The 143,033-nt window shown below is 51.6% G+C and overlaps 1 protein-coding gene across 2 annotated transcripts; it reads right to left on the bottom strand.

Annotated features, from left to right (window-relative positions):
* Window positions 1-35,025: 35,025 nt before the first annotated feature.
* Window positions 35,026-117,456, bottom strand: SH3BP4 (SH3 domain binding protein 4). 2 transcript variants are annotated; one of them, XM_032480544.1, is made up of 6 exons: window positions 117,265-117,456; window positions 81,675-81,750; window positions 51,750-51,995; window positions 45,054-47,413; window positions 37,870-38,058; window positions 35,026-37,067 (listed from the first exon to the last, which is right to left on the bottom strand). In XM_032480544.1, the coding sequence occupies exons 3-6, from the start codon at window positions 51,865-51,867 to the stop codon at window positions 36,837-36,839; spliced, it is 2,898 nt and encodes a 965-aa protein (XP_032336435.1). In that variant the 5' UTR covers window positions 51,868-51,995; window positions 81,675-81,750; window positions 117,265-117,456; the 3' UTR covers window positions 35,026-36,836. The 2 variants fall into 2 exon arrangements, with proteins under 2 accessions (XP_032336435.1, XP_032336436.1); XM_032480545.1 differs by lacking the exon at window positions 81,675-81,750.
* Between the last annotated feature and the right edge of the window lie 25,577 nt (window positions 117,457-143,033).

Raw genomic sequence — 143,033 nt, 5'->3', positions numbered from 1 at the left:
CCCTGCCACCACCATGCTACTTTCTGTCCCTGTGGATCTGACTCCTCCAGGGACCTCAGAGAAGTTACTCCTCACAGTGCGGTCACAGAGTGTTGCTCTTCTGGGACAGCTTATTTGACTCACCATGTTGTCAAAGTCCATTCATGCTGTAGCACGTGCTAGTGCTAGAATTTCTCCTGTTTAAGGCTAAATGTGTGTGTATATCATACTGCATGTATATATCACATTTTGTTAATCTCTTTATACTTTGATGGACCCTTGGGTTGCTTCCACCTTTCAGCTTTTGTGAATAATGCTGCTATGAACATGGCTGTCCAAGCACCTCTATGAGACCGTTTTCAGTTCTTTTGGGTCTGTGCCCAAAAGTGGAATGGCTGGAGCACATGGTAATTCTATTTTTAATTTTTTGAGGAACTGCCATACTGTTTGGTAGCAAGTGGTTTTGAGCTAAAATTATTTCATAAAGGGGTGTTTCTCTGCAAAACCAGACCTCAGGAGTCCTTCAGGTTCAGGACCAGTGGTCTTGGGCAGGGCAAAGGTGTATGTTTTGCACCTTTGGAGTGTGAAGCTTGATAGATGTCAGCATCAATTGTGGCTTCCTCATTTCTGCTAAGAAGAGAGGAGGAACCTTCCCAGAAGCTGACCTGGGAGTTCCAGGAACCCACAGAGGCTCCTACAGCAAAACCCATGTCACCTCCTTGTAGCTGTCTAAAAAGGGCTCCTCTCTGGGACACCTCTTGACTGAACCTCCTTTCTCATGGGTTCTTGTTGCTGAAATAAGACCTCTATACCTCACTTATTGAGTTGAGACTTGATGACAGGGTTTTAGATGAAGTAGAAAAGGCAGCTTTATTTCTTTGCCATGCAAAGGAGGTCACAGTGGACTAAAGCCTCTAAGATGTGATCCTGCCTGAGAGAGAAGGCAGGAGGTTTTGTAGTAAAAATTTAAGAGTTCAAAGGGCATAGCTAGTTTCCATTGAGATCACATACAGGGTAACAGATTGTTGCAAAGTTGTTTTTATAGATGCAGAGGTCCCCTTCCCTCTGCTGAGTATGAAATTCACCTCGGACTTTTTGGGCTTTCTTAATATTCTTATACCTAGAACAAAGGATGGATAGGAAGGGGCTCCATGGAAAAGAGCTCTAGAGAGAAATGTACGCAGTTTAAAGTCAGGTTGAGAAATGCTTTTAGCCTTTTAAGCAGGCTGAGGACTGCAGCTCAAACAACAGGATACAAGGAAACCACAAGGGGTCAAAAGGAGGGCAGTGGGGGCAAGAGCAGGGCACTGAGCATGACCTCTGCACACAGCACCACAAGGGGGCAGACCACCCATGCCTCCTCCTCTCCAGCCCAACCCTGCAGCAAGAGCATGAGAAAAACCCTTTAAACCATATACAGTTAAGCAGTATCAGATGGTCACTGATGATGGTAGGTCCTGCTCAGTTACTTTCTCAGCCATGTTGAAATATCTGGCCAGACTTTCTGATCTCCTGAACACTACCTGTAAAGCTGTGGTTTGAATCAACTGAAAATTGGTAAAATATGAAAGACATCTGAGTTTATTATTATGTATGTTCTGCTGTTTGAATAAGTGATTAAATAACAACATGCATAATTCATAAGTTACACATCACCCACACATTTTAATCTTTTTTCAATTCAGCAGAACACACTAATTATGTTATTATAATCAATATTTCCATACAATTTGCATTTTATTGGTAGTAATGACAAATTAGAACTTTCTTGAGTCATTAGGGTTCTTAGATCATTTTTTATTAGTTTCACTTTAAAAGAAATTTGATCTGTTAAAGCTGTAGCAACTGGAATTGTCGATAAAAGCCTTAAAGGAAAACAGACTCAGAAATGCACCAGGGATTTACCTGTCTCATTCAAACATTGTAATAGGATTGTATTAAAATAGATTATCATTTTATCATTGTAGCATAAAATAATGCAACATGTTTGAATTTTATCACCAAATGATGACCATGGAGATGATTTTCACCACCCCTGACAGCAGTATTGAGGGTCATAGAGAAACATGAAGATTCAGTTTGAACATCATACATGTTATATGCAGACTTGCCGATATGCAAATTAAAAGTGAAACAGATGGTTTCATATTGGAAAATGCTCCTCTGTCATGGCACACAAGTGCTCCAAGTATTCTCCGTGCCCAGGCATATTTCTGGAATCACTAAGAGGAACCCGAAGAGAAGTAAGAAAAGGAATGCTGGGCACTGCTGGGAAATGCTACTTAGTTACAGAGAATCGACTGCATTCATGTTGTCTGCCAGGAGGATATTATTATATTATAATAAATGTATTATAAATGTATTATTATAAAATACAAGTGAATTATCTTGTATTTTCTCTTCCTATGTGCTCACCGTGCCCTGGGCAGTGACCACCTCCGACAGCTGCAGTCTACAACCAACAGACCATCACAGTCTTAGGACAATGTCACTTTAGGTCTCCAGGCCACAGACCTACGAAGGAGCATTTCCCTGGGACCAGGACGATGTTATTCAGGAGAGGAGAGGTTCAGGGTTTTAGATCACAGTGTGCCTGCCCTGAGCACCCTGAACAAAAGGGAAGCCCGTGTTAATATCTTTATTGGGGGGAGTGTGACTTACAATCGCGCCCTCTAAAGCGGGGTGACCAAGGACTTGGCTCCTCCTGCCCAGATCAAAGGCAGAACCAACCAGCATCTTTGCCTGAGAACTAGACGGGTATGGTCTTTGTAGCCTGGCCTTTAGGCACAGAGACCGACTGAAGAGAGTGGACTCCCAGGGCCAGCAGGTGGCACTCACTCTCCAGCAGAGGCTCCCGTCGGCCGCTGACCACCTGGGGTCCAGGGGACCCACTCCCAGCGCAGAGGTGGGGAGCCCTGATGAGTGGAACGGGGACAGAGGTGGGGGTCACCATCCAGATGATTAACTTGTCCAAGTCCCTGCTGCTCTTCACCACCCAGGGGCTGCCCTGCTGCCCAGGAAACGGCCCACAGAACATTTAAGGGGGTTGTCGCTGGACCTGCTTCTCTCTGCGCCTGACCACCGGCTGCTGCAGAGACACAGTGGGGGAGCCCACTGCCCAGCTCAGGCCTCTCCTGGGGTCCCTCAGGAGACCTGAGGGGGGCAGGACTTTTGAAAACCCCATTTTAATTGGAAGGCAGGGTTGCTTGTAGGGCTAGGGCTGTGGGGCTCCAAGGCCGGCCGAAAGTGTGCCCATTTCTGGGCAGATGATCCAAGGAGTCTGCCCCCGACGGGCCCTCCAGTCATGTGAAAGGGCCTGGGCATGGAGACTGGGGTCCACAGAGGGTCCCCCGAGGACAGAAAGTCAGCAGGGACGGCCAGAGTAAAGATCACCAACCACGTGCCGACTGCTGTGTGCGCCCAGAACGTGTCTTCTGTGGGGCTCACACAGCCTCCTGCGTTACCACACCCCTTCTCACGTGGGAGGTCACCAGGCTTTGAGAAGCTTCTGGGCTTGGTTAGGTGGTCCGGGTGGAATCCACGCCCATCCTCTTCATTAAAAAAATGTTCTCCAGGTGGAGAGAACAGTGACGCGGGCAATGCCGACAGCAGCAGCAAGCCCACAGGAGCAGGAGGACGAGACCTCATTCAAGCTCTAAAAGATGGACTAGAGGCTAACGACACCCTGTCTCCATCAGCTTCCAACCCCCAGGTAAATTCCAGTCTGAACTAGAAGCAGCTAGAAATAGCTAGAGACAAGCTGCCAATCCAGCTTCAGGCAAGTCACCCACCCAGCCCTCCCACAGTCCACCCCTGGATCCTCAGCCCTCCCTCAGACACATCCTGGAAATTCTGCGGTCACCACTGGGCAGCAATGGGGCTGGACCAGCCCCTTCATTGACAGGTGGTTGTGGGACAACTCACACTGTAAAATTCAACCCCTACTGCTCACCCCATGGAGACATTACGTACAGACCACGGCTCACGGGTGATGCACACGGGTGCATCCTCGCGGCAGATTTCCAGGAACACCGACAGCAAATCACAGACTCACAGGCTGAAATCACCACCATCTACTCTCACAGTTGGATCAATTGGAAGTCCGAGTCCAGCTGGGTGGAGTGTCTCTCCAGGCCTGTGGAGGGGAGCAGGTTGTCTGCGGGGCTGTGCCTTTCTGGAGGACTGAGGTCCTCACTTCCCTGCTGGCCATTGCTCCCAGGGGCTGGACGGTGCTCCCAGGGGCTGGACGTTGCTCCCAGGGGCTGGACGTTGCTCTGGGGCTGCTCACAGTCCTGGTGCTCCCGCGTGGCTTCCCCTCCAGCCACAGGGCTGGAGCCTCTCCCTTCGTCTCTCTCCAGCCTCCCCTGCTGGAGAAATTTCTCTGCTCTAAGGGCCTGTGTGATTAGCGGGCCTGCCTGTGTCATCCTGGATAATCTCCCTATTTTAAGGGCCGTAATCCTAATCATAGCTGTGAGTTCCTTTTACTGTAAAACATAATATATTCACAGATTCCAGGGATCAGAGGGTGGACAACGTTGGGAGGGTGTGGATTCTGCCTCCAGCGGGCTTGAGGGGAAGATTTTATGGACCTCACAGATGTGAGTCAGGAAAAATATTATTTACGAGTTGAACATGGCCTGTAAGTTTCCTCCAACGTTCAGATGTTTTCTTCAGGTTCTTGTAGCCGTGGCTGCCCCCAGGGAGTGGGAGTGGGTCGCTCAGAGAGAAGGGGGCAGGCGGCCACTTTTCACTGTTTTCTCTTTTGCAGTTTTTGACTTAATCCATAGCAAGTATCACCTGTTTAAACACTGCTTTTTATTTGTTTATTTTTTGTAGGGGGAGAGGAGGTGATTAGGTTCATTTATTTAATGGAGATAGTGGGGACTGAACCCCAGGCCCTCATGCATGTGCTAAGCATGCACTCTACTACTGAGCTAGACCTCCTCCCCTAAAAATTGTTTCTTAAATGCCACCATCTCCATGGCCATTATCCATTTCTCATTATCAACGCCTGCCTCCCCCCGCCCCGGAGGACACCCATCCCGACTCTGACTGCTATTTGGAACTGAAAGCTATTCGCTTTCATAAAAACTGCAGCCTCTGCTGGAGAAGGGGGTGCTGTTTAACTGTTTAATAACCACTAGGATACTGGTTCTCACATTTATTTAAAAAAATCACTGAGGTAGGGGGAGGGATAAATTAGGAGTTTGGGATTAACATATATGCACTACTATATACAAAACAGATAAATAACAAGGTCCTACTGTATAGCACAGGTAACTATATTCAATGTCTTATAATAACCCAAAATGGAAAGGAATCTGAAAAAGAATATATATGTATATATATAATTGAATCACTTTTCTGTACACCTGAAACTAACACAACATTGTAAATCAACTGTACTTCAATTAAAAAAAAATGTAAAAAAAAATCACTTAGGGAATTTGTTGGAAATGCAAGTTCTGAGGCTTTATTTAGGACCCCTGGAGATTCTGACGCAGGTGGCCCATGGACCCCACTTTTAGAAATGTTGCTTAGATGAGTGAGGATTTCACCCCGATCCCCAGTTAGCTGGGAGACTGGACAAACTCTTAACGTCTTACCATCACCAGGGCTCAGTTGCCTCACCTGAAACACTGGGGCTAAAATAAAGTTGGTGCCTATGAACCGGGGACGGACTCCAGCTGCAGAGCACAGGGGCTCGGAACTGCTGGTCTGTGTTACATTTCACTTATACTCACATGTGCTGTTGCGGGAGATGGGGCACCCAGGACCCACAAGCACCCCTCTGGGCCACATCCTCTGGCCCAGAATCCCATCAACATCTCTGGAAGCCAGGCACATGGGTCGTTTCCTCTGAAGTGAGTTTCCCAGGATACAATTGTCCCTCTTCACGAATAAGCATCAGTGTCACCTCCGTCCCTCACATAGAAACACTTATCAACAAAGCCCAAACTCCAGCAATATTGACGCCAGCATGATCCTCTATCTCTGAGGGCCAAAGAAACAGCTGGCACTGGATCCCACATTGATGGGACGTGGTTGAAAGTGATTGAGATCCTAGCCCTGCTTATCAATCTAGTGGAAACCAAAATAAGGAAGGCTGGCCTGGACCCTTCTCTGGCACAGTCATTTCCTGCTCAAGAGAAACGCCGGCCTGAAAGTTGCCAGATGGAGCAGCATGTTCCTGGGTGGAAGGATTCAGCCCTCAGCATCCTGGGAAAAACACTTCTTACCATCTCTCAACAGAGGCAGTCACTCAGGAGCTTTGTTCTTTTTCCACGGTAAGCACTCTTGCCGGGGACAGTCCCCCAGGACCCAGGCCAACCTGCTTTAAGCTGCTGTCAGCAAAGAACAATTGTGGTTCCCACAAAATCCCAGGAGCTTCCTACCGACCCCGCCCCGGCCTCTTGCTGCTCCACACGCCACACCTCCGTTCCCGCTGTTCCCTGTACCGGGATGTCCTCCCCAGGTCTCTGCGTGGCTGTGACCTCTCTTCAGGTTTTGTCTCAATTTCATCTTATCAGAGAGGCCTTCCTGGACCACCCTTTCTAGAACATAAGCTCCAGCGGGCAGAGGGTTTGGTGCAGTCTGTTCACTGCTATAACCCCAGCACCTGATGAGCGAGCAGCCTGGCGTGGGTGTGAGCTAAATGAGTGCTGAACGGAGGAACCGTCCTCTAGGAGGGCAAGAAAAGTGAGGCAGAAAGAGGTCGGGCAGTTTGTCCAAAGCCGCTGACGAGCCACGTGCCCGGGCCAGGCGGCAGAGGCGCAGGTGTAGGGAGGGGCGCGCTCTTGCTTGGAGAAAGGCACCCTCCAGGCTGCTGGCTTAGCCGGGGTGACAGGTGGGGGCGGAGCGACAAAGAACAATCCGGAAACACGGGCTTTTAAATAAACCAGGGGAGCCGACTGCTGCCAGGGTTTAAGAAGGTGAGCGAATGTTCGAATTAATAACTTTTGCAAATGTTAGATGTTAGCCCCTATCTATAAAAATAGATTTTTAAAAAATTTCTTCTGTACAGCACAGGGAACTATGTTCAATATCTTGTAATAATCTTTAATGAAAAAGGATATGAAAATGAATATATGTATGTATATGCATGACTGGGACACTGTGCTGGACACCAGAAACTGACACATTGTAACTGACTGTACTTTAATTAAAAATTAAAAAAAAATAACTTTTGTAATGGAAAGAGACAGGCTGGGGGATTCTTAACAGAGTGGTTTAAAACTTGAAGAAAACTTAGGGAGCCATTTGCCACATTTCCCCATTTTAGGAGGTTTAAAACTGGCCCCTGGAGGAACAAAGTTACTGGTCCAAGTTAGCCGACCAGTAAAGAAAGGACCAGAACCAAGATTGTTTTAACTCCCAACACGGTGCTGTTTGTTTTTTTATGATGCATTGAGGTTTTTCCAGCTGTGAATCCAATGCCTGCAATCCTTGGTTCTAGGAGAGATGCATACAATTCTTTACAAAAAAAAAAACAAAACAGCGCTTGCCACTGAGATGAACGGTGCTGGCCCTCTGACGTGACCTGTATTGGTTTTCTACTGTTGTGTGAGAAACTGGCCCCCACTCAGCAGCTCACGGCAGCCCTGTTTCTTCTCTCGTAGTTTCCATGCGGGACAGGTGGGCTGGGTTCTCTGCTCAGGGTCTCCCCAGGCTGAATTCAGGGTGTTGCCATAAGGGGTGGCAAAGCCACAGGGTCCTTCTCCAGGCTCCCTGGTTGCTGGCAGAACCCAGTAACAAAGCTGGAGGCCCAGACCCAGGGTTTCTGGCTGGCTATCAGCTCCTGCAGGCCTCCTCAGGGCTTCACCTTGTGGCCCTCTTATGACAGGACAGGTGGCTGCCCTCACAGCTGTCTGCTTCTTCCAGGCCGGTCAGAGAGTCACATGACCACCTTGTCACATGATGTGATCAAGCATCCATCCTCCTCCCCACCCTCACGCGTTCACCAGGAGGGGTGACAACCGGGCCTGCGGCAGGGGGCCGGTCCCCCCCAGTGGACGTGTACAAGCTATTTATTTTAATAAAAAGAAAGTTTGTTTTTCAAAGACATAGATGCTTCATTGCTACCCCCACCCTGTAAGACTCACATGAAAACTAAACACTTAGTGTAGAAAAAAGGAGAAAGATCAAATGAAAGGAAGAAAAGAAAAATGAGTTCACAGCATGTGATTGACTTCTGGACCCTTCTGGTTTCCTGACGGGTCTGTGCGGCCTCTTGCGTCCGCGTCTCTGAGCTCGCCACATCTTCAGCGCGAGGCCAGCCGGGCACCCCGCGGCGGCACAGCCCGGCGTCAGCCCTCTCCTTCCCCGGCGCTGCGTCCGGAGTCCCTTCAGCTCAATTCCTGCGTGATTTCTGAGAGAAGATTCTGCACAGGCACTTGTGAAGCCCTCCAGGTGAAACTTCAGGTCGTTCACAGCCGTCTAACCACATTTCATGTGGATGTTATGCAGACCCCTCTTTGAACCTGAATCTATTTACTCCCCACCAGAAACGGTATGTTTGGAATGTGATTTTGTTTTATATCATCCACATCCCCCACTGTCGGCCTGGCATAGACAGCTCTCAGGGCAGCTCAAGGCTTTTCTTTTCAAAAACCCGTTAATGCTGCATTTGCCTGGAAGGCTTCCTGAGCCCTCACCGGTCCCGGTCCTGTCCTTGCTACTCCTGGGGGCCTCTCCTCCCCGGGCTGACCTCAAGCCTCCTTCCCTGGTGGAGGCCCCAAGGGGGAGGAAGATGGGTAAAATCAAAGGGCTTCTGAAAACTTCTTTGTTCACTTTGATGTTTTGGAAATTCCATGATTAAGGAATACAAAGTTCTTTTGTTTCTAGAGCCTTAATTAATGAAGAATCACCAGGAGGCAAAACTGAGGGATTAAATCAACAAATCCCAAATCAGGGAAGCTGATGCTCTGGCGACCTATTTATTTATTCAGACTGCGTGGTGTTTGGGACTTAGTTCCATAAACCCTCTTACAAGAGGGGAAGTCCTCCCCCGAGACGGGTTTATGTAAGAGAAGGGAAGGACGGTCTGCGCTCCTGTCCCGGCCTCAGAGGCATTTCTCTGATGCCAGTGCCCTGGCTCCGGGTCCCAGGGTCGTGTTGCCATTGCCTGACCTTCAGCTGATGACACAGCTTGTCACAGCAAACGCCTTGCCCACCCCACCCCGCTAAATAGCGCAAGTTCGAAACAACTACGGTGGTTCGTGCTTATCTCTAAGAAGAAGCAGGATTTCTCTATTAAGAAGTGGCCTTGTGCTACAAGGTTATTCTACCATAATCTCCAGACAAATTATTTTCTTGGAATAAGGAGTCATGCGTTTAGAAAGTTCAAGGGCTTGTGGAGAGCAGCTCCTATAAATCCACAACAGGACGATTTTTATGGCATCATTCTGGATTTATAATTTAAAAAAACCCTCTAATTCTCAGAATGCTTAGGGATTTGATGCTCTGGTTAATTTCATTTTCAGGGACACAAAAGCCAATCTCAATGTTTGCTTCAGTGCTGGTTGTTGAAAATCTTTCTAAAATGTGATGGTTGGAAAACCAGGAGAGACTCCCCTTGTGAAAAGGAAAATGTGGTTAATTCTCTTGCTCTATAAGTTTATTGGGCTGAGGAGGAGCATGTTAAGGACTTTTGCGATATGTTTTGGGCTATCTGCCCAGCCCCAAAAGGATGCTTTTCCCTGTCCCGCCCTGGTGAGCTCTGGCCGTGCTGGTGAAAAATGACCTTGGCCTCTGGCCGCAGTGGAGTGGGCGCTGGCCCAGGAGGCCCCATCAGAACCTTTCCTCTGGGAATTTGGGAGCAGGTGCATAGCAAGAGCTCGGTCTCTCCCAGTAGCTGGAATTAGCAACATGGAAACTTGGGGGCTGGGGGCCGTCAATTTCTCTACACCACGTGGACTAAAGAACAGAGGAAGTCAGACTTTTAGGGAGAAAGATTGGAATAAAGGTAAAAGGTGGGAAGTGTCTTCACCCTGGTCCCGGCTCTAGGTCTTCCTAGGCCCAAGGGCATTTCTGCCTTTAGCTTCAATGGGCGCCCCTTCTAGCCTTCGAGGAAATCGCCCCTTTCGGCTGAAGTTAGCTCCAGATGCCTGATGTTACTGGCGTCCCAAGGAAACAGAGCCCAGTCCCTGAAGCCGCCATGCTGACTGCTGGTCCCCCAAGCGGCCTGGCTTTATGTCCTCTTTCTCGTCCTCTGTTCTGTTCTGGTTCCTCCATCTCTCATCATCCAGGCAGGAAACTGGGATACCACCATCAATGGCTCCCTCTGTTTCAGAGCCAATCAGACGCCAGGACCCCCAGATTTGTCCTCTCTCCATTTCTCCCTGTGCCAACTTAAATTTTTTTCTTTTTAGTTTGAGATAATTGTATGTTCATATGCAGCTGCAAGAAATAATACAAAGAGATCTTACAAATCTTTCTCCTGTTTCCCCCAAAGTAGCATCTGGCATAACTACGGCGCAGTACCTCAGCCAATATGGTACAGCATGGCGCTGACACACAGAGACACAGAGGAGAAGATGGTGGGAAGACGGAGGCAGAGGTTGGAGTGATGCTGCTGGAAACCGAGCAAGGCTGTGGCTGCCCGAGGCTGGAAGAGACAAGGATTCTCCCCTGAAGCTCTCAGAAGCACAGCCCTGCTGACACGTTGACGGCAGACTTCTGTCCTCCAGAACCAGGAGAGAACAGAAGTCTGCTGTCTTTGCCACTTGGTTGTGCTGGTTTGTTACAGCAGCCCTGGGGAATTAATGCTAACCTTATTTCGATTTCCTCATTTGTGAAACGCCATTTTGTGCAATTTTGTTTTGTGTGTAGATTCACTTGACTGCCACAGTCGAGACCCGGGAAAACTCCACCCCAGGGACCCCTCGTGCTGCCCTGTCCCTCCACAGCCACTCCCTCCCTTCACCTGCCCTCCGCCCAGCAGTCTGCTCTCCATCTCATTGTGAGGGTCAAGAACGCGATGGTCGGGGGAGGGGACAGCTCAGCGGGAGAGGGAATGCTTGAGCGCAAACGAGGTCCTGGGCTCAGTCCCCAGCGCCTCCATTAAACTAAGTAAATAAACCTGATTGCTGCCCCCTACCCAAAAGAATGCAATAGGAATGGACTCCCCCAGTGTGTAACCTTTGAGACTGGCTTTTTCCACTCGGCATGGTTTCCTTGGGATCCTTGCAAGTTGTCCTGGGTGCCAGTGGTCAGGTCCTTTCTGTTGCTGAGTAAGAGTCCAAGGTGTGGACCTGTCACCACTTGTTAACCACTCACCTGTGAGGGACATTTTGGTTGTTTCAGTTTTTGGTTATGACAAATGAATCAACAGTGAACATTGATGCGGTTTTTAGGGTGACAAGAAGTTTTCGTTCCTCTGGGGTAAGTGCCCGAGAGCACAACTGCCGGGCCGCGTGGTGAGCGTGCGTTCAGTTCTGCCACCCGCCGCCCGCGCTCTTTCCCAGGGCGGCTGGATCGTTTACGTTCCCACCAGCAATGCGTGAGCGACCTGGTTTCCTCCCATCCTCGTCAGCATTTGGTCTTGTCACTGTGTTTTGTTTTCGCCATGCTCAGTGTCTAGTCTCCCACCCCAGTGTGGTTTCCGTCTGCATCCTTCTGGCCGGCCGCGTTGGGTATCTTTTCATGCGCTTGTTTGCCATCTGTGTGTCCTCGGCTGTGACACGTCTGTTTGCCCATTTTCTAATTACATTGTTTATCGTTTTTGCCAATGAGTTTTGAGGACTCTTCATTTATCCTAGATGCAAATCCTTTGTCAGAGAGCGGGTTTGCAAATATTTTCTCCCAGACTGCAGCTTGCTTTTTCAATCTATTAAGAGGGTCTTCTGCAAGGTGGATGCTTCTCATTTTGATGAGGTCTAACTTATTATCAGTTTTTCCTTTTATGGATTGTGCTTTTGACATCAAGTCTAGGAACTCTGCTTAGCTCTAGATCCTGAACACTTTCTCCTAGGTGTTTTTATTCCTTACAATTTTTAAATCGTACATTTAAGTCCACGATCCACTTCGAGTTACTTATATAAGGTGTGGCGTTTAGGTGGAGGTTTGTTTGGGGCTTTTTTGGTCCATGGATGCCCACAGTTGCTCTGTGCTGACTGTAAATAACTGGTCTCAATCCTTTTACGGTTCCTTTTGCATTTCACTCCCATCGGAACCCCTTGCTCTGTGTGCGGGGTTGGGGGGATGTTAGGGGTTGGGATGGAGGGTGGGATGGCATTCTTGGATCAAGTAACACAAGATTCTACCCCTAATTCCTGCCAGCACCTGCCCTGCCCTCTTACCATTGTAAGAATAAAGTGGGGACATGCATGAGAAGCTAGTTTGCAACCAGACAGCCCTTGGCTGACCCGGGGAGCTGTCTGATGCTGGTCCCGTGTGGTCAGTGTGATAATGGAACCCCACCGGGTCACTTAAAATCCTCTTGTATTTATAAAGCACATTTATCCTACAGTGCTTTCACAAACAGCCTGCCTTCGCCCTCACAGGTATTTATTTATTTGCAGTCAAAAATAGGGAGGCTATTATTCACCCACTGTTTATTGAACATTTTATTTGTGCTCACAGTGAAAACAAGAGGGAAGATGGACACAGGAAGCCAGGTCAAAGCACAGGTACTGGAAAGGAATTGGAAGTGTGATCAGTTATTCTTTAAAAGTGATTCTTCAGTAACTATAGGTGCTGAGTGTCAGGGGTCAGTGAGCTGCCCAGACAAGCAGGTGCCCCTGGGGGTCTGCTGACCTGAGTGAATTCTCTGCACCTGGTTTCCAGAAACCTGATTTTGTTATTGCCCTGAGTGTGGTTCTGTCTCTCAAGGACAGACACAAGTTAACTAGACTCACAGAGACTGAAGTATAAATCTGAGGCTGATGTATCCGTCAGTCAAGGGAGATGTGACTGTCGAAGGGCTAGGGTGGCCTGTCTCGGCTTCCGGGGCTCATTCCTCTGCAGGCTGGTCTCCAGGGCAGCTGGAGGACAGATGCTGCTCTGTCCAGGCAGAACGGAAACAAGGCGGGTCTGGGGATGTGGATGCTGTCTCACCTGCTCCTGGGCAGCAAGCCAAGAACCCTTAGCCGAGCTCCCCTCCCCTCAGCGGGGCTGGCATGGCTCTGCCCATATCTGAGTCCAGATTTCTGTGTCAGACTAAGAGCTTTCTGTCTCTGACATGGCTGAATACAATTGATGGGGTTTCTGTTGCTTCACTTAAAATCCGTTTCTGCCTTGCTTCCCCCGATATCACTCACAGGTGGCATCCGACATGTCCCGCAGCTCATCGTGTCCCCCAGTTTGGGGGAGCCTCCAAGTTTGCCTCAGTGGCTGGTGACGTCCAGCGTATGGGTTTCACCGGCTCGACCCCAGGGTTTTGGGAAACCGCATCAGTGCAGCACCAAGTTCTGGCTACAGACCAACACAGAGTTTCTATTAGGCTGGCACAGGGCTTCTGAAATGAAACACGGAGACTTTGGTAGGAGAAAGCTGGGGGCTTTGTAACAGCACCTTTTCTTCTCTTTCTGAGTGATTCAACCAAATGCCTCGTTCCAAAGCAGCCGCTCGTCAGCAAGAAGAGCTACACAGGCTGAGAGCACATGGTCCTGACAGACAGGAGGACCAGCCTGCCCCGGGATGCCAGTAAGTTACCTGGAGAACACATTTCCTTGTGGATGCCACATCAGGCGGGTGCCGGGCAGCTGAGGAGTATCTGCAGATGCCCCCAGCCCCAGCGGGCTGGCTCCTCGGAAGGCTTCACGCTACGAGGAACTCACATCTGATTAACGGTCACTTTCTGCCCGAGACAGGCATCCGCTCCAGCCTGGCTGTGGTCATCTTTGCAGAGAAGGAATCCCTTTCAAACACTCTTTCACAGACTTATCATTTCATTTAGAGCCCATAATCACCTCAAAGGGCAGACGGTGTCCATCACGTGTGGGAAATCACATGGCAAAATAAAAGACTGCCCAAGGTCACTCTCCACTGAGACTAGAACCTGACCTTCTGCCCCGGGGGCCCAGGCTCCCGGAGGTGGGGGGAGGGGGCCTGTGCTGCTCAGTGTGCCTGACCTTGACTTGATTGCAGGGTGACCGCAGAAGCGAATGTAATTTGCTTTGTCTACAGGGCCCTCCTGCTGGTTGGGAAATACTTGTTGGTGGGTGTGGACGGGAGCTGGGGGCCGGGTGGGGTGTTTGTGTCCATCATAAAAAGTCTTTGCAAAATTATTCACCTTGTGAAATCTGCGTGGGCTTTAGCAGATAGATACTGAGATCTGGCCCCTCTTCTGCCAACACAAAGCCCTAAGAGAAGGTTTAAAATGGGGATGGGGGTTCTGAACAGGTCTAGAGAAAGCTGGCCAAGGACCCTCCGGGCGGAGCCTCCATGGCCTCCTCCTCGGACTAACGGACCAGGGCCCTGGGGCCTCTCCCTCGCTCTTCCTTGGCCTTGAGTGGAGGGTCTAGAGTTACTCTGGGCCCTGAGTGGCTCCCCGCAGACACACGTGTTCTGTGCCCGCCTAACTCTTACCCATGTGCCTTCTGTGGACCCACACCTGAGCCCTCACACCTGAAAAGTCCCAGTGCATGTGACGAATCACACTGGCACACGTGTGTTGGGGAGGCGAGGGGGGCAGGATGGTGCCGGGACGTGCAGGAGGCCGGTTCAGTCCACGCCTAAAAGCTTCTCATCTCTGGGCCCTTGTCCTTTCTTGGCTGGCCTGAGGATGGGCACCAGCTGGCTGCAGATCTGAGTCCAGAGGAAGCCCCTTCTCTTTGACCCGTAAGAGGCGTCATGAGGGATAAGAAAGAGAAAACAGTTTTCAAGTTCTCCCCACTTTCTGTATGGAAAAGTTTCAAACTTACAGCAAAGCTGGAAGATAAATCTGCACATTGATTCACAATTAACATTTTGCCCCCTTTGTTCTCTCTCTGGATGTGTGAATGTATACAGACATATTATACTGCATACATTATATATCTGTGTATGCGCATACGCGCGTGTATCTGTATCAACATCTCCAGTCCCCCTTGAACCATTTGATACTTGGAAGTTGCAGGTACCCTGATGCCTCACTCTGAAATACTAAAAATGAAGACATTGTCTGTTATAACCATTTATACCACGATTGCACCCAAGCGACTTAACTTCAATATAATAATATTGGCTAATATTCAATCCAGTTTCAAATTGCCCCAATTGTGTCCTTTATCGATTGTTTTAAAATCCAGGGTTCGAAGATCACGAGTCGTATTCAGTTGTCATGGCTCTTTTATCTTCCCTAACCTAAAGCTGTCCCTTGATTTTTATTTATTTGTTTGTTTGATTGAGGGATAGTTGATCTGTAATGTGTTAGTTTCTGGTGCACAGCACAGTGATTCAGTTATACACATACGTTCCTTTTAATATTCTTTATCATTATAGGTTATTACAAGATATTGAGTATAGTTCCCTGTGCTGTACAGTAGGACCTTGTTTATATTATACATGCAGTTTGAGTCTGCAAGTCCCAAACTCCGAGTTTACCCCTCCCCAACCCTCTCCCCCCAGTAGCCGTAAGTTTGTTTTCTGTCTGTGAGTCTGTTTCTGTTTAGTGAGTAAGTTCATTTGTGCCATTTTTTTCTTTAGACTCCGCGTGTAAGCTGGCCATTGTTTCCTTGTGTTTCAACACTAATATTTTCAAAGAGCTCAGGCCAAGTTCTTTTCTTTTTTTCCCCAGTGTCCCGTAATTTGGGACATTGTTTTCTCATGATAGATTTGAGGATGGACATTTTCAGCAGGAGTACCACGTGGATGATGCGTGCAGACCAGCGCAGCCCATCGGGAGACACACATGACAAACACGAGTTTGTCCCATTACTGGTGATGTTAAGTTACCATTTTAAAATACACATGATCCTTTAGTAAGTCATCTGTGAAGGGACGTTTTGAGGTGATGTGAATATCCTGTTCCTCAGAAGCCTTCTATCTGACGGTTTAAGCATCAGTTTTAATCCTCATTTGAACAAGTTATTACATCAGTGGCCGCAAAATGGTAATTCTTTTAGTTCTATTGTTTCTTCTCTATTAATTAGCTGATGTCACTCATTAAAGAAGATCTGGGAAACTTGGGTGTGGGCAGGGAAGTGCTTTACATCTTAAACAACTACAGAATGAGATTTTATTTTAGTTCAAATTTTTGAATAGGTAATACATTCATACGATTGAAAGACCTGTCTTGTTTCTTATGTATCAGTCCAGAATTTTTATGCATGTAAAAGAAAAAATAAATATGAATACAATTTCTGAAAAAAAAGAGAAAGAAAAGATTTTTCCCCTCACCACTTCTCTGAAGTATTATTTTGGACTCATGAATGCTTTTCTAAAAGATTCAATCTGTTACAATAAAAATTTTTTACACCCAAATCATTCCAATTTGTACAGTGAGAAGCCCTGCAAGTCAGCTGTTTTCACAGCCTCCCATTAGTCTTTGGACACTTCCTTCTCTCTGATGCTGTGAAACACTCCAGACAGACCCTGTACTTTACCTGCTCAAGGCCTGGAGCCAGGCCTTTTTCCCTTTGGTGGAGAAAGGTATTTAGAAACCAAGGTCTGGGGACGAGGTGTGCTCACTGCAGCTGCGTCCATTGTTTCCGTATCTCTTCAATGGAAAGAATTCAAAATGTGTCTTTTAAAAAAATCATGTGTCTGTGCTGATGATGCCCTTACCTCTGATGTCAGAGGGTTTGTCCTCAGACTCCCACAGCTCATGTCAGTTCAGCTTCCATCACGGCAAGAATCCCTGTTTCAAGATTCCTGGTTTCCGACATGTATCTATTGACTCATTTCCCAAGTCCCAGAAAACACACGAAATAGTTTTGTAACTACTACACCAATATCATTACTGAAAACACACCTATTAAGTGCGTTCCAAATTGGTTTTTGGTGATTCTTTTGTCCTTAACATGTGTCCCACTGGAGGGTGCACAGTCAGAGTCAACTTTTCAAAAGTTACCTGACTGCACCGTTCTTTTTCTACATGGTTATGACATCAATTTGATATGTAGTTGGATTCATCTCTTTCTGCCAAGAAAAACAGAGGACACTCCCTTTATATAAACCATGTATATAGCACCATGACAATGAAAAACATTACTCAGGAAATTAAAATGCAAATTTTTATTTCAATTAAACAGAAGGTATTTCTCAGGAGATGTGGTAACACAAGGTTGCCTGGACTTAGAGAATGTGTGTGCTTTGTGTTTCCGTCACTGCTCGTTTGAGCTCTCTTTGGAGACGTAGGGAGACTTCCTAAATGGTCACACAATAAACAAAGGCAAAGATGAATTTGAGATGCAGGAGTGGGTCCTGAAAGACGATCATGGACCAACCAAGAGAGGAAAACTCCTGCCTGCTGAAGGAATACACAAGCACCTCGTGCTCTCAATGGATATAAAATAAAATAAAATAAAATAAACCCCAATATCTGTGGGATGTTAAGACTTGCCAGACACTTTTTTGACTGGTAAATAGAGTAGAAGTAACTGGCAAGATAGGGTCCCAGTAGGAATGGTCTCCATGAAGCAGCAAGGGTTTTGGCCACTTTCCACCGAGCTAATAAATCATCGCACCATTTCTTCTGGACTCACTGCTGCCATTTGATTTACAAACTGTTCTGACCAAAATTTGGCAGCTCAGTGGCTACTTGACATCTTCATTTTCCCAAAGTGTAATGCATAATATTAATTCAAATTTCAATTCTCATGTGACTCACAAATTCCATGATTTTTAAACTTTGTGATCCGAGTACTGCTGACCTCCCCAAGGAGTGGCTGGGCGTACAACCGACTGGCAATAAAATTAAAATGTCAGATGTGAGTGAAATGTGCTTTTCTGCCTTAGTAAACAACGGGACATGTGCACACTGTGAGTTCAGATGCGTTCCCCTGTGCTGCTGCTTCACCGTACCTAGCAGGGCCTCGATTCGCCCTCCCGGGTTTCCCTGGAAACCATTGATAAGATTTCAAAACACTTCAAAACAATACAGCCCTTCTCTGGAGATGTCTCCTCGGTTGCCTAGGAAATCTGTCTCCTATTTTGGCTTGGGCGTGGGAGGGCTGGAGGGTCTTATGCCAGAAGCAAAACGGTGTTTGAAAATCCTCGGAAGGAGGGTCAGCCCTGAGCGTGAGGGTCCTCAGGTGTCCGCCCCCTCCGCCCGCGCCCACTGAACTCGGTCCAGCGCCCTCTTGTGGGGGCCCCTCCCGCCGGCTGACGGGCTGTGGGAGCTCTCTTTTCCTCCCGGCTTCTGGCATCGCTGAAGACGGAAACGTTTGAAAAAATGTGCAGGCAATGCAGTGTGCAGTGTCGGGGGCCCCTCTGCTTGGTTTCTTGCTGTTATCAAGATAATTAATAGAAACCAAGCCTGCAAAACCAGGTCCCACTCTCTCCTTGTGCTCCAGCCCAGAAGCTGTGGTTGTGAGAAACGGTCTAGGGTGCCAGACAGGGCGTGGTTGAGGCTACAGGGTGGAGGGGAACGGCTGCCCGGAGAGGGGAGACATCGCTCAGTCTCTCCCTCTGCCTTCCAGCCAGGGGTTCAGTCCCTGCCCCCACCTTCCCAGGGAACAGAGGGGGTGCAGCACCCAGGTCAAGTCAGCCTCTTCCCCTGGACTGATCAGAAGGTGCCTGGGAGCTTCAGGGGGCGCGTGTACCCGGGCGAAGGGGCAAGGGAGAAGGTGGAGGGAGCTGCGTGGAGACCGGCCTGGCTGTGTGGATCCAGGAGTGGGCACGACTGGGCAGGGGGCCAGGGCGGGCTGAGACCTGGGCTAGAGGAGGTGGGAGGCTCCCGGCGAGGGGAGGGAGGACAAGCTGAGGAGGGCGCTCCCACGAGGAGCCCAGAAGGAATGTTCCAGAAGCAGCCGGAGGTATCACAGGATCAAGAGCTTCCTCACAAACACAGAAGTCCATTTTTTAGAGAAAGCACAATGATTAAAACTGATAAACCACAAGGCCCTGCTGTACAGAACAGGGAAGTACATTCAATACCTTGGAACAGCCTACACTGAGAAAGAATATCAAAAGGAATATATATATATATACGTGTAACTGAATCACTCTGCTGTTCACCAGAAGTTAACATAACATTGTAAATTGATCACATTGAAATTTAAAAAAAGAGAGCTTGGATTTCTAACAGGAAAAAGACCCAAAAAACAAATTGTGTCACTCAGGCTCAATTTAACTAATGAGTTTGACTCCGAGTGAGGCCTGATTGCCGGCTACCCCAGCCCTCTCTGTGCCCGGGGGAGGGGGATGGCCTGGACACGGCCGGCCGAGGCCGAGGGAGACGGGCGGCCGGGGAGGCGCGGCGGGGTGGGTAAGGGAGGCTGCGGAGGCGTCCCGTGGGAGGTGGATCTGCGTGAAGACTGAGATGCTGTGTACTGCTCTCGCCCTCGAGAAGGAAGGAGGCTTGGTAAGCCTCATCGCCCGAGATGAAAGCGCGCACGTAGCCACGGGGTCTCTTCCCCTGCCCGTCCTCCTGGCTTCTGCCGTCAGAGGCTAATCGCCACCCGGAAGCCTGGGTCCACCCTCTCCTGCTCTCCTTTCTGTGCAGTTGTCAGGCTGCCGGGTAACGATGACGAGGTCATTGCTCCCGTCACCTGGAACGAGGCTGTTCCCACGTCTTGGCTAAGGTCCCCCGGGCAGTAACGAACATTCTTGTACAAGTTTCCTGTTGTACTTGAGCACCGTCTCCTGGGCTTGTCTCTCTTTTCTTCTTTTTTTTTTTTTTTAATTTATTTTATTGAAGTATAGTCAGTTTACAATGTTGTGTTAATTTCTGGAGTACAGATAGTGATTCCGTTTTACATATACATATATATATATATATATATATATTCTTTTTCATATTCTTTCTCTTTTTTAGATTACTTTATCCAGAACTATTTTCAATGCACACACGTCTGTCTTCCTCAGGAAATGCAACAACAGCATGTCCCCATTTCTACCGTCCTAACTGCCGTCATGTAAAATGGTCGCCAAGCATCAGCGTGGTCCTTTACCTGCCAGCTTCCGTATTGCACAACTCGCGGCTGATGCAAACAATCCCACCACGGGTGTACTGATGGTGTAACTTCCTTTGAATTCAGATTCACATCCCCTTTCCCTTGATATCATCACAGATCACTGAAAACTAGGGTAAATGAAGCAAATGGCTCAACATGGACCTTGGGCCTCCTCCGAGCATGGCAGCCTCGGAGTCATAGGACCCCTCCCACGGTGGTCAGGACTTCAAGCCCAGGGAAATGGTGGGAAGTCCATGGGCTCTTCTGTCCTGGCTTCAGATGTCACCAGCATCACTTTGCCATACCCTGCTGGTTGAGGCCATCAGTCCTTGTAGCTTCAAAGGGAGGGTGCGGAGAAGGCACGTCCGGGTGGGAAGACTAGCTAAGTGACATTTTCCAGCTACAGACAGCAAGGTGAGGAGCCCAGTCTGAAAGAAAGGGCAGCTCTCCCCTTCTGAGAGTCCCAGGAGAGAGCACAGTGGGATGGAGGTGGGGGTGGTGGGAGCCCAGCCCAGAACCACAAAGACTTGGCACCGTGGCCACGCTCTCCCCGAACTCGAGAGCTGGGAGGCTCTGCAGCATCCTGAATCTGGCCACCCTGAGAAGAGCCGACTGTCCCGACTCCACACTGCTAAGTGGTCCACGGCTCATGCTCTCTCTCCCAGTGTCCTCGTTAACTGTCCTCCAGCTTGGCGGCTCCTCCCTGAGTAAGATAAATAAGTTGAGATTTAACTGGAATAAATTTATTCTAATGCTAAAGAAGAGGATCTTTGATAATTATAGTAAAAGTGGGTTTGGGGTCCATTGGCTTTTTGGCTGGAGAGAAGGCCATGGGGTCAGGAACTGGGCAGAAACTCATGGTTCCTTTTTTTAAAAAATTATTTATTTTTATTGAAGTATTGTTGATTTACAGTGTTGTGCTAGTTTCAGGTGTACAGCAAAGTAATTCAGTCATATGTATACATAAATATATTCTTTTTCAGGTTCTTTTCTATGATAGGTGATTACAAGGTACTGACTACGGTTCCCTGTGCTGTACAGTAGGTCCTTGTTGTTTATCCATTCTATATACAGTAGTGTAGACATGTCAATCCCAAGCTCCCAGTTTATCCCCCCCCCCATATCCCTTTCCCACCCAGCAACCTCAGTTTGTGGGAACTGATAGTTTCTTAATTGTGAAAATGGGAACCAGCACCTCTGCATCGCTATTCTGAAGATAAAATAAACATGTTATGTGAATGAGTAGTAACAGAGCCCTGTGTTCTTCATTTTGCTGGTTTTTCAGGTGTGAGTAGTCTCCCCTCAGGGACCTTTTGAGAGAGGTGGCTGGGACCCAGGGCCGGTCAGGGACAAATGCCTAGACAGCATTCTGAAGTCTCTGTTCTCCCGCTCTGTGCTCTGGGCCGGTGGAAACATCCCTGTAGCCGTGGGCCTGGCACCCAGCTTGGGCACATTCCTGCACCCCTCACCACTCCAGCAGGGACTCTGTGCCGGCATTCCCTCAAACCAGTAGATGACAAAAACTGCTTACACCCAATTCCAAAAGATGTCTTGATCAGGACCTGCAGCTCTGAGGAGCTGCTCAGAGCAGGAAACGAAACGCCCGCCTGGCAGGTGCTCCACACCCTGCCGGGGAGCGCTGGCGGGGCGGCAGCCACAAGTCACTTCTCAAGTCCTTCTTTCCTACTAAGTTCCTTGGGGGATCTTCAACATTTTTCACAAAGATACTTGGATTACTAAAAAGATTGTTTACACTGTTTTCCTTTAAAACAATCTTTTGGAAAAGCATTCCTCCGGTAGCAGCACACTGTACCTCTGAGGGTGCTGACCACGCTGCCTGCGTGACCCTTTAGCACAGACAGGGCTCTCGTGGGCCTGACTAACCCAAGCTTGCCCCAGGATTCAGGCCGATTTGGGCATGTCTCCGTGGCCTGTCTATGTGCCCTTTGGACTGACCCCACCAAGGTCGTACTGCTGAGAGCCTCTGGGGCTCCCTGGGGGATGGCTCACCCGAAGGGGGTGGAGAATGGAAGAGCACAGGGGCCACAAAGCCTACTCAGGAGGGTAGGGGCCACTGCGCTTCGGGGTAGCGTCTGTTCCACACACTGTCCCAGGGCCCAGCCCACACAGACTCATCTTGTGTCTTAGGAAGAGGATCTGGAAGTTAAAAAGTGAGGAGGAACAAACAGACTTAATGTTTTATTCAACTTCTCCTGTTCTTCAGTATAGACCATGGTAGGGAAAGGATGTGTAACTGATGGCTTTACAGCCTGTCCACGGAGGTTCCATGGTGACCTCTGCAACTCTCTTGTGGCACTGGTGGTCACTGAGGTCACCGACCTGGACCTGCCTGACATACCCACCTGTGGCCTGGAAAGCGAAGACAGTTCCTAGGAGCTGTGCGTGGCATGATTTCTGCATCAAGCCGTCCACAAGGCTGGAGGAGGAAAGGCATGACAGGAGCGGGGCAGAAGCAGTCAAGGCCCAGGGAGGAGCCGTGGGAAGGAGTAGGGATGAATCATGGGGGAGTCCTTTGACTTGAAAAACAAGCAACAAATAACACGGACCGGCTAAAACCGAAAGCTCCCATTTCTCAGCTGTCAAACGGGCAAAGATATTTTTAAATGATCATTCCAGCTAAACCATTAGATGAAAAGCTGATGGGCTGACAATCGCTGACCCCTCTCATCTATCTTTGTGATGACAAAGGTGGGGCAGCCACACGTCGTGTGCCTCCTGCAGCCCTGCTCTAGAAAGCTCACAACCCCACCTGTGAAATATTACTGTCCTTACACTGAACCCGAAACCAATCAAGCCTCTAGCTCTAACTGCCCATTCACAGGAAATGTGAAGTTGAGAAGAAATTTAAATGATGCCCCAATGAGTCAGCCAGCCAAAGCCAGAAGTGAGGCATTCTGTTGGGCAAATGACCTGGAAAATGATCAGACTTTTTCCAGCAAATAACTGGTATGGAAAAACCAGAGGAGGAGGTGGAACTCTTATGATTACAAGAGAATTAAGAGTCATATTAGCTGAAAGCAAAGAGTAGAGCAAATGAACCGTAAAGGCACTTCTGAGACAACCAGGAACAATTGAAGATAGATAGGTTATTAGGCAATACGAAGACATTAGTGCTAATCTTTTGGGTGCGATAATGATATTGTGTGTGCATATGTTTAAGCTTTGATCACTTATATTTTAGAGATGAACACTGGAGTATTTATGAGTGAAATGATATGATATCTGAGTTTTTTTTTTAAAAGGCCCCAGATTAAAAACAAAAGTTTTAAGAGGACAAATGAAACGCAAAGAATAGAATTTGGGTAACTGTGGAAATGAGTGATGGGTCCTGGGAGTTCATCATTCTCTTCTCTGTACTTTTATGTTTTTTTGAGATATTTTCATATTAAAAGATAAAAAAAAAATAGTTCCCTTGGATTGGTAGAGGTGTGGAGGATTTTTTATTTCTGATATTGTATTACCCAACTTATCAGTTTCCTTTGGTTTTTATCTTCTATTTCTCTCTTCAGTATGTTCTCAGTTTCCTCAAAATTCTGACCCATATTTATAATAACTGTTTTAAAGTCCTTCTCTGCTAATTCCATCATTTCTCCATCATCTACATCATTTCTGGTTTTGTCTCTGGGACTAAGTTTTATCCCAGTGATGTGTTACATTTTCTTACACATTTGTGTGTCTAGTGAATTTTGATTGGATATTGGACATTGTGAATATTCTATTATTGAATGTCCAAATTTTGTTATCTTCTTTTAAGTAGTATTGCAGGGATTTTTGGCCGGCAGTTAAAATGAATTGGATGGATTCTTTCAAGTCTTGTTAGTTTTTCAGTGACAGGTTCAGGGCAGCTTTTACCCCTGGGCTAGTTTTATCCATGACTAATGCATGACCTTTCTGGTTTCTTTTCTGAATACCCCGTACTTTCAGTGAGGTCTCTCCACGTGACTGGTTGGAACTATGTGAGTTCTAGAAATCGTTAACCTTCAACAGTCCCAGTGTTGTTTTTTTCTCCCCCTGACCTTGGAGAGTTGGTTCTATGCACACACAGTGTAATTTTCACCAAAAAACTCAAGGAGACTGAAGGAGATCTCTCAAAGAGCATTTTTTTCTGTGTAGCTCATTCTACTTCAGTACTCTGCTCCACAAGTTCTGGCCGCCTTGGCCTCTCTGAACTCCAATCGCTGATCTTCAACTCAATGAAACCTCTGTGATCTGCTTGGACTCCCTCTGCCTGTGCTGTGGTCCAGAAAGTGCTTCCAGGTGGAAATCTGGGTCAGTGGTGGCATTCACCCCAATTGTTTTCTTTCTCTCAAAATCCTGCACTGACACAGTGACTTTGATCCAATGGCTAAAACCTGCTGTTTCCTATATTTTGTTCAGTTTTTTTCATTGTTTATGGTAGGTCAACAAGTTCAGTACTGGTTACACCTTGTGGCTAGAAGCAAGACGCCAACTTTACCATTTATTTTAAACAAAACAATTTAACCAGTCTAGAAGCTTCTTTGACTAAATGAACCAAGGCAGTAATGAGGTTTAGACAAAAGTAGGATCAGTGTTTTATGCCCAGCATGAGGGACACCTAAGGGAAGAAGTGACCATGACTTATTATTGCTTTGTTATCTTTGCAGGAATAAAAGAAAAGTGGGAAAAGAACAAAACAACAATAAGCCAGAATAGGAGGGGGAACCAGTTTCTATAGGCCTGAAAGACTTTTAAAGGACTTCAATCCTTAGGGTGAATCACGAACAAGATAACTGGTTAAAAAGAACACAAAAACAGAAATATCCTTGCTCTCCCAGCCCCCAACCAACAGTAAGTCCAGAGGACATGGCCTATTTCCCACATATACTAGTATCTAAATTCTATACATTATAAACTTGCATTGATCTCCTTGGCGTGCACAGGGGACTTTGAATTTCCATTCACAGTGCTTGAGTGGAGAGGAGTTGGTATAAAACCAGTTTTATTAAGAGTGTGAATTCAAAACAAATGAGCCTCTTCAAGAACAGTGAGCAAGGAGGGAGGAGAGGGGCAGCGATATCCCCATACATTTTCTCTCCCGGGCCCTCGGGTTGCGGGCAGAGCCAGCTTCTCTCAGTGCCGGGGGAGTGGCCGGCCTGGCGGAGATCACAGCTGACCTTGGAGGGTGCAAGCGGGTAACCTAGAATGCAGCTCAGGCCAGGAGGATACCGGCCACTCACAGCCACTCAAGTTCATGGGTGCAGTTGGGTCTCCAAGTTTCTGACCTGGCCTCCTCCCGACTTCTGCTTGTAACACAAAGAATCAAATACTTCCCCCTGTTGGGGGTTCAGGTTGACTTCACAGAGGTCAGCTCTTGTTTTATCTTTCTTCAGTTAACGCTGGAAATGTATGTATAACTCAGGAAGAAAAGTGGATAATGGGAAGTACCTGTTGTGGTGGGCGGTGAGAGCAGTTAAAGGCCGTACGTTTTCCCTGGAGGCTAAGAGGCTCCTCAGCCGAGCTCCTGCTGGTCCACGTATGTGGCCCTTCATTTTGATGAAGCTGTGCTATTAAGCCACAGGTAACGGTATTCAAACCAGATGCCTGCAGGCAATTTTCAGAAACCTACCGTACCTTCAGGATCTCTGGATATGAAATGGTTTTATGAAATATGATGGCGGTTTTGTTCCCTGAAGCAACTCTAAGCATAATAGAAGACGCTGCTTGAAAGCGACATTAAGAATGGTGAAGGAGCAGCCGGGAGGCTGGCTGAGCTCTCCAAATGAAGGAAATTCTTGCTCTGAGACTGGCAACGGCTGACTGCCTGCTTTTGGATGTGATCAAACACCCTGCAAAATTAATACCGTGTTCAGCTCCAATTTTGAGCTCCGTAGGGTTGTCAGACCACGCCATCCATGTGAGAATTTGGGGGGCTCAGCAATGCGATGCTCCTCCCCCCTCCCCTCTGCCCCCCCCAAGTGTTTACTGTGCAGCTGGGGGCGCAGTAGTGAGCAACATCCAGAAACTCGGAGGGGAGGCCGCCAGCAAAGAAACAACCACATTAAAGATGGTGAAATTATCAAGCGAGACCAGTTCTGTGAAGGCAAGGGTCAGGGGTCTGACAGAGGAACCTGACCGAGGCTAGGGACGGAATCAGAGCGTCCCTCGGAAGTGCTGAACAGGGTGTTCCCCAGGGAGGGGCAGGAAGGAGATGGTGGGGGAGCATCTCCAAGGAGGGGACCCCACGTGTGTCAAGGAGGCATCAGGGAACTGAGAGCAGCTCCCAGGTGTAATCTTTCAGGTCTCAAATGTGACCCTTCTGATCATCTCTTCCTCAAAGAGGTTTCGGCTACGATATGGTCTCCTGCAGTCTGACAAGAACATTATTTTGGTCCTCCCGGTTCTGTCCAGATAAGGGAACTCTGGCTGCCTTTTATCCAAGTGGCCGGAACACCCTGGGGAGGGGCTGTGCCAGTCCCCAGACCCCCAGTGTATGTTTGTGGGCTCACCTCAATGGCAGACTTACAGCTCCCTACGTTTTTTACTGGATATCTCTAATTTTCCATGCAGTTCCCACAGGGACACTTTAAAGAGTCACAAGCTGTCACAGAAAGCTTCAAAACACTCTAAAGAACCAGACCACGTGAAATCCACCTCTTCAAAATATTTTCAGGCTGTGATAAACAGAAAAGAATATTTATGTTAAAAAAAACACAGATTCAAATTTATCCTTAGGAACTAAATGAAAGGACTGATATTTCCCGAAATTAAAGCTTTTGAATCACCTTACAGTTATTCCTTTGGGTGTAGAGGAAACAAATCAAAGGTACTTTGGAAGATTTAAAAAATACCATCTTGTGTAGCCATGAAAGAGAGACTATGATCTGAATTCATTCTCAAATAATATCTCGAAAAAGCTGAGCAAGTCTCCATGAATTTTGACTTTTCTCTTTTGGAAACTAAGAAAATCTTCTTTTTCTTAAGCTCTGGGTATTTCTGTAAGGATATAATCCATCATTTTTCCCTCATGTATTAAATTTTGATCCAGGAGAATCTACCATGTTTAGGAAAACCACTGAAAGTAGAACAACGAGTGGAAGCAGCCAGGAAGCATGGGGAGGAGTCTGGAGCTACGCCTGCTGAAATATCTGCAAATCACAAACCAGTGTCCACACGCATCGCCTCCTACCCAGAGATGGAGAGCATTTACATTTCTTTTCTGTCTAGCGTTTTCCCACAAGATTAAAAACTGAGCTGGTCCTCAGACTTCAGGACAGCTAAGAATCAGACAGGAATCTTGGTAAAATGCAGATTCCGTGGGCCCCACAGCATCTGACTCAAAAGGGCTAGGAAGGTCTTGGAATCTGCAACTTCAACAGCTTCCTCCTGGCGAATCCCATTTCAGGTGGTCCGTGGAGCACACTGTAAAAATCAGGTGATGGGGGAAGTTATAGATCAGAGGTAGTGACTGCTTAGCACACACGGGGTCCTGGGTTCAGTCCCAGTACCGCCCCTTCAAATAAATAAATACATAAATACATAAATAAGTAAACAAACCTAATTACCCTCCCCCCAAAAAAGAGAAAAAAAAATCAAAAATCAGGCAAGTGGTCACAGAAATTACATTTTAAAAAATGACCTTAAATAGCTGAAGTCTTTCATTTTCTGAAAACTGCTAAGCTGGTACCCACTTCACTTCCTCCCAGTGCCGTGGATAGAAAAACATGTGGGAATCCAAAATAATGATAATATTTAAACCGAGTTCTGTTCTGGTTTGATTAACTTGCAAAATACTGAAATAAAAGTAAATTATAAATGTCATTTGCAGCAACATGGATGGACCTGGAGATCATCATTCTAAGTGAAGTCAGCCAGAAAGAGAAAGAAAAATACCATATGATGTCACTTATATGCGGAATCTGAAAAAAAGACACAAATGAACTTATGTACAAAACAGAAACAGACTCCCAGATATAGAGGACAAACTTATGGTTACTGAGGGTAAAGAGGATGGGAAGGGATAAATTGGGAGTTCAAGATTTGCAGCTACTGACTACTATATATAAAATAGGTAAACAACAAGTTTCTACTGTATAGCACTGGGAACTATATTCAGTATCTTGTAGTAACCTATAATGAAAAAAGAATATGAAAAGGATTATATGTATGTATATGTCTGACTGAAACATTTTGCTGTGCACCAGAAATTGACACAACCTTGTAAACTGTCTAGACTTCAATTAAAAAAAGAGGCAAATTTTTAAAAAAAGAGTAAGTATTATAAACATCTGAGTAATCCAAATTTATTTTGAAGGCATTTTGAAAATAATGATGCTAATAAACTGCCCTGTTTGAAGTGAAGTCGATGAATACTGTGCAAAGCTTTTTCATGTAGGGACAGAGGAACTGTCTGAAACATCAAAGGTGTCCAGTAATACTCGAAGCAGGATTTGGAAATATTGTTATGTGTCACAGACAGAAAATGGAGTCGCTTTTACTTGGGTTTGAATTTCAGAATGCAGAACAAATGTATTCTAGTTTGGATACTTTGAGACACCCTGTGCGTGGCATCGTGACACCAGTCACCAGTACACGTCTACGTATTTGCACAAACCCAGTATTTGAAAAATGATCACTATCTCCCAGGTCCTGGGAAAAACACACACATCTCCCAGGTCTGTGTAAATTTTTCCTAAAACTAGGTCAAGTGCCCTGAGTCCCCCAGGACACATTCATCACCTTTTCTGTCTTTAACGTCTCAACTCATCTATAGCATAGAAAATGTGATAATTAGAAATACAGAAAGGTGTTATGCAAAAGGCCTTGCAGAACTGAAATCTGGCTTTCCAAAGAGATTTTTAACACATCATCTTTTTCCTGCTAATTCAGTCATCGCACAAAGAATACACCTTCCTCCAGCACTCCTGTATACACGCACATGGCGCTGCCTTTGTCTGTTTCAGTGTCACACGTCGCTAAGCTGTCTTGTCGGCGTGACTTTTACTATAAATTCTTCATCCCGGAGACGTTGATCCTCACCAGGTTCAGAGTCAAAAACGAAAGCGACTCAGTTCTCCAGACCTTTTCTTTTCTAGACGAAAAAGACAACACTGTGATTCCCCAGTTGCCTGGCAACCCCTCAGCCTGCTTTCCCCAGGTGTCAGGTGACTGTCCAGGGAGCAGCTCACCTGAGGCTGCAGGAGTTCAGAGTGTACCCACACCTGCTTTTCTCAGCTAGGTGTGATCACCCACACCTTGGCTGTGAACTGATTTTGTACTTGGAATGTTAAAAAATAGGTTGATGTGTGAAAAATAAAGCAAACACGTTTTTTCGCCCTGAAGTGTGAGTTTCATTACAGCTGAGCTGTAATCATGGGAAAACCTGTGAACTAAAACAAGTAGGGCTAGAACTGTCTAGAAAAAAATCCCAAAGGGACTCCCCACAAAATTTTTATTTATTTGATTAAAAAAATCGCTACAATTACACACAAAACCACTCGGGCACTAGTACTTGGCCTCCGTTTCCCTAAGTGAATTGGTCTGCTGTGGCCATTTGGGAAGCTGCTCGTTCAATCAGCCATTCGTCCAGGAATGTACTGGGTGTGAGTGTGAGTACTGAGTGTGAGCTGGGCGCGGTGGCATCTTCCTGCCCAGTTTGCAGCCTGTGCGGCGCAGCAAGCAGAAGCGCAGCCCTAACACAGATGCACCGAGTGGGTCATCCCTGTGGTGGGGCAGCGGGCTGGGGACGCGTGCTTGTGTTTTCTGGGTTCCACACACAACAGGTGTCCTCAAGAGGAGGACAAGCTGATCACCTGGAAAGATGACAAAGCCTATATCAGGAGGGCAGTCTAAGTAGAAACAACCCCAAGAGCAAAGATCCACGGAGAGGGACGCTCCATTAGTCTCTCCCTTGTTCGTTCAACCATCCGAGACTCGAGAGGTGCACGAGGTTTGCCATCAGCTCGCATTTGACTTTGCCAAGAAAGGCATTAAAACAACTCCTGTGATTTCCAATCATTACCAGTTTCCAAAATAAAGGACATTTTGCACCAAAAAGAAATGAAGGGCTTAAACTCAGGATCCGGGAACAGTCATTTGCTTTCCGTAAATTTGGCTTTCATGACCATCCTCAGGGCACCTCCCTCAGTCTTCTCATTTTGTGGGGACAGGGGGAAGCATCATTGGGGTGACAGTAACCTGTGTGCTGGTCCACCTGCTCTCAGCCACATGGGGGGACCTCGTGGGGTGGGGGTGGAGCAGGCCGTGAGGGGCACGGGGCTGTGTCTCACGAGGACCATTCTGGGGGCTGTGTGGGCGAGCTGAGAGAACAAGGCTGGAGTTGCAGGTACAGGCAGAGACGGCGGTGGCCAGGGCTGAGGTGGAGCCTGCAGAGAGGAGACAAAATGAAAGGGAGTCGACCCAGAAGCCTTAACCGTCAAAGGGATAGACGTGGGCGTGTATCTCTTAGTAGCTGCCCATCCCTGCCCTTCCAGAATCTTCTCAGGATGTCTGCTCTCAGGACCCGGGAGTATGCAATACTCTCACCCAACGGGCCCCCTGCTTTCCCAGATTCTCGCTTGGTCCTCCCTCATGGCTGTGACTCAGTCTCCCTTGAGGTTTGAGTATTTGGCCCCGGAGCTGGATCTTCTGTCCCGGGAGACTAACTCCTGGAGGGCCGGACACTGGCTTCTCTCCCCTGATGGGTCTCCCTTGACCCCCCGTGTGCCCATGACAGCATCCAGACCGCAGACACTGATGAGCGGCCCGTCGACCCCCCTGGGGCCCCTGCGGCCCCCTCAGCCTTGGTGGTCTCTCACTGCTCCCAGAGTGAAAACTGCACTGAAAGTTGTGCTATATGCGTATGACATGATATACAGATACTCTTTCAAAAAGTAAACCTGCTGAAATAGAAAACTGAGGAAAACGACTTTCGATGTTTAAAAAGTCATAGACACAACCAGCCAAGTTGCTGAACTGAAATTTCTTCATGTTTCCCTTCTCCCCATGAGGTAGAATGTTGGCTCAGAGAAAAAAGCTTTAAAAACACCATTCTTGCCAACCTGGAGCAGAAAATATTAATACAAGCATTTTAAACAACAGGTATAGCAAATCCGGGTGAGTCAGTTTCCTTACGTCGAGTCTTTTTTTTTTAAATAAGGGAGATTGCATTTAGATTTTCATTAACTTCCATCTGAACATTAACATTTTCTTCAAGCACATGCAAGCACATGCATGGTGACAATGAATCTCTCTAATATCAGAAATTCTTGTGATTTTGCCGACAGTTCCTAAACCTCAGCTATTCCTGTGTCCGTTAGCACAGCGCCTATCAAAACCCTCATCACTCGGCGGAGCTGCGGTGGATCCAAGGGCTGCCCCCCGACAGCGTCACCTGATGGACGGAGAAGCTCAGCTATGACAGCATCATGATTTCTCAAAACCCTCTGGGCGACTATATGTGAGTAACTGCTTTTACTTGTGACTCCAGGTCCTGCAAGCATGCACATTATTTTAAGCATTTTTGTGACTCTGATGAACCTCCAGGCTTCATCAAACCACCAAGGGGTCATGACACAAAGAGTTAAAAGCCCTGACTCTCACTCCCTAGTTTTCATAACCAGACCCAGGGGGTATGGGGAACTGTGGCTATAACTTTTTTTTCACATTAAAAAATGGTGGTGAAATGAACATGACATCGACCACCTTCCCGGTTTTTAAGTGGTCCTCTAGGATCAGCAGCATTAAGCACATTGCATTGCTCTTGGGTAGAAAGGACTGAGTCTTAAAAAAGGAAAACTTTGTTTAGATGCCCGTTGTACCTCAATAAAGCTGAAACTCCCCCCCCCCCAAAAGGAAACCTTTGGTTAAGTGCAAATATTTTAAATACTTCAGATTGGAGGGAAATGGCCACAAAAATAACGCCCAGCAGGCACACACATCCCGGCCCAGGTCTGTGCGGGTGGAGTGGGGACACGCGCCCGACCCCGGCCCGCAGCCCTGCTGTCGGGGGAACTCCCCCGGCCCTGGCTTTGGGCACCTGCTTCTCAGGAGGAGGCTTTGATGCCATTTCTGGTTTCTAACGCTCGGTCTCTGATGTGGCCCGAGGCGAGGGCACGGCTGGAGGTGGACAGAGCTTGGCATCGGTCCCTGTGCCAGCTGGGTCTGTTCGCTCTCCTTGAGTCTCAGTTTCCTCATCTGTGAAACCACGGTGGCCCCAAGGGTCAAACAGGACAAGCTCTTCCTGGACCCCAGGTGCTCAGCAAAGGCTGCGCACTTGGTGACATTCCTTCTCCTCCAAATTCAGGTTACTAGACTATTTAGGGTGAGGCCATTTCCATCTATTTTACATAAAACCAAATTTTATTACAGCAAAAATCATGGCCCAAATTGACAGCACTTCCCTTGTGCCAGGAAACACCGCTGGGGGGCGTCATCACTTTGGTGTGCACATCCTTGAGTACCATCCCTGCTGGCCTGTCCCCTTCGAACTCTTCAAAACCTGCGCTGGATTTGATGCGTTCGTCGCTGGACAAGCTTTTGCTGTTTTTTCACGTTGGCTGGAAACTCAGCACAAAGCCCACTCTATCCACTCCAATAGCCAAAGCCACCCACATTCTGAAGTGCATTTCCATTGCAGACATACGGGCAATTCCCTCATGCAACAAACATTTATTGCCCCAGGCCCCAGGGACTCAGAGGCGAGTTTAGACACGGCTGCTACCATCAAGGAGCTCATGTGGCTGCAGAAGGAAGGGCAGGTGTTTTGGCTGGAGAAGAGCTCAAAAGCAGGGGGGTCGGAGGAGAGAGGAGTTGAGAGGGAGCTGTGCAGCTGGGGTGTGGGAGGCTCAGCCGGGGCTGTGGGGGAGCCCAGAGCTGACCGAGTAGCAGGAGCAGGAGGGTCTCTGGGTTCTCCTCTGTATCCCGTGGGTGGGGGAGGAGAGCGAGTTAGTGGACAAGTGGATCAGGTAGGATGCTGTTGGAGCAGCTTGGCCATACAAAGGAGTGAGGTCAAAGGGATGAAGCAGAGGTCATTAAGTTCGGCCCCAGTGGTAAGAATGGTTGGGAGACCTACTCCAGGCTGCTGGGATCTGGTAGCCCCTGGAGAGGAGGGGCCCACGGCCAAGGCTGGCTTGGTAGTTGCGGCCAGGACACCTGAGACTACTTGGAGGGGTGGGGGCTGTGTGATCACAAAGTAAACGATTTGGCGCCTGCACCATCTGGTATGACTGCCTGTTGGGTAAAGAAAAGGCAGGGATTGATCACGGACAAAACTGCCCTTTTCTGGGAAATTAGACACAGCTTTTTTTTTTTTTTCAACTAAATCTTTCTTCTGAATATTTGGTACTCAAAAACACCACCAACACCATAACTTTCTATGCACATTATTTATTACCATTATCAGTGTCCAAACCAGCATCAGTCAATGACTGGAAATTTTAACTGAGCTTCTTGGACCAGCCTAGAAAATATTCAGTAAACACACAAAAGTCCATATTCAGATTCGTAGTGACCAATTCTGGATGTGCTCCAGCCAAGAAAAAGGAGTGTGACTGAGTTCTCCAAATCTGGACCTGACATCATCCAGACGTGGTGGGGACCTTTCCCTTTTAAGAGCAAACCCCTGGCCCCTCCAGCTTAGCCATCTGGGAACAGCAACCCTAAGATTAAGGTAACAGGGCTGCGGAAACACGTCACCCTTACAGCCCCCGCGGCCTGACAGCTAACTCTAGTTGCCGGACAGAAAGCCTTTCAAGGGTCCCTGGGGACCTGGGTCCTGCAGTCTTGACTCTCCCTCACCTGTACGTCCCTGGAGTTTTTTCTATTCAATTAGGAGAGTGGAGGGTTCTATGGGCCAGGCCTGTGGCCACCTGGATCACTTCCACTCCCATCCCGGTCACCAGAGGGAGTCACTTGGCCACACCTACTTGCAAGGGAGGGTGGGAAACACCCTAGCTGTTTGCTCAGGAAGAAAGTGGGTTTTAGTGAGACTAACAGGTCCTCTCTGAAATAGTTTTCCCTTTTAAAGATTTACCTCCTCTGCCCCCTCTGGCTTTTGCATTAAATTGGGCACAGTTCTGAGACAGATCAAACTGGACTCCTTCCCCATTCTCCCAAGCAAGCCTCATCCAAAGGCTGTCGTGTAGGAGGCAGTGCTGTGAGCTGGACTCAGCCCTTCGAATAGATCTGCTTAAGTCCCATCCCCCCAACCTGTGAACGCGACCATATTTGGAAATGGCGTCTTTCTAGAAGCAATGCTTCCCTGTATGTGGCACTTTGTGACGCAGCCCTGGGTGAGAATCTCCTCTGCCACGTAGGTCGGGGACTGCACCGAGCCCTTCCTCAGCTGCAAAATCCGAGTGAGGATGTGGCTGGTGGGGCTAGAACAGACAAGCATGGAGGGTCAAGGACCACTCCGAGGTTCTTGCTTGTTCAGCACACCCCAGGGCCCGGGGAAGGGTCAGCTTCTTGTGGTCCCTGTACCCTCTCTCAATGCTGCAGACACCTTGCTCCCCAGGCCTGGCCTGGCCTTGGGCTTGGTGGTGCCTACTCAGCCCTTGACCTTAGATTAAAGTCATTTCTCAAGGCTTTCCTTAGCCCCACTCCTCCCCGTCACCTCCAGGCTGGGCTGGTCTCCATCAGCAGTTCCCCATCCTGTTCATTGCTAGGACAAGGTGAGGGCAGGGTCCGTGGGAGTCCTGCATGCTCCAGCTAGTGCCTGATGACCATCCCCGGGACACAGACGGCTCCGTCCTCAGCTGTGTACTGTGGGTTTGGGATTGCCGGGTCCAGGTGCCCAGGTCCAAGAAAAAGGCAAACCATCCACTTGTACCCTTTGGGGATTTTGGGCAACACTGATTCCCTCTGGTGATGACTGAGACACTATATTCCAAGAGCAATTAAGTTAATAGCAAGAAACAAGATGCCCGCTGCACCAGTTGTCACGCTGTCCTCCAGGGGTGACTGTGTGTGTGGGGGTGACTGTGTGGGGGAAGGAGCCATCGTTCCATGCACAGATACTTACAGGAGATTTTGTTTTTGTTTTATTTAAAGCCCAGTGGGTACAGAAAAACACACACACACTTAACAGGTTAAAATATCCAAAGAAAATTTACTGCAACTTTGTAGAATTTAATTTGTGCTACAAGACATGTTGCATAGGAAACTATTTAAAGCCCCTGAGGAAAAAATCTCCATATTTAAGGTGCGACGGGTTTTATTTCTTCTTTGGGGAAAAGTGAGAGATGCTCTCTGGGAAGACAGAAGGTGGAGAGTTAGGAAGCAGAATTTAAGGTTGTTTCGTGTGATGATCGGGGAACTGTGTGTCTTGGTTCTTGCAGCATAAAATATGCAGTGTTTTGTTGTTGTTTTTTAGCCAGTTGGATTTCAGTATCTGATTCAATAGATATATAAGAATGTTTTAGCCCAAGAAAAGATTTACACTGATTATACTAAGTAATTAACATGTTTCCAGAAAGCAGATTGAGTGAGTGAGATTCAGGAATCCCAGATGCCCGACATGACTCATCTAAACACAGTGCGTGTCCTGACCACATTCCTGGACATCAGCTGGACTGACCTGCCAGATGTCTCTTAACCTGCCCCTCACCCACTTCTGAGATGATGCAACGGCCTTGGGATGCAGCCTCGCAAGTTGATCTGCAACCATGAAGGATAGCGATGCGACAGTCGGCCAAATCCCAGGTTTTATGTGGGAAACATTTTCAGTTTCAGAAAATGTCCATCCCGCTCACATTATTTTCATATTTAAAAAAAAAAAAAGATTTCCCTATGCTATTTATTTCCTACGAGAGATGGGCACACCAGGAGGGGAGTGCGGTTACATTTTAGGTGGAAGGAAGTGGAGTTTGGCAGAGGGCAGCAGGCACCTCTGGACACCAGTGTGGGGTGTGATGCTTGTGGTGACGTTTCCTTCACACCCAGAGGAGTGGCTCCAAGCTCTGCAGGAGGGACCCCCTCCACCCAGGGAGGAGGGTGACATTGGCCTTTCAGAGCTGCAGGGACCACCTTGGTCTCCACGGTGGAGCTCTTCTGCAGGACAAACTGCACGCAGGCAGGGGCTGCGGAAGCCGCCGACTGCTGATGCTCTTCATCTCAAGGGTATCCAGCCGCTCATGCTGGATTCCACTCTGCCGCTAAAGCTCAGAAAAGCTTCCCAGGTGCTGTGGCTGAGCCTTTACTGCAACACGAGGCAAAGGTACGCAAGGTCATGGTAAGAGGGAAGAGCAGGACCAGGCCAGTGTCAGAAAGAACGGGCACCGACTATACTCACTCACTGAAACACCGCGTTTCCTATTTGATTTCCTTTTTACAAGTACACAGCAAAGAAGGTCCAACACCTGGACGAGTGTCTTTCTGCGCTAAGTGTTGAAATGCAAAGTGTGTCCAGCAATCAGAAACACCCTCACGGCCCTTAAATACATATATACATCTGTAACATAATTTAAAAAGGTCTTTACATGACATAAAAACCTCAACAGCATCTGTCCCATTATGTGTTTTTTTTTAACCTTTATGCTCCATTAAAAAATTAGATACCACCTTTCTCATTTGCCCCCACCCCCCATACTTTAAAAAAAAAGTGATTTTAAATTTATATTTAACAAATAGAAAGCTATTTGATTGGCAACAACCTGCAGTAGAAATTCCCTTCAGGCTCCCCCGTGTTTCAGGAGGTGGTGGAGCATGGTGTGTGCTTGGTCCTGGGGGTGGGTCCAGCCGGGAGGGGCCCTGGAGCTGTCTGAGCAGCTGACCCATCCTCCCTCCCCAGCTCCGTGTGACCACGCAGGCAGCCAGGACAGACGGAGAGCGTGAGCCCCCTCAAATCACAAAGTCGTCATGGTCATGGTCCACAGGACTGAAGGCGGCTGCTCGCAAGATGTCCAGGGAGTTCACCAGGATCAGGGTTCCCGTGAGGTGTTTCCAGCGCTTGGTGATTGGGTTTTTCATCTTGTCCAGGCCCAGGTGCAGCTCCTGGATGACATCCCGGTAGCTGTCCCCGACCTGGTGGCTCCAGGTGAGTAGAAAGTCGTACGCGGGTTTCCACATGGCCTGGATGACGGAGAGGTCCAAAACCAAAAGAGGGAGAGGAGAGAAGAGGTTAGGGGGAAGTGAGGGGCCGGACCCCAGTGCCTGTGTCCGTCGTTGATGGAACTCTTTAAGAGTGAAGCAAACCCAGAGCAGCGGGGCAGCCGGCTCTGCCCCACCTGCCGGCTCGTTTCGGAGGGAAGAAGGCCCCTGGTGTGCGAGCAGGTGCGTTGCAGCAAGTGCTGACCAGGCAGAAAGGGCCTCTCCTCCCTTACAACCCCAGTAGTGCTTTCCATTTATTTAGAGACTTGTCGCATTAACAAGAGACGCCCTTACTCTTGGGAATTCGTGCTTCCTAAGGTCTCGCAAGCCTGAGTGTCTTTCCAGAAGCTGCAAGCAACCTCCAGAAACAAGTGAGGAAACAGAGACTCTGCGCAGGAACCCGTCCAGCCCGGGTTAGAGCTGCGCGATCTCCCCAGGATGCACCCACCTCGGCGCCGGGGCGTCCCCAGCCAGAGCCGACCATCAGGGGCTCCGTCAGGCATTGCTCGGTGTTACTAAATGTAGTTTAAGATCGGAATCAGTGACGGACTGGCAGTGCCACTCCTGCTGTTCCAAACAGTGGCCGTGCCCTCGCCAGGGCCTGGTTCACCATGAAGGATTCCCAGAGAGGCTGAGACTTGCTCCCTCCCACTCGGCGTGGGCCGACTGCATGCCGGGCACAGGCGCCCGTGCACACATGACCTCCTGTGTCCCCATCAACCCGCTCCAAAGCAGATAGCGTTAGCACCATGTTACAGGTTGAGGGAAGGGCAGCCCTGCTCACCTCGCTGTCCACGACCCCATTCCTGTCCCGGTGGGGGGACTCGTACGCATCCATCTGCTGCTTGGACACCTTGGCCAGCTTCTCAGCCAGCTCCCTCCAGCGCTGCGCCACCTCGACCGCCGTGGTCAGGAGCACGAAGTCCTGGATGAGCCTGACCACCAGGCCCTGGCAGTCCATCTTCAGTAGGGCCTGAGGAGGAAGGAGCGGGTGTGAGGCAGGACCGAGGAGGGCAGGCTCTGGCTCCCCGTGGAGCCAGCACCACAGAGGCCACGCACTCGGACCCTAAACACCGTGAGGCCGGGGCGCAGCACCTCTGTGACTCAGGTGTGGCAGAAACTGTGATTTGCAGGGCGGACTGGGTCCCGCCACCTCCCAATTCCTGTCCTCTGGGAACCTCACCATGTGCAGAAGGGTGGTCTCTGCAGATGCACTGAGCTAAACTGAGGCTGCACTGGATTGGGGTGGGCCCCTCATCCAATGACTGGCGTCCTTATAAGGAGAAAAATAGAGACTCAGAGACAGAGGGAAGAAGTCTGCGTAAGGATGGAGGCAGAGATGGAGTGATGCAGCCACACCCCTGGAGCAGCCAGGAGCTGGGAGAGGCAGGGACCAGATTCTCCCGCAGAGCCTCCAGAAGGAACTGGCCCTGCCGACCACCCCAGAACTGTGGGGGATAAACTGCTGTTGCTTTGAGCCGAAACAGTTTGTGGCGCTTTGTCACAGCAGCTCCAGCACGCTGACCTGCAGGGTGGGCGGGAGGACAGCTGTCCATCCGTCCCCACCCCAACTGGGGCAAGTGGAGAAGTGATGCCCCTCACCAGGACAGCCAGCGTGGCCTGGGGCTCAGGGCCGGACCACAGGACATCAGCGGACGGAGCAGGAGAGACGCGGGTGGTGGGCTCAGAGCAGGGCCTGGAGCTCAGACCGAGTCTGGGCCTCTGAGGTTCTGGACACATGTGAAAGCCCTGTGAGGAGGGAGGATGAGCCCTAAGGCTGAAACGGAGGACAGACCATCGAGAAGCGATCTCCTGAAGCTCCCTCGTCAAAGCTGCAAGAAAGCGCTCTCCAGTGTGTCTCCAGGACAGGGATCACTCACTAGGGAGGGACAGGGACTCAGGAGGGAAAGAAATGCCTGTCAGCCGGGAAGGAGGCAACGAGACAGAGCCCCGCCCAAGTCCCTGCTCAGCCCGAAGAGCACGTGGCCACCCTGGGACTTGATCAATTTGAACTTTGATATCTTCAAGTGAAACGGAACGTTTACTCGATGTGTGCTGCAGAAAGAGGATATAGGTGTGTCTTTACCGTACGGGGCAGAGAGGTGTGATAAGCTGATAGAATTTTGGATTTAAATTCTTTGATATGGTGTGGATTGAGCCTAGACACACCGAGGCAGGCAGGGTCCCCTCCAGCTACGCCTGCTGTCCTGAGAAGGCGTCGGGCCGACCACCGGTGATGATGTTCCCACCCGGCCTTCCTCACAGCTGCTCAGCGCACGCAAAGCGAGCCCAGCTCTGTGTGCTCAGCTGCCTGGCTTCACAGGTGGCCTCGTTTCCATGGCAACAGAACACTTCAGAGTCATCTGCGTCTGATTCAGGTACTCCTGGCGGGGGCCATCAAAGCTGCTCTCTCCCCGGGGGCTCTGACAGGCACAAAGGTCCTCAGAAACTCAAAGCATCTCTCTGGCCCCAAGAGGCCACAGCTGGGACACTGCCCACACCATCATCAAGGGGCAGTTTATGCATTTTTCCCCAGAAGGGTGCATTTTGGGTGCCCACCAAGTCTTAGCAATAGAAAATTGTTCAGCGGGAAGGGATGTGGTTCTAGAACCTTTTCCCTGTAGCATCCTCTTTAATGTCTGCGCACACCCCAGGACATACCGGTAACACCAGAAAATACCCAATGAAGTGAATAAAGCACAATGCTGGTTCCAGCTGGACTCACACTGATTTGAGTGAATCATGACTTAAATCAGGGTGGCCAAGGTATTCTAGAAGGGGGGAGGCAGGACCCATTTCTGGCTTCGCAGGCAGGGGGTCTCAATCGCAGCTACCCTGCTCTGCTGGTGGGTGTGAGAACCGCACAGACGACGCCTGGGCGAGGGGGCACGGCTGCGTTCCAGAAAAACCTCATTTACAAAGGCAGGCAGCTGGGCCCCCGTTTGAAAGCCTATTCTTACGAAAATGCAAAAGCATCGTTTTGGTTTCGCTGGGCGTTCATTCTAGCCATGCTTCCACTCCTGAGATGTCCAAACACCAGAAGGGGCAGTCACCATGGCAACAAGTGAGGGGCAGCCCCCTGCTCCTCCCCATATCAGCAGCCTCCTTGGGCGTGGGGACCACCTGGCAGGAAGTCCCCAGGAACTTCCTAAGCGCACAGCTGCTAGGTACCTGCTTCCTCTTCCTCCTCCGGGGAACGAGGTGGCTTTGCTCCTCATTCAGAGAATCCCTCCACACCTTTCTCCCCGGCCCCACCTCTCCCCAGTTCCCGTTATTTTCAAGGTCTTGGTGTTCATTTCACCCCCACCTCACTTTTAAAACGACCACCGCCTTGATTTGCATCCTATGGCAACTTTCTCTTTGTCAGAGGAACATCTCCGAGAGCCCACGGCCCCCCTTCCTTCTCTCCCTCCGGCTCATTGACTCAAATTGTCCAAGCACCACCACTGCCAATGACAGCTGGTCACCAAGCCCCATGGCCTTGTGCCTAGTGGCCCCTGGCCCAGCCTGGAGCGCTGGCCTCGGCCCTGCAGGAGAGTCTGCCCCTAGCACCTCCACCCGGCTTCCGGCCCCGCCCGGAGGGCAGACACGGCGCCTCTCGCCGAGGGTGTAATCACGAAAGTCAGGAACCATTTCTTACCTCGAAAGCATGTTGTTGAATGGAAATGCTTCCAGTTCTTGGAGAGCTGGGTTCCTCAGGGCTCTGTCTGCCACCCTCCAAACACCCGCACCGCCACCCCCACGAGATGGCCATCACCCAAGTCGGCGCGGTCTTACAGCAGGAGCCAAATCCTCCCCTTCACCTGGCGTGGGCACAAGTCACGGTGCAGATTACACAGCAGGACGTTTTCCACTGGGCTCTTGACCACACTCAGAAAACCCTTCCCCAGATGCACAGTTTATCAGAAGCAGCATTAATGCCCTAAAAGCCCAGAACATATCCTGCAGTTTCTCCCCTTCTTAAAACAAAATAACACCCCCTCACCCTGAAACTCAAGGCTCACAAAGGAGGAGGCTGTGCACACACCACAGGGGCCATTCAGTCCAGCCGCTAAGGTGGCAGCTCGACACCTGCAGGGTTTCTAAAGCTACCCTGTCATTCTCAGGCCCTGCTCTCCCTGGAGTGACACCTGCTGCCACGGAGCCAAGAGATGGCTTCTCGAGTCTTTGGCGGGGCCAGCAGCCCACAGGGTGTTGTCCTGGGACGATCCTGGACAAGCCTGCAGAGCCAATGGGCCAGGACCTGCCCCAGAACAGCCTCGGTAACTGGGAGGCCAGGCACCTTGGCCCTCCTGGAGCCTGAGTTCCTGCAGCGTCTGGCCCGCCAGGGCTGCAGCCGCCACACAGGCGCAGAGCGCCCCGCACATGCACTTGACGGGGAAATGCAAACGGTGCCTGGCAAATCCTATGAAATGGGTGTTAACCTAGTCTACACTCCAAACCGTAAGGGCAGCTGCCTCTGGGAGACGGGCCGGGGACCTTCTGCTGCTGTTCTTCAGGACTGCCAGGTACCAAAGCAAACGGCAGCATCTGCTGTCTTGACAAACAGAAAAATAAACTTATAATTTTTATTCTTGAAAAAACAAGGCCTGGGATGAGCCACGGCAGCGGTGCTGACCCCAGGCCCCCGGAGGCTCTGAAGGCCGGCGCCGATGTGCACGTGGCCCAGGGCCGGCGGGCCACGGAGCCCCACCTGCCTGGGGTGGACGGAAGGCGCCCCCCGGCTCCACGTCAGTGCCCGCAGAGTAAGCCCAAGCAGTATCCGGCCCTGGCAGCTGCTTGCCATTATCCCGTTGCCCCGCGCACCGCCATCCTGTACCAGCCCAGCCTCCGGCCTCTCCTGCCTCTGGCCACCCCCACCCTGTGCTCCCCTGCACCCTCGGCCCTTGCCCATGTTGGATAGCCATCCTCCGCCGCAGACAGGCACGTGTCTACTGCAGCGCTGGTGGGCGGGGATGGAGGGCGGTCTCTGCTGTGGTCACACCGTGGGGGTGAGAAAGGGCAGCAGAGGCAGCGCCGAAAGCAGATGTTTACCCGAGATGCCTCCGGACCAGCTCCGATGTTGAAAACACGCACTGAAACAGTGCGGAGAAGGAACGGACCTCGTGAGACCGCGTCCAGGTCAGTCCCAGCCTGCCTGCACTCCCGCACTCATTCATTCACTCCTCAGATAGCCGAGTGTTTGCTGCATGCCGGCGTCCTTTCCCTCCTGGAGTCCGCGTTCACGGTAATGACGAGAACCGTGAACGGGAGTCGACAAGACCATTTCAGGTCGAGGAAGTGCTGTGGGGACAGTGCCACCATCACACAGGCTCAGGCACGGCGCTCAGCGGCACAAGGCTGCTTTGCCGAGGGCTGCAGGAGGGACGAGAGGGCATCTGAGCTGGGATCTGAAGGACAGAAAAAGCTGCCACGTGAAACAGGGAAGAGCGTTCCAGGCAGAGGGAACAGCATGTGCAAAGGCCTGAGGCAGGGGCGAGCTGGGTGTGTCCAAGATCCAGAGAAAAGGCTGGAGTGACTGGTGTGCAGGGGGCAGGTAAGGGTCCCCAGCGTTGTGGGATGGGCGGGGCCAGGTCTTACAGGGGAAGACGGACAGCTCCGCTTTTTCTTTCTGTTTTTTTCAGTTGAAGTACAGTCAATTCACAATGTTGTGCTAGTTTCTGACAACTCAATTCTTTTTTCTTTCCCGTCTCCCTGCAGATTCACTGTCCCAAACCTTCACCATTTCTAATTCGTTTAATCACTGCTTCCAAATCAAGGAGTCATAACTAAACAGGAAACTCCCTTCAAAATGAGGGGGGTGGTGGGGAGGAGGTGGTCCGGCTGTGACAGGGCTGGAGAGGGGGCAGGTTGAATCAGTGCCTTAGGCCATAGGAAACGTGACTGACTGGTTGGTGATCTGTAAGCCCTTGGAGATAGAACACCTGGTTTTCAGCAACTCCTCAGACACACCGGGATAAACCAGCTTGTGGTTTCTAGAAGTTTGGCCAACCATTCAAATCTGCCAGCCAACGGGATGAGATAGGAGAAGTGCCGGGGAGAGAGGAAGGGAAACGTTTCACGTTGTCCCACAAATCTGACCTTGTCTCAGGGCAACGTTCCTGCCAAGGTCAAGTTTCATTTCCTTGTCTCTAGGAGGGGAGAGGATCCCAGATGCACAATGACCCCTGCCATCACCCAAGGAAGCCACCTGAAAAACCTGCTCTTGGAGAAAGTTCCCTAGCTGAAAGATGAAAAGAAATGAGGATGCAATGGAAATAAAAGCCACCTCTTAGATTACTGTTCGAACGTTTTCTAGCTGTAACAAGGGAACAATCAATACTGTTTCTGTTCCATGAAAGCACATCATTCCACTGTGGATGCAAAGTCCCAGCGGCAGGCTCGCCCCTGCCTTCTGTGCGAGGTCCATCCACGAGGAGATGGGGCAGCTCGGGCTGGACACAAGGCTCGAGAATTGATTTCACAGCTGGGCCAGCAGGGCAAGCCCTGAAGGGGAGCCCCTGGGTCCTGCAGGAGCCCCTCCCAGGGCCAAGGTAGGTTCCTCAGCTGCCCCCACCCACCCGGCCCCAGTTGTCATGACAGCTGCTTCCTCCGCACTGAAGCTGCCGTCAGCGATGCCCCAGTGACCTCCTGGTTGCCACTTCCAGTTCCTGCCTCCCTGCTCTGGGCAATGTTGGTTCTCATCCTGCTCCACAGGTCCCGCACTTTGAATTACCGTGGGCCACTGTCCAGGGGTCTTTTTCACGCCCTGCTCCCTACTAGGCTGTGGTGCATGCTCCCTGCAGCAGGGGTCACACCTCTGGGGACTGGTTCCCTTCTGTGCCCTCAGCTCCAGGGTGCAGCCCAGGACGGGCGTGCGGTGATGAGCCCCGGCTGTCTGTCTCTGTCCACTCGTGCGTCCTCAGACTCACACAGACACCCCCAGCTCACAAAAGACGGCTGGTGTGGGGGGGGGGAGGGGAGTCGGAGTGGCAGAAATGCTCGGGGCACTGGGGTCACCCCTTACAGAAACTGGGAGTGAAAAAGGCTGTGTGGAGTCGGCGGAACAAGGAATAAAAGCCTACGACCGAGTCACGGGGTTTCCTGCGGGAACAAAAACTAGGGAGGTGTCCACATCAGGAGGATCGGAAGGGACTGAGTCGGCTTCTAGCACAGAAAGAAGGCGAAAGAGAACAGCACAGATTCAACCAGTGCTGCCCCGAGGACACTAAGCTTCGAGGTCACCACTCTGAGGCCACCAGAACTGAAGCAACACTTAAGAGCGGGTTGCCTGCGGGGCAAGGGACCAGCGCAGAGCTCAGGTCTGCTGGAGGCCGTGAGAGGGGCCAGTAAGAGCCCCCCCCGGTGGCTTGTGGGCCGGGGTATCCAGCAGCAGGGCTCCAATGCCCCCCTTTTTATGTCTCAGGATTCAAGTTCCCAGCTGTGCTCGCAAAATGGAGACTGTCCTCACCCCAACTCAAACACACCCACAAAGGAGGAAGAGGAAACGACACTGAGAGAGCGGAGAACATTTACGCGAAGCCCGGAGAGAAAAACCCGCATCGACGTGAAGTCAGACCCTGGGGCGGCGGTTCACAAAACTTCCGAGGCACAGATCCCGTTGGGAATGTGATGAAAGTAGAGATCTTCCCCAGCGAGCGCTAACCTGGGGCGGGTGGAGCACGGGGGCCCCTTGCACCGCGACCCGCACCAGGCGCACGGAGATCCATTCTGAAACCCCAGAGCTCACCAGTTCAGCGTGAAGAGACCTGAACCACCCTTGTGCGGTGGGTCTGAGTGGCTTGGGGGCCCCACCTGGTCCCCCGTAAATGCCTGTGTCCAGGTGCAGGCTTCAAACCCTGTCCGCGAGGCTCGGGGAGCGGAGGGGAGCCCTGACACTGGTCCACTGACTCACGACTCCACGCCCAAGCCCACGCGTGTCGGGGAAAGGGGACGGCGCTGCGAGTCCCTGCCCCGCCGGGCACTCACCATCATGAGCTCCTTCTGGAAGGACTTGCGGTCCTTGTTCTCCGTGTTGTTACAGTCCTCCTTCAGCTTCTCCAGAACGGACGCCACGCGCTCGGGCTCGCTGTCCAGCTCGGCGCGGCAGAAGCAGGTGAGCGGCAGGTCGCCGTAGCCCAGGGCGTCGGCGAAGGAGCGCCAGCTGCTGACGTTCTCCATGAGCAGCGTGCGCACCGAGGCGTAGATGTAGGTGAGGAACTTGCAGGGTCGCAGGATCTGCTCCAGCAGCACCGACGTGCTCAGCTCGGGCCCGGAGAGGAGGCTGGGCCGGGCCTTGCCCACCACGAGCACGTTCTTGGCGTGCACGAGGCCCACCCGGCCCTGGTGGTAGCCGATGTACCACTCCTTGGTCCACAGCTGGCCCTTCAGCCGGACCTTCTCCTCGCTGAGCAGGGCGATGGTGTCGCCCTTCTTGTACTCCAGCAGGTAGTGGTTCTTGCTCTGCCGCACCACCGTCTTGAGTAACTTGCCGAACTTGAGGCTGGACACGGGGCGGTCCTGGAAAGTCGGGTACTTGGTGGTGGCGGCGAATGGGGACAGAATGATCTTGCCGACCTCGTTCTTTTTGAGAAACCGTCTCTGCCCGGATGGCTTGATGGCACTTTTTGGAGGGGGCTGGGGCGTCTGGACGCAAAACTGGGTCAGGATGGCCTCCTGGTCGTCTTTCACCTGCACCCTCAAGGTGAAGTCGGAGAGCTCGCCAGGGTTCTGGCAGGTGATGGGGAAGATGAGGCGGCTGACCTTGCCCAGCTTCACCTGGAACCCGCGCACGGCTTTGGCCTGCTCGCTGGCTCTGACCTCGTAGTTGGTCATGTTGGAGAACATGCAGACCTGGAGATCCTGGGGCCTGGACAAGACGAACTGGTGCTTGCCCCAGAGCTGCAGCGCCACTGGGGCAGGGCTCGGGGCCTGGCGGGTGACCTCGCTGACCAGTAGCGTCTTGGGGGCACAATCATGCCCAAAAATGGTCACCACCGTCTTGAAGGACGGGTGAATGTGTTTGGGGCCATAGAGACCCACGGTGACTTTTTTATGGATGAAGTCCCAGACCGTGGAAGGGTAGAGGATGTTCGGGCCGTGGGCAACGATGGCCAGGTACATGCAGGGCTCCAGGTTGTCCAGCTGGACCTGGACCGTGTCCCCGTAGCTGTAGGTGAGTGGGATGGGGACATATGGCCCTTCCTTTGAGTCGCTCCTCAGGCACTGGAGGCCCACTGTGCTTTTGCTGAAAATGTCATTTTTCACCTCGGCTGAAACCTTCATCTCCAAGATGAGATGGGTCTTCACCTCCAGGGTGCTCAGCTTCACCTCCAGCACCGGGCTGACGCTGCTGCACCTGTCGCTGTTGAGTTCCAGCGGGGGGTCCAGCAGGGCCTTCATGGAGATCTGCTGCGTCTCCCCTGGGGCCACGTGGCCTTCGGGCACGTGGATGCTGATGTTGGTGTCGGGGAGCTGCACGGCGCCCCCCGAACTATCCAGCTTGCACACGATGTTCGTCTCCACCGCCTGGGTCTGGCCCCACCCGGGACTCTGGCCCAGCAAGTCCAAGTCGTGGCAAGACCGGGCCAGCTTCCGGTGGCTCAGCCAGGCGGCGCGGAAGTCTTCCCGGCTCTGGAACTGCTCGGGGGCCGGCGATTTCAAGCCTGTGAAAAACCCCGAAGACGCGGGCGCGTCGGACTTGGCTTGAAGGACGGAGAGTTCCGACAGGCTGTAGGAACGTTTGCTTCGGAAGAATGGGTTGTCCCGCTTGACCGGCGGCTCCGTGTGGAGTCGGTGTGTGGCCGGCAGCTCGTCGAAGATGTCGCCAGTGCTGTTGGTGGTCGCCGAGCTGGACTCGGTGAAAGCGGACGTGCCCGTGTCGAAGAGGAGCAGGTCCACGGTGCTCTTGGGAGTCAGCTCGTCCACGCTGGGCATCGCTGGCACGTTCCCATTGAGGAACGGGTTGGTCTGGACCCCGTTCCAGAAAGGGTTATTACTGTAGGGTCTGCTTGACCCCTTCTTGTCTTCTGCCCACCCTCCGAGCAGATCCAGCTCCTTGGCTACCTCGTCGGGGCTGTCTGGAAGATTGTCGATCATCCCACTGTCACTAAGCGTGGAGTTCCGGTAGTTCAGGGGCTGCACGTAGGAGGAAGGGATGTAGCCCATCTCCGTGGTGTTGTGTGCGTACCACCACTCCCCGCCCGATGTGTCCAGGACGTAGAGGTGGTCCCCCTTGGAGAACTTCAGGGTGGTGAAGTTGGTTGGGCAGTAGTCCTTGATGGCGACCACTTCCTTTGCATTTCCGAAAGGTGTGGGATTGTCTGCTAGCAAGGCACTGGGAGAAGGCACTGTGCAAAACACAAAGAACAGGAGGTGAGGGCGGGGCCCGCGGGGGGGGCGTGAGGCTGAGCCTTGCCCGAAACCAGGGAGAAAGGAGAAAGGAGGTCTGAGGAAGAAACACCACTGACGTGTAGACAACGAGCCGGGCAAGTTACGAACAAACAAACCGAAGTGAAATCTGGGGTGTGATTCACCTGGCCAACAGCCTAACTCAAGCCTCGTCCTCCCAAATTCCGTCACGTCCCAACACACAAAGTCGGGTGGAAAGGCCAGGAGGAGTCCCCCCACCATCCATGGACACGCCCATCAGCACAATGCAACAGTCAACATGTCCCCGGGTCTTAAACGTTTCATTTTGACCAAATCTTTATGCAACTAACTTACCGGGATGGCTGCTGGGTCAAAAGAGAAGCTCAAGGTGATTCACTGGGTAAAACGGAGTGATGTTAAGTGACCCACTGCATACAACCAGGGACCGGAAAGGACCCTCAGGAGAATCTCTCCGTGTTTAAGAGCTGATTCTGCTTTCTGCCTTCAGCATGAAACACATAAACTGAGGGCAGGGTTCCCCTGACAATCAGGCCTGATTCCTAGTTTCCAAGTTGAACCCATTCTTCATCCAACTGTTCATATGAAATAAGATTTCTGAGGTCGGTCTCTTTCAGCCTCTGCAAAATGATCATGCAGGGTAACAGCGTGGAAATGGCCTCTCCCTCACTCCTTGGAAATGAAAAGTTTAGGTCTAGTCACACCTCACGTTGTGTCTGAACAGCTCCCTAAGCAATCTGAAAAATCCCAACACTTTAAACCATGACTCAAGCTAATTTATAGTTCTTGGCATTCAGCCTTGTTACCGATGTAGACAGCAACTGGACCAGCAAAAACGAAAGTCATCGAAACGAGCAGGGTGTGTTTTGAAAAGTAACGGATAATTAAAAGCTGAGTGTTCTCTCTCCCTCCCATACATGACAGAGGACCTACACCCAGAAGACGAAGAAACTCCTTTCTGATGGAAATAAGCCCGTGTGTTTCTCCCCAGACCCTACCCCAACTGCGCTGTGTTTTGCCGAGTTTGCTGAAATTCTGCCTTCCTGTAACAAAGAAAGTAAACTTTTTTCAGTTGCTTATGTAAACCAGTAGAGAAAGGACTACATTTTTAGTCAAACTACACCTACATCTTGTCTAATATATGACTGAGTCAACAAGCATCCTATGCTATCAAATAGGCCCCCTCCAGAAAACAGCCATCTGCCGCTTTCCCTGTCCTTTAGAAGGAAATAAAGAAAATCAAATTGTGCTTCCTTGGCGCAGTCTCAGAGAATAACGCAGGAAGTTTCTAATGCTTTACGTTACCTAACTTCAAGAGATGATGCTTGGCGGGGAGTGTACCTGGGACTTGAAGGCTGTCACCTACCACCCTCTGTCCGGGGTGTCGGGAGAATCTGACTAGGGGGTCCCGCGACCTGGGTTTTTAATCTCTGGAGCCTGAGATTCCTCATGATGGAGAAAAACCATCTTTCCTCCGCGGGCTCTGAGAGGGGACTGAAGGAGACGACGCGGACGGAGCGATTCGCGTGATGATGGTTAGTTCACGCAAGGACCCGCAGAGCGTTATGTTTAAGTAGGCAGCTCCACCCTCCTCCCAATTTAACTTCTCTCCATTGTATTTACCATCAACTTACATAAAATGGACCTTATGTATTTCTTTGTTTTTTTGGGGGTGGACTCTATCACCCCATGAGGTTGTGAGCTCTGTTAGGGGACGTTTTGCTCGGCGGTGTCCAAGGAACGGGACCTGTGTCACGTAGCAGGTGCTCACTAAATGTTTGTGGAGTGAATGCTCATCTTGGAGGCTTACAACAGAGAAGCCACACCCCTGTTCCTGGAACGAGACACTGGCCAAAGGAAAAGCCAGTGTCCCTGGCCGTGTCCCGCTGCTGCAAGACCACACCAGAGAGAAACCACTCGACACTGAAGCGGGGGCCGGAGTAAAACAGCCAAGTCAGACAGAGCGGCTTCGAGGGGGTGGGAGCAGGGAGGCGGCTCAGCTGGGGTCGCGTGACGGTGCACGAGCCTCTGGCCCCGTTTTCTGGTCAGAGGCTCCGGTGATACAAACCGCTTTTTGTTTCCTTGACACAACTAATGAAAACATCGCTGAAACATTAAAACCAAATGAAAATGAAAGAAAGCTTGCCCGTTGTTAAAATCTTGTTAGAATTCCTCGAAAGCTATACCCCTATTATTATGTTCCTCCAGGATAATTCCCTTACAGTAATAGTTTTAAAATTAAAACCCAAAGCTATTAAGCAGGCTTTGATTGTAGCCAAAGAAAATGTATCAGTGCGAATGATCACTTAGGTCTTAACCAGACTGAAGAATAAAAATGGTTTTACTTAAAATTCCAAGCACTCTCCTTAGAAGAGTAGCGGTAATGAGCTTGTCCCAACCCAAGGACTGAGCTTGTCCAGCGGGGGACAGTGCCCCTTCCCGTCGGCCCGCCCCTCCTCCTCACCCCTGGAGGTGGACTGTGGTGTGAGCTCCCTTCTAAGACCCGCCACTGAGCACCTGGGGACGTGAGGCTGGGGCTTCCATCCAATAGAACGCAGGAAAATCCTTATCGGAGTCCATCTTAATGAATTCTGCAGGGTGTCGCCCAGATTCACAGCTACTTTGATTTTAATACAAAAAAAAAAAAAAATCCCTGAGTGCCAGGAGGTTCACTGCACTGAATAATACGTCTGCTGTCCTTCTGCCTCAGTTCTCACGCAGGAAAGCGTTAACCAGGGGCAGATTTTGCAGCAGATACCCTGGCTGGAACAGAGTCCCACCTTGAAGCCTGCTGACCATTGGGATGTGTGGGAAGCCCCCGGGCTGGAATGCTGCCCTCGGGAGGGGAGTCCAGAGGGTCCCTGCGTCCTCCCCCCGGGAACCCCCCTCCCCCAAGCTAACCTCCTCACATGCCAGCGGCACTATTCTCTTAGGAATAACAGTTCCTCCCACATCATTATCATTATTGTTCAAAATTCAGCTCTCTGCCCCTTGTTTCAAAATCCCAGCCCAAACCCCACAACCGACGCCTCTAGTTTCCAGCTTTCACCACGAAAGCTGGGTTATAAAGTGAGAAAACAAGGTCCATCTCGGACCATGAACAATAAATGGCTGGGTTATTCACAGCAACGCCTAACAGGTCTGCTGCTCTTAGTAATAAAAATCTCATGATTGCATTGCTAGCCTTCTCTTTAAAAGAACATTTAAAGCGATGCTCAGGGCCGCAAGCATAAAGGCCAGGCGGGAAGAGGAAGAACGTGAGGACAACTGGAGAGAGAAGGAAGGGAGAAACGTGCACATGCCTTTTAGTTCTTCGGGGCGCAGCGTCACAGTTTTATCTGGGAGATGGCAGTTTAGTTCAAGAAATATTTATTCAGCTCCGATATTGTGCCGGGGGCTAAGGATGTAAAAGTAAAGAGGAAGCTGCACTGCTCAGCCGTCTCTGGGGAGCCCAGTGGATAATTTCAGCAGAACTTGGTGATGCGGTGGGAAAGTCAGCCGATGATGATGAGGACGAGGACAAAGACGCGGCCCAGGATGCCAGGAAGCTCACAGGAGGCACTGACCACGGCTCATGAGGGCAGTGTGGACTTCCAGGAAGAAAACGACCCACCGATACCCACCTTGGTGTCCAGAAGGTAGGTTTTCTCATCAGCCCAGTTGTACGTGGCTGTTAGGGAAGCTCAGACTCAGAGCGATTAACCTCTACACCAGGGGTTGGCAAACTAAGGCCCCTGGGGCCAAGTCCAGCCGACTGTTTCTGTAAAGTTTCGCTGGAACACAGCCAAGTCCGTCTGTCCACTCTCCTCCATGGCTGCTTTCTTGGTGCAATGGTGGAGCTGAAGAGCTGGACAGAGGCCATGCGGCCTGCCAGGACTTAAGGATTTACTATCTGATCTTTTACAGAGAAAGCCTGCTGACCCCTGTTCTAGACCCTCCTTTTATTCTCCAGGGACTCTCAGTATTTCCTCGACTTACCACACCCTCCTGGTTTTCTGTACCACCAAGCTCCTAGATTCCTGTCACCAAAATGCACAAAAAGAGAAAACATACTCTGCATTAAGGAGTTTCATTACCAAGGGAAAATTCAAAACAACCTCCAAACACATCAAAAGACCAAACCACGACACGTGGTCACTGTTCGGGGCTGACTTTCTAACACGGTGAAGCTCGGAGAGCTAACATGGAACTATCTGAGTGTGACCTTAGCAGCCTGGAAGCAGAAGGGTCCCTGGGTCTCAGAGCCTGTGCAAACCCTGTCTTCGCCCTCAGCCCGTCCTGTGCCCAGGAGCTCACCTTTCACATCATTAAAGCTCGATTCTGAAAACCCTTCGCTCAGGTCGATCAAGGTGCCCTCGGACTTGCACCGCGGGAGGCCGCTGGAGTTGGCAGCTCGGATCCGCTGAGCTGCCATCTTCAACCTCTCTTCCCGGGCGGCCTGCTAAGGTTTCATAGTCCTCCTTCCAGCTATTCCAGCCGCTGCCGAGGCTTCTGTCTCAGGCAACCATGCTGCCCGGTGTCGGCTTTGCAACGTGCTTCTTCCTGAAAGCAGGGGGAGAAAAGAAGAATTTCCCTTGAGCAAGTGAAACATGGGTTAAATAGTACATTGACGGCCAGCGGGAAGCCTCCTTCTCCCAGAGGCCATGTCACTGTCCCTGGCCCAGGAGAGCAGAGCCGGGCCCACTGCCTGGGTTCTGCGGCCACTTTGTGCCCATGTCCTCCACGCTCTGGGTGCACACAGCCCCCACAGTGCTTCCTGGCCTGCCGTTTGCACCCTCTCTGCTTGAGGCGCAGTGGGGTTTGTGAAATTTGCCAGAGCACCTGGCTAGCACATTCATGACAGTCAAAGGGGAGGACAAAACAGGATCTGTCCACACTGCTAGTTCCAGGGTTCAGGGATGGGGAAATAAATCTCCATCTGCCCAGATGGTGGCTGGTCCCATGGCAGGAACAGCCACCTTTGGGACTCCGGCCCTAGGTGAGCAGTGGTCTCTCATGGCTCCGCTGCACTGGGCTTGAGGGCTCTGCTCCCTGCCCACAGGCTCCCTAAATCCTCCCTGGGCCCCAAGTAAACAAAAATAAACCACATGCGGCCATTTTTGTACATAAGGTACCCTTGTGTGACTTCTGCAGATGGAACCATGGTAGACTCACTCAATCACTGTGCCGTTACAAAGCCACCAGAGAAAGCTTTTAGGGGGAGGAACACAGATTCACTAAGGCCTCAGTTTTTTCCTGGGAAGGGGCACCCAGGAGTTTAGGGGGTGTGTTGGGGGTTGGTTCTGGAGATGAACGAGGTGACTGGCCCTGGGCAGACCTCTCACCACAACCAAAGGACGGGAAAGGAACAGCCGGGAGTCAACATCGGAGCAGCGAGCTTCACAGGCTCTCAGAGCAGCCCATGGCAGACATCACTTCAGCTGCCCACAGCTGGCCCACAGCGCTCGGAGCAAAGGCAACCGAAACAGGTGAATTTCACTCCAGTATAGCTGGCTGCGTGTGACCTGCTCTCAGTCCCTCGTTCCTCTACTGCTCTGTCCAAAGACGGCTGGAAATGCGGCTTCTGACCCAGGTGTGTTGCCCTCACTAGTCAGAGGGACCCGGAGGCCCCAGCACCGCTCCCTGCAGTGGGATGCTGCAGCCCACCCCCGGTTCTGTCTGTAGCCGCCATGCAGAGAACGGGCCAGCCTTGCATCCGTCCACACTCTACGGCCCCCAGTTAAATACTTAACACAGGATCAGTTCTTGTCTTTGCGATGTGGGGTGGTGAGAGCACGGTCCCGATCTGGTTTGTCTCAAGGACAAGTAAGCCAGCCCAGCGCTGGGAACAGGGGGTGGGGCTCAGGGACTGGCGCCCCCACAGCCGGGCAGCCGCAGCCCTAGTCCTGACTCTGAGCGACCCGCTGGCAGCGGCTCAAAGGAGGATTCTGGCCCATCCCAAGGCCACAGATTGCCACATTCCTGCACCTTGGAGAGAAGGCCCGGGTTATGGACTGAACGCGTCTCCCTCCAAATTCACATGAGGAAGCTCTAACAGCCCTTGTGGGCTGTTTGGAGATGAGGCCTTCGGGAGGTGATGAGGTTAGACAGGCAGATGGGACCAGCATCCTCACAAGAGGAGACACCAGAGGGCTTTGCTCCTCTCACTGTGTGAGAAGTGGGCAGAGGGGGAGGCAGGGGCCTTGGCGTCCTGAGAGCCTGGCTGGACCCACGTGCACAGGAAGGCGGACAACAATGACCACCTCTCTGGGGAGGGAGCAAAGCTGCTGTCTTGGGGGTGACACATCCCTTAAAAAAATGCCCACCCTGAGCTCAGCCCCGCTGCCCCCCCCACCTCCCACCCTAGTTCCTAGTCCGTCGGAGCCTCCCCACTTTTGATTTACGACCCCTGCATCAGCACTCGCGTGTGCACATGCGTCATTGGAAGGATGGGGGAGGCACCTGGGAGGTTTTCCCCATCCGTGGAAGCGCAGATGGCTTCCGTTCTCCCCCCACGAGGTTACGACTGAAGTGACTGCATCCTGGGACTCCCTCTGCAGAGCCATGCATGGGAACCTGGACCTCCCGGAGAGCAAGGCGCCCACCCAGGCTGGGTGCACAAGGCGGCCGAGGCCGCGAGGCGCTGCTGGGCTCTGCCTCTGGCTCCCTGCGCAGTGACCGCGGGTCCCTGCCCCACAGTCCACCCCCTGTTGGGGACAGAGTCCCCACGAGCAACGGCGGCCACACAGCTCTGTCGGGGCTGGACTGGAGACGGCTCTGCCCTGACCTGCGGCTTTTATGGGGGCCCCGTGAGAAAGCCCCTGGGGCACGGAATGCAAGCTGAAGCAGCCTGGAGCAGCTGGCTTCACAAGGGAGCCAGAGCAGCGTGCACGGTATTGAGACGAGAGGACAGGAAAACACCCTGGACCTGAAAGACTCAGCCTCACTTTCTGGACGGAATCAACACAGAAAGTGTGGACCTCCGGGGGCGGTGGGGGAAGGGCGCTTCAGGGCGGCCTTGAGCCCAGAAGCCGTGTTTGCTGGGTGACTTTCACATGAATGACAATTCCTACCTGAGATGCCAGTTCGCTGTGGAACCTGACCACCCCCTGCTGTCTCCCCGACCAGGCCAGGCTGCTCCGGACGGCTTGGGATGAGGGACAGTGCTCTGGGTCCCCTGCTGCACTAACCCCACATCCCCTGCAACCCACCCACGCTCCTGATACGGATTCACAGATCCCAGCAGCGGGGCGGGGCGGGAGAAAGGACCCCAGGGGTTCTCCAGGACAGTGCATCCTGGCCGAACTTCAAGAGACCCCAGTGAAACAGGGGCTGCACCTGCTGCCCCACCCCCGTTGTGAGTATCGCAGACTCCCGCTCACAACCAGGGCAAAGTGTCTAGTGGAGGGTTTTTTTTGCCCCCAAAAGTCGAGACGGGCACAATTACAAGGTCACTGCACAGCCCTGCTCCCGAGGACCCAGGGCCCGCTGTGACACTGAGGGTCCGCAAGCCCTCCAGCTGCCCCAGGGAGGTGAAGTGCCCCAGCGTCCTACAGGGTAGGGCCGTCGCCAGGCAGAGCGGGCATGCATGCCTGGGAGGACGGGGGCCGAGCACAGGAGGAGCCGGAGGGTGGGTGAGCAGGGGCCAGGATGGGATGGTGAAGGGGCTAGTCTTGGCCCCAGCACCACGGGGAGCCACAGAAGGTTCCCGATTGAGAAGGACGACTCTGGCTGCTGATGACAGAAATGGAAGCAGCGATGCTGTATCTCTGAAAACCAGTTTAGGAGAGGCCGCTGGGAGAGCGGGTGCTGGGGTGTGGGCAGATGGACACGGCAGAGGAGCGATGCTGGGGGAGCCCACCGCCCTTGAAGCCCCGCACAGACGGATCCTTGACAGGGGAGCTGGGTGAAGTCCGGGTGGGGCGGCTTTCATGCAGGGCTGGGACAGTGGTGGCCCAAAGCTCAGCGGAGGCCCCCACAGGGCACTCAGAGAGCCTCCCCGGAGCCGCAGGCAGAGCTGAAGACAAGCAAAACGAGTGATCAGAGCCTTCGCGTCCTCACTGGGGCAGACGCAGCGCCTCGGGGTGGGCAGCGGAGAGTGGGTCACAGACACCACTGGGGCGTTCGGAGGCTGACTGGTGATTTTGTTTTGTTATGGATGGGGGACGTAATTATTACCCTGAGCCGACAGAGACAAAAACCAGGCTAGCTGTCACATAAAGAGTTCTGCCGTCCTTCGAAAAGCCCAGAGATACCCTCACTGAGGTCCATTCAAGGGCGCGGTAAGCCCTCACTGCAGACCCGATGGCGCTGCCCTTACCAGCCGGAGCCCAGGCACTGACGTCCGAGTCCCGAGGACCAGGAGCCTGGGTCACAGGACATCGCTGCCTTCATCCACTCTCTTCCTCGGGACCGGGGAGCTTTTGTCCCGTGTGCTCAGCGCCCCATGAGAAGTCCAGTAGGGCAACTTTCCCCAGGGGCGGTGGGGGACCATCTCTGGACGCGGTCCTGGCACCCACCAGTGCGTTCGCGGGGAGCGCAGACTCCAACCCTCACCTTATGATGAGGACGTTATCTTACAGCAAAGAAAGAGGGCAGGGCTACGCCAGGCAGACGCCTCCTCAGGGCCCCTCCTGGACCAGGTATGCTCAGGGTGAGGGCTCAGAGTGAGGCTGCCCCTCCACCTCCCCCAGCGCCTGGGCAGAGACCCGAGTGACCCGCCCACCCTGAGGAAGGCTCCGGGAGGCACATCTATAAAACGCTGTCTCCCGCCTTGCTAACCATTTCTTTCCAAACCCACAGAACTTGCCAGGCCTTCCTGGTTACTCCCAGAGTTCAATCCACACGCGCGCGCCCTTAATTTTCTCAGAGCTGCCCTTTGGTCAGGTCCCTCCCCGAGCTCAAAACCCCCTGGGTGTGGTCTGCTGCCTTTAAACTGGGGAAGGCAGGCCTCCCACTCCGCCCGCACTCAGAGCCCTCGGCTCAGCGGCTCTCCCAGGTCAGCACTTACCTCCACCCCCGTGGGGACCGGGGACCACACTTCTCAAGCCTGCCCTGCAGGCTGCACCTTCTGCTCCCCTCACCTGTGCCTCCAGGAAAACTGCCTTCGCTCCCCACCCTCCCTCTGCTCCACCCTCCTCCCCACAGCCCTGCAGCCCTAGTGACTCATGTGCCGGCATCAGCTCTGCAGCCAATGTCCCGGAGCCTCGGATTCACGCCGCCCAAGTTCAGGGACCACGCCCTCTGAATTAGTCCCTGCTTTATTAGAAGCGTAATGTGGGGGTGAACAACCCGTTGCTCCGATTTGCTCTGCGTTTACCATATGTTATACTGTTACTACACATCAGCTGGTTTTCCCCATTTTTCACTATTTTCCTATTTTATTAAGCTCATTATTATTTTTACTTTCATTATTTAGTGATTAATTTTACTATTTTCTTATTTACGTACGTTTCAAAATGTCCATGACAGACTTTTTTTTAAATGTGGAAAGTGACATTAGGAAACTTTGTCAGCCGCCTGCCCAGAAGGGATGTGTCAGGGATGAATGTGTGTGTGAGTGAGTGTATCTCCCTCCGACTAGGAAGAACTCCAAGGAGCCATAAATCCAAATGCCCCGGCGGTCTGAGCCCCTCACAGCGTAAGCAGACATGGCTGGGTTCCCATTCAGTTGACATATGACCCCCGAACCCCAGATTCAGGTCACTGAGGGCTCCCCTTCAGGACTGATGGGCATCTTGGACCTCCCAGGCCCAAATCCCACTCTGGGGTTGACCCCAAACCTCCTCCCCATCTTTACCATCTCAGCCAACAGGTGAAGGGATCATTCAACCAGACCCAAAGCCCGATGTCCCTCTCCACGGGCCCCGCCCTCCCCCGGCTCTCCGTGGAGGGTGTGTTTGGAGTGTGGGCACACACCCCACCGGGGCAGCTCCATCTGACCTCTCCCCAGCACCTCCACACCACTGTCAACTCTCAACTCAATTACAGTAATTGGCTCCTTTCTACCAGGTCTACTGCATCCAGTTCTGCTCTCCCACCGTCCACCCCTCAATTAGCAGTCAGAACTTCTTAAAAAGTAAGTCAGGACTCTGTTCAAAGCCCTCCAAAGGCTTCTTAGCTCTTAATGCTTACAATGTCCTCAAGACTGGCATTATGGGTCCTGCTAGCTTGAGGTTCTCCCCCTCCCACCGCAGGTGCTTTGCACATGCTGTTCCCGCATCTCGGGAGGCCCCTGCCTAATATTCACCAGACTGGATCCCTCACTTCATTCACGTCTCTGCTCAAACGCCACTGAATCAGCAAGGACAGGTGTCTGCAGTATCCACTTTCCTCACTCTGCCCATTTTCCCTACTTTCCTTACCAGCACCCCACATATCCTGTGCTTTTCTGTCTCCAGCCTGATTTCCCTATGAGGCCACAGGACTCAGCTGCCCCCTGAGTTGTGACAGGCCTGTACAGAGCAGACTCTCAAATAAGAATGGGTGAATGAATTCCATTGAAAGAAAGAATGTAGTTTAGGCGCTATCTGGTAGGGACCCCCGGGATAATCTCCTTTCAATAGCGAAGTCCCCAGCAAGTGTCAAATGCCCCCCCCCGCCCGCCCGACAGCTGTGTGACTTGATCACGCACAGCAGGCTAACTCTAGGGATGTTGTCCTATTTTGGAAATCCAAGTTACACATTTCTAAGACACTGATGGGCACCTGGGACACAGCTGGATGGCCTGGACTACAAGGCTGGCCACCCTCCACTAGGGTCTGGACTTCACCCCCAGCCCCAGGAGCCGTCACGTCTCCAGGACAGCCTGCAGCCGCATGCACCCTTGGTCAGGGGGCCAGTGCTGGACCTTAGGACATCTCAGAAGGGCAGGCTGTAACAGCCACTGCATCTCCCGCCCCTGCAAGCACGCCCGGACTTGGGAAGCCACCCGCTCCCCACCCCGCCCTGGTCTCGCGGCCGAAGTCTGGTCTAAGAAGATAGGAAGGGGCATTCAAGCTTACTAATGTCTGACTCACAACCAAGTTCTTCTTTTCTTTCATATAAAGGCCAATTCATTTAGAGAGAAAAGAACTAGGAGACTGGCCTCTGAACAGACGGCATCATCGTACAAGGAGAGACTCCTCTGCAGATGCTGGTGGCAAACCCGGGAACCCGCACACGGCCCCCCAGCTGCCCTGTGGACCTGCTGCTCCTCAGACCGCAGAATCACAGGATGTTCTTGTGGGGAACTACGTGCCAATGTTCTGCCTGAGGAACAATCAAAAAACAAACCGAGCAAGGAAAACCACAGAGCACAGCACCTGCGGGGAGCGGGGCGAAGGCCCTGGCCGGGACCCGGCATGTGCACAGCCCCGGGCCAGGCTCTCGGTGGGGGGAGGGGGCCCTGACCCCTGAGGGCGCAGAGGGAAGCCGCCGGCCTGGGCCCTGTCTGCGTCTGCGGGAGGCACGGGGCAGAGGGGCCGCGCCGGGCTCCTCCCTGGCGAGTTCTGTTCTTCGTGCCTTGCTTCAGATGACTCATTCTCCACATTTGATTTTAATTTCTGGAGTAGGAGTATCGTGCTGATTTCATCAGATTTCCTCCGGGTTAGAAAGAAAGCTTGAGTTTCGACCCGCTCTGGGCAATTTTCGTCATCAGGCTCTGTGGACAGAAACTCCACCACGTCTGCCCCCTCACTCCCTCCCCAAGGAGTGGGCTCTGGAGGATGGAAGTGATCCAGAGATAACCTCCCCAGCTGAAAGCCAGACGCCCTGGGCCCCTGACCCTATGGGCCGGCCACAGAGAAGCCCGCACACGCCAGGCAGGCTGCGGGGGTAGGTTGGGGACACCTGGCTTCATGGACACCTCCTCACTCTGAGGAGCCCGGAAGGCAGGTGAGCGGGTGGTGACCCGGCGAGGCGAGAGTGAGCTTGTCTGTGTGTCTGTAAAAGTCTGCAACCTCCTTTCCCTCCGATGCCAACAGCCCTGGAGGGAGGCAGATGCCACAGCCTCCAAACTGCACCCCGGCTCCCCCCGCCTCCTGAACCTTGACCCAACAGGTCTGGGCAATAGCCCACGTGGAGAGCCAACACGTGACTGGTGTCCCCTTCCCAGGTTCCCCCCTCCCCCGAGCAGGGAATGCACAGGGTCCGGTTACGAGGACTGTCCCACACAGCGAAACTGGGACCTTCCCGCCACCTCAGTGGAAGGCTTCCTCCCACCGACAGGATTCTGATCTCCAGAACCTGTCCATGCCCACCTGGAGCAGAGATGAGAGTGCTGCCTGTGGCCTTGGGGAGGGCTGCCTCCCTCCGTGGGGAATGCGCGTGGCTCCATCGGAGGGAGGGGACAGCGGGGAGTCAGCTGCACGTGCCAGGGTCTGTCTGGGATGTATTTCACTTTGGTTCAACAATGACCTCAATTTAGGGGGTGGCAGCAGCAGCTCTCGGAGCCCCCCAGATGGCCATCCAGGCAGAGTAATGAGGTTCGTGGCAGCATCGTGCGTCCTGGGCCCTGAGGCTGAGCAAGGTGAGCACCTCAGGGCAGGGGCCACGTCGCCTGAGGGAGCAGCCACCGAGAGCTGCACCCGCCTCTAGAACAAGGCTCTGGGTGCAGACGCTGGGCTTCCAACGTGCCCGCATCCAAGACCTTCTCCGTTCATCCAAAGCTGGTGACTCAAACTCACCCCCCGGAGGCTCCGTGCTGTGCGTGGGAGGGACCCTGCAGGAGTGGGTGCCTGCCTCCCACTCGCTGCTTTTACTGTGGAAAGTGATGGCTGGAGGGAACTAGCCTGATGACTCAGGACAGAATAAGGAACTCTGAGCCTGGGGAACCCCAGGGCTGAGGAAGAGAGGGAAGGGGTGACCAGACCCCTCTCTCTGGCCTCTGAGGGGCCTGGGTGTCTTACTCCCTGGCCTTTGCCTCCCGGGGTCTTCTACTAGACACCCCACTGTGGGGTTGCTCTCCGTGGGGGGCTGGGCCAATCCCATCGCCTCCTCGGGTAAAAACAATAATCTCAGCCTCTTCAGAGGCTCCCACAGTCTGTAGACAACAATGCAAACCCTCCGGCACGTCTGCCCAGACCCTCTGAGCACTAACCCACCCTACACTCTCCTCTGTAAGCCCCGAGCTCCCGCCGAGCACAGCGACCGTTTCCTCCACTCGGTTCCCCAGCCATCCCCGAACTCTTGCCTCCATCTCTCTCTGTCCACCCAGCCACCTGAAGACCCAGCGGGGCCCCCAGTTCGTGCCATGTTAAAGCCCCATCGAGCAGTGCCTCTGCAGGTGGAATCGCATCTCCTCTGCGCTCTCGTGGGCTTCACCGCACGCCCTCTGGGCACTCACTGCTCTTATCCTGGGCATCAGGGCTGTCATTCTGCACGTCATTTCTTAGTTCCCTAACAACGACCCTTGTTTGCTTAAAAGCCAACAGACACTGGCTCCTCTGTCTGTAATCCTTCAGCACCAAGCACGGTGCCTGGTCCAGGCTGCTGTTTGGTGCCATCTGTTGAGCGGACAAGTGCTTCATCTGAGCATTTCCTGATGTTCAGGCACCGCTGAGCTCTGGGGACCACCAAAGACAAGCGAATGGAGACCAGTCTCTTCCTTGACTGCTTATCTTTTAGCTGGATGACAACACGCATGGGTCTGACCCCGAGAGGAGGGAAGGCGTGAGTCTCCGCCACGCCTTCGGGGCCTGCGCGGGACTGCAATCCCGCGGACCCCCAGGTTTGCCCAACACTCCACTCACCACCGCTCATCCTCCGGTCCCACCTCCCGCTGCTGGCGCTGGCAAGGAGTTTAAAGAAACGCGGACGTGTGCCTGTCAAGTGCTCAGCAAGCAAGAGGTTCAGGAGGTCTGGGCAGCGCGGTCGGCCCCAGCGTGTCACGCGGGGAGGCCACCCACCTGCGCGCGAGGCAGAGCCGACAGCAGACGGGCTGGAAGTAAAATCTTGTGATCAGCCCAGGCCAGAAAGACTGCCCCACTCTGGTCCCCAGCCAGTGCCTAGAAGGAAAAGGCCTAATTATCTCTGAGGATGTTGTAACAGAGATGAGAAAAGAGGCCCATTCACTTGACGGGAAGGTGGGGGTGCCGGGGGTGGGATGCGAGTTCCTGAGGTTTGAGAACGTCCGACACGTTCAACAAGACTGCAAAAACATCAGCACAGAAGGTCTTGTGATTTCCAAACATCAGTCATTGACTTACTGTCTTCCTTTAAAAACAATCTGAAATTATTTAATACTTCTCTTTACTTCGATCCAGTTTTTAACAATGTAAGTTTATTCAAGAAAGTTATAAAAGCAGCTTTCTATAGCTTTAAAAAGGAAGCTTCTATCCTTAAAAGAAAGGCCTTCCTTAGAGAAACTGGTATATCTTTACTAGAAAAGATTAACTTAAAAAAAAATTTTCAGTTCATCTTAGATACCCGGGGAACGCAGACCTAGCTGGTACCGCTCAATGGGCAGATGCGGAAGCTGAGGCTGGTCTGGGTTTTATTGAAAGGATTTCCTCTGGGAAACCAAGGAATGACAGCTCCTGGGGAATCCACCCCCCAAAGAGGTGTCACTGCTCAGCTTGCTGGTTTGGATGCCTCTCAGCCAGACCCTCGCCAGGATGGAAGGGGGCTGCTTCGGTTTTATCCACCGGTTTACGGAGGATCCGGCGTCTAGCACAGGAAGCAACCGATGTAATTCATGGAATGAATGAACGAATTTCTTCACTGAAGATCTGCCATGTCCGTGAATTACTAACGGAGATGTCCAGGGCGGTAAACCAATCACAAGTCTCTATAAAGTGACTTCACACACGCTTTACAGTGATGTAGACACGGAGACGATCACTTATCACACGGGCCGAAATGCGTTCCACTCCCAGGGCGGGTTACGCAGCTGCTAAAATGCGTTTTCTGATATTTAATAGAATGAAAAAATCCATATAGCATAACACAGAGAAAAGTGAAATCTACAAATTCTACCATAAAACGCATTCCACTCTGTTCCTAGAAGTGTTTACCTGATAGAAAAGGAAGAGTGAACTTCACACTAAATGACGACAGGGATTACGTCTGGGTGCCAAGCATGTGGATACTTCTGTCCTTTAGCTTATTTTCCCTAAGTTCTCTACTTTTTGAAGTTAAAAAGAAATATATTTTATAATATAAGCTTCCATTCTTTTCCCCAAACACCAGGCCACAGCTCCAGCAGGTCCTTGCCAGCCTTGCACGGCCACTTCCTGGGCGTGTCTGAGGGGTCAGTTCCGAGCACTTCCTGACACCTGACTGAGTGCCTGCAAAGCTGTGTTAACCCCACGGGATGTAAACCCAGCCTTCCCTGTTTCAGCTCTGTGACTTGCACAGAGTCATTTCGCCAATAAACAATAAAAAATGCATTCCTGTTCCTCCTGGCCTCGTAATTCCACTAATTAGGAAACGCTGGCTGCCTGATTGTGATTCATAATGAAAATAGACATTTGGTCTTTGTCCTGTTTCTGGCAAAGGGCTCCTAAAACCCTGGGGATTTCCCAAGCAAAGAAAGCAATAAAGGTGTCTTCTGTCATGTTAATGAGGTGACTTTGGGCCCGACCTCAGGTAACCTAAGGATGGGGGCTTTCAGTCTCGCCCTCTGACCTCTGGGGAGGGGAGGAGACCAGACCAGCTGGAGGTTGAATCAATCACCAACGGCCAGTGATTTAATGAATCATGTCTATATAATGAACCCTCCATAAAATCCTTCCAGGCTGGTGAACAAGTGGAGGTTTGGGGTGGGGGTGGCCACTAGGAGAGGCAGCAAGCTCCTCCCCTTTCTCCAGGCTTTGCCTCACGTATCTCTTCCACTTGGATTTTCCAGAGTTGTGTTACAATAAACCTGTAACCTAGTTAGTAAAACATGTGAGTTCCGCGAGCCACTAGCGAATTAAACCCAAGGAAAGGGTGGTGGGAACCTTCCATCTCTAGCCAGTGGGTCAGCCTGGACCTGTGCCTGGCGTCTGAGGTGGAGGGGGGCAGTCTTGTGGGACGGAGCCCTCCACCTGTGGGATCTGAGAACTGGTGGTGAGGGGGGAACCCCTGCAGGAAATGGAACCGGGCGCAGAACCGTTCCCGAAAGAAAGTCAACACCAGCAGAGCTGCAGAAAGGGGCTGGATCCGACCTGATCTGCTCCTCCCCACAGGCTCCCCACTGTTCGCTGCTATAAACAGCAGGGCAGTGACCATCTTTACACCTAATCTTCCTCTGAATTTTGGATTCATTTCCTAGGACGACTTTCTAGTAGAGCATGAAGCCTTGCCAAAGCTTTCCTGGAAAGCTGTAGCAATTTTTACTCCCAACAGCACTGGGGGTCCCTTTCCACCCTTCTGCCACCAGCTCCAGAAAAGCTTCACCAATCTGACCAGTGGGGAACGGAATACCAAGTTTAAATTCACAGTCCTTTGACCATCGGTCGGGACGTTTTCAAATACCGACTACTTCTTCCTTCCGGCTTCATGACTCCCATTTCGTATCCTTTGTTCAATTACAGCCTGGAATTTCATCATCTCAGTTGCAAATATCTTCCCCACTGTTGCTCGCACGCAGACAAATCCATTTGCTAACTTGATAAAGTCTCCATTTATTCAACCCTATCAATCTTTCCTTTGTGATTTCCCCTTGAAGCACAGAAAAGCCTCTCCTAACGAAAAATTTGATAAACATTCCCATCTTTCTTCCTTTATTTAAAAAAAAATGGTTTGTGGACTGACATTAATGGACAAAGAATTTATTTTGCTGCTCAGTGAGGAACTTTACAAAATGAATTGGCAAACGGCTAAGCCATGGCTCCTTTGTCAGTTCCTGAATAATCTGTCCCCCCGTGATGTCATCTTAATGCATTGTAAATGTGTACGGACACCAGGGTTTGAATCTGGCCTATTCTGTGTTGTCAATCTGCATTTTTTTATAAGAACATCAGCCCTTATGTAACTCTGAGAGTTTTACTACGTTCGGCCGTCTGGAAGGACTTGCCCCCATGAACTGTTCAGTTTCAGTCTCCTACCCGTTATTTTCAAGTATTTTTTTCCTTCCAAATGTACTTTAGAATAATTTTATAGTATGTCTTCCCATCCCTTCATTCCTTCAGAAAAGCAGCTCCTCTGCGTGTTTGCTTTTGTTGGCACGGGCTTGGTACAAAGTGAGGACCGTACACTATGCTACCTTTTCTTCCGGAGATACGGTGTGTCTCTGTTTATCTAAAAATGAGTGTCAGGACAGTGCAGAGCAGGGACTGGCAAACTCTTTCTGGAAAGGAGCAGAGAGTAAGTGAAGCTCTGGGGACCACAGGCACTCTGTCCAAAAACCTCAAGTCCAGGCAGTCCCCCAAGTCCAAATTCCACCTCCGACCTACGTCACTCTGACCACCTCTCTCCACTCTCTGCTCCTGGCCAAGCACCTCGCCTCTCGCCTGGACTCACTGCAGCAGCCTTCCACCTGCTCTCCCTTCACTTCTAGCCCAAACACATGCAACTGAACCATTCTCCTTGGAGCAGCCTGGGCCTCTCAGCACAGGAAGCCCCGCTGGGGACTTTCCCCTGGACTCACAATAAATCAAACCTCCTTCCTGGGATTGCATGACCCTGTTTCCTTCTCAGTGTACTCATTTTCTGAGCTTAAATACATTTCTGCCCCAGGACCCTTGCACTGGTACCTCTCGCTGGCTCTCAAGCTCTGTTCCACCAAACTTCCCTCACTGACAACTTTTTCCACTCAGGTCTCAGGTCAATGTCACACTTCACTGACTACTCAGCAACGCAGCCACGTTCACCTTGACCCCTGTCCTTCCTGGTCTCTGTGCAAGAGGACAGCAGCTAGAGCTTGCACGTGGGATCACGCACACACACAGAGCACCCTCCACAGAGGCTGGTGGTCAGGCTGTTTGTACTGACTCAGCTCATGCACAAGCCTTGTAGTTTTCATCAAGTTCGAGACACACCCTTTTCTCAAACACAACACGTGGTCTGGAATGCTACAACTTTTGCTGCAACAAAGAACTAAATCTAGTTGGTTTATAGTTGCTTTATTTGATGAGGTAGTATGATCTCTTTATAAACCACTATTACTCCATAAATTCTACCCCCAGTGCTGTTATCGCAACTGTGTGCTGTGCGCAGTGCAGGGTTAATACTCACTGCGCCTCATTTCCATTTGTTTGAGCTACTTAAGGCCAACCAAGGGGTTCTGCTTTTAGGATAACACAGCAGGTCAAGCACCTAAGCAAGCAGCTTTTGGCGAAAACCGAAAAGCCACCAGGCCGGGGAGAGGATGGTACTGAGACATCCCGTATGTTCACATTTTCCTAATACCATCTTGTAAGAGTTGAACTGTGACCCCCTCAAAGGATGCTCGGTCCTAACCTCCACTCCCTGCAAACACCACCTCATTAGGAATTGGGGCTTTGCAGACGACCAAGTGCAGATACAGTGACAAGGGTGGGCCCTCATCCAATGTGGCTGGTGTCCTTACAAAATGGGGAAACTTGGGCACAGAGGGAAGATGACGTGGAGACATGGGGAGAAGGTGGCTGTCTGCCACCCGAGAGGCCTCGGACAGCCTCAGAAGGAGCCAGCCCTGCCCGCACCCCAATCTCAGACTTCTGGCCTCCAGAACCACGAGAGAATGAATTTATGTTGTTCAGAGTGACCCAGTTTGTGGTAGTCTGTTGTGGCCACACCAGGAAGGTCACACATGTTCCCAGAGGTGACACAGAGCCGTCTTCTCAGATGCTCACCCTCAGTCTGCTCAGCCGAGTGGCCTCCTGCCTTCCAGCGAACTTTCTCCTCAGCTCTCTCTCCTTCTGCCACGTCTGATACAGCTGCAACTCCCAGGGGCAAGTGTGAGTCGAGCCCCCCACACTGCTGGAACATTCTCTCCTAAGACCCCAACTGCCAGGCCCCAGCCTGACCACTGCTCACATCACTCACCTCACACTCCTGAAGGCTGAGTCTGGTGCCGGCGGGTGACCACACCTGCGGACCCTCGAGTGTCAAAGTCTTGCTACGCCCCCTCAGGAGCCTCGCAGGGGCATTTCCCAGTGGTAACCAAACAACCGGGGTTTTGAAACAAACTGCTTTCACAAAGATACCGGAGCTCTCTGAACACGTCGGTTCACTGAGCAGACTCTGGACCGGCAGAAAGCAGGAGGGGAGGACGAAGTAGACCAGTGCCCCCTGAGCTGTGGGGGATGCAGGGAGGCCCTTCTCCCCTCGGGCTCCACCTCAGGAGCTCTGAAGCCACAATGTCAGGTTCCTTCTGCAGCAGGACATGCGCCAAATGAAAACATACTTAGTAACACGGACAGACACCCCTACGGAGTCACAGCCCTGAAACCGAATGCAGAAGCAAAACCTCGAACAGAAATTTCCAGCAGCTGGTATTAGCTGTGTGGAGAGCAGCTGATGATGAGAAATAAGGCTGCGGGGGGTGGGGGGGGCGCTCAGGGTCCCCAGGGACATGGTGCTGGAGGGGCAGGAATGCACAGCTCTGGATACGAGGATGCGCCTCCTGGCTGTTGGAGGAGAAAGGGGGCGGGGAGAGCAGAGGCTGGGAGGCCAGACAGCCCACTGACTGGCATTTAGGGTTTTCAAGTGTCTTCTGGCACCAACTGAATCCCACCTTCACAGATTCATCAAGACACAAAATTCTGGAAAGAGACTGGGGGAGAAAAGACTGCTGTGGGAACACATGTTGTGAGCAGACAAGCTCGTCCTCTGTCCCCCAGGCTGACCCTCTCTGTCGCCCAGGAGGTGAGCGGGTCGTTTCGTTCCTATGCTGACAAAGATGAAGACACTGCAGGCTGGCCCGCCCAGCATCCTGCCGCCAGCCCCACGTCCCGGTTCTGCTGCCGCAGGCCCACAAGGTGCTCTGGCGTGGTCCGTGGTTTCCTCACCCGGCCCTTTACCACCAGTGTCTTCCTCCTCCTCCTCACCTGTAGCTGGGACTAAACTAAAGTGATGGCGTCATACAAAGAATAAAACACAGGGTCTTGGAGTCAGATCTGAGTGTAAACACAGCTCTAGCTGTGTGCTCTTGGACAAGCTACTTAACCTCTCTGAGCCTCTATGTGCATCACCTGCAGCAGGAAGACAGTAAAATCTGGTTCATCAGGTGTGCACACAGTAGGTGCTCAATGCCTCGTCAAGGTGCCCTGGGGTCGGCAAGGCCACGGATGGGCTGCTTCCCAGGGCTGCTGTGACGAATCACTGCCAATGGAGGGGCTTAAGGAAACTCTTCTCTCCCAGGCCTGGTGCCGAAAGCCTGCAGCCAAGGTCTCTGCGGGGCCCTGCTCTCAAAGGCTCCGCGGGAGAATCCACCGTGGCCTCTGTCCAGGCTGCGATGTCGTGGGCAAGCCTCATCCTTTCCTTGGCTTGTAGATGCTCCGAAATCAGCCTCTGTCCTCACACGGCCTCCTTCCCCCGTGTTCTCCCAGGGCGTCTCTGAGGAGGACACCACTCATGGGATTAGGGACCGCTCTCTGCCAACAGTTACACCTGCAAAGATCTCATTTCCAGGTAAGATCCTACTCTGAGGTTCCGGGTAGCTGTAACCTTTCAGGGACACTGGAGCACCTTGGACATCGAGGAACAAGGGAACAGGTTGGGGCGGGAGGCAGGTGAGAGAGGCCATGGGCTGGCTTCCTGCCAGAGCAGCCCTCTGGGCACTTTGGCCCCGCCGGCCAGGCAGCTGAGGGGGAAATTGTGACAGTGGGTCACTGGGAGCTAAGGGAGCGCTCCTCTTCTCTAGGGAAGTGGGTCATGTGTCCCACCCAGACAGAGGTGCAAACCCACTTTGGAGCCTTCTTTATGGAAGACACACACATAAGTAACGATGAGGGTAGAAACTCCACAGATAACATGGGTTTGTCCGTCGGCTCCCGTTAAAAGAACTTCACGGAGCACGTTCCTAACTCACCTAGCATAAAACTGGGCCTGTTATGATGACCTGCCTGTCTGGCAAAGACGCTGGGTCATTTGCTGCATCAGTCCCTGAGCTCTGCTGCTACTTGGGGGACCCGCCTGCAGGTCTAGAACATTCCCGTCCCCTCGCTGGTCTCACTGTCTCCTCTCGGCCAGCGGTCCCCCCGGCGCTCTGAGCAGCTGCCCTGTGCACCACACCCAGGCATCCAGGGAGCGAGCAGTCAGAGTCTGCAGGGACGTCCGAAGTCCTCAAACCAACGGGCCACCCTCTGAGTCAATGCCACGCCTGTGGTCACCAGCCCCGATGCTCCGGTCTCCCTGACAACAGGACCTAATCACATGTTGTGTCTCTCGGCCAGGACGTGAGTTCACGATCAGCGAGGGCGTGTCTTCAGCATCCCTGGCCCACGGCAACAGTCACTCCGTAAGCACTACTGGCACCAGCGAAGGCTTGGGGTTGCTCCAAGCTCACTGCATGTGAACGGGGCTGCTTCTCCAAAGCAAGACCTCTGATGTTCACAGCCTCCTTTGCACCTGCCTACTGCAGATTTCTGTCCTGAAAACCTGACGGTTATCAGACGTGGGGGCCCCCTTACCTGAAGTCACTGCCTACCTGGGGGCTGAGCCTTTGCCACGCACCGTTTCAGCAGCTGCAGGAACGTAAAGAAAAGCAAGTGTCCTGCTCGTGGCTCACGGAAGTGACGAAGACGCTGATGTGGGCTACGACAGAAACTGTAACACAGCTCAGACAATAGACCACACCCACTGTCGTCAGCTGAATGGTGTCTCCCCAAAAGACATGCTCAAACCCTAAATCTCAGTACCCGTGAACGTGACATTTGGAAACTGGATCTTTGCAAATGCACTCAAGTTAAAATGAAGTTGTACTGGATTAGGGTGGGACCTAAATCCAACCACTGGGGTCCCTCTAAGAGGGACGTTTGGATACACAGACGCAGACACACAGAGGGATGGGGACCACATGAAGATGGAGGCGGAGACTGAAGTCATGCAGGTGCGAGCCAGCGAGCATCACGGTGGCGGGTTAACCACGAGGGCTTGGGAGGAGGCAGGGACGGCGTCTTTCTCGAGCCCTCGAAGGAAACATGCCCTGCAGATACCTTGATGTCAGGCTTGCAGCCCCAGACTGTGAGAGAATACATTTCTGCTGTTTGAAGCCACACAGTTCATGGTCATTTGCTACGCAGCCCTGGGAAGAAAGCGACAGGCAGGCCTCGGGGATGTGCAAGTTCGGCTCCAGACCAACCTCGATGAAGCACGTATCAAGGAAAAGTGGGGCACGTGAATCTTTCGGTTTCCTGGTGCCTAGAAGAGTTATGTTTACACTCTGTAAGGTCTGCTGAGGGTGTAACAGCATTAGCTCTTAAAAATGTCCATGTCTTCATTGAAAACTACTTTATTGCTAAAAATAAATGCTAACCGCCGTCTGAGCCTTCAGTGAGTCGTGTTTTTGCAACAGTGCCATCAAAGATCAAGGATCACAGGTCACCAGAGCAAACAGGGTAATAATGACAAGTCTGAAATAGTTCTAGAATTACCAACATGTGCCAGAGAGACACAAAGCAAGCAAACGCTGCTGGAAAGTCGACGTGCTCCACCCAGGCGTGCTGCAGACCTGTGACTGGTTAAAAACACAGTATCTGAAGAGCAGTGAAGGTGTCAGGAGCTGTTCTAAGTGTGTCCGTGCGCTCCCTGACTTCAGCGACTCAGCCGCCCCCTCACAGACGATGATTACCTCTGTCACACCGTCGAGAAAACTGAGGTGCAGAGAAGCTAGGTGACTGGTCTGAGGTTTCCCAGCTACTGAGCGGCCGGGGCGGGAGGCTGCAGGGCCCGCGGGGCCCAGGGCTGGCGTGAGCCCAGCACGGGGACGGCTGGGCTGGAGCAGCTCCTTTCTGGACAGTTTCAAGAACACTGGCTGCGCCGCCTCTGCCCGCAGGGCTAAGAGCAGCCCGGCTCCCGGCGACCAGAGCAGGACCCCCTGCGCCATGCCGTGGTGGCCGAGCTCACAGGGCGGTCCGAACGTCTTGCTCGTGGTTTTTTTTTAATCAAAGCATGCATTTAGCCAACCTGGTGTGAAATCACCCTCTGTTTTTCGGCAGAGCTTCTGCTGCAAGTCGCACCAGGCAGAGAAGAAATGGAATTCCACCCATCAACAGGTTTCCCGCAGGCAGAGGGGGCTGACCCGGGGCCCTGGAACCCCGTCTGTGGCCTCTCGATAATCACAGCTGCTTTCCTTCCAGTTCTGAGGGTGACGCGAGAGAGGCGCTCGGACTGGGAGTGTGACCTGGAGCTGGAGGGCAGCGCGGAGGGGCTTTCCTTTCACCTCAGCTGAAAAGCGCCCGACGACGCCGAGTTCATCACATGGAGGGTAACGGAAGGAACCACCCGCAGGTGGAAGGGGCACCGCCTCGGCCTTCCCGTCCCCTGCTCTGCCTCATCGCTGTTCCTACCCAGTCGTCCAGTGGGTTCTTGGAGCATCTTCTCCCTGACGCCACGGCCCCCATTCCTCCTCCTCCTCCTGCCCTCAGTCACGCAGAGCCTTGGCTTGGACCAGAGCCCGGGGCCCCTTTCCTACAGGACCAACTGGCTGGAGCACAGGGCCCCCCTGGCTGGCGCGGGGAGAGGAGGCCGGCAAGGACTGCCCTCCTGTCTGCTGACAAACACCCAGCCGGGCTCCCCACAGCCCCTGAGCCGCTATCCTCCTCCCCTCACGTCCCCGGGGCAGCTTCCCTCGCCCCGGGGCTCGGACACACTGTTCTCCCTGGGGTTGTGACGAAGCCCCAGGAGCCCGAGGGCGCTTCCCTGAGCACGACTCACCCAGCGGCTTTCTAACCACTGTGCTCTGCGTGGCCTCCCAGAGGGACAGCTTCCTCCTCTCTGCACTGGCCTTCAAGGCCTGTCTCGCAGGGGTCTCCCTGGCACCCCCATGGCTGGTGCTTCCCCCTTCTGTCCGAGATTTCTCCTCCTCTGCCTGCCCTCAAGTGACCGGTGTCCCCAGTGTCCACCCTCACCCTTCTGCTCTCATCACTCAGGGCATCCTCCTTAGGGAGGCTAGTCACCGCCAGGCCACCCCCGGAAGTGGGGGAATGGGGCCCCCTGGTCTCTGCTGACGCCCAAACGCTGTCTCCGCAGCACCTCCTGCCCACCCGCGGGCTGGCCCGCCGCCACCTCGGGTCCAGCACACCCGCTCCCCACCCCCCACGCAAGGATGCCCAGCCTCCTGTATCCCCATCCGAGCCAAGGGCACCACCCATCTCCCCCAGCCAGTCAGCTCTCCAGTTGAAACAGAACATTTTTTCCATAAAGCAGCATTTCTCAACTTTGGGACTATGGACATCTGAGGCCGGGTCAATTTTTGCTGGGGGTGTGTGTGTGTGTGTGTGTGTGTGTGTCTGGCAGGGCATGTTCTGTGCGTCGCAGGGTGGTCAGCATCACGCTCGCCTCGACCCACTAGACACCAGTAGCTCCCCGCGACTTCAGCTGTGATGACCAGAAACGTCTCCAGACCTGCTGGACGTCCCCTGGTGACACTGGCGCTGTGAAGGGACAGACAAGGGAGACCGCAGAAGCCCAGGCCGGCTGCCCCGGCTGGAGTCCCAGAGTGAGCTGGGCCCTGAGTCCAGAGCCCGGTGGTTCTGGGGTACAGAGCACAGGGCTCCTCACTGGTTGGTGCAGGGAGAGGAGGCTGGCAAGAACCACCTTCCTTTCAGCTTACAAACACCCTGCCCGGCTCCTCACGGCCCTTAAGCTGCTGCCCTCTTCCCCTCCAGGGGGATGCTGCACCTGCTCCCTGCCACCCGGAAGTCAAGACCCTTCCCTCCCGGGACACAGATGGGGACTGGGGGACGCAACCTCGGGACTGCAACTGCAGCCCCTGTAAGGGCACCAGGGACTCGGGTGCGAGGGGGCCTGTGGCGGGTGATCCTTCCCAAAGTCAAAGGCACTGGCTCTCCTCCCTCCTGCTCCTCCCACGGCTTGCCTATAAGATGTGTGTTCAACCTGCAAAATCTGGACGTCAGTACACACCTTGCGCCTCCTCGGACAGATGCTCCAAAAGGTGGGGGTAGGACAAGAGCGGTCAGTGTGGAGTCTGGACCCAAGGAAGCTGAGAGTGGCAGCAACTGACTGGGCCAGTCAGGTTGAAGTGCAGGTTCCCGGGCCCTGCCGTGACATCCCCACCAGGTAGGGACCAGCTCGCTGTCACTCAGATTTAGCATCATTTGAGTCAAGTTTAGAAAAGGGACGGTGACAGCGATGTGGGTGGGTGCAGGAGCGCCCTGGGGCAATGACAGCAGGAGGGAGGGGGAGACAGTTAAAGGAGCCTGGGGAGACAGGGACCCTAGACCAGGGGGACCAGGGTGAATCTCAGGCTATGCTGCAGAGAGGGGCTGCCCCAAGCTCCCCGTCTCTCCCTCTCTAGCCTGGCCGTCCTACTGGCCAGTCCTCCCAGGAGGCAAGGGAACCCCATTTGATGCAGTGGTTGGTTCCAGGTCAAGCCCCGGGCTGACCCCACCGCAGGTGTGGGAGGGGAAGGAGGGGCAGCCCCGCGGCAGCCAGCACAGGGGAGACCCGGGAGGCTGCGTCCTCACAGCAGGCCTCTCTGTGGTCCTGATGCAGGTGCGTGCGGCACTGCGCCTGCAGGAACACCTGGCCGAGGCTGCTGTGGACGCCCCTTGGGAAGCAGGACCTCCCGGCCAGGGATGCTCAGCGTGCAGGTGAGGGTCTCGTCTCCACAGTGCACGGCACCGAGCCAGCCTCTGTGCACCAGCAACCCGAGCCGGTCCGCGCCAAGGGCGGTCTCAATGCCAGGGCAAGCCCTGGCTCTCGGGGGTGGACCAGATACCGGCGCCGGGCCTGCGGGTGGGGGCAGGGAGCTGGCTGTGAAGCTTGGGGTCTCGACAGGAGACTGAAAATGAGAGAAGACAGCTCTTAAAATTAAGTCAGAAGCTGTTAGAATTAGGTGAGAGAAGTTAAAATTAAGTTAAAGTCGAAGGATGATGACTCCCAGCAGCACTGTTGGCAGCAGCCAGAGGCAGACACAGACCCAAGCGTCCCGACGGGTGGGCGGCCCTACGCGGCGCGGTGTCTCCCTGCGGGGGAGCACCGCTCACACAAGAAGGAAGGACACGCGGCCACGTGCTGCCGCAGCGGGGGCGGGGAGCCTTGCAAACGCTACAACATGGGGAAGAAGACAGTCACCACAAGTCACCTGCTGGACGGTTCCACTCACAGCCTACCCAGAAGCAGCAAATATACAGAGACAGTGAGCAGGCGGGAGGCTGCCGCAGCCGGGGGGCAGGGAGGGGTGTCGCCTGACTGCTCACAGGTCTCCTCTTGGGTTGGAAAAATGGTCTGGAGTTAGAGATGGTGGTTGCACAACTTTGTGACTATACCACATGTCAACCAAACTGGGACACTTTAAAATGAGCCCATAAGACACACAAATGGGGCTAAAGTGTTCTGTGTGTGCAGAACACAGTCTGAAAAGATACTTTTATTTAAAAAAAATTGTACACACTGAGACATATTCTTGTTACCAACAAGAATACACTATAACAGGACAGGGAGAAAAAACCCAACCACCTACGCGTAGTCAGGAGCGGGGCGGGTCCGGCAAGGGGGAGAAGTCACAATGGGAGGAATCAAGGTGGACTGGGACCCGGCCCGGCCAGGAGGCAGGGGCTGGTCAGGGGTGCTGACCCAGAGCCGCAGCACACTGTGGAGGCCGCAGCGCACTGGGAGGACGCTCCCCAAGTAGGGACAGGAGCAAGGGCATCTGGGTGGCTTTTAGGACTCTAAAAACCCGATGCAAACGTGCTAGGCAACAATGAGATTGGACTGGGGCAGCCAAATCAAGCTGCGGGAAGCACAGGGCGGGCCTGGCCCCGGAGCAGCCTGGGTCCAGAGACTCGAGGCCTCCCAGCTGGCAGCCCCTCACCTCCTAACTGCGGTTCCACTCCCATTCTGCAGGTGAGCAAACTGAGGCACCACAGCGGGCCACTGAGCGGAGCCACACAGCCATCAGTCCAGTCGCTGAGATCCGCCCCCAGACAGGTTCGCTGCGGAGTCCAGGCCACGCCCCACCAGAACCACACAGGTAAAGCGGGAGGAAAAGGCTCCCCCAGAAAAGGGGGCTTCTTCCCAACAGATAAAACAACTCACAGACATCGAAAACAGACGTAGGGTTACCAGGGAGGAGGGGGTGGGAAGGGTAAAGTGGGAGTTTGTGACTTGCAGATACTGACTACTGTACATAAAACAGGCAAACAAGTCTCCAACACGAAGCACAGGGAACTACAGCCAGTATCTTGCAGTAACTCATAATGAAAAAGAAGATGAAGAGGAATCTACGCATGTTCACGTGTGACTGAGACACGACGCCGTACACCAGAAAGTGACACGGCACTGTACACTGACTAGACTTCTAGTCAAAACAAACACACACAGCTGCCCCTCCCGCTGACGACCCTCGTTCTGGTCTCCTGCTGCACTCCCCCCACCCACCCCAGAGAAACTATTCAGCCAGGACGCTTGCTCTATTAGCTCTGGCAAAGAATCCTCTTTCCTCACATCACATTGATAAAGTGGGAGCCTGGCCTCCGTGGCCTGGGTTTGCAGAATCCAGTCTGGTGTCTGAGGGCCAGACCCCGGCCAGAAGGGAGTCTGCCTCGGTCATGCTGGCCTCCAGCCCCACCAGCCTTCCCGGAGGACGGCAAGAAGAGGGCTGCTGTGGGCTCCCGCCACCCAGCCACACCCCGTCCCCAGGACCCCATCAACGGGAGCGCACTGAGATTCACTCTGAAGCCCACTCACGTGCGGTACCCTAAAAACTGCCTACAGACACTTAGCATCCGGAGGAGGGCAAACTATTTCCCAGTAACACATGCAAACCGGCCTCTCAACAAATATTTATGTCCCGGCAGATGGAAGCCCGGTTCTCAAGTTACATTAAGTCCTTTTGAAATCCAGAGATCCCAGCCGGACAGGAACCTGGTAAAGGACTCCTGCTGGACATCCATCCAGCCCCACCTGGGCTCTGCTACAGCCCAGCGACTCGCTCCGCCAACGGGCAGTTCCAGAGCCCTGCCGAGCCTTCCACCAGCTGGTCCCAGGTCTTCTGCTGTGGGGATCCGGGTGCTGGTGTGAGGTTGGAAGGCTCACCTGAGCTCCGTTTAATCACTGCTCCACTCCTGGGGCACCAGCTCCCTCGTCTGTAAAATGAGGCTCCTGACGACCATCTGGCCCGACCCACCTCTCGGAGAAGAGCAAGCCCGAGTTGGGGAGAGCTTTGCAAACTGTAATGCGCTCTGCAAAATGTAAATATAAAAGGAACCTACAGAAGAGCTCTTCAAACACTGTACAAAAACATTTCCTCCCTGAAGCTGCTTCTGCCGAATCCACGAGGGCCCCAGACCACACGCGCCATTCATCAGAAACCCACCCGCCTCTGAGAGTCGGTTTATGATTTCCTCTTCCAACGCCGCTCAAGACCTGAACACCGTGCAGCCTGACGGTTCAGGGGGCCGGTCTCTCCAGCGACCCACCGACGGCCTGCTAGTGACCTGGACCCTGGGTGCCTGTCAACCACCCACACAGCATTTCTGATTTTCAGTTGTGGGTCCAAGCAAGCCCCGGATCAACTAAAATCCAGAGAAGATTCTCATAAGCCAAGTCTACCCTATTCTGTAAAGGAGCAAATACCACCTGGACCGAACGAAAAGCAACAGAAATAATGACCAGATACAGGAGAGAAGCGTTTCACCTCGGTCTGGGCTGAGCGCTCTGGCCCAGGCAGGCGTTCAGGTCCTCGGTCAGACCCAAGCCGGCCTCATCTCCAAGCCAGTCCCAGGTCTTCCTCCAGGTCAGGGGCTTTGAGGACACAGATCATTTGAGGAGTCTATCTGATAAGGGCTGTCGGCTATCGCTTTAGTAAATCACCTATTCCTGCAAAGTTTGGCTTATCATTTCAGGGTCTCGAGGACCCTCTAAATGGACCACTAGAAGTCCATAAGGCCCATGGCGACACACCTGTTGTTAAGATTCTGTTTAATGGGCCAAGGCCCAGAGCACTGTGCTCCAACAGAGGACACCCCAGACAGACCTAGAGCATCAGTCAACACTTTCTACAATTAATTACGTCAAAAACCAAAGGCGGAGATGAGGCTATACATTCCAGCTCACACACAGAAAACAAGTGTAAACAGGATTTATGGGCAACGATGAAGGAGGGGAGAAAAAGAATCAAGTTATGTTTACCGAATGTGAAGTCCAGGGCTGCCCAGGAAGGTAGGGGGTCCTGTCTACCCGGAGCCAGGGCCACAGCACACAGCCAGGGACAGAGAGAGGTGGACCCCGCGGGGCCGACAGGAGTGGGCCGACCTGACAGCAGCCCTGCTCTGCCGCCTCCTCTACCAAATGCAGACCTCGGCCCCACGACCTCTCAGGTCCCTTCCCACTGGGACAGAGCAGAGGGAAGGAGACACCGGGTGCATCTCAGCGGGACATCCTACCAAACAGCATCTGAGCACCCTCGAGGAGCCAGGACTGTCCCTCTGCTCAGCCTTCCCCGAGGCCGGCTGCTGACCTCTTGGGAAGAGGGCCCCAAATTGCTCACTCTGGCCAGCGGGTGGTGTGAATCCTTCTTCTGACCTTTGGGGCCCCTGCAGCAGCCTGAAGTCGGGAGGGTGACATGTTTGAGAAACAGCGGGAAGCGAAGCGTCCGGGGCAGGGCATCCCCGCTGGCCACACGTGCTGCGTGTTCAGAGGAGCCACGTGACTGATGCTCAGGGCCCCGCAGTATAGACACAGGAGAGGGGGGCCCGGGGCGGCTGGTGGGGTTGTGGCAAATTCAGAAGGAGGGAGGGAAGGAAACAGGGAGGCTGGGAAGGAGGGAAGACGGGAGATGGAGGAAGGGAGGGTGGCAAGTCTGCATAAAGCCCAGGAGAGGATGAACACATGCCACCTCCTCACTTTCCTGGGAGTATCACTGCCTGGCCCAGGCTCGCCCCCAGCCTGGACACCCCGGGGCCCTGTCCCCTCCCTCCGATGGATCAGAGATGGATACCACATACCAGTGAGCCAATCCGCTGTCTGCAGCAACTGAGCACTGGCTCAAAAGAGCGAGCGGCCCAACCTGCTTCTAAGAGCAGGGCGCTGGGAAAGGAGCAAGTGGCCTGGGGCAGGTCCAGCACAGGGCTGCTGGGCCCTGGCTGAGCCGCGAAGGCCAGGTGTCAGCGAGAAGCACAGGCGGGGGGACGTGCAACTCCACCCTAAGAGCAGCTTCATTCCTCACAGCCTGGTTCCCGGGTCCCCTACGATCCGCTGGGCTCCCCTCTGGATCTTTCCAATAATCCTCCCAGTTTTTTCTCTTGAGCCAGTTAGGGTGCATATTTGATTCCTTTTGATCTTTGAGAATCTTTTGAGACTGGGTCCATTTTCACAGATGAGGAAACCAAAGTCTGAGGAAACTGATGCATAATGCTTACGTGCCCATAATCGGAATCTGCCTGTGCTTAGAAAAGATCAAGACTATACGCTCTCTGCGCAGACATTTTTCTGACCCAAGAATGAAACACACTCTGTCCTTCCTAAATTGCAACCGGCCCAGCCAACTATAAATAAGGAACTAACACTAACACTAAAAGGACAAAACTCAGGCCAGAGGCAGGGAAGCGAGGGTTTCTGATCAGACTGGGAAGTTCTCTGTAGTCTAAGCAGGTTGCAGCAAGAGATGGGAAGGCTCTTGAAATAAACAACGGTGGAATCTTTCTCTGACTCACATCTTTTATCTCCTGGGCCTTGAGTATGTCAAAAATGTCTCATCTGTCCTCATGACGTGCCTGCTTTGAGAAGGGTGATGAGACTGAGAGACTAAACCACAAGGCTTTTAAGAATGCAGGTGCCTTTTTTAGTTGAACGCCTTGCTGAAGTGTGGGTCAGGTTTCTCATCTGCCCGCATTCCCCAGGCTTCCTGCTGGTGCCACATGACCTCACTCACAGTCAACTGCAGCCTTTATTTATCGAGGCACAGCAACGCGGAGGTGTTGAAGGAGGCTGAGAGCTGCCCCACACTCAGGTGATGCGAGGCCGGGTCCCCTTCCCTGCTGGTAAAACACCTGCTGACCACTGTGATGTCAGACTTGACCTCCAGAGGGCCGGGCAGGCCTGGGCAGGTGCAGCTCGGTGCTTCTGCACCATCTGGCTAGCGTCCAAGTCCAAGCAGGCCTGGGCGTCATGCTGGCTTTAAGGATGCTGGCCTTCATTGCTCTGTCCCAGGGACACAAGAAAGCCAGGATCTCCCCTACAAACAGCTGGCGCCCAGTTCAACCTCCAAAGTAAACAATTAGTGGTTGGTTGCCAGGGCATGGGGGCAGGGGGTGATGGGAGCAGTTACTTAGTGGGGAGGGGGTGTTTTCCTGGGGTGACGAAAAAGTTTTGAGACCAGAGAGAGGTGGGGGTCACGTCACACTGAAGGCACTTAAATGCCAATCAACCTGCACACTTTAAATTGTTAACTGAATGCTCAACCAGAAACAAAGCCAAAAAACCTGCACAATGGGAAAAAACGGAGATCCTCAGCCTAAAAAGTAACCCTTGAAAAGCAAGAATTTGTCCGTGATTATCCACGTGGTCCAGGCCGAGGGCGCCCGGCCAGAGTCCGTCCCCGTTCCAGAGTGCAGAGTGGACGAGGCCGGGCCGCTGGATGGCCCCATCCCTGAAGGTCATTCAGCTCATTCCTTAACAGTGTCCTTGTTTTAAGTAAATCTATAGTTCTAAGAGAAAAAGATTTAATCTCACTTCTTGAGTTTTACTCTAAAAAATTACCTACATGGCTCATGTTTGTGGCTCAAAACTGACTTCTATTGGCCGGAGCTGGACTTGGGGATACCTGCCCACGTAGCTCATGTGCCCTCCCAGGCGCCAGGTAAGGGGAGGCAGCAAGGAAACATGCACACAGGCTTATTTATAACCCTCTGAACTTGAACCTGAACGAGGTACTCTGAGCCCCATTTCTCGTCCGTAACATGGGCAAGGCGTATGGAGTGTCCGCGGGCTGAGAGGTACAACACGCAGGGCGTGGGGCCCCGAGGCTGGAGCTCGCGCCAGCCTCCAGGGCCGTCGGCAGCCCGTGGGAACCAGCCTCGGCCTCGGGGCCCTGGCCCCCCCTCCCCCCACCGCTGAGCTCCGTCCTTGGTTGGCACGCACCCCAGGGGGCTGCCGGGCCACATCTGCCTCTTGCCGGTCACTCTGGTGGTCCACACTGGCCTCACAGAGAACTAGCGCTGGGCATCATTTCCGCTCCCTCCCCTGGCCCACCAGCAACACCCCTGGGCACTTGAATGAACTCTTTCCGGCGGCGGTGAGAATGGCAGGCTCAGGAACAGGTTAAGAACCGCCCCGCGCTGATGGGGTCACGTGCAGACACAACACAGGCGCCCGCAGAAGGCACAGGAACGGAAGCCCGCACAAGCTCTGCCTCACAGTGAACTTGAGACAAATCGTATCTTGAACGTTAAGAAGCAGAGGGAAAACAACGCATTTATGTTTCTGGAGGGAAAAAAACCCCACAAAAATCGGCCAAATGTGTCAAGTTCCCATCTTGGCCACAGCCAGGGGCTGGTCTCTTTAAATGCTGAGAGATGCAGGTCCCCGCCCCTAAACGTCCCCCAAAGGCATGTCAGCAAAGGAGCACCTCCCTCTCCAGGCTACCCGGAGCCCTTAAGGACAAGGTGGGGACTGCGGGCACTGTTCTGACTCATCTCAACCCTCCGGTTTCCTTTGCCCAGAGGTCCTGCTGCCCCGGGAATGCTGGCACAGTGCCAGAAAAAGTAAGCCATATAAGTGACACCCAGGGACCTGCTGGAGCTGGAGCGGGGTCCCAGGCAGCCCCACCCCCCACTGACCTCCTGCCTTGCTCAGGAGGGGGCCTGAACTGGCCAAGCTGAACCCCAAATTCAAACCCAGAGGTGGGGTCAGGTGGGGGTCAGATGGGGAGCCATGTCACACCACCACTGGTGTCCGCTGGGTTTATCCACAGAGGAGGACCAAGCTGTACACTTGCTGTTTGATTTCAGAAACCCCAGCATTCCGGCCCATGCCAGTCCGAAAGAATGCTAGGAATCTGCCTGGCTTCCCCTGCGTTCACCGCAACCCAGACAGACCGCAGCCTGCAGGGCCAGGGCTGCTGGCGGCCCCTTCCAGGGCAGAGGCATTTTAAGTCTCTAAGACCTCAGCGGGGTGAGGACTGACTCTGAGACCAGAACACTCCTAAATTCCTCACAGCGCGATTAAAAGCGCCCAGGTTGTCCCAGGCAGACATCCCAAAGCATTCTTTCTGTCCAGAAGTTTGTGCTGATATCAGGAGAACAAGAGATGTGATAGGAAAGGTGGGGAGTGGAGAACGCTGTAACAAAATCCGGATCATCTTCCCCCATCTGAGGAGAAGATGTGCGTGATTTCAAGGACAACCCGAACTGGGGATGGGCACAGCCCTAGTGACAGAGCGTGTGCTTAGCATGCATGAGATCTTGGGTTTAACCCCAGTACCTCCATTAAATCAATCAATCAGTCACTCAATCAATTATCTCCTTCGGCTGGAAATAAAAAAAGGTCCTGAAAACATCCTAGAACATTCTGCCAGGCCACCACTCGCTCTCCCTTCTGCAGGGGAGGCTGAATGCCTCCAGCTCTTCCTGGACACTGGCTAACGCTTCCTCTGAACACCTTCTGCCACTGTGTTCCTTCCAAGGACACACCCCTACCAGAGAGACTCTCCAAGGGCAGGGCATCTCACACCAGAGGCCATTGTTTGGGAAACTCAAAACCTCTTTCGTTTTAATAATAACTCCTTTGTGCAGACACCACAGGACAGCCAACCTGGGCTCTGTCCCACAGCCTTCAGGGCGGAGGACAGACAAGCTGCCCAGCTGGTTTCTGGGGAGAGCAAGAACATTCCACCGGTGGCCACAAAGAGGGAAGTCACACAGGTAAACGGAAATGAGGGACTGTTCTGGGAACTCACCGGTGCCAGGCACACCAGTGACATCTGCCCTTCACGTGTGGGGACACTCGAAGCTGACGAGGATGTGAAGACGGGGCCGGGAGGGAGATGGTGTGGTGCCGAGAGAGGCCAAGGAGGGTCACGAGAAGCGACTTCTTCCTCCCTCCTGAGTGGCCCTGCAGAGCACATGGGGCCGTCACCTGACACAGGTTGGTCCCCTCAGTCATGACACAGCCCCTCTGCTCAGCAGGCCTCGGTCCCGCTACTCATCCAATTGCCCCGTCTGTGTTTCTTACCTGCAACAGGCCCCCAGCTCCCCGACGTCAGAGGACAAGTCCCAGGACCCGGCCTTCTGTCCGGAGAAGGGGGGTGCTACAAGACAGAAGGGGAAATGGGACTAAGACTCAGAGTCCTGTGCAGCTGGAGAACTCATTTCCGTCTTTCCCCGGACAGCTCTTCCACCCCAGAGCAAAGTATGTTCCAAACTGCATTTATCTAGAAGATAAGGACGGCGGTGGAAGCTACAATGTGGCCCCCAGGCCCCGTAGACCCCTCCCCGTCCCAGCGCGGCCGGCAGAAAGGCCCTTCCTACAACTGCCTCCTGGAAAGAGGCCCTCCCCCAGGTCACGGCCGCGTCGCCCATGCAGGGGTAAAAGGAAGTCCCTCCCCGCCCCGAGAAGTGGGAAGGGCTGGCCCAGGGCCAGTGCCTGTGAGGTCTCCGAGGGCTTCCCTCTGCCCACCCGGCCCTTCCAAGGGGGGCTGACCCAAGAGTGCGCCCCAGCAAACCTGCACGGCGACCCGCGTCAGAGCTGGTTTCTGGAAGCCCCGCGGGGCACAAAGGCCTTATTTGCTCCCCCCCCCCCCCAGTGCTGTGTCATCTTCCCTCACCTGCGGCGACTTGGCTGCAAAGTCTGGCAGTGAGAGCTCATCAGAATAGAATAACCTCATCAGCTAAAACCCCAAAGACGCATTCCAGACGCCTGGCCTCCCCAGTCGCCAGCCACTCGAGAGGCGGTTACTAAGGCGTCTGACAGATCCCTTAAACAAGGATGGTGATGGCCAGAGACTGAAGATACCACGGCCGCGTGACGGCCCTGTCAGCATCCGCGCCAGGCTGACCTGGACGGGAGGACTGGAGCTGCCCGCGGCTTTACGGGAGCCCTGAACCTCGTCGCGTTGTGAAATGGGGGTGGAAATTTCATCCCGGACACTTTGCCTAAATCAACACCCTCTCCCGGAACAGACAGCCGGGAACAGACCCTCATCCCCCTGAACGGCTCACATGGCCCAAGAGGAAAGAGCTGCTCCCCGAGACACTGGGACAGCCAGCTGGGCTTGGGATGCCGTTCCCTGGGGGCTCCCACAGTGCGATGAAGTCCAGACGCACAGAGGCGGGCCGAGGGAGGGAGAGGAGGCCCGGAAGGAAGTCAACCGACAGGAGAGAGAAAACCCAGTGTGTGGACTGCTGCTCCCGAGGGAGAGGCCAATCTAAGCGTCCCAGCAGTGTATGAAGCCACAGAGGCAGAAGGGAAACTCCCCTGAAACCAATAAATGCTGCCAAAAAGGCAACAACCTGGGGAAATAGATTCGAATGTGACAGGAAAGATTCAGATCCTGAGAAGATGAGACACGGCGGGGCGCTGAGGGGATGTTCAGGCCCCGGGAAGCGAAGGCCGCTGTCCGTCCACCCAGCACGTGGATTTTGGGTGCATCCACACTGCTGCTCGTGGGTCCCAGGAACTCGGGGTGTTCATCGGAGGGCTCGCGGTCCCCCAAAGGTTCTGTCAAGACAGAACAAATGAGAACCTCATCGTATTAAGGGGGGAAGGTTCTGAAAAGGCCTGGGGCAGTGAAATACCGCAGAGGTGGCCTCTCAGAACTGGGTTTACGGTGTTTTCCTGCTGCTTTGGGCTTCTCTAAACTTTCCAGCGCGTTCTGTGCTGAGTAGAATATGCATTTTTTTAATTTAAAAAAAAAGTTAAGTCACTATCCCAGCCTAGCTAAGAACTTGGGTGTCTCCTTCCCTTTGCAGACCCCAGCCCCGGGGAGTGGGACTTGCTAACCTACATTCCGACCAGGTGCCAACACTGTTGAGCTTCTTACCTTCGCACGGATCCCTCTGCAGATCCTTCGAGGAGGGTGAGGAGGGGTCAGGGGCTGGTAAGGCCGTGGAGCCTCCCTGGAGACAGCATCTCCATGTGGCCAGCAGCCCCGGCCGCCTGCGCCTGCATTATCTCCCACCCTGAAGCCCACCTCCCAGACGCAGAAGAATGGTTCGTGATGAGGAACAGCAGACTGCTCACCCGCTGAGCCTTTAAGAAGAGAGAGGTATGTTCCTCCTCACAGTCCACTCATGACACCCTTCTTCACCGTATCCTTAGGTGCCAGGTCACTCAGCATTTTAGGAATGGGCCTTGCAGGCCACTGGCCTTTTCTGTTGCTTACTCCAGTGGGCTCTGTAGGTGGGGAGCTTTGCTTCCAGCCCGCAGCCCTGAAGCTGAGCGGCTTTCCCTCCCACGGATCCCTGGGGGGTTCCCTGGACAGGGGTCACGGGGAAATGCACAGCCCTTACAGGCCGACATCGCTGCTGTGGTGGGCTGTGGGCGGGGACAGATGCACACGTGGACCTGTGTTCACAGCTCAGGCTGTGAATGGCCGTGCCCGTAAGGTCCAGGGTCGGGGTGAGGGGTAGGTGGACAGGACCAGGTCCATGCTCTACCTCTCTGGAAGCCCTGGGTTTCTGCACAAAGACCAGCTTTCCTAAGAGGAGGGGGCGTGGTCTTTCAACCAAGGGAAGGAGTCACTGTGAACCAGTGGGCCCATCCGTTCTGATGGTCCCAAAAGAAGACATATGACTTAGTGTGTGTGGATCAAGTTAGCACAAAGCCCTGGAGCCTAAAAGATGCCTAATTCCCTGAATTTTCTATTAAATGTCCATACACATCCACGTTTTTCTTAGCCAAAGTTTGGGGGAAATCTCCAAGAGCTACAGAGCTGTCAAAGAGCAGAGCTGGGAAAATTCTGTTGTCTTCCAGAGCCTCCAAATGAGACTCCAGTGGAGACACGAGTAGAGTCCAGTGGGAACAGCACACATGTCGCCTTTATGCATCACTTAGCGGCTGTTCTGTCAACAGCCCACAATCTTGGCCAATAAGAGGCGCATGAAACCCAGGCAGGCAACTCTATTCATTCAAAGACAGAGATGACAACCTCGCCCTCAATTCTCATCCCAGGACGGCCCCCCAAAGACACTCAGCTATTCTTTACAGCACCTCCCCTGTGTGACAGATGGACCTGTCCTCCCTCCCATTCATATGTTGAGGCCCCAGTTTCCCAGAACATGACCTTGTTTGGAGATCAGGTCTTTATAGAGGTAATCAAGTTAGGATGAGGTCGTAGGGTGAATCCAAGTCCAGTATCAGTGGTGTCGCTACAAGGGGGAAACCTGGAGGCAGGTGCACACACAGGAAGATGAAGGATGGAGTCAGGGTGACGCTTCTAAGAGTTACAGAACGCCAAGGGAGGCTAGCAGAGCACAGAAGCAGGGGAGGGGTCTGGAACAGCTTCTCTCTCACAGTCTCAGAAGGAACCAATCCTGCGGATACCCGATCTTAGATGTCCAGCCTTCAGAACTGGGAGACGATAAATTTCTGTTGTTTAAGAACCCAACCTGCGGGCCTGTTATGACCGCCTAGCAAACCAACACACCCCATCTGCAAAACGGGGGAAGGAATTCTCCCATCTCCGGAGCTGCCATGAAAGGGACGGATTCAGAAACGCTCTGTGAACCGTCATCCGCCTGGACCTCGGGTCAGCCTGCGTTAGCCCCACAAGACAGGAGGTGTCCAGGCTGCGGGGCCGAACCTCCCCGGACACCCAAACCTTCGGGCTTCATTTCCGGAGCCTCAGCAGGTGCCTGCCGGCCCTGTCCTCGCGTACGCCCAGCACAGCTCCTCAGGGCTGGCGGAGGAGTGATTCCGGGGTGGCTTTGGGGAAGCTGGAGAACTTCTAGGCCTGTTCTTAGGTTCCCAACCATCACGATGGACACGTATGGCTCCAGCGGCCTAAGCATCCCTTACATCCGGCATCTGCCAGTATCTAGACCGGAACCTCCCCCGGCAGGAATCGGTTCCTCCCATCCTTGCCCCACCAAACCTGAAAACCGTACCTGGAAAGCACCAAGCGGCAGCGCTAAAGCGCAAAGCAGAGCCAAGGCCCGCCCGCCGCCTGTCTCTGCTCATGAACACAGAGTATTTTTCAGTAGCTGGAGAAACAAACATCAAAATTGTATGAAGCTCAGATTGTGGTGTCCGGGAATACAGTTCGACTGAACACAGCCACACCGGTTCCTTTACGTTTTGTCTATGGTTCTTTCATGCAGAGGCGACATAGAGGGGCCGCCCCGGACACCTGACGGGCCACAAAGCTGAAATGCATACCATCGGTCCCCCAGCGTGGGTCGGCACGATCGATTGGTCCCTTTGCAAATGACGCTCAGGGCAGACCGAGGTCCCATCACCCAGCCGCGAACTTCACCCTTGTTTTTTCATCGTTTACAGAAGAAACTTACAAGGCAACCGATTTACAAAGCTGAGAAACATCACCCTTCTGCAGACTGACCTTCGGATTCAGCGCTAAGAAAGTAAGCACTAGTAAAACTGTTCACTGAAACAGTATTTAGGTGTGTGGTGGGTGATGTGGCTGAGTGAACGTGTCTGAAATCTCACCTGCCTTACGGGGCGAAATTTTCTTACACGGAACAGAGAGGGCAGTCACCTACCCTCTCCTAAAATTTCATAACGTTTCATAATTTGTTGACCATGTGGTAAGGAAGACCCTTTCCTCTCCCCTGGATTGATGCTATTTTGAATATGAAGCACCAGAAAGGGGTTATGGAGACACACAAACCAGACGCCCCCAGTGGTTTCGCCTGCACATCATCCACCCTCTCACCCTGCACGTCTGTGGGCTCCTACCCGGTGCCTGACGCGGTACCCAGGCGCTGCTTTGCTTCACTGTGTGTGGCCGGTGCTTCTGAACGTCCTGCCTCCCCAGCAGAGCAAGGCAGAGGGTGGAGGCTTCCGTCTGTGCGTGAGGAAGGGGCGCTGGGTTACCCGTGCTCACGCTCTGCTGGATGCGTGGACGCCCACACCTGTGGCCAGAAGGCTGCTTTCTCTTCCTCCTCTGGGCTTCTGCTCCTACTAGATGGAGCTGGTGGGCCTGGCTACGGACATTTTTATGGATTTAATTATTCCACAAATTATTCTGTGCGGCGAGCAGCTTCCAGGACGAGTCACGTTGAATATTTCATCAAAGACTCGATAAAAGGGAATCACTTAAACAAAGGCCGGCAAACTAAACCACGTCAAACGTTTAGGAAAAAAATAATAAAAAATAATAAAACTTCAGACTCAGACTGGACTCAGACTGCTTCACTGGGCTTTGTGTGCTGTTGCTTGAATTTAAGCCTGAAACCAGGAGGGTGCACCAGGCGTGGTCCATGCCAGACACAGCCGTCAAGCCCACACGCAGAAGGACCTCCGCCCGACGTCAGGAGGGCCGGAAGGTCCGAGGACACTGGCTTTTCCCATTAAAAAGAAGTTCTGATTCTTTCAGGCTTCGACTAACTTTTTCCACTCGCTGACCAATTACTTAGGGAGTTTTACAATCTGAGCTGGGTCACAATTCTGGGCTCCCAGCGGGGCTGGAAGTCTAAGGCCAATGTCTTAACAACCTCCACTTCAAAGCTGATGGAGGAGAGCTTTCCTGAGGTTTCTGATTCTGACCTGTCGCCTCTTCCCGGGAATAAACGGGGCCAGTACCAGCCAGGGCACCGGGTGTGGGAGCTGCCGCGTAGGGGGAGGCAGAAGGAAATGGGGGCCTCTGAGATGCTCCCCAGTCGATCCCGTGGGTCCCCATTTCAGCTCTTCCCTCTCCTGGCCTGACGGACTTCGCTAAATGACCCAATTTGCCCCGGGCCTCGATGTCCTCCAGCGTAAACCAGGGCTCTCCGCTCCACGCCAGGGTATATGCTTTCCTCTTTTTTGCCTGCTCCTCCCTGACCTCAGACAGACCCGCCACAGATTAGGACCACCTGCCCTCTGACCTCCTGGATCCTCCTGCCTGGGGGTCAACCCTTCACCCCGGCAACCTCTCAGCTTAGCAACAGTGAAGGAGGCAGGAGCAGGGGCAGTGCAGCTGGAGCTACCCAAGCGGGCCTTTCCAGCTGAGCCCAATCCCCTTCCGGGCCTGACTCCCCCGACCAGGGCCCTCAGGAGGCCCCTTCCCCATTCACCTTCACAACGCGGGCTGGGGCCTCCGCCCGCCTCGCTGTTGGACTGGCTGCAACATTCAGTTCAGAAAGCCTGGCCAAGCTGCTGGAGAAAGGGCGGGATGCTTCCTGTGTAAGTATTACTTTCAATGATTTGCAATCTGCTCATCTGTTGTGTATCACAGACCACCCCCCACTTTCCGATCACAAGCCAGATCCTCAAAGACATGGAGAGACTGGGGCAGAAACAGAATCGCGGCAACAAGCATCTTCTGAAGCCTGAGACCTGAATCACACTGTAAGGGGAGCGCTCTGTATTTTTATTTATTTCCCCAAAATGAATTCTCAGTTTCCAAATCTCTTCATCGGGAGATCTCTTCACAACATGTTATCCAGAAATGCAGGGTAATGTCCTACTTTTTTTAATAAGATGTTTAAAAAAAATGCAACCTTCAAAAATTTTTTTACCTGTTTTTGTTTGTTTGTTTTTTTAAATGTAAACTTAAAGAAACCAATCCAATGGGCGGGTGTGCATTTTGGGAGATGTCTGCATTGGTGGACATAGAACTGGATGACCCCCCCCCCCCAGCAAGGATGAGCAAAGGGCGCGGCTCCAACGGGTCATTTCCCTCTGATCCTCTGGCTCCAAACTACAGGCTGAAACAAGTGAACAAGTGTGGAATCAGGTCCTGGTCAGAACACCCCAGTCCAGGGAGTAATTTGGGACATGAAATGTAGGTTCTGTCCCCCACCCCTCCCTCCCCAACAGAGCCATCTGCATCCCTATGACTAAATTAGTCCTTCCACCTAGGGCCTGCTCGAGGTATGCACTTACCCTTACCTTTGTCAGAAGCAACCACCAATTAGGCGTGAAAGGTTAACACAGCTAAACACAGGTCAAGCTCTCCTGGCTGGTGCTCATTTGGTTTTGTGGGACCTGAGGTTAGGGTCAACAGGTCACTCTGTCATCTCACAAATGCTCACTCAGGCTCTGTTCTTTGCAAGCTACAGAGAGACCAAGATAAATAGAACACATGGGTCCTGCCCCTTAGAATGGAAGTGAGAGAGCAGGTCCCTAACCACCAGACAAGGCTGGAGACGGAAGACGCCAAGACAAGGCTGCTGGTGTGAGTGCAGGACAGGACGGAGAGAGAGCTCCCAGACGGGGAAGGTACCACCTGGGCTGGGCGGGCTCCGACAGGTACCAAGAGGATGCTACCACAGGGGTCAGAAGCCCCTCTGCAAGGGAGGAGCGTGTTACCTCCGTGCTCCCATCAGTCCCCGCACATCTCAGCTTTCTCCCACGATCTTCTGAACACCTCCTGCCACACTGATGGCTGACAGTTATGAAGACAGACCTTGGGGGAAGGGGCTCTTGCTGGAAGGGGCTGAAATGTCTGCCTTTCCCAGGACCCATGGGAACAGTCAAGTCTGGGTTTTGTGAAGGCCACGCTGTACTGGGTCTCTGTATAATCGGTTGCCCCCTCACTGTGCTGTCAAGATACTCTCCACATGGGTGGGTGCAGCCCTCATCACAGGCCCCCAAGCTCCCACCCTCGCTCAGCCTGCAGGGACACACTCCCCAGGGCAGCCCTGGGTCTGTGTCCCAGCCCCCGTCCTCCAGAGGGACAATTATCAGGCACAGTCTCATGATTCCCGGGGAGGGCCCCCCAGCACAGAAGCGCCCCAGCCGTCACAGTGACTGTGAGCTCAGTAACTGCCCCTGCACTTGCTTCCCAACTTCCTCATCTCCCCCTCCCCGGGCCCCACTCCTGCTTCTAGAGACCATCTCTCCCCAGAATACCAGCCCCCAAGTCCTGGCCTCAGGCTCTGCCTCCAGGAGTCCTAAACGAGACCAAACGCAAATGTCAGACTGGCACCGGACCACTGGGTCTTCTAGCCGAGACACAGGCACGGCTGAGTCACAGCAGCGCTCATTCCTGTCGGCTCTGGGCAGAGCCGCTGGGCTGTTTTGTGCTGTTAGAGACTCCAATTTAGAAAGCCCAGGAGGGACTTCGTTCCATTAACAAGATACACTTATATTCAGCCACATCCGGAAAAAAGCAAAGGGCATTGACACCCCCCCCAACATCCTTATATTAAAAACACATGCAGTCCAAGCCGGAGGCCATCGGAGCTCATGGTTCCCAAGGAGTCCCTGACCCTAAGCGGGGCCTGGATCCGGGTTCAGGCCCCGTGGTCCCAGCCCACACATCAGCAGGGAAGCCCCCCTCCCCACCACCTTCTGGAAGCTCGACTACCTCCAGTCACTTATATCTGGGGCTCGGCTCAAATGTCCCCTCCTCAAACCCCTGATTTCTGTGTGACTTTCCCATGGCTGCTGTAACAAACTGCCCCAAATTTGGTGGCTTGAAACCAATTTATTCTTGAAGGGGAGGGTATAACTCAAGCGGTACAGTGTGTGCTTAGAATGCATGAGGCCCTGGGTTCAATCCCCAGTAACTCTGTTAAAAAATAATCAAATATATGTGTGTGTGTGTGTGTGTATGTATATGTATATATATTGGGGCATTATGCTGTAGAAACCAACACATTGTAATGGACTGTACTTCAATTTGAAAAAAATTAACTCAAAAAATAATTAAATAAATAAACCTAATTACCTCCAGCCCCCTCTCCCCTGAAAAAAAAAACTAAAATAAAAAATTTATTCTTACAGTCAGGAGGCCAGAAATCTGAATCCAGTTTCACCAGCCTAAAGTCAAGGTACCGCCAGGTCTGGTTCCTTCTGGAGGCTCTAAAGGGAGAATCCATGTCCCTGTGTTTTCCACCTTCCAGCATCCTACCAGCCCCTTGGATTCCTGGCTTGTGGCCCCTTCTTCCATCTGCAAAGCCCACCACCCTCGTCTCTGTCTCCATCACCATGTGGACAGAGGATGACATCCTCTGCAGTCACATCTCCCTTTGCCTTTCTCTTAAAGTGACACTTGTCACTCCATGACATTTAGGGCCCATCCCAAATCTCCAGGGTAATTGTTCCCCCTCATGATCCTTCAATTAATCAGACATGCAAAGCACACTTTTTGTCATATAAAGTAACGTTCACAGGTCTGGCACGTGACTCTCTCTGGGGGCCATGCTTCAGCTTACCACACACCCTCCTAGAAACAGCACAGCTTTTATGCCAACCCCGCACCTGGCCTCAGGGATCACCCCAACAATCTCCGTCTACCATCTGTTTATTTCCTTTCTCTTGCACTAGAGTACAAGCTCCAGGAAGGCAAGGACTTCACCCTGGACACCTGGAACCACCTGGAACACTCAGGAAACTGCACTAGAATCCCCTCCAGGAATCAGCCTTTGTATCTTAAACAAGCTAACCTATATGGTCCATGGGGTGGGAACCCACCTGTGTCGCTCAGTGCTGCGTCCCAGCCCCTGCACCTGCTGCACCGAGGACCCGGTAAGATGCTCTAATGTCTGAACATGAAGGAAGTCCCCCAGGTACCTGGCATCTGCAGCCCGGTTTTGGAGTATATGATCAAGGGTCTCCCAGCCAGGCCCAGCTGCAGCTCTCCACCGTCCTCACCTTCAGACAGTATTCCTCTGCTCACAAACACAAAGCACCCCTCTCCCCTCCACCACCAGCCCCCCTGGGGGGCCAGGCTTCCCTGTCCCGGCTCAAGGCTGTCCCCAGTTTGGCCCCATCCCGCCTCCAGCCTCCACTGCCAATTCCCTTCACTCTGGCTGAGTTGGCTGACCGCCCTAAAACTCCTCCAAAAGCATCCCGCCACCTGCTTCAAGGCCCTGTGCTCGACCACGGCCCCCGCAGCGCCCTGCGACTCCAGGTCTCAGCGACACCGCCTCCCCCCGACCCCACTAAGGGGCGGCACTTCCAGGCAGGCCGGCCGGGCGAGCTGGTGATGCCTCCTGCTCCCTGCGCGTGAGCCTCCGACGAGCACTCAGTTCTCCAGGGAGGAAGACGCTACCTCTCTCCAGTGCCCTCCAGCTTCCGGGCTCCGTGGGGCGGAGCGGGAGACGCTGAGGTTTACGAGCTCTGAGCCGCTGGGCAGGTGTCAGCCCTCCAGCACACTCTCCATCCATAAAATGGGCACAGCACCACCCATGACTGCGTGGCGACCAGTCGTACCACAGCGGGGGGAGCAGCTGACCCAGCACCGGCACGAGGAAGGGTCCAAACACAAGAGTGGAGAAATCTCGAGAAGCCACAGGTGTGAGCAGCCGGCCAAGAGCAGGCGACGCCCCTCCTCCCGGGAGAGACCCAGGCACCGTGAGATGGAGACCACGGACCACACAGCATCCCCAGGGGGAGATGGGTGTTAGGGTCTCCAGGTAAAATCCAGAGCACTCAGTTAAATCTGAATTTCAGATACACAACAAACACCTGTATTAGCGTAAGGATATCCAATGAACTAGGGTGTCATGCATTTTTATTGGCTAAACCTGGCCCCCCTGGGGGTGGGGCGAGGGTGGCCCTGGCCCCCGGGCTGTTCCAGTCAGAGGGGGCTTCCCAAGAGTCCAGCTTCAAGGGGACAGGTGGGAGGTGACCTCCCGGGGAGGAGGCGGGCAATCGGGAGCCAAGCCGCTGGGTGGGGGGGTCACCTCTCTCCCTCCAGAGTTCACTGACCAACAGGTAAATTCTCTGGCATCAACTTCTCATTAAAGAGCTTCTCAAAAAAACAAAATCTTCCTTGCTAGCTATAAAAAGGAGTTGTTTCAATATTTTTCCATTCGACAAGAATTCACAAACAAGGCAGGGATTCCAGCAACAAAGATCGCCATGGAAACAGCTCACCTCCATCCTGAAAATCATGACTTCACCTCACATTCCACCAGAAACCGACTACAGGCTGTTACCAGAAGAATCCTTGTGCAAACAAACACCAGCCCACTGCGGCTGAATGGCAGGAAGTGGAGCTGCTTTGTCTAATTTTAACTTTCTCCAGGAATGCAAGTGCTCTGAGCCCCACCGGCTGCGCTCCCCAGACCCACATTCCTTGAGGATGCAACCACCTCCAGGGTCCTCAATTGAATGCAGATTTAGAACTGAGGGCTGGCAGGGGTACGCCCTGAGCCCCGGGTCCAGTGTGGACTCACTGATTTTCTCCAAAATGACTGAGAGACTGAAATGAGCTATTTGAGCAGGAAAGCACTCCCAGACCAGAGGGTGATGTAAGTCGGGGGGACAGAAAGCGAGCAGACTCGCCCCAGGAAGGCAGACCAATGATTACAATAAGCAGGAGCTAATCTCCCAGGCAGGATGCCTTGGCCCAAGACGAGGACACGCGGGCCAGAACTGGGAACGCCTTGAAAATAGTTCTGCAAATTAGCCCCCTGGGACGGGATTTGGAACATGCCTGGTTGGATTTTTAAAGCCCGTGTGGGCAAGTAGACTGGGAGGCACTATTTGCAACGCTCGCAGCCAGTAAAGGCTTATTTTTCAGAAAATTCAAAGAACTCTTACAATTCAGTAAGAAAAATGGGAGAAACCATGAAAAGGACCTTCAGATCAGAAGAAACTGGGGCAGCCAATCAACATTGGTTTATGGTTAATAATCAAGAAAGCGAAGTTAAAAAGCCTCTTACGTCCATCAGACCTCCTCCCAAAATGAGCAGTCAGACAACATCAGAGAGGGGGAAGATGTGGAGGGACAAGAGTGACCTGGAACATGGCTTGTGGGATGCGAAGGAGACACCCTACACGCTATGGCCAGATTCATCCTGTAGATGGACACGTGGACACCATGCTACAAACACAGTTTGTAACAGCAAAGGGCTGAAAAGCACTACGGTCCCTGAGTAGAAGGAGTAAGTAAACTGAGTATTAGTGTGCATGGAAAACCAGACCGTCAGCGAGTTGCAGCTGTTCACATAGACACAGGTGGACTTCAGGACCATGAGAGCCAGATGGAACTCCTGGAAGGATGTGTATCAGTTACCCAGTGCTGGGTAACAAAAGACCACAAACAGGAATCCCAGTGTGACTCAGCTGGGCCCTCTGCTTCAGGCTCCAGCTAACGCCGCAGCCAGGGCTGGGGTCTCAAGTAAAGACTTGACTGGGGAAGGCTCTCCTTCCACACTCGTGGGCGTATTGGCATCACTTGGTCCCTTGCTGGCTGTCGGACGGAGGGCCTCAGCTCCTCGCCATGTGGGCCCCTCGATGTGGCAGCTGGTTTCATCAAAGCCAGCAAGAGAAAAAGTCTGCTATCAAGGAAGACATTATAATCTTATGTCCCCTTGTTCTTGGCAGTAACACCCTTCACTCTGGATAAATTCCATCAGTTAGAAGCAGGCTGCTAAGCCAGCCACATCTAGGGGAGGAGGACACAAGGACGTGAATGCCTGTGGCAGGGGAGGTCACAGGGGCCATGTGAGGGATGGCCAACCACAAAGAGAGAGCACGTTGTTCTATTTATACACATGAAAAGACGTGAAAAACAAACAGTGTTGCTGACAGACACAATGTTGGCTATGCTGTTTGACTACAGACAGCAAGGAAACAACCACCACAAAACTCAGGATGAGGATACCTACGTGCTTCAGGTGTATTAGACAAAACATCTGGAAGCGGGAGGGCGAGGGGCCGTTGGGATGGGAAAGGGGCATAGGGACTTCAAAGTCAAGGGTAAAGTCCCATTTCTTAGCCTGGGCAGAGGCTGTACCAGTCTACATGAGTGTTCACTCTTCCTGTGATTTACCACTCATCCCCAATATTTTCAAGGTTTATTTTTCCATTCAAGATTTAGGGACCACGTGGCTTGGCCCCGACACCCATGGAATAGCATGGATGAGCAGTGCAGGGCCACAGACAATGCCGCAGCCTCCTGTCCACCCTGCTCTGCACAGAAACGGGCTAGCTGAGACCTGGAAGCACAGCCCCACCTGGAACTCCTCCTCCCAAACCAGATTCGCAGGCCTGGAGCTTGACCTGAAAGTCTTCTCTTGGGTCCTGACTCTCAGAGGTTGCCCCACCTCTTCCCGCGCTCCCTCCCCCGCAATTAAAGGTGCAGGTCCTGACAGACGCTGCAGAGCTGGGCTCTCCAACAGTCCAGCGCGTCCCCCCGCGGGGCCTCGAAGCGCCCTGTGGTTGTGGGGCTTGTCTCTCGAGGCAGCGGAAAACAAGAACCTTCGGTGGCTGGAAGCTGGGAGTCACCCAGACCACATCCTGTTTGGCTGCAGCATGGATTCAGCCATGCCAGTACCAGGGAACAAAAGAACTTTCTACGCAGGCTGATGGGCCCGACTTGCTGCTTGCAGCCGGGCAGGGGCCCAACCAGAGTTCAGCGCCTGGGGCGGCACTGGTCCACGAGCACCAGCGCCTGAGTGCATGCCAGCTGGGCCTGGGGCGCGTGGGGCGCAGGGGAGGCTATCTGGTCCCCGCTGCCCACCAGCAGGGAGCGGTCAGCCGGGATCCTGCCCTTTGCCCACCCTCTGCACCCCCGGCCGCAGCAGGCTCTCAAATACTTGTTGAATGAATGAGTGAGTGACGAAGCACTTCCAGATGGAGCGAGGAAACGCAAAGAATGCAAAATGTAAACATCATCCCAGGGACATGAAACTGCCTCTGGCAGCAGGAGGAAAACCCCCCCTGGACCACGCACGGCAAGGCAGCCACCCTGCTCCTGGGCTCCTGCCCCGCAGACAGGAGGGACGGGGGATGGTCAGAACCCAAAATCAGGCCTTCTCTAGAAAACCTCCCCAGCACAAAGTGCACAGCCCACCCCACTGAAGGGCTGAAAGATCAGAAAATGTGTTTTCTCAAACATACCTTGAGCATGTGAGGAACCTGGAGGAATCTCCTGCGGGAATGGATGGGGAGTGTCATGGTATAAACTCAGACGTGCTGTGAGTCGGGGTGGGGGATGACATCTGCACACCTGAGTTTGAGAAGCAAGGTGTGGCGAAGAGAGAACCTTCTGGGAAGCCCAGACAGCAGGGAAGAGGCCCCCTGGTGGGGTCAGAACACCAAAGCAGCCACCCAGCTTTATGTCCACCTACCAGGAGTCCCCAGGCCCCGGTGCTCACCCAGCCCAGGGACCCTACGCTCCAGTCTGATGCACTCGGTGTGAACACATGGGCGGGGAAACGCCACACCCCACCTGAGCAGCTGCAGGGGCAGGGCTCAGCGCAGACTCGGCGCAGACTCCGGGGGCCAGACGTGCAGCTCCCGCCCCCTCCCACCGGCAGGGTCTTGAGCAGGGAGCAGACCTGGCCTCATCTCTAAAAAAGGCACAAACACGGCATCCAACTCATGGGCTGCTGTGGGGAGTAAACAATGTGAGTGAGTTGCTGAGAACCCGTGGGTCCGCAGGCGGCGCTACGTAAACACACACGGTTGTCACTCTCGGGTGATGAACCCCAAGCACACACACAGGCCACCCGGATGGCTGCCACGTCCCCTGCTCCTCCCATCGCCACCCGCTTGTCTCTTTCCAGCTGAATCTGGTCCCTTCGTCCACTCTCAGGCTTAGTTCCTGGTCTGTCCACCTGACAAACTTCAGTCCTGTCTCCCCAAGGGGAATCACAAGCCTCCCCCCCCAGGTCGCCCCCACCAGCCCAGACTGAACCTTTGCCCCCCAAAGCGCGGTCCCCACACCAGCAGCCTCCTCCCCGCCGCCTGGGAGCGGGTCAGAAATGCCCCCGTCCCTGGCGAGTCCTGGGCACATAAGACTGAGAGGCGCCGGGCTGGACAACGGCAGGTCCAGGTGGACACGGGCATCGGCCCACATGCCGTCCTGGAGCCGGGCCCGTAGAAAGTCTCCTGGCCTAAGAACATTACAAACTCAGGTGCCGGGGCCCCGTGCCTGCATGTGTGTGCGTGTGTGTGTGCTCAGGGACCTTCCTTGCTCCCTGTGCCCCGACTCCCTGCACAGAGCTCCCAGAGGAGCAGGGGCTCGGGGCAGGTGCGTACTCCGCGCACACCTTCACCGGCCGTCCTCAGAGGAGAGACAATCTCAGTCGCACCCCATCTCCCACGCGTCAACCCTGGAGCTCCTAACAGGGTCTGCGGGGCCCTCAGCCACCACCTCCCCACGCCCAGCCTCATGCAGCAGACTGTCCCTGCCGCCCTTCTCCCTTTCTCCAGCTCACCTGGCACAGGTGACCCCTGTTTGTGCTTGGAAGCCAGCTTCCTCGCTGACTGGGAGAGCAGCTCGCCATTAAGTCTGGTCCAGCAGAGAACAAAGAGCATGCTGACGGGCACAGACCGGCCACAGCCTGACCCGGAGGAGGCTGGGTACCGTGCTGGGCTGGGCAGAAAAGGCGTGGCAGCCTGGGCTTCTCCATGGCAGGGGGTGCCGGGGCCACCCGGACACGGCTGTGGTCACTGCGCGGTGCAGACGCGGGAGCCGAGGGCCACGCCTGGAACTGGCCTCCCTGCCTGTTCTGTCTCTTTTCTGAAACAAGCTCTTTTAGATTGAGATGCGTCGTAAAGTTGTAAAGATGCCCCAGGGAGTTCCCGCACGCCGACAACACCGAAGCTCCCTATTACTAACACCCCGCCTTCGTTCGGCACGTTTGTCCGATTAATGAACTGATGGCGATGTCATTATTAACTAAAGGCAGTTCTTTGTTCTGATTTCCCTACTTTCTCCCTAATGTTCTTCTTCCCTTCCAGGATCCCATCCAGGTACCACCCGACACTGAGTCCTGTCTCCTGCGGCACCTCTGGGCTGTGACGGTTCCCCCGACACACCTTACCTAGGTGACCTGGACAGACCTGAGCAGGACCAGGGACCAGGCAGGTATTTGGTTAAGGGCCCCCCGCTGGGATGCTGGGATGCGAATGGTATTTTTTTCATGCTGAACCTGGGGCTGTGACTCTGGGGGAGGGGGGGAGGCCGCAGGGGCGAGGCACCCTCATCACTGTAACAACGGCGTGCGTACTATTGCCAACAGGCCTTGGTCCCAGGCCTGGCCTCTATAACCCCCTCTCCAGGCCCTTCCCTCCCCCTCTGCTGAAGGTCTCCCTGCACCCACTGCCAGTCAGAAGGGCACAAACACAAGCTCCTCTATTTATCACAAAACAAGCAAAAGCACTGAGCCCAAGCCTGGGAGGATGGAGGCCTGGCTGGGCTGCAGGCGGCTCCAGGCGAAGACCCGTCAGCCACACACACACCCTGCCCTCTGCCCTCCTAAGGATTTGAGCTGCAGACTCAGACCTTTCCGTTGGCGCTGACATCAACAGGAAGTTAAAACCTGACAGGCTGGGACCGGTGACAACCGGCCTGTATTTGTAAAAAGGCCATTTCTAAGAGAAGGGCCCAGATATCACCTGCCCTGCTCGGGCCCTTATGCAGACCTGGCCAGGTGAGCTGGTGGTTCCCTGCATGGATGGATGGGTTACCTGAGGTCCCTCAAGTCTGCGGGTGTCCTTTGGAGGGGTTACTGGGTGAGAGCCGACCCCTAACCCTAGGAGATGCAGGCAAACATAGAGGACACACCACGTCCCTGACACGGAACTCAGCCATGGACCCCACACTCTGGGGTCATCAATCAATTCAGAGAGGTCAGCGTCTATGTGACTTGGGAACTCTGGGCTGGAGGATACCAGAGAATGAGACAGGAGGAAAGAAACACACCCCCTTAGCTCTTTTTGGAAGAGAAATAGGGAAGCAGCTGGCGGGGGGTGTTGCAAGTCAAACTACTTTCATTCCATTTTTGACCCTCAAAGTTTGGGTAAATTGCTTGAAGCCTCAGTTTCCCCACATGCTGAATGAAGATGCTCAGAGTGCCTGCTTCACAGGTAGGATTCGAGAATTAGGTGTGACTCCCTAGGCAAGGGTAGATGAAAGCTGGTTACCTGGTGGGATCCAGGTGCTGAATGTAAGGGGCCCAGGCTTGGAAGTCTGGGTCGAAGTCTGCCCCTGTGGCCTGGGCAGCTGACCGAACTTCCCTGGGGAAGTTCTTCCAACTGTGAAAGGTAGAGGGGGCAGCCGCTGTGGGCAGGGGGCTCAGCACTGCCTCCCACCCATCCAGTACTCACAGGCCGGAAGGACGGCATTCCTGGAAAACAACTCAATCCCAAATCAACTCCTTCCCCCCACCCCCGCCCCCAGGAGCTCTCCAACACGAAGCTGCCGGACACAACCAGGTTAGTTCGACTCCTGCCACACACCAAACCAGAGGACTCCACTGCACCCCCGCCACCGCCTTCCCTGTTTCCCGACCCCTCGGGCACCAGGCAGCTGCTGGCTGGGCCGGCCGGGCCGCTGCCAGGCTGAGACGTGAGCCAGGCACACTCCATCCGCGCCTGTAATCGGGTAAGATTCATGATTATCCCCATCACAAAGCGCCAAGTGTCATGGACGGCAGGCTGGAGCGGTGAAGGGTGAATGCAGCCCCCAGTACGGGTGCACGACCAGCACCTCATTCCCCCCTCTTCCCACCCATTGGCCAGAACGCACCCGACACCTGCCAGTGAATGGGGGAGGGAGCAGACAGAAGCCGGGGAGCTGTGTGGGCAGGAATCCCCCCTTTCCTCTGAGCTCAGGAGGCTGATCCAGGCAGCGTGGGAGTCCAGCCCCCCCGCAGCCGCAGGCCGGCCCATCACGAGGCAGGAGCCTCAGCGCCAGGTCAGGCTAAAGATTCCAGAAGCTTCTGGGCTCCCTGTGGGCCTGATGGCCCCAGAGCTGCGTTTTAGGATCTTATTGTTAGCGAGGGCGGCGTGTCCACGGGGCGACCCACCCCACCCACGGTGCATCTTGGGGGCAGCAAATATCAAGATCACGACGGTCACGGATCTTAGGACGACTGTCCCCAGACCAGTGAGGACCGACCCGCTGAGACGAGTGAGAACCTTCTTGAAGGGTCAGGCAAACTCTCCAAACCACACCTATCAAACCAGACCCAGGAAAACACTGTGCAGTTGGCTCGCCCTCCGTGCGGCAGTGCCACCTACGGCCCCCGGCCCAGGCCTCAGCAAGGGAAGCGGAGGCTTCGGGCAGCGCAGGGCTGAGGCGGTGAGGGCGGCACGCCCCGCTGGGGAGGGCCTGTCACGCGCACCTCTCCCCCAGAAGCGGGCGTCGCTCTCAGACGGGGCCTCTGCGGAATAGGCGTCCCTGAGAACTCGGGGGTCTGCCTGGATTTCGGAACAGAGCGCGGAAGCTGCCTCTGCGGGTCTGTCTCCTGCCCAGGGAGGCCACTGCAATGCCATCTCAGACAGCAAGGCTGGGAGGGAAACACTGAAACCAGAACGCACAGTCGACTGTTTAAGTGAAGGGTAGTGAAAAGGACTGCAAACGATTCCTCAGAGCTGGCGCTCCAACCCGTCCCAGGGAGGCCATCAGGGAGCTAGACGGCATAGGCGACAGCCATGTGGCCAGGGAACGCTGCTCCTCACGAGCGCGGAGGGAAAAGAGCAGGTGTCAGGAGAGAGCACGGATGACCCCCCTTCTGTGTGACTGGTCTCACTGTAACGGGGCTGCAAGCAGTCAGGTGACTTTTCCCCCCTTCCTCACACCGTAATTTTTTATTTTTTATTTTTGTTTATTTTTTACTTTTTAAATTTAAGTATAGTCAGGTTACAACGTTGTGTCAAAATTTCTGGTGTGCAGCATAATGTTTCAGTCTTAAAAACCATCACCAAAGTAGAAATTGGCTACTTGATGATGGAGAGCACGTGGCCCCCAGGCCTTCTGGAGCCTAGGTTGATGGTGTTGACCACCTTGCTCCCTGAACATCAACCAATCAGGATTGTACAAGAGCTGATCACAGACCATGCGACCCCCTCTTCCCTAACCTGGCCTTTAAATGAGCTTTGCTGAAACCCTTCAGGGAGTTGGGGTTTTTTTTGAGCAGAAGCCACCCCGTCCTCCTTGCTTGGCCCTGCCATCAACCTTCCTCTGCTCCAAACTCCAATGTTTCAGTTTGTTTGGCCTCACGGTGCAGCGGGCACACGAACTTGCGTTCGGTAACAGTCTACTTATCCAATGGAATATTATTCAGCCTTAAAAAACGGAAGGAAGTTTGGTCACATGCTACAACATGTATGGACCTTGAGGACATTGTGAGATAACCAGTCACAACAAGACAAAGACTATACACACAATTCCACTTCTCTGAGCTGTGTGAAACAGTGAGACTCACAGACACAGAAGAGGGACCGGTGATTACCAGGTGCTCAGGGCAGGGAGGGGCAGGGGAGACGGGGAGATGTCTAACGGGGAAGGTTCGGTTTTGCAAGATGAAAAAGTTCTGAAGATCTGTTGCACAACCATGTGAATACACTGTACAGTCTTCAACTGTACACTTCTAAAAACAGTTAAGACTGTAAATTTTACACTATGCTTTTTAAAATCACAATTAAAAATAAATAAAAATCTTAAAAAGAGAGGGAGGCCATATACAGTAGCCTATTTTGTTTTCTCCATGTAGTAAATGAAATTTGTGTCTGGAATGCCCTGCAGCAACACGTATCTCCCGCCTTTCCGCCCGGGTCTTGTCCCCGACAAGACAGGTCTACAGCAGTTAAAAATAATTCCTTCACCAATCCCTTTTACGAGGCAAAAGGCGACCCTGGTCCCCAAAGCTAACAAATGAAGAAGGAAACTATAGCTAAACCCCACTTGGGAAAATGGGCTCGGAAACCCCAAGTGATAGGACAGAGGCCATCAGAAGAATCCACACCCCGGGGGAATCAGCCGGAGAGCTTGAGGCCGGCTCGCCCGAGGAGAGCGGCTAAAAGCCAGAGTCGCCGCCTGCTCCGGGGGCACAGTAGCGCCCCTGCCACTTTCCAGGTGTAGGTAATATTTGGAATTGTTACAAAAGCACTTTTACAAGAAAGAGATCTAAGCACACCAACATTTTTGAAAAACCATCATCTCAGGGATAATACCATTCAAGACATGGGCTCCAGTGGGGTCACTCCAAGCTGAGCAGAGTCACCTAGGGTGCTTTTAAAATTAAGGATGCAGGGACCCCAGCCCCAAGCCAACCAACCCCAGGGGAGGGGCCTGAGCAAAACCGCAGCCCTCGTGGGTGAATCTGATGCTCGGAGAATGAGAAGCCCTGACGAGGTTCAGGGACTTGCCAAGAATCCCCTTAAGTCAGGAGCCAAGGAAGGATGCCATCCAGGCCAGTCCTCAGTGCCAGGATGTCAACTGTTCTGATCAGTGTAGCTGAGCTAATACAGGAAGACATTAGGGGTTACAGTGTGTGTGTGTGTGTGTGTGTGAGTGAGAGAGAGAGAGAGAGAGGGAGACAGTCAGCCTTAAGGCTTGAGGACGAGGGTCCATTCGCATCACCGCGGCATCTCAGGCACCAGCTGTGGGTGCAGGAAAGGGCAGGCTGGAGATACAAAGCTCAAAGGCCAGCCTGCCAGACCCCGATGCCGTGCTGAAAAGTGCAGGCTTATCTGTGAAACCAGGATGGCCTCAGAAGTCCGAAGGCCAGGAAGAAACACATTCAGATTGTGTTTTCAGTTCTCGGAAAAGGGCAAAGGTCATGACTGAAACGTGTCCAGCGCGCTGAAACCGCCAGGCGTGTCTGCTGAGGGAATCAATGAATGACCGAGCGGGAAGAACGGGCAGGTGGCGGCCTCCCAGGCAGAGGCCGGTTGCACGGCCGCACCATGCACAGCTGAGGCCAGCACCCCAACGTCCTGCTGGAACCCACGGTCCACATGACATCACCTGCCGGACACAAAGAAGGGACTAGACACCTCTGACCGCACCTCAGTCACCTCCAGATCGAAGCATTACACCTACAAAATCAAACCACCTGCACGAGGCTGCAAACCCCATTTGATGAGAGACCCCAGGCCACAGAGAGTGCGCAGCGCTGCGGATGCAGGCTCAGGGATGCTGCGCAGCGGACGCAGGCTCAGGGATGCTGTGCCGCGGACGCAGGCTCAGGGATGCGGGGTCACGGACGCAGGCTCAGGGATGCGGGGTCGCGGACGCAGGCTCAGGGATGCGGGGTCGCGGAAGCAGGCTCAGGGATGCGGGGTCGCGGACGCAGGCTCAGGGATGCTGCGCCGCAGATGCAACGACACACAAGGAAAACTGCTTGCGGACCCTGGGAGGAGGGCCAGCAGGGGAGGAGCCAGGAGAAACCCAGGCGCAGCAGACCCGAGTCCCAGCACGGCAGGCACTCCCACACCCACCAAGCCGAAACGCTCTCTTTTCACTCAAGGTAACAAAAGCCACGGCCCCTGGCCTTTCCCAATTGGTCTCAAAGACAGCACATGAGGCAAACTCTGCCAGAGGGCAGTGATGAGACCGGCCGTGTGAGTTACGACACCAAATATGACACGTCCAGGAAGGGGCTCCAACCCAGTGAGAAGAGTCCCCTACACAGCACACAGAACAAATCTAAGCTGACCCAGAGAGGGTGACATACAGGAGTCTCTAAAAGGGTACAATTCTGGCCACAAACACTGAATGCACACAGGACAGGTGAAGCGATAAGAAGATCCAATTATGCTGGAAGGACTGCTGTGTAAGAAGGGGACACACCAGTGTGGATCCAGAGAAAATGACAAACCGCGGTCCCATCGGGAAACAGGAGCCCGGCCCCCGGACCTGACGGAGCAGCACACGGAACACCGGGCAGGTGCACGACCTAAAACGTGATTAACCAATGAGTATATTCTAGCTGATCTAATCAGCCTCCAGGTCCCGGAGGAAACGCTATTGCCATGCGGGTACCCAAGGAACGCCCGCGGACGCTGGCAGCATTCCTGAAACCCCAATAAACTCCCCAGGACAGAAGACTGTGTGGGAGGACCCCCCCCCCCGGCCCCGAAGCAGCAACACCAGGAAGTAGGAGGAGGGAAAGACAGGAAAAGAGACAAAGAAAAACATGAAATACTTAAAAAAATAACTTTTGGGTTAAAGAGGATATTAAAATAAAAACAAGGGGGAGTAGGGTGCAGCTCAGTGGTGAAGCATGTGCATAGTATGCACAAGGTCCTGGGTTCAATCCCCAGTACTTCTATTAAAAAATAATAATTAAATTAAATTAAGTGAAAACAAGAGGTGCCTTCAAAAAAGTGACAAGGACAGCACCTTGAGGTCATCCTGGCTCTGGGCACTCAGGGGACTCTCTGGAGCCACCCCATCAGGGAAACACAACTGCACACCCCCTACTCCCCACCACCGATGGTTCTGCTGATGTCGCTATTTCCAAATACTCCCTCCTGAGTTCAAGCGGCCGAAGAGGCACGATCTGGAACGTTCCCTCAGGCACCACTGTTCTCACCAAGACCACCTGAGGTCCGGACGGTCCCCGCCCACCTTGCGTTCCACCAGCTGTGGGCAGATGGGCGGCGGCCCTCACTTGGTGGAGGGCAGCCTGTGGGGCTTCCCCGCGGCGGGCAGGCAGGAAAGCCAGGGGCACCGTCACCGCAGGTGGGGACCTGGCAGTGATTCTTAGCTGGACATGGAAGCTACTCAGAAAAGCACCACAACTCAGAGATATTTGAGGAGAAGCTCCTCAGACATAAAGATTTATCACCAAGACACGTACCACGCAGGGCCGTGAGGATGCGGGACTCTAGTTCACCTTGACCGTGTCCGGCACAGTGCCTGATGGGGTGTGGACCTTCACGAATGATGGCTTAAATGGAGGCAGGAGAGGACGGGGCCACAGCGCCACACATCACAGCAGGAGGGCTCGCCTGTGTACCAAGTGTGAGGGTGCGGTGGGGGGAGGAGGCTGAGACCCACCCCTGCCCATCCTGCCTGGCTCCTGCTGGGGGTCAGGAATCGCCCCCCTCAGATGACCCACCTGGCTGTTACCTGCCCATCCTCATCTCACCTGAGACTTCACCTTCCCTGCCGCCCTGGTCTGGTTCCCACAAGCACCTTGTTGGCCCTGGGATTTCCCTGCCTGAGGGAGACCTGGCCTCCCGTGTGGCTGACAGCCTGGACACAGATCCTGGCTTCTGCACTCACAGTTCAGACAAGCCCCTTCCCGTTTGGCGCCTTAGTTTTCCTGTGATCCAGACATGGTGAGGGTCCCTCCTGTCATGGGATGGAAGGATGAAGAGTTTGGAGGGAAAATGCTGAAGGTATTGGCCCAAGGCAGATGTTTCCGGTGTCCTGATTATAACCGCCATCAGGAGCGCAAGAACGTCGGGCAAGAACCCGAAGGAGAAAGGGGACACACATTCCTGAGACACAGTGTGTTAGCAAAGTAGGGTCACCTATTTTTCAGTATTTCTATTACCAAGTACAACGCTAGCTTAGTTAAACAGAGCATTTATGCCCTCTCTGCCAGACAATGTTCAGATTCATTCGGAATCAGCACTATGTGCCATCAGTGAAAAGGACTAATTCTGAACTTTCTGAGAGTCCTTACAATTCAAAGGAAGGTAAGAGAGTCAAGGCATAGGCGTCCTCAAACGTAGGGTGGGGAAAAGGTCGATATAACATTAAAAACAAGATGCCGGTGTCTCAGACATGCACCACAGGGGCGGGAAGCGGGCGGCGTGTGGCGTGTGGTCCAGGTGACTTACTCCAGGGCAGCACTGACCTGAGAGGCGCTCAAGAATGAACGCCCTCCGGGGCAACATCAGGTTCTGTGTCATTTTCAACGCACTTAATTCTCCTCCTCCCAAAGCCCACATATCCACAATGGTGCAGCCACACGTGGGAGACTGGCACTCAGGTTTTCAGGCAAATTACCCTCCAGTTACTGACCAGGCATAAGCGCCGCCTGAAACAGTTGACTCCTTGGTATATTCTCGCTCTGTCCATGGACACGTTAATTATCCTCCTGGCTTCAGTTTCATGCATCATCATCGGTAAGATGTGAACAAGGCCACCTACCCCAGCAGGCTTTGTGATGACCTGATATATAAGGGGTAAGACAGAGTCGAGGGACTGCCTGTAGGTGCTTTACAAAAACTAACTACCATTTCTTCTCTTTTCTTCCCAAAACATTTTAGATTTACAGTTCACTTTGTTTTGTTAGAGACAACAGAGGGGGTTGGCGGGTCTCACACCCAAACCACTGTTACTTCTGTACACTCTCTCCCAGCCTGGTCTGCAGGCTCTACAGAGCTGCCTGTTTGCAATTCCCAGCAGTAAAATCTGAAGGCAAAGGACAACCACAAACAGCCTGACATATTCAAAGTCACAAAGGCTCAAGATTTTCCCATAATGCCTAATTTGCAATCATCTGCTAAGCCGAAAAGCAGCTCTTTGTCCTGAAAGCCTCACTCACCTGCTACTCGCGGCTGTCCACCCCAGGCTCCCCCCGGGAACCACTGCTGGTCTCTGTCTTCCTGCTCATCAAAACAACCCCACTTCTTCCCACAACAATCAGCAGACTCTCCATTTAGCAAGCAGCCAATTTCTTGACAATTTGACTAAAGACAAAAAAGCGATGTTTATGACATCATTTTCCAGCTTTTAGTTGTGTCCTTTTTAACCTTGATAAAGTCATGGTCTCACTCCGAGTGCACCGAGGACAGCTGGTTGTCCTCCTGGAGAAGACGGCTAGACTGGAGTTTCCCCGGAAGTAGACACGGGATTAGCCAGGTTAACGTGGGTTAAACACAGAAATCCCCTGGACGGCCAGCAGAGCCACGACTTTGCAGGAGCTCAGTGGGGCCACAAAGGGGGCTGTCAGGAGCCGTGCCCTGGGGGGGACAGCCGCACTCAGAGCCGGCCAGGGATGCAACTGGTCAGGGACAGGTGCTCTGATCTATCTCACCGGGTCCCTCTGATGTTATTTTACCTGGAAAATCACTTCTTCATCAATATCTTTTCCTTCCTGGAATATAAAATACGACTCTTTAAATAATCCGACAGTCAGCTCAGTTTTGAAGTGTCCTTTTGGTGATAAAGACAACTCTTACCACCGCGCAGTGGACATTTAATCAATCGGACGACTCTATGAGAACTCTCACAGTAGGTCAGGAGGGCGAGGCACCCCGTGTGGCCCCAGGAGCCCCAGGAGGGGAGCCCAAGGCGGCTGCAGGGGATCAGGGCTGTGAGGAGGGAGGGGACCCAGACGGGGGTCACCTTGCTGGCCTCTTGCAAGTCAGGCTCACACACAATAATCGTCTTCCCGGTGTCCTGAGACAAAAGTTCGAAGCCGAGTGAAGCCCAGAAGGACCTGCCCTTCCCGCCACCTGCCTCTCACATTCCCGCCATGCGCTCCCAGAAAGCCAGCACCTCTGCCAGTGGTTCCTGGCACTCGCCCAACCACCAGCGTCCCCAAATCCCTGCTGTGGGTGCCTGCTCAATTCTTTGGGTCACACCCCCCTTAGCAGGGCTTCTTCAGGGAGCCCGTCCTCATCCCCAGCATAGCCGCAGGATCCTGACCGCTTCTCTTGGGGCACCTAACACACAAGCCGTCCCTGGTGGTCTTGCCATCCCCTGCCCCCACCTGGCACACAGTGGACTCGGAGGGGGCAGGGGAATGAATGGGCTCAAGTCCAGCTCGAACTAACAAGGAGGGAGGGGCCAGGACAGCGCCCCGCAGGGTTACAGAAGGGCCTGGCTCTCAGATCCACTCTAGGGCCCCCTCCGAAAAAGACTCCATGAGGTGGACCTGGCACCCAGAAATCACCAGAGCAAAAGAGCAGCCCCTCTGCCTTCCGGGCAGCCCCCAAGGTGCCGCCTCATCTCACGATAGGTGGACAATGACTCATACAGGGACGTGTGGTGCCAAGACAGAGGAGGCAGCAGGGCCCCAGCAAAACCACGCTCAGGAGACCGGCCAGAAAATACTCTGCCCATAATTCAGGTTTCCTCCCCTGCCAGAATGAAGAAGTCCTGTGACACCAGACCACAGCCAGAAATCAAAATTACGGCCCCATCATCAGTGGAAGAAGGTATTAAGTACTTTCTCCTCTTTAATGAACCTGCAGGTCTCAAAAATCAAGTCTGTGCCGTCACCATGTACCAGATGTTACTGCAAGCCCATCCTGTCACAGCTCAGCAGTGCACACAGCCCAATGAATCGCTCTTGACTCCATAAGGACATGACCCTGGGGAGCTTGAAGCAACAGCTCTTAAGCTGCTGAAAGCATGGAAGTCAGACCCATCCCCTCCTGGGAGGGAGGGGCCCTGAAGATGTCCCACCTGCAGCATCTCCTAGGTTTTAGGATGCAGGGGTTCCTCCGTGTTAATGTTTCTGAAACTGGCATGTGTGTGCACCTTAAAACTGAGGTGTAAACTTCCACTCCCTACCCCAAAAGCTTACCTTGCAGGGCATATTAGCATTCAGACGATCAGAAATCAATTCCAGTCCACAAATGACAAATGCTGGAGGGGGCTGGAGAAAAGGGAACCCTCCTACACTGCTGGTGGGAACGTAGTTTGGTGCAGCCACTATGGAAAACAGTATGAAGATTCCTCAAAAAACTAAAAACAGACCTACCCTATGATCCAGCAATCCCACTCCCAGGCATATATCCTGAGGGAACCCTAATTCAGAAAGATACATGCACCCCAATGTTCAGAGCAGCACTATTTACAATACAAGACAAGACATGGAAACAACGTAAATGTCCATTGACAGAGGACTGGATAAAGAAGCTGTGGTATATATATACAATGGAATACTACTCAGCCATAAAAAAGAATAAAATAATGTCATTTGTAGCAACATGGATGGACCTGGAGATCATCATTCTAAGTTAGTAAGTTAGAAAGAGAAAGGAAAATACCATATATCACTCATATATGAAATCCAAAAAAAAGAGAGAGAGACACACAAATGAACATATTTACAAAACAGAAACAGACTCACAGACATAGAAAACAAACTTACAGTTAACAGGAGGAAAGGGGATGGGAAGGGATAAACAGGGAGCCTGAGATTTGCAGAAACTAACTACTATATATGAAACAGATAACAAGTTTCTACTGTAGAGCACAGGGAACTCTACTCAATATCTTGTAGTAATGCATAACGAAAAAATTATGAAAATGAATATACGTATGTGCATGTATGACTGAAACATTATGCTATACACCAGAAATTGACACAATATTGTAAACTGACTATACTTCAATTAAGAAAAAAAAGTAAAATTAAGAAAGAAAGAAAGAGGAAATCAATTCCCCCAAAGGGAGTGCCAGCAAGTCGAAGACTGGTCTCAAAGTTCACCAAGTTTTATTCAACAGATGGAGAAACTCTCCAGAATGAAACTCCCTCAGGATGTGCTTTTCTGAGCAGTGATTATATATTCACCCAACAATTAACATACTTAGAAATTCTTTACAGATTTTAAGAATATAAGAAAAAATTTTTCATTTGAAGGAGAAAATTAGGTGTATTGAAAGATGTTCCCTGCTGTTTATAATTTCAAAGTCACTGGAAACGGTCTATGAATCAGGACTTGTTCAATGAAGAGGGTGCAGCCCCGAACAAGTCTGACAGTGAAACTGGGGCTACAAATCTGTACTTGTTGATCTGAAGACAGGTCAACCATTTTCAACAAAAGCAGTTTTTACAAAGCATAGTATTCATTCAGCAATGAGGTGGGAGGGTCTAGCTCAGTGGTAGAGCATATGATTAGCATGCAGGAGGAGACAGGTTCAATCCCCAGCACCTCCATTAAAACAAAAACAAAACAAAACAAAACAAAACAATGAATGACTGAAGGATTACTATAGGCCAGGTATCCAGTGACCAAAAAGCAAGTTACCACTCTGCCAACCTGTCTTGTCTGGAAGGGTCTAGATTTACATGCAAAAATATCCAGAAGACACAAAAATGCCTAGAGCAGTGACCATGTCTGGGAGAATTCCACTGACGGAATTTTTTTTCTCCTTTGGCATTTTCCAATGTTTCTAAAATGAATGTAATTACTTGAGTAACTGGGGGTAAACTTTCTTAAGTGAGCAGGATTTTTTAAAGAAAAGAAGGAAAAATCACAAGACACCCTGCCCCAAACAATTCATACACCTAGAAAGGATGTGTATTCAATCCAAGAGGCTTCGTCTCCCTCCCCATCCCCCAAGGTAGCTCGGGCAGATAAGGCCTTCCCACAAACAGAGACACAGAGGCCTCCACCCACTGCAACTTGCCGACTGCACCTCTCACCTCTCCTCCTGCTCCCAGGAATTCTAGAAACGGAGCAAGGATTGAGGGGGAGGCGGAGGTCCTGGTCCTTATTTAGACACTGACCACCATGCCATCTGTCTGCACCTGTACACTTTTTAAAGGTCAGACTGAACACCTAGAAGTATCAAATCTCTGCACTCTTGTTTAATTCAGACGGTGAAAACATCACAAAACCTCTACTTATTCAATATTTTAAAATCATGACAGCAGGCACAAGACTCCAAAAGGCCACAGTCTCGAAGGCCTCCCCAGGAGAGGTATGGGGCCCAAAGCCTGTTACTAAAGGCAAGTTCGTGTGCCCGCCGCACCATGAGGCCAAACAAACTGAAACATTGGAGTTTGGAGCAGAGAAAGGTTTACTGCAGGGCCGAGCAAGGAGGACAGGGTGGCTCCTGCCTAAGCAAACCCTAGCCTCCCCGAAGGATTTCAGCAAAGCATATTTAAAGGCAGGTGGGGGAGGGGGGAGGTCCCAGGGAACAAGGTCACCTCATGCGCAGTCCTCTGATTGGCTGATGTTCAGGGACCAGGTCAACACCATCAACCCCATCAACCCCCAGGTGCCAGAAGGTCCGGGGACAATACATCTTCGATCATCAAGTAGTTAATTTCTTCCCTTTGGTGGTGGCTTTAAGCATCTGAAACACTCAGGAAATATACATGAGACACTATTATGTGGGTGCTTCAGAGAGAAGCTACAGCAGAGGACATGGGGTGGGGTCGGACCCTGGAAGGCCCCATAGGCAGGTTACAAGCCCAAGGCAGGGGGTGAAGCAATAAAATCCAAATCTCCACATTTAAACCTCCCAGCCAGGGGGTTTAAGTTCCACCATCACCAGGTAAGAAAGCCGAGCTTCAAAGACTTCCAAAAATCTACCCCAGGTCAAAACCAGAAATAACAGAAGCCAAAGATTCGAACACAGACAGGTCTGTGGGGTTTAGGAGCCCGCGATGTCACTGGAAATAAAACAGGTCTCAGGAAGACCACTGGAGACGCCACCGAGAAAAGGAACCGGACACTCTCATCCGCGGAAACTCATTTCAGCTCTTCCTGTTCCCTGATGATGGCTCGGGGACAAAGGACAATGTTAGAACAAGATGGACGGTTAGTCACTTAATTCTTAGTAAGCATGTTCTTTGAAAACATCTATGATGACTTTCAGTTGTGCAAATCGGGCTGTTTGATATTTGATCACAAAGAAAGAGCCATTTACAGAAGATTCTGACGTGGGCTTGAAATGTGACCCAAATTTGAAATTTTGGTTTCCCAGTCCGGCACATGAAGGTGAAACAGCCAATGGCTCCCAACCAGCACAAAACCAGAAGAGAGCTTTCTTCCTGAAAAACATCGTAAACACTGATTTCTAAAGCCACAAGAGGGAAGGAAAAATCGCAAGTTCTGCAAGAGGATGTTTGGGATGGGATGACGGGGAGGAGAGTGAGAGCAGACCACAGCAGCCGACTGTTTTCACTGCCTTCGCTGCTGCCACCGCCCACCGCGTGGCTGGGTCACGGCCCTGGCCCAGTGCTTTGCATGAGTTACTTACGTGTATGACACCAGCCTCAACCATTATTCCCAGTTAAATTTGAACATGGTATCTTTATTTTCCATTTCTGCAAGGGACACACAAATATTTGATTCCACTTTTCAAAACAACGATTCGTAGGGTAATTTTAAAATATTTAAACGTACGTGCACTTTTAGGATATTCCATTTACAGATGGTCCCTGACTTAGAATTTTTTGACTTAACAATGGTGTGAGAGCAATGTGCATTCAGTAGAAACTGTACGTCGAATTTTGAATTTCACTCTTCCTGGGCTAGAGTCTGTGGGCCTCATGTTCCTCAGTGAGTGACCACCAGAGCCAACGACCCACAGACTTACAACCACTCTGCACCCAGACATCACTCTGCTTTTCACTCTCAGTACAATATTCAATCAATTACATGAGATATTTCAGCACTTTATTATCCAACAGGCTTTGTGTTAGATGATGTCCAAGTGCCAGCTACTGGAAACGTTTCGAGTACATTTAAGTTAGGGAAGCCCAGCTATGATGCTGGGCAGGTGAGGTGTGTTAAATGCATTTTCAACTGATCGTATTTTCAGCATTCGGAGAATTTAATAGGACATAACCCCACTGTAAGTCAAAGAAGAGCTGTACTTCTCTGCATCCTCAAGCTATAAAAATTAAAATCCTTTCCAAAAGGGCAATAGCATGAATGGGTAAACAGAGGCAGAAAGCGGGCTGAATGAAAGGGTAAATGGCAGGGCGGCGCCATGGGCACTTGGACCGCGTCTGTAAGCGGGGTTTCTCCTTTCTTCACTTGCGTGGCCCTGGGACGTTCCTCTAGACTCTGGATCTCTGCTACAACAGCCAAGATCAGCTTGACCAAACCAGCCCAAGGAGCCACCTCCCCAGGGGTGATGTGCTCACCCCATCCTGACCCCTCCTCCACGAAGACCTGTCTCCATTCTAGACCAGCAGAAGCAACTGAGGCAAAACAGTATGTTGACCACCATGGAGGGAAGGGCCATTGGAGTAAGACTGATGATTGGCAACTGGGAAGACAGGGACCCCCTTCACACTCAGGCCTTCTGCTGGAAAACCTTTCCTCCTCTTGCAAGGGAAAGGGTCAATCTCAAACAGAGTCTGCCATGCCTAGTCCCAAACCACACCTCCAATTTCCTTCTCACACAAATTCCCTACATTAGTGGAGTTCAACCCTGGATACACACCAGAATGGTGATTCTCTACTGGGGATTTTTTTAAACCCTCAGGTGAGGTGGATGTAAACTCTGAGTTTTGAAGCACTCCGCTCTTGCTGGCCAAGCAAGGTGACTCAGTGACACCAAGCCCTCTCTCAGCATGGCTCCTGGACAGACGTGGCCCAAGCAGAAGCCAGGCAGCCATTTTATCCATCACAGAAGGGGACTGGGTGGGCGAGCTCAGGGCAACGGAAGGTGAGCTGCAGCCAGCACTTATTGGCTCAGACAGATTGTCAAATATTTAGCAATGCTGCCAGACCCAACTGGCACCTTGAAATTAGCCATTGTGAGTATTTACACCAGGGCCATTGGCAGATGCTACCATCAAGGCGCTCTGTGGTTTTTTTTTTTTTTTTTTTTTTTTTTCCCTGAGAGAGCAGGTGGCTCAACACGCCTCAGGCTCAGGGACCTGCTGCATCAGAAAAGCCAGAAAAGGAAACATGTAATCCTTTCAGGCCTGCAGACCTGAGCGGACTTCTATGTTCATAAGAACAGGGAAGAGTTTTTCCCCCAGTTAAACAGAAGGAGACTGTGGGGAGCGGGAGAGAAAGGAAAGGACAATTTATTAAGAATTTGGAACCACAAAAGCCCTTCACAGAATGTATTCTTTTCCATTCGTTCAGAAGAGTTGGGCTAAGAGGCAGCAGCAAAGAGAGTTCCCCGAAGACAAGCTTTCATGGAGCAGATAAGAATAATCCTGTTAGTATGTCATTTATTTGATTGTAAAATGGAAGGTGGAATCCTTATCTTACGTTTACTTAACAGCCTTCGCATAATCTTAATCTTATTCTAGTGACCTCATCTGCCCAGAATACCCATTCACGGTGCGAGGGCAAACTTCACAGCAGACCCTGTCTGAGCCATCCCAGCTTCAAAATCGCCATCTCCCCAGTCAGTCAGGCTTTACCCTGCAGACGGGGTGCAAGGGCAGGGCCCCCGGGGAACGGAGGTGCAAACTGACTGCCTTCCGTTTCAGCGGAAAAGACTTCTCGATTTCTCAGGTTTCAAAGATTTCATCACCTTTTTTAATCATTGTGCAAGGGAGGCAGGCACTCTGCTATTTTCATGCCTGCCTGTGTCTTCCTGCTACCGCACGTGTGGCTGACAGTGGCTTGTGTCTTTCACTTTAGTGAACTGGGAGATACGAGAAAGAGCTCTGGGCTCAGGCAGATCCGGGTTCAAATCCCAGTTCAGCCACTTACTGGACGAGGATGCTGGAGAGGTACTTTGATTCTCAGAGCTTCCCCATAAAACGGAACCCCTCAGCATAGTTTCTGTGTGTGCACACCGGACCTGGCACATCATAAGCCCTCAGCAAGTGATACCGACCTCTACCCATTAAGACACCTCATATCCCAACTTAAGCTAGCAGAACTCAGTACACCACTCCATCCCCACAAGTACGAATTTGCTTACTGATGGTTTGGGAAGGTACTGGTTCACCTAGAGGATGGGAGGAGGTGATGCCCTATAAGGAATTTCATCACACACTTATTTCTAAAATGCCTCCGGCGTCCTCTTGCCTTTTAAAGGCTGAATACTGATATCTTTCCCCCTAAGATGCTGGTCCTGATGGCATTGGGTGCTGCTGTGTGACACACGGTGCCCTCGGAGCCCACCGAGAAGGAGGCTCAGCCCCCCTGAAAGATGCAGTCAGCAGCTGGATGGTCCCCTGGGGTTTGGGGCCTCGGTGAATTATTTTTCGGTCACTCTCCAGAGCGTGAAGGCAGGATGTGGGGCTTCTATTGTAAAAATAGCTGGGAGACCAGGAGACCCAGCTCGCTGGAAACTGAGGGTCAATACTGAATGGCCCCAGGGTCCCTCTTGGCCAGGCAGTCACAGGCTGTGACGGTGAAGTCTATTTAGCTGCTCGGTGACCCTTCCCAGTTCCTGGCTGTCAGGCAGTGACCTCAGGACAAAGAAGTCCTAGTGCCCATCTCTAGGGCCTTAGGAAATATTCTTGGGGCCTGACTCCAATTCTCAGAAGAAAAATCGCCACATGGCCCAATTCAGGTGTCAAATTCGAAACTAACAAAGCTAAGGGAAACCCACGTGGCTGGCACAGGGCCCACCGGCTAAACAACTTCTACTCGGTCAGGTACGAGGCAGGCACAAGGCTGGTACCTCAAACAGGGAGCCACGGAGGTTTGCCCCGAGGCGGGATGAGGTCAGCAAGGGCCCAACTCAGTGGTTCTTAATCTTGTTTGGGTCAAGGGCTCCCCTAAGAAGCTGAGGGACGCCAAGTGGCTCCCTCCTCTGGAAGAAGAAAGGGCACACACCCCTCCCACGCTTAACTGGCCCAGATGGCAAGGATTGAAATGCAGGAACTGCAGCCTGGACCCAGGGGCGTAAACCCCAGTCACATTAGCATGTCTTATTATCAGACTGAATAAGAAAAAAAAGTCTGTTGAAGCAGCCTGCAGGAAAACAATTCCAGGCTGCTGGGTAACCAGAAATCGAGTTAGCAAACAGCAGCAAAGGAGAAAATCCAGGAAGACTCCCCCTTCCTCCCAGCACCGAGAAAATTAGGGGCACAGTTTTAACAGCCGATGAGCCTGGAAGGACACCTAGCAGCAACTTCTCCAGCCCACTTTTCTGGGTCCTTCGGAAACCCTCCCCCGTGTCTAGGCTGTGACCAGCTACAAAGTGCTGGTGGGAGTGACAATAAAAAAAAAAATGAAACTATCAAATGACAAACTGGAGTCCATGAGACCTGCTACAGAAAGAGGATCCTCCATCGCGGCTTCTTTGCGAGGGGAGCAAAAGGCAGCCTGTGCGGCACCTCCCTCCGCTTGGCTTTCAGTCTCTGGCATGAGCAAATCATCTGGGTCCCCACTGATGGTTTTAAAAGGCCCCTAAAGCATGGGGCCTGAGTCTTGGGACAACAGGAAAAAAATTAAAGCTCACAGAAGCGTCTCAGGCACCGCAGATCTGAGCTGGTCATTGTTCGTGTCGTAAACAAGAGAGCCATAAAACAAATCCTTAGGAAGCCAGGGTTGTTCCCTGTCCGAGTCCTTCTCCCAGAACTAACTGTTCCCTCTTGGATCAAGGTGGCCTCGGCATTCCAGATAGACAGGCATCAGGCCTGTGAACCTTGGGGCCCTTAGTGTCAAAACCCTCTTACACTCCCCACATCTGCCCATGTGCAGAAAGCAGGGGGTGGGGGTAGGCCGATTTGGGTGTTCTGTCTCCCATTTTCTGAGGGGCTCGGCAGGCTGTACTGAGCAGGGAATCGGGAACCTTCTCCAGGCTCCAGCGGACACTCACAACGGATGGCATCTGTTTCCTGGTCAGGATGGCCAGGTGGGAGGTAGACTGTTTTATCTGATGACGACAGCAACGGAGAAGAGCAAAACGCTCCCCAGGCCCTCAAAGTACAGCCGCTGTCCAACCAAGGATGTCAAAATGCTTTGCAAACCACACATTAATTTTTATGGTGCCCTGAGAAGCAGATGGAGAATCATTACCTGCATTTTTACAAGGCAAGGAACCAAAACCACAGCCAATCCAGCCTGAGCCAGTGGTCCACCTGACTACTGGCTTCTGTCTCTCTCCATCTCAGGCCTACAGAAGGGACGGAGAACACCACCCACCGGAAAGGGGACTCACAGCGTGCTGAGAAGGGAGCCAGGCCGGTAAACCCAAACTTTGGTGCTCAATCACGTGGAGCAGAGTGGGAAGGGGAGAGTCGCACAAAGGCACTGCTTTCCTTTAGGCAAGGGAGGCTCCAGTTGTAAACTTAAGGATTAAATTGGCAAACCTGTGAAATGTGAATACTAAAGAATGCAAATATTGAGGCTCGGAGTAACTGTGGGGTCAGTGACGGTTTCTGTTTTACCGTTTGTATTTCTGTTTTCTACCCAGAGCATACATTGCTTTTGTGATCAGAACCGAAGTTACGCGAACTTCTTCATACTGATAAAGCAGACAGTACGGATCTGCTGCACTAACTTTGAAAGAATAAACACGAATGAAATCCAGCCCAGTGTTCCCTTTTTAAATCTCATGGCTCAGTGAGGCTCCACTGGCCTCTCCGCACGCAGGGAGCCTGGACGCTATCTCGCTGCACCTCCGGCCGCCCAACACCCGGGAGAAAGGCCAGCGCGGCCTGGTCCCCCTGGCTGCATGACCCGCCCCGGGCTCGGAGCCTCCAGACTCCAAGGTTAGGATCCTACAGACCACCTATCTGCACCGCGGAGAGGGCTTCCCGGGAAACACCGCTCAGCAACGTGCCTCTTTCTCCCGGCGGTCCCCACCCGCCCGCAGCCGGCGCTGTCACCTCGCGGCTGCTCGGTCACCAGACGGCCAAGCTACAACCGGGGTTTTCATTTCCATCCTTAAATGAGGGACTTAAGTTGAAATATGCTTTGTCACCAAGTTTAACCCAGGACCGCGAGCCCTTCCCTCCTCCCCAGGGCTCCTTCAGTCCTCGGAGCGCCCCACCGCCCCGCGAGCCGAGCGCCCCGAGGACGCGTCCGGTCGCCGAGGAGGGCCACCTCTCAGGACCGGCCCCGGGAAGCGCGAGGGCCAGGGGAGGGGATCTGCCGTACGCACGCGGGGCTGTGAGTGCGGCTTGGCGCCCGGAATTCAGCCTGCTCGTCCCTCCGCGCCGCGGTGACCGGACCCCCGGGGAAGCACGAGGGGCGCGCGGGGCTTCCCGAAGCTGTCCGGCGCCAGCCGCCGCCCAGGCACCACGGGGCCCCGAACTCAGGGGCCGGGGAACGACTGGCGCCCGCGAGGTGTGCAAACCCGCCGAGCCCCAGCAGGAGCCAGGGGAGCGAGGCCGGGCGCCGGGCTGGAGCGGCCCGCAGGGGACAGCCCGGCGCGCAGTCTGCCTACCTGGCTCGCATTGCTTCCCGCGGGCTCCTGCGCCTCTCCTCGCGGTCTGGGAGCTCGCCCGGCCGGGGGCGCGCGCGGATCCGCGGGAACCACCGCGCGGCGGCGATGGGCCGGGACCGCCGAGAGTGCCCGGAGCGCTCGGCTCCCGCCTCCGCGGGCGGAGGGTGGTCCCCGCGCCGGGGCGGGGCCGCGGGGGCGGGGGCGGGGCGTGCTAGGCGGGGTCCTGGGAGCGGGCGACAGGGGTGGTCTCCCCGCCCAGGCGGGGTCTCGGGGGCGGGGCCAGAGGCGGGGCCGTAGGGGCGGGGGCGGAGTCTGAGCCGAGCGTCCTGCGGCGACTGGGGGGTGGGTGGGAGGAAAACCGGGAAGAGGAGGCCACCGGTCGAAGTCTAGGCCTCCTGGAGGCGGGGGCGGAGTGTGGACTAGTAGGGGGCGGAGCAACGTCGGAGGGGGCGGGGTCTAGACGGCGGCCGAAAGGCAGGGGCTGGGCGTGAGTGAGTAAGGGCGTGGCTAGAGTCGAGGGGCGGTGCCTAGCTGAGGCCTCCGAGAGGTGGAGCGAGTGGATAAGCCAGGGGCGGGGTCGAGCCGTTGCAGCCTGGAGGCTGGGGGAGGAGCGAGCCGGGGCCACCAGGAGGCCTGGGCGGGGTGTGGTTCTCGGGGGCGGGGCAAGTGCGGACCGGCGGGGCCGAGCCGGGACCACTGGAAGGCCGGGCGGGCGAGCGCGCGCAGGCGGGATGTGGCGCCCCGTCTCCCGGAGCCCCGGCGTCTCATCCTCTTCCTCCTCGGGCGCCGGCCCGGAAGCGAGGTCCTGGCGCCCGGGCGTCCCCGGGATCGTGGTCCCTGGTACCGAGCCGATCTAGAGATGGCTGTTTCATTGCAACGTTTTGGCTGCACTCCTGTGCCCTCGGCATCCCCATCCTCCCACCCCTTCTCTGGGAACCCCAAGCAGAGAGCCCTGGGTGAGGTTCGGCTCCGCAGGCTGGCGTAGACCAGGCGGATGGTGGCGCCTAATTCTCAAACCCTTCTTAAAACACGCTTGCTAGGACCGCGGAAGGAAGGTAGATGCGAGACTTGTGAGAACAAGCGCAAAGTTTATAAAGTAAGAACAAGAAAAAAGACAGTCACATTGAAAATTCCAAAGTACTTCCTGCTAAGCAGAATGAGAATGAAATACAGACCGTCTAGCCATTTACACTTTCTCTGGCCGGCACATCGCTGGATCACCAGCGCCTAGAACATGCCTGGCATGTAGTAGGCGCTCAATAGATGCTCGGTAAATGAACACACCACTTGCTGTGTGACAAGCACTTTCCATGGACTGGCATGTTTAATCCTCAAAAAATCCCACGCTGGATTACTCTCACTAGTCCATTTCACGCAAATGTGGACTGAACGTTGGAGGATTAATTTGGCAGCAAGAAACTGGTAGAACCAGAATTTGACCCAAGCCACTCCGGAGGCTGGGCTTTAACCATTTTGGGGACTGCCAGCCACCCTACTACAGGACTGGGAATAGTGCAGAAATCAGGGGGAAGTACAGGTCTTTAGGGGAAAAAAGCTAGTATTTGTTGTTCCGTGCTCAGAGCTACATACCCCTTGAGTCATTCATTCCTCACCATTACCCTGAAGGCAGATATATTATGGTTCCCATTTCACGGGTGACTTTAGACCTTGTGTGCTCCATCATCATCCCATGGGGCATGAGTCTAAATTCAAACCCTGAATTTTCTGGATCTGAAGCCCTTGCAGCTCCCTCAGTCTTGGAGACCTCCCTTTACCTAAAGAATCTGGTTTGCTACCGCCCCGATTTGAGATCCATGTTGAATTTTCAAAGGAGACACAGGAAGACAGAGACATGGTTCTGGAAGGGTGAGATTGGTGTTCTGATTTTGATGTCATCTATGTGTTGCGACAACTGAACTCCTGAAAATGGATACCATTAGCCCTAAAATATATGCTGCAAATTTCAAAGGGAGGCAGTCACCTTGAAGGGGCAGGTAGAAAAACCTCAGAGGGGAAGGAGGAGGGTGTCTAGGGTGTATGGGGGCCCAGGGAGTCCTCAGTGGTATAGGAACACATTTGGAGCACTGACCTGGGAGCCAGCCTGCTGGGCTTGAATCTCTGGAAAGGTATTTTGCCTCTCTGTGACTCAGTTTCCTAAATGAGCATGAAATTCAGTGCAACATGTGAAGTGCTTAGCAGGATGCCTGGCACAGAGTAGCATTCAATTTGTTTTAGCTACTATTATTACTGCTGTTCCCAATGACTAACATCCTTACCATGTAAAAATGCCTGTAAGGCATTGAACAAGGCAAACCCATAGAAAATGGACAAAAGGTATGAAAAACAATTCCTAGAAGCACCACGAATGTCCCAATGCCAGAAAAAACTCAGCAGCCACGCTGAGGAAAGGGACAAGGGCAAAACTACAAAAGCAGTCACATAAGAAAGCCAAGATCCAGGCTGGGAATATCTGAGTCCACTGAGTAGCGAGGGCGGAAGAGGCATCAAACTTCATGAAGAACAAAGCGTCAGGGAAATGCAGGCTACAGAGTGAATAAACGAAGCACCTGCTTGGTTCACCTGGGGTGGGGGTGGGGGTGTGTGGGCCGAGAGCAGTGGTGCACGTTGCCTGTAGCTGTGCCAACAGCACGCGGGATCGTTGTGCAGTGAGCATCCTCAAAGCAGCCTGCATCCTAGGAGAGGGATTTATAGGAGTCAGAATGTACAAAGAGAGTTGCAAAACAGGCACACACATACTCTCTTGTACTCTTACTCCTGTAGTTTGTGCATTTGAGGCTGGAATGAGCTGGGGAGACAACATCGTATGGCCAGATGTGAGTTGTCTGGACTGTTCCGTCTTTCCTGGTCTGGAAGACAAGGAGATCTCACGACGTTGCTCCCTGTTAACTTCATGCTTTCTCTTTCTGCCAGTTTTCACTACAAAGACAAATGAAACAAAGAAACATGAGCTATTTGTAACATTCATAACATTCCATCACTCAGTAAGCATTTCTAGGGGGAACATGTGCAGCAAAATCAATAACTTGGTTTTCTAAGTACAAAAGTAATACACGTTTGTGTCAAAGGATTCAAACGATTAGTGTGTAGAGTAAAAAGTAGGCGTTGATCCAGAATTTCATAACCTCTCCCAAGATCCTGTGGTTAACTGTGCTGTTACCTGTCCATCCAGAAACCTTTCTTAAGTATTTACATATGTGTTAGTGTGTGTGTGCACATGTCTATGATATATGTGTGTGCTGTGGGTGTGTACATATATACACACACGAGTGTAGACATGCACAAATAAATAGAGAAAAACTTGAATGTGGTGAGTACTGAGATCAGGCTGCCTGACGTTGAGTGCCAGCCCCACCATCACTTAATGGCTGGGTGTTTTCTCATCCTGAGATACAACCCTTGCAAGGACTAAAAGAGATAATGTGTGCAGATTGCTCAGGGTAAAGCATACAGCATTTATTTATATTTATACCCACACACCCTTACCAGTTATTTTTTGACTCACATAAAACCCAAGAGAACGGTCCTAGTTTTATGTCAGTGGTGCACAGAAATACCTTTCTGCAAGCCATCATATGTACCAAGGGGCAGACCATGATGCTCTGCAGGAAAAGTTTGATCAGAATCCAGGGAAGTGACCTTCGGACTTCATGAATGGATTTCACCTGCCAAATCCTCCATGGGTGTGGGCTCCTGTACCATGGGATGTACTCAGTGCATAGGAAAAAGCACTGTGTTGAGAGGTCTCTTGTGTGCAGGAAAGTAAACTGCGGGGGAAGTTAGAGGTGGGTTCAGACTGTCAACATGGCAGCCCTGGTGTTTAAGCCAGCAACAGTGTAAGCTTAATCCACACCAACCACCACCGCCGAACATTCATCCTATGGGCTCCCCAAGGTGGACACAGTGCTACCAGAAACAGCAGCTCAAACAAGAATAGCTCGGAAGGGGCATATATGCCCCGAACGTCACCAAAGCTTGCTGACATTACAGCACGTTGGCCACCTGTAAAATACACTTCTCGTTAGGAAGTAACTACTCAGAAATCGCACGCGGGCTCATCATGAATGTATCACTCTACGCATGCGGGCGTCCTCAACAAGAAAATAAAAAGAATAACGTTCCTCCAGTGATGGGAAATCAATAATGACCAAAACGCCCGTGTCGAGGGGCAAATAGAACAGAAAGATACGAAACACAGCTGAGGGAGAAAAGGAAATAAGGAAGTTCTCCAGTGGAATCTATAGACTAGGAATTGCATCATCAGTGTGGCCGAATGGAACTTCAAGTCTCTGACTCAGCTTGTGAAGAGGGGGCTGTTGTGAAGACCCAAGCCTGGCTGAGTAGCCTCTGTGGATTTCAGTTTAGAGAGAAGATGCTCCTTGCGTGAGTCACAAAGCGTGATATTTGAGCACCTGAGAAATCCTTATTGAACACCTGTGTGCCAGGCCTGGGGCTCCGCCCTGTGAATATGAGGCTGGGCAAAATTGAAGCCGCTCTGCTTTGCCGGCACTGAGAGCCCAGGGGTGATTTGAGACAGAAAGAGAGGGACGTGCCTGTGGGTGGTTCGCACTCTAAACCGAAGCACCAGGGGCTGAGACGGGAGAGAACAAGAGACACCTGACCCAGGTAGGATGGCTAGAGAGGGTCCTCAGGGGAGGTGACAGCAGACCCAAAGTGGAAGGAGCATGCCAGGCAGAGGGAACAACACGTGCACAGATTTGAGGCTAGGAAGGGCTTCGTGCTTCTGGAACTGACACGGCACCAGTGCGGCTGGAGTGACAGAGTGAGGTGGAGAATGGTGAGAGGTGAGGGCAGAGAGATTCGCAGATGCTGGGCCCCCAAAGTCCAGTGACCCTGCAGAGATTCAGAGAATCAAGGGGTGTTTAGATGCTGTTCCATCCTCTGCCACTCCCCCTGCAGCTCAGGAAAAGCTGCTTTGCCAAGAATTCAATGAGACATTAACTCTTAAGAAGAGCATTTTTGTTTCGTTAGAAAATGTTGGGCAACCTATTTGCCATCCTTAGAAGCCTCTATCCTTCCCACCCTAAAGCGCCGTGACACTGAGCTGTCCATCCTTCTTCTCACCTTTAATTAATTCACACACACGAGGCCATGACTAGGATATCACCAGAGCATGTGATTCTCTCATGCAGAATCCAGAAGGGAGCTAGACAAAAATGTCAGCTGAAAGGAGTTCTGTGGCTTTCAGGAAACGTCTAGAAATAGTTCTAAATAAATATTCATCTCCTTCCTCATTTATGCAGTCATTCATCTAACGCGTATGCCTAGAAGGCTTGCTGTATGCCAGGCAGCGTACTAGGAGCTAGGGAGAGGACGGTAAGTACGTTACAGATCCTTTGAGTACGAGATGTACAGCCGTGGGAACAAGCAATGGCTCTACAGAGTGTTAGGTCATCAGTTAGGTGTCAGGGTGCACACAGGGCACCTTCCTGACCCAACCTGGACTCAGCTTCCAACCACTGATCAGTGCACATGACCTATTGTTTCTCCAGTTCACTTGGTGCCAAGAGGAGGCCATGTTTGTCGGTCTCGACCTCTTGCTTCTTTCTTCCCCAGCCGCCAGTAGACCTCACTGCTTGTCTGAAAGTCCCGGAGATGAGTCCTGAAGCTGTCAGGCAGACTTCCCTCTGGGTCAGCCGGGATCCAAGCATCGCTAGAACAACTACCTGGGAGGAGGGGGCAGTGTTGGGACGTGACCCACTCTGGGCTTGGCCTTGGGGTAGTCCCTCTCCAGTAATCTCTTTTGAGCTGATTTTTCAGTGTATCACCTTGAAGGGCTCCAGCCAGTCTTCCCCAGACAAGGCCAAATTAGGGTTTGGGTAGGGCAGAGAGCAGGGGGCAGGCAACCTACAGAGGGAACACCGACCTCTCTCCAGATATCCAGGTATGTTCAGAGAGAACCGCCTTGAGAGAATCAGACAGACTCTCTGTCCAAATGCACCTGGAAAGGGGATGATGGTACTTTTTTTGTTTCCACTTTGAGCATTAGAATTGCATAGACATGGGGATGGGATCCGTCTGTTTCTGGAGTCTAATATATGAGAGGTTCTTTTAGACAGCAGCAAAAACACTTGCTCTTGAAGGATGAATCAAGACTTGTCACATATTAAACATGCATAACTATATGCTGCACACAAGAAAGACCCCGAGGGGTCTGACACCAATTTCTGGTCCCTCCTCCTAGAAGCCACGGTGCGGAACTTAAGCACTAGGACCCTGGGACTGCGTCCTTGTTACTGCATCTGTCAGATGAGGACTCTACGGCCCCGGGTGATCGGTACTCTGTGTACACACTCACTCAAAGTTCTGTCTTCATCAGGTGTTTCCATGGGAAGCTCCTGCTGATGTTTGTTCTGCTCTGTGCTGGGCAGGTGGACCGCCCCGCCTGGGCCTGGAGACTCTCCATCCTCTCACCTCTGGTTCTTATTTCTCAGACAGCTGCAAAAACAGTCAAAGGGTCCTGAGTACAATTTCCAGTACCTCCATTAAAAAATAATAATAAATAATGAAGTGAACGTAATTACCTCCCCCATCTCCCCCCACCAAAAAAAGAATTTCAAGAAAGCAACAGCAGAGTATTAAACCAAGCACAGAGTTAAAAAAGAAAAAAAAAAAGAATTTCAAGAAGGCAACAGCAGGAGTATTAAATCAAGCAGAGGGTTAAAAAAAAAAAAAAGAGAGAGAGTCAAAGGCACAAATGATCTCCATTGTGTTAAGATTCCAAACATGCTTTCTAGGGCAGCCCTTCCCCAGGAAATATTGAGTCCACTTTAACTAACGGTTCCTGAGTGCTCCTAGCATGCCAGATGTTATGCTACAGGCTTAACCTCATGTTATTTTCATTTTTACAAAGGTCACCCTCAGTGATTAAATGGGTTTGGGCAGGATGACATGTGGCTGGAAAGTGACACATCGGAGACTCGAACCCGGGTCTTTTTAACACCAGATGTTCTTCAGCAGCAACTCTTCACCTGCTGCTGCTTCCTTGCAAGTGGGGCCTGTGGTCCCTGGTGTGCCCACTGCTGCCCGTGTGATCCTGAATAGGTCACATTTCCTCTCTAGGTATGGGCCAAATAAATAGATGGACTGGACCATCTCTGAAGTCCCCTCAAGCTCCTGGCAAATATGTAAGTGCTGTAATAGGCTGAATTGTGTCCCCACCAAATTCCCATGTTAAAGCCCTAACTCTGCTGTGACCGTATTTGGAGGCGGAGTCTTGAAGGAGTTAATTAAGGTTAAACGAGGTCATAAAGGTGGGGCTCTCATCCAACAGGATTGGTGTCCTTATAAGAATAGGACCAGACACCAGAGAGCTCTCTCCTTCCATGCCAACAGAGGAAAGGCCCTGTGAGGACACAGTGAGAAGGTGGCCTTCTGCAAGCCAGCAAGAGAGCTCTCACCAGAAACCAAATTTCCAGGCACCTTGATCTTGGACTTCCAAACTCCAGAACTGTGAAAAAATTAATCTCTCTCATTTAAGCTACCCAGTCTGTGATATTTTGCATGGCAGCCTGAGTGGATAAATAGAAGAGCTTTCTACGTGCTAGGCATTGTTGTAGCCATGGGGAATACAGCCAGGGGTAGGTATGTGCTCACAGAATTTAAAATCTAGTAGAGGAAACAGACAATTAAAAACTACATTAAAAAGTCTAGATTAGTTATTTTCCTTTCTCCAGACATGACAACCACTGCAAAAGAAGATCATCAGTGGTTCAGAGAGCAGGAAAGAACAGTCCAGGAGATGGGGTGACTGCCAGAAACTGAGATGCCCTGGACTGCAGGGAGGCCCCCATCAGGGGCTGGGCACACCTGGAAAGGTGTGATGGAAAGAAAGGAAATCTTCCTTCAGGCTTATTTTTCATGCACATGTGTCTAAAAGGGTTTAGACAGTTTAGGATAAATAATACATAGGCTATAAAGCCATTAAAAGGAGAATAAATGTTTAAGAGCCTTGTAATACAAATTAAGGGTGAAGGGAATTTTTTCCCCAGCAAAACTTGACTGACCAGAGTGCCTGCAGTTGAGTGTAGAATTGTACTCTGAGCATCCTGGCAACCAAAGAGAAGGGAAAACACAGGAAATCATGAGTGAGTGAGGTGGCTATTAACAGGAATTTTATCACATCATCCAGAGAGACCAGCTTTTTAACATCTGTTGTGCAGATCTCATCTTATGGATGTGTATTTTCTCTCTCTTGAGATACTTAGAAACTTCTCTTTGTTTCCAGGTTGTGAAATTTCTTGAGCAAATTTCCTTATGTTTTTTATCCATCTTCATCTATTATGATTTGTGATGGATAGTTTAACAGTCCTTTCATTCTGGAAACACATATCTTCAAATTGTGGGGAATTTTTCTGGATTTTTTTTCTTTCTTAATAAACTAAGAAGTAAATCAACCTCTATTTTCTCTGTCTGGAGCTCCTATTATTCGGATGTTTGACCTCCTGGATCAAGGTCCTGTTTTTCTTATATTTTTTCCCCACTTATTTTTTTTTAATCTCTTTGTCCTTTTCCTCTGTTTTTTGAAGATCTCACCTCCCATTTTGTTTTCCAAAATTTCTACCAAATTACTTTTACTTCTGCTGTTATATTTCTGATATTCTTCTTTTCCCCCAAGTGTGACCATCCCATGCACAACATTCTGCAGCTTGCTTTTTTGCATAAACAATATCCTACAGATGGTTCTGAAGCAGTTTACATAGCTCTGCCTCCTGCTCTTTAATGAACAGAGTGTTTCTCTATATGGATGTGCCAGCATCTCCTTAACCAGCTGGGGCTGTATTTTGAAGAACGGTGACACACATTAACTGAAGAGGTTCTAGGCGTTACAAGCAGAGGGACAGCAGGTGGGAAGATACAGGGATACGGAACAGCAGGAGATACTGCCAGGGCCGACTGTGGTGACGCTGGGGTGGGATTGATGAGTGTGTGTGTGTGTGTGTGTGTGTGTGTGTGTGTCGGGGAAGAGTACTCTTAAGAGTCAAATGGTGAACAGATCAACTTTCCAAGTAATTTGAACTAAAAACTCAAGACTCAAAGCCAAGTAGGAACACAGAGAAATCTGTTCTTCAGAAGTCCCCTCGGTCAGGGATACAGAGGATGGGCCACAAGAGGATCAGACTTAGAACAGTTAGCTGTCTGTCACAGCTCGCAGTGCTGCGGGTTGGGACCAGGACGGCGGCCGCGGAGCAGAGCAGGGGGCACAGGCGGAGAGAGCAGAGAGCACGGAGCAGAGGCTGTGCAGTCTGGTGGCCGCGTAGAGGGAACAAGTGAGGAGGAATCTGGGAAGATGCCACCATTTCAGCCCAGTTGCCTTCCTGGACTGTGTCTCCCTTTGTAGGGTGGCAGTCCCTAGAGAGTTCAACATACTGAAATCAAGGTGCGTATTTTTTTAAACAAACCCATTGTCTTCCTCAAAGGATATTACCAGGTCTGCCGCCTTGCTGACTTTGATGACTGGTTCCCCTTAAGGTTAAGAATGCCTTTTAAATGCATTTTTAAAATCTCTGATGTAATAATGAACAGAATTAAAAGGCTATTTGCCCCACAATACACAGAGAAGTCTAGACAACAGAAGAAAAAAGGGGAAAAAAAACTTATCCAAACAAAATAGAACGGAAAGCAAACACTCAGAAAACACACAAGAGAGCATGAAGCAAAATGGCAGAAGCAAGATCGGATAGAAACGCTGACGATGAGTATAAATGGGTTACTTCTTTAAGTTAAAGGGGGAAAATTGAATGAAAAACAATGGAAATCCAGCAATACGCTGCTTACAAAAGTCAGGCCTAAAACATGATGATAAAAGGAGAGATAAACAAAGGTAGACACGTGTCAGGTAAACGAGAACTAAAAAGGAAGTGAGGAGCTATGTTAGCACCTGTCAACAAAGTCAAAGTGACAATCCCAGGACAGTGGCAGTCATTCACTTTGATGAGAGAGGTCTCGCCCTCTCTCCCTTGGGGAGGGACCTCATCCCTGCACCCAGTTCATCACCAGCCACATGCCAACCATCTCCAGTTTACATCCCATTTTATCAGCTCCATACAACAGCAGACAACTCCGCTGTCTGCTCACCACCCCTTCCCAGCAGCGGACACTCCCACCTGCCTCAGCACCTGCTAGGTGACCAACTAAGGTCCATTTGCCCAGGACTGAGTGGTTTCCAGGGACCTCTGGTACCAAACTGGGACAGTGCCAAGTAAACCAGGACGCTTGGTCAGCCTGAGTCCCTCCATCACCCCGAAGGGAGACGCCTTGCTAGTTCTCTCCACGATGCTCACCAAAGACTATTTAAATTCCAGGCTGACTTCTGTCTCCTGAGTCTCTGAATACAGGAGGGCAAAGCCGGTGCTGAGAGCGTTTGCCCCTGCGTTCCACCCACTCTCACAGTGTCCGGCGCTCCGTCAGTCCCAGCTGGGTGGTGGCGTCAGTCAGGAGCTTCCTGTGCTGCGTAACCGCGTCAGGGCGTGCAAGGCAACTTCCAAATGATTTGCTCACTTAAATACATTTTAAAACACAATGAAAAATGACAAAACACAACTCTGTATGTGTGTGTTCTATTTGGCCATCTTCTCTTACGGAGATCATTCTGGAACACCTCCGTCTCCTCAGAACCCCATCTGCTGCCTTTCAATTGTCTGCATCCTTCTGTCTTGCTTCCCCAAAGCCTAACTTTTGCAGACATTTTCATTTCCTAAGATTTTGGAGTTTCTTCCCCTTTGTTGAGTAATTTCGGATTCCCCAAATAAAGAACTAAAATAGATTCACCATTTATTACTAAGTTAAGATTTTCCTCTTGACGTAAGAATTGCTCATCGTGGTAACATTTTCAGAAACACTTCACTTCCTTAAATATTTATTAATGAAATATTTTTATCGGCAAACATGCCTTCTAAATATTTATTGCTTTGGACCCCTCTTGCAAAGCTGTTTAGGAAAGTGCTCGGAGCAGAGCAACTCTGAGTTCACAGGACTCGAGAGGTTTTAACAACAGAGGTGAAAGTTTGTTTGGCTTGTGGTTTTGCTGCTATTTTGTGAGTAGATCGGTTCTGTCATGTTTTGTGCAGTGGTTCTAACGTTTAGAAGTACTTGTTCAAGAATTAGATGTGTCGACTGAAAAAAAAAAACGCACAACCTTACAGTTGAGAATTATGTTTTATTTGGGGGCCTTTCTGAGGAAATCAAGCTGAGGAGGCAGCCTCTCAGATCATTCTGAAGAGGCAGGGGAGGAGCCAGGACATATAGGAGCTTTTGCAACAAAGACCAGGTAATGGGAACATTAAAAGCTGACTGTTAATTAAAGAAAACCAGATATCGCAAGTTAATGAATTTAGTGCTTTTCTATGTATGCGAAGATGCAAAAGTCTGGGTTCATTGAGATTATTCCTTTGTTGTGCACCTTAGCTGTCCAGGTCCGGTATCCTGTTTTCCCACCCTGAGTCCCGTCAGGGTGCACTGTTGGGGGTGGCCGCAGTGGCTGAGGGCTTGACAGCAGGCAGGCAGCCCGCCTGTCTCCATCCTGAGTTCCCTCAGGCAAACTGCTGGGCGGAGGGAGCAGCAGATGGCTTGATGGCAGCAGCATCCTTTGCTGATGTGGCAGGCAGCATTTTTCATCCACGGACGCATGCATGTTCTCTGCCGGACGGGCTTTTCCCTTAGTCCCAAAGGGGAGAGTGAAGCCTGAGACGCAGGAGTGGGGACTCTGGTTCGGGGCAGTGCTGGCTGCTGGCCGCAGCCCCGCGCCGCCTCACCGCACACACACCCACCACGCACACCTCATGCTTATGTGGACCGGGCGGCCACTCGGGGTCCTCTCTGCCCTCTGGAACGTCTTCCATTCCTAACTGTCCACCTCTGTCCCCATGTTGGCTGAGCAGCACAGAGCTTCCCTTGCCTGACTTCATGACACCTCAGGTTTTAGGGGACCATCTTGAATGTAAATTGTCTGTTTTTTGACCACCTGTAGCAGATTTGTTTCAGTTTGGGGCTTGGAAAATGTGATCCATGACAGCCGGGTGCCTGTCAGTGTTTTACCTGGTAAGAGAATGGATGTTCTTAAGTGTGCCTATACCCAGCTTTCCAAGGAGACTTTGGGCTTAAATTTTATATATTTAGTTGCTTGTAAAATAAATGCTACTTTTTTTTGGAGTATGTCACTTAGATGATGGGGTTGTTTCATTACACTCCATGCCAGCTCTTTTCATCTGGGCTGCTGCAACAGCCAGGAGTACCCCGCAGGCTTGGTGCACTCCGAGTCATTTGTTACCGGCACGTGCAAGGGACGGAAGTTGTTGAGTGACTTACTTCACGATAAATCAGACCTGCTCCCTCCAGAATGGCATCCTCACTGACTTGCATGTGTTTTGCTTTATTGGAAGGTGAGAAAGGTTGGAGTGACAGCCAGCAAGCAAGGTCTTACTCTTACACCCAGCAAAGCCCCGGGGACTCTGTCACGCCTGTGAATGTCACCTGGTCAGTGTCACTCGCGGGAGTCAAGCTTGAGGACTCCTGTCTTATGTCACTTGTTTTCCAAAAGTGCTTCCAGTTCTTTTCTTTCTCTGAGGTGAAGGAGGCAGTTCTGGGGAAGGTGTTGGATGTCTGATTGGGAAAGGAAGCCTTCAAGCCGAGCTCAGGAAATAGGCGATTACAAGATCCGTAATAGCTTCGATGTGCCGTCCACGACTAAGTGATTTGCGCTGATGGAGCTGGTCACGAGCAGGCAATGCACAATGGGCACAGAGCCTAACAGTCCTTACTTTTAGCTTTAGAGCGTGTCTCCTTGTGTTTCCAGCCAATCGTCCTGCCCGGTTCTGTTTTCTTAGGTCAGTGTGACACTTGCATTGTGAAAGTGGCATTTCCACTTGTGGTGAGCCAGCTGTAGCTAATCACAGGCGACGGTTCCAAAATGGCTGTCTGAGAAAACCTGGAATTTAAGATTTATCTTAGAAATCCACAGATTGGATATTCTGCACTCCCCTAGTTGAGTGTTGGTTAAAAACAGGCAGACAGACAAACAGAAACCAATGCTGTGTCCAAGAAAATGGAAACGTAATAATTTGGCAAGGTTCTAATAATGAGTGATGTCACCGAGATACAGTGAAACTGACCACTTAACAGATTGGTCCCAAGCACTCATTCTGCTGACAAATATGTTTCCTAGATGTCCAGCGGAAAATTCAGTACCCTTCAAGTAGCAATTTTATTTTTAAAATTCACCTAGCAAATTATTCTTGAACTGCCATATGGTATCCACCCAACTGTTATTTTTAGCTGCTATTTTGAATTTTAATTGTTCAACTTTTTCCATGTTTTCTTTTCGTCTGTTCAGTATTGAGGATTATTTTAGTAACCAGGACCCTGTGATGTGCCGAGAACAATGTCTTCAGGGTAAAGTCCAGCCAAGTTTAATTCGGTTTGCTCCTCTCATCTCAGAGCAACAGACATGTTCATAGAAAATATTAAACACCGTTGTTGCTTTCACACAGACAGGACTCACCGCAGACCTGGGGTTCAGAGACCATCACCTGAGGACCAGAGAATGGACCACAGGATGGTCCATTGATGAAGTTGTGCTGTTTCAGTTATTTTTGTTTTTATCTTGGCCACTTTGAGGGCGTTGCCGAGGGGCCGGGATGATTCACAGGCTCCCAGCTGCGTGGGAGGCTGAGCACCACCCACTGCCCTCCATCACTTGGCTCTAGGGCTGAGCTCCTTGTAGGCTCCCCACCAGCAGCTCAGATCTCCGTCTTTGCCGGTTTGTCTCTGGACAACGGTGAGCCATGGGGTTTCACTGTAAGTGTGTTGTCGCAGGGGTGGGCTGTTCACCCGGCTGTGCGTCCAGGATGTCAGATGGGCAGGCCAGGCAGATGGGCAGCTCTCTGATGGGAGTCAGCGCTTCCATGGTCTCACTTGTCCCTGGACTTTATAGGTTTTCCTGCAGGTAATCTTGAGCATGTCTGTTGTTTCAGAACGGCCTCCCAGATCTGGCACGGGACTCGAACACATTCCTCAGGGTGCCCAGCTCAGTCATGGAGGACTAGCTGGGAGCTCCTGAGGCCACCTGCGGACACCTGGGCCCCACACTTTGTGTCCTTCTTGTCTTCTTTTTAATCCCCCAATGACAAAATTCATATGGATGAATGCATTTGCTAGAGAAATGGAAGGCAAATCAGGAATAAATTACAAAATGCTAGTGATTTCTCATACTCGGTTTCCTAAAATAGATTGAATATAAAACTATGTATATTGGAGTCTTGCTGTTTTAGTAACAGACTTCATGACACGGGATTATGTTGAGGAGCAAGTTTTAAATATGTGTCCCCTGGTATTTCCAGGAATTTGCCCTTTAAAATGAACTTGGAGATGGAGGCTGCTTACACCCACCTCCTTCTACTGTGGATGGCTCCGAGTGAGCCCTGAAGACTGCTAACACTGCATTCCTGTTTTCTGAATATTTAACGCCCCACAAATGTGTTTGATGGACCATTTGAATGCATAGTCATTTGCCTTTCACTGTAAAATGAGTTGTCAAAAAGATTCACTCAGCTGCGTATCAAGGATTTGATATCAGACGTCATAGTCCAATTATAATGGATCTCACGAAGGCAGGTATGGCTGGAGGTACTTCATCGCCGTAGAAGCTGGGAAGCTTCTAACAGGAAGTGAAATAATTAGCATCATGTTATCTTGAAATCTTGAAAATGCAGTATTGTTAAGGAAAGTCTGTATTTATATCTATCTATCTATCTATCTATCTATCTATCTATCTATCTATCTATCTACCTATCTATCTATCATCCTCCATACCTGGAGGAAGATGTAAATTGCATTAGCTTAGTGATTAGAACTAAAATTATTCTTAGGGAAGAAGCTGTCTATTGAAGAAAATACTGTGATAAGTCACTTGATGAACATCTAAAATCCTGAGGGTATTGGATGGTGAAGTACAGAGAGACAAAGAGATAGCTAATTGGCTTCATTTTAAATTTTAAAGCAACATGCAGGAAAGAAATGGCTGAGAGGATGAAGAGGAGACGGGAGGTGTAGGGCAGTGTTGCTGGAACCTGAGTTGTGAAAATAGATAGAAGCTTTCTAAGAGTTGGCCCTTGGTCGTTATATTTTCCAAAAACTAATGTAATATTATAAAAATATAACATACATACAAAACTCTTTATAATAAGTCTTGAAATCAGGTAGTGTTAACTCCAACCTGCTCCTCTTTTTCAACATTGTTTCGGCTGTTCTAGAGCCCTTGTATTTCCGAATAAGTTGCAGAATCGGCTTGTAAAACACTGCAGAAATGCTTGTTGGGGTTTTGACTGGGATTCCATTATATCCGTAGATCACTTTGGGGAAATGTGACATTTTAACAATATGGGGTTATCCAATCCGTTAATGTGACAAGTCTCTGTTTACTTTGGTCTCTTGTAATTCCCTGCAGCAGCACCGTAGTTTACACTTCCCTTGTTGCGCTGGCTAGGAACTCAAGGGTAACACGAGGTTGGTAAGCTTGAAGACACCGCCCTGCTCCCAGCATAAGGGGAGGGCGCCCGGCCTTTGACCCCGGAGCTCGATGTCAGGGCTGGTTTTTTCACGGATGCTGTTTGTCAGCGTTGTGGGGGGTGGGGCATGTCTGTTCTCAGTTTGTTGACAGTGTTTTCTAAAAATCATGCATGGGTGTTGGATTTTGTTAGATTCTTTTTGTTTTTTTGCACTTCTTCAAATTATCATATGGTTTTCTCCTTTATTCTGTTAATAAATTATGTTGATTGATTTTTAAATGTTAAATCAACCTTTTTCATTCCTGGGATAAGTCTGACTGATCATGATGTGGTTTCCTTGTTAGATATTACTGGCGAAAAAAGATGGTCACATCTATGTTCATAAAGGATTTCATTTCTTGCAATGCCTTTGGTTTGGGTGTGAGAGTAATGCAGACCTCACAAAGTGACTTGGGAAATGTTTACTCTTTTTTTATTTTCCAAAGAAATGTATGGAGTTGGTTTTATTTCTTTCCTGGAGTTTTGCTGGCATTTACCAATAAAGCCATTTATCTGGTGTTTTCTTTATGCAAATAATTTTTGCTGCTTTTAACTCAATTTCTTTAATAAATATAGAGCTACTCAGATTTTCTATTTTTTTTCTTTTGTTAGTTTTGGTTATTTGTGTCTTTCAAGGAATTTATCTAAGTTGTTATTGGGATGAAATTTTAATTTTTAAAATTTTTTTAATGTCTCTAATATTTGCAGCAATGTCCCTTTGTTATTTATAATATTATCAATTTGTATATTTTTTCTTAATGACTTTAGCTAGTTTATCAATTTTTATCACTTTTTCAAAAAACCAGCTTTGCTTTTATTAATATTCTCTGTTATTTATCTGTTTGCAATTTTATTCATTTTTATTCATATTTTTTGCTTTCTCCTACTTACTTTGGTTCTAATGCTCTTAATTTTTACCTTCAGTTGGAAGACCACATAGTTGTTATTAGACTTTTAAACTTTTGTAACAAGCATTTTTAAGCTACAAATTTCTTTATAAGCACAATTTTGATATATTGTATTTTAATTTTTATTCCTTTTGAAATATTTTCTTGTATGCCTTCTTTTTTCTTAAACCCATTCATTACTTAAAAATGTGTTATTTAATTTCACATGTTTGGGAATTTCCTAGATTTCTTTTTCTTATGGATTTCTAATTTAATTCTGTTGTGCTTAGGAAACATACTCTGTACAATTTCAGTCCTTCTGTATTCATTAAGGCTTGCTTTATAGATAGCCCATGGCTGGACACTTCACAGCAGAGGGCTACAGAAACCAGACTCTGTATGTGTCTCTGAGACACTGCCCTGGGGGGTTCCCAGCAATGGCTGGGGGTGAGAAGGGCTGGTGGCTGACATAGCAGATGGTGGCCAGAACACCAGAAATGCTGTGAATGGTCCTTCTTGTGATCGTTAAGTTACCCACCCCCAGGATGGTGTTACCTGGACCACTTACCTGGGTGGCTCTCTGCCATCCATCTTGCTGCGTCTCTGGCCACACTACGGTGAACTCGGGAGCTAGAAGCTCTTACTCGCTCTCCATCACATTTTTGCATCAGTGAAGAATCCTCTAAGTAGCACACCTGCAAGGAGAGACCAAGAGCAGCATCAAAAGAAGTAGAAAAACATTGCTGAAGGGGAACAGCCCAGACGTCAGGACTTCTGCTGCCTGTGGCTGTGGACGGAAAGAGGGGTCTGGGGCAGAGGGACTAGCATGAACCCAAGTAAAAAGGTGTGCTCCACCAGACGCTGGAAAGCGAGACCCATCTGCTGGTTAGCACTTCTCTCTTTAATGACTCCTTCTTCGAGGAAGATTTAGGGCCGGTTAACAGGAAGCGAGTCGTAAAGTATATACAGGTTCTAGGAGCAGGGTGTTATTGGCTCCGGGGACAGGTTAAACTTCTGACAGTGAACTTTCCTATATAAGAAGCGATTTTTCCTAGGTGAGTGAATATGCTGAAAATGTGACTCTCCTTAAAGAGTTGTTTTAAAATGTATTTCATGTTGATTCATGAAGCTAAGTGAAAGGAATAAAGAAAATGTAGGTTTCTTGTTTGAACTGTGAATACAGAAGTGATGGGACATTTTTCTCATGGGGAAAGAAAAAAGGAAGATGAATGAAGCCAAGACACAATTACATACAAAGACCCTGGGAACTTTGCTGTGTGTCTGGGACTCGAATACACACCTCCCCACTTCTGTGCACTTGCCTCGCTTCTGACCAGAGTGGCCCTGGCAAAGATGGGATTCAGGCCACTGTCACCTAGGGACCACTGAGGCGGCTGCTCCAATCCCTTGTGTGGCCTGAGAGCAGGACTAGACAGCGCCCCTCCTCATGCTCAGGACACATGTCTCTTCTCCCTTGGGGCATCCCTGTGGTCACTGAGGGCTGACCATGTGGGATCCACCAGGGTCCCGCCCGAAAGTTCAGAGCTGTGATGCTCTGATCAACAAGCTTTGACAACAGGGGTAGAGGCCTGAGGACCCATTTTTCTTCACTCCTGCCTCCAGTTGGACAGTTTGGATCTGCAGTCACTCCTAAGAGTCTCTGTAAAGCTGTCCCGAGAGACATGTAGTCAGCTTGTCCCAAAGCTCCGGCCAGCTGGCCACAGGCTCTTTCTGTTTACTCCCCTCCTTTCCTGCAGTTACACCTGCACTTATAAGTACTCAGCAAAGATTTGCAAATAACTTTTAAAAATTTCATAGATATTTGGAACATTTCACTGTTAGCTGTTCTGAATATCTACACATACACATACGAAGGTATATATATATTCTGCCCATATATATAAATGTATATACTCAAGGTTAATGGACTACAGTTTGTCAGTTCAGTATACCCCCCCTTTATTTCAAATTGAAATTTGCAAGGGCTGTCACATCTGCTGATTGGTTGGTTGACTGATGATAATTGTGGGTCAGGGTGCCGCTCTTCCCACAGTAGGATGATTACATCAAAACCTCTTCTCTGGACATCGCCACGGCCAGTCCTGAAGCCTGGGCTGTGGGCACAGCCTGTGCCCCTCCTTCCCATGTGCACGTTTTGAGTGACCAGAGTCCTACTGGTCATCCTGGCAGCTCTCAGCCGCTGAAGCAGCTCTTCCTCTGGAGTGCGCAGACGGCAGACGGGCTGCTGACAGCACCCCGCGCTCCTGTTTGGTGATGCATAGACAGCTTTTTGCTTTATATTGAAAAGCCTGTATTTCAACCCAATGTTTGATGACTTAGATCCACGTGTTAGGATATGGGAGGATTTTCCTTTTGTATTTGATTATAAGGTGGGTGTTCAGAGACAAATGGAGGTGAACTGGATGGTGTGGAGTCACAGACATCAGAGCTAGGGATGGTCACTGCCATTTCCCCAGAGGGGAAAACTGAGTCCCAGAGAAAGGCACGGACTTTCGCAGGGCTTCACAGTCAACGCCAGCCCCGGGGCTGGAGCCTGGGTCTTCCAGTGACCGGTTCACAGATCTTCTGCCACAAATAGTCACAAAGCCGAGAGGTCTAGTGAACACAAATTTCATTTGCACTCGTCAGACAGGTATGCAGCAGGTGCCTACTACGTGACTGCACCCTCACTCAGTGCTCTTTTGAAGGGGCGGCCGAGAGGGGTGGGGACGAGGTTTATTGGTTGATTTCTTTTTCACGGAGGTGCCAGGGATGGAGCCGGGACCTCGCGCACGCTGGGCACGCGCTCTGCCGCTGGGCTAGACCCTTCCCACGGCTTGGTGTTCTTAACCCCGAGAAGACAGAAGCGCTGAGCGTGATGTAAATAGAAGACCAACCGCCGAAGTGCGGCCACACGCGAATGCCAGTGGTGTGACCCCTGTGCGAACAGCATCTTGGCATTTTTTCATCAATTTAGGCAAACTTATGTAATTAAAATATTCCTTTGTCTGCGTGTACTGGAGTCTGGCTAGGACGACACCATGTCAGCTCTTTTTCTGAAAATTCTTCAATCTGTCTACCTCGATGGCAGAACAGCACAGTACAAATAACAACAGTAACAGTATTAGTAATGAAACCTTAGATCGAGTCGTTGGAGGAGAGCCATGGAGAGGCAGGGCTTTAGAGCCTTGGGACCTGCATGGCTTAGAGGGGACATTGACCCTCTCTCCCGGAAGCTTTTGGGAGGCAGGAGGAAACAACCTTGGCCACTTAGCTGCTCGGTGAAGGCTCTTCAGAGTAAACGCCCTCCACGTGCGGCTGCGTCAGACTCAGGACGGGTGAAATGTACGCATTTCCTGGTTTTTCCAAATTGTGCTTAGTCAGCAAAAACAGATACAATTTGAGATGCAGTCCCGAAATCCTGCTTTAGAGACCACCTTTGAAGGTGGCAAGCAATTAACCTTGTTGTTTGCAATTTGCCTCTTATTTCCAGGATCAAAGGTTATTTCCCAGGAGAGGTTCTCCAGGGAGCAGAGGTGACAGACCAGTGGGGGAAGGCCCAGAGTGCAAGGATCCGCGGATCAATGAAAATCAGACTAAAAAAAAAAAAAAAACACAAAAAAAACCCCACTAAAATTTGGGGTTGTAATTATCTCAGTTTAGTTAATCTAGAATAAAATTATAGCCATTGTCTTTAGCATAGGGTTCCAGTGAGAATGTGGTTCTGAAAAGGATGACTTAGAAAAAAGTGTGTTTTAGTTTTATCTGGGCCCCTGTTATTAACACACCAATCTATGAGATGGTGACAAATGGAGGTGGTTTCCAAGACTTGGCTCCTGTGATATTTCTTTTTAATAATGACTTGGAAAGTCCTTTGTTAAACAGAAGTGACATAAAGTCCTTTGTTTAGCACAGTTAATGGCAAATAAAAAGTATTTATTTTTAGTCCCACTGGCTGTCCTGAAATTCTAGTTAAATGTTTATTGCTAGTTTCAACTGATAATGGCAGCAGAAAATTGTTAGCTGTGTGTTTTATGAAAGACGAGGTGATGTTTCAGGTACAGAGTCCAATAACTCTACGCAGGAGCTGGTGGTTCTACTTTCTGCTAGTAGAGGTCATGGCTGCTTAAAATAGCGTCAGGTCAAAGAACATGAAAAGGGATACGTTGTATGTGTGCCTGAATCACGATGCCGTCCACCTGAAGTTAGCACCACGCTGTAAACCAACTATATGTCAATTAAAAAGAAACAAGAAAAAAAATAGCGCTGGGTGCCGGATTCACAGATCTGCTTTTGGCAAAGCTGTCAGTATCGACTCACTCTTTCCAAGGACCCTGGTGACTTCCCAAGAACCGTGAACTGTATTTTTTTTCTCAGAGTAAATGAGAAAAAAGCTGTTAGCTTCCGAACAGGTGTCCCCTGGAAGTGTCTGGCACAGCGCTTCACACATAATGGCCCCTCGGAGCATCGCTGCTGGTGGCTGCGATCCGTCACCTTGACCATGGCAAACACCAGTGCAGCCTCCCTGCTCCTTCCTCTCCTGACTCCAGGGGCGAAGTAAGGAGGTCCCTCCCCTCCTGGGTCTCTCTGGGGCCTTTGAGCACGGGACTCTGCTTCCTGAAATTGAATCCTTGGTGCCTTTCCAGCTCTCAGAACCCCCCCTTCCTTGTGGGCTCCCACTCTTGCTTCTGGCAAAAGGCAGATCTTCTCCTAAACCTGCAAATAGCAGCCTAGAGGTTCCCTGGCGTCTCCATCATGGCCCTTTTGCAGGGAGGTAAGGCCGATGGTTAACTTGAATTAAGCGCAGTATCTCCATTGCTCTGTTACGTATGTATTTATCTACGTCACATACTATAGCTGTATACTCAGCCGTGGCTTTGTGAACTGTTTGCTGTCATTATCTTTACACATTTTACTTTGGGGGTTCTTGTAAAAACATTTGTAAGACTTTATTTTTATTTTTTTTACATAGCAGTGCTATTAAGCCTTGGCTGGTTGTGTCTGTTCTACACACAGATTCTAGTTTGCTCGTTTGCTTTTTAATTTTTCTCCTGGGTCCTAGTTCGCTTCATAAGAAGGTGACTTTTCAGTGTTGTGGAAGCCAGGACCTCTTGTTGGGGGATATGGTGGGCCACTGAGCGGCTGGTAAAGGAATTTACCAAAGACAGCTGAGAAGTTTAAGAACAAAGGGAAAGTTTAATAGATACGCTGCTGCAGCCCACAGCGGGCCGCACGGACCAGAGGTGCCTGCGTGAGCGCGTGCAGGTCTTTTATTGGGGGAGGGGGTTGTGCACACAAGGAGGAGGGGGCTGCATGATTAATTTGGGCACAGGTACCTGATTGGTTGTAAGAACTGTCAGGGACTTCTCTGCATAGTAGAATTCACAACTCTGATGCGGGAGGGTGTATGTGGGAACTGTCCACCTCAGGCACCGTGAGCCGGGCTACCTCCTGGGCCGTTAGCTTTGTTAGGGTAAACACACATCAGGGGAAGATGTTCTTATTCTGCAGAAATGCAGGTATGCGAGGGTCCTGCAGTGGGGAATAGGAGGTAAGGTGTCAGTGGGCTCCTGGCCCACAGAGAGCCCAGGGCGGGGTTTTATGGACTTCAGAGCAGCTTCAGAGAGCACCAGCCAGCTCCACACCTCTTAGGACTGAGTGTGCCCAGCCCCAGTACAGCGGGTCCATATTCTGAGTAACAGCCGTTTTCACCAACATCATTCAGCTCCCTAGAAGGCTGTCTTACTCAAAACAAGGGCAACTGTGTCTGAAAACCAGGATGGCGTGTGTTGTGCTTCTCTGAAGTTGGGAAGGGTGGCTGCTCCCGAGTGGGGAGAACTGGGCGACAAGTGCTTTGGGGAGAAACAAGACAGTCTTGCATATTAAATACAGTCTTGCATATTAAAATGCAATTTCTTTTGTTGGATTGAGTGTTCACTTTTTTGCCTCTTTGATGTTCAAATTTTTGACTCTGGAGGTCTTTCCATTCACAACTGCATATGGCGGCCAAGGACTGCACATGTCAGTCTCTCTGTGCCCAGATATATGTGTCCACACACTACTCTGTCATGATTAATATCCTACACACACACGTATGTGTAAACACAACAGGTGTGAAGCATGATTTTTCTATTGGTATCAAGGACAGTGAATGTTGGACTTGCAAATACTTTTGTTTTTATTAAGATGTTTAGTAAGGTTTCACAAAAATAAATTTGAAATTTAAGCTCGGCATAAATAATTGTGATTTAAAATTCCGGTAGCTGTTAATTAATTCTCTGCCTTTCAATTTTAATAGATGATCTTGAATATTTTAGAAGAATAATGTCCTTTAAAAATACATGAAAATAATTTTAGATTTTTAAAATCTTCATTCGATTTCTATTTTTGAAGAAAATAGTTCAAAATTTTGCACGTTTGGAATGCAATTACATTTTACTTTTTAAGCCTTTAAATCATTAGTGTCAGTGGAATGCGAATTTTGTGGAAAAAATAATATAGTGATTTTCGCTGAAGTGAAAGCAAGAAAATAAGTTTATTGAATAAATATAACATATTAATTATGCACATGTTTGTATTATAACTGTGAACAAAAATACTGCAACCATATCAGTAAACAAAGAATGCTGAAACCAACTCCTCAGCGGCTGCCGCCACCCCCCAGTGAGGACAGGCGTGCAGCCCAGCCTCTGCAGCCACTCACAGTGGTGCCCTCCGAGGGGACTCAGAATAAGAAAGGACAGGATACTGGCCCTAGAGAGCTACGTGCTTGTCAAAGGAATGAATTCAACGAGCCCAAATGTTTGCTTCCTCCCATACATAGAAAAGCACTAAATTCTTTAACTTGAGATGCCTGGTTTTCTTTAGATAACAAGCAATCTTTTATTGTTCCCACTACCTGGTCTTCGTTGTAAAGCTCCTTTGTATCCTAGCTCCTCCCCTTCCTCTTTGGAGCAGTCCCTCAGAGCCATCTGAGAGGCTGTCATCCCGGCTCGAGTCCTCCCGCCAAATAAAACATAACTCTTAACTTTAAGGCTGTGCATTTATTTCAGTCGACATAACTTACCCAAATATTGCCAGCTAAGCACCAGCACATCCAGACACAATGCAATAATGATTAAATTTGGTCTTTGATATTTTGCCAACTTCCAGACATATAAACATCATAGCTTTATGCAATTTTTTTTGTTTTTGTTGTTTGTTATGACAGTATATTTGTCAGGTTAGAAAGATAAATCATATTTAGTTTAACAATGTTTTAATTTGATTTATAACTTGTGGATATTTGTATGTGATATGTGGGTCACCACTTGTGCTCTGTTTCTGGCCTCATAAGTGCCTGGCAGTCCTCAAAACCATCCCATTGCTCCGTCTGTGACGTCGAGCTTCTGGGTCCCCATTTCACCTTGATGTAACTCAAATCTTTCACCAGTATTTGTTTTCTATTATTTTTTTTGGATTTGGACACATGGTGGCTAAATTTTTAAGGATATAAATCCTTAGTTCATCTGGAATTCATTTTGGTTTAAGATGAAAAGTATGAACTTAATTGTATCTCCTAAATTCTTAGCCAATTGTACAAATATGCTTCTGAAGAAAAATCTTTCATTTCCATACTGATTTGCAATTTTACCTTTATAATATGTTACATTTATTTATAACCTGTGTTCTTATCCTTTCTGTTTTGTTTGTTTCTGGGCCATCATGGTACTGTTTTAATGTTTTTGTTTGGCTTTATAATACTCTTTAGGATATGTCTCACCTCATAATCTTTATTTTTCAAAAATGTATTAGATAGTCTTAAGAATTTATTTCCCAGATGAACGTTACAGTGTCTGGTAAATGAAATACAGTTTTCTCCTTTGTTAAAACAAGAACAAAATACTTATGAAATTTTGGGGATGAAAGAGACAGAAAATCTGTAAGCTCTTATAGCATTATTTTTAAAAAATCCTTTCTTTCAGACTTTGGAGACAATGCAAACACATTTTGCTTTTTGACGGCTTCTGTTCTGCTTTGTTTTATAAGAGGCGCTTACTGGGGCATGCTGGGAATCTGTGTCGAGGTCAAGCCCTTTGCTCAGCGAGGGACTCCCTGCCGTGGGGTTGGTGAGGCTGGCTTTGTTCAGTGGTGAGAAATCCAGACAAGAAGGGCAGAGGGGGCTCTAGCAGAGCAATGAGAGATTCTGTGAGGAACCCACGTAGAGAAAGGAGCTGTTCTTCTGGGAATCTATCCTGCTTCAAAGGGAAGGAGTCTGGAAAGAAGAGGGAGCGATCTAACCAGAGAGTCAAGGTGGATCTCGATTCCGGGAGGGACTCAGGGCAGGAAGTTAGTCAAGATGGACAGCAGACTGGTGGTTGAGGCTGAGACTGGTCTGTGGGCAGAAGTGGGGGCAGAAGCACTGTGATGTGGGGTGTGCAGGCGACATGGGTGCTGGGGAGCTGCAGGCTGGAGTTTACCAACTCTGTAGACCTGGGGGAACTTTCCCAGGATCGAGTACCCGTTAAGAGCTGGACTGTCATTCAACGGCCCATCCATGGACCGCGGGATTCCCTTTGATTCAGTCATCTCCTTCGGGCACTGGAGATGGTACAAACATATGTTTGCATTTTGATGCATTCCAGTCCTACTGGAAACATCCCACTTTCAAGGCAGGCTGCCTAGAAATGCTTTAAAAAGCCTGATCACAGAGCCTCGACTGGGCTTCCTTCCATGAAAACCAAGCGGGAAATTCAGCGACATCCTGCCCGAGCCTTCCTCGGGGGGTCCTTTCCCAATAGAGCTGCTGTCATAGGGCACAAAATGTGTGCAATGTCCTCAGCATCCAGTGATCAAAGATAGGAGGGTATGAATTTTAGAAAAGGCTCTTGTCCAAATGGAACTAGCTACATAATTTACAGCGTCTAGTGCAGAAACTAAGAAGTTCAAGATGCAAGAACAGAGCATTAAACCTGGTGCTGGACACCTGATCGTGGGGCTCAAGAAGTGGCTCTCTCTCCAAAAGGGACTTGAGGGTGTATTATGTCTGAAAACAACACATTCCAACCACTGAATGTTTAATCTGCACAAGGACAATCATAATTATCTAAGGAGAACATTCTTGGCTTGAGAGTCTCAAGATAAACCTTGAAAATATTTAGAGAATCAGCATCGAAGGAGATGGAAGATTCACTAAGGGAACTGGGGAGCAGAGAGAAAGGGGAAAAAGTACCAAGCATGCCAGGTGTGTGTGAGGTGCACACCGTGAGCATCGTTCACCATCATACAAGTACCGCAGGAGAAGAAGCCATGTTGATGGAGG

The sequence above is a fragment of the Camelus ferus genome, chromosome 5 (genome assembly GCF_009834535.1).
Source record: "Camelus ferus isolate YT-003-E chromosome 5, BCGSAC_Cfer_1.0, whole genome shotgun sequence".
In the NCBI taxonomy this organism is placed as follows: domain Eukaryota; kingdom Metazoa; phylum Chordata; class Mammalia; order Artiodactyla; family Camelidae; genus Camelus; species Camelus ferus.
The sequence above is the reverse complement of the archived record's forward strand: the minus strand, read 5'-3'. Positions and strand labels throughout refer to the sequence as shown.

Coding starts and splice junctions, on each gene's coding strand:
- SH3BP4 (XM_032480544.1), bottom strand. CDS start 51,867: ATGGCAGCTCAGCGGATCCGAGCTGCCAACTCCAGCGGCCTCCCGCGG. Junction 47,414..51,749: donor GAGCTTTAATGATGTGAAAG/GTGAGCTCCTGG, acceptor TGTTTTGCACAG/TGCCTTCTCCCAGTGCCTTG. Junction 37,068..37,869: donor ATGGGGTCGTGGACAGCGAG/GTGAGCAGGGCT, acceptor TCCGTCATCCAG/GCCATGTGGAAACCCGCGTA.